General features: G+C 45.5%; 1 protein-coding gene across 7 annotated transcripts; it reads left to right on the top strand.

Moving 5' to 3' along the window:
* Positions 1 to 63,005: 63,005 nt before the first annotated feature.
* Positions 63,006 to 142,082, top strand: ZBTB46 (zinc finger and BTB domain containing 46). Of its 7 annotated transcripts, none has more exons than XM_044454915.1 (7): positions 63,006 to 63,174; positions 64,152 to 64,236; positions 80,721 to 81,696; positions 104,979 to 105,260; positions 113,357 to 113,526; positions 116,327 to 116,378; positions 116,461 to 119,386. In XM_044454915.1, exons 3-7 carry the CDS (start codon positions 80,760 to 80,762, stop codon positions 117,021 to 117,023), a joined length of 2,004 nt encoding a protein of 667 aa, XP_044310850.1. In that variant the 5' UTR covers positions 63,006 to 63,174; positions 64,152 to 64,236; positions 80,721 to 80,759; the 3' UTR covers positions 117,024 to 119,386. The 7 variants fall into 7 exon arrangements, 4 of the variants coding, with proteins under 4 accessions (XP_044310850.1, XP_044310851.1, XP_044310849.1 ...); XR_006417084.1 differs by lacking the exon at positions 63,006 to 63,174 and adding an exon at positions 115,474 to 115,766 and having other exon boundaries at positions 64,027 to 64,236; positions 116,461 to 116,544; XR_006417083.1 differs by lacking the exon at positions 63,006 to 63,174 and adding an exon at positions 115,474 to 115,802 and having other exon boundaries at positions 64,027 to 64,236; positions 116,461 to 116,537.
* Positions 142,083 to 144,179: the final 2,097 nt, after the last annotated feature.

Here is a 144,179-nt window from a genome sequence, read left to right as displayed (position 1 = left end):
AAATCACAAGCTTTTGAAAATTCTGTACCCTGAGATCCCCTGGGCTTTTCCCCTGGCAAAGAAGCAGCCCCTGGGGGCAGAGAGCAGGGGGAACCTGCCCTACTCTTCCCCTCTAGGAAGGGAATTCTTTTTCTTTGCACTGTCCACCACAAGGGTGTCTTCCCAACAGAGCACCGCAGGCAGAACAGAATTGCAATCGTGCAAGACCAGCCTCGTGCCAACCCGGTTCTTTGGACTGCAATGGCTTGTCGTCCTGACCGTTGGCCAAGCTGGTCTGAGGATGCTGGAAGCTGCGGTCTGATATCTGGAGGATGGGAAAGCTAACCCTAGTTCCCTGACTTTCCCAAGTGCAGCTTGCAGAAATCCTCACTCGGTCTCAGTTTTTCCACTTTGCAGTCTGCATGAAATGAACTATCAGTTGTCCTTCCTTTAGTCTGTGCTTCAACTTCTTACCCACATCGTGCAAAAGCAAAGCCTTTGGGCATTATGACGGAGGGCATGTGCCTCGATTTCTAGCATGCAGGGTTGTTTTATAGATATGCAAAGTGTATTAACTGGCGTGGCTGACAATTATGAAGGTCACCACAGGCACGGAAGGGGGATTTAACCTTTTCTTCCCCTGCTGCAATCCTGAGGAAAATCCCTCTGATAAATCTGGTGTTTACACGGAAAGAAAGTTCCCCATTGGCACCATCTGGGGAAGGTCCCTCACGATCCAGATACACACACAACTACCAGCTATGGAAAAGGGGTTTTCCTCAGGACTGCAGCAGAAAGAAAATACTTAAATTCCCTTTCTATAGCTGCTGTAATCCTGTGATTATCAGTTGCCCATCTTGATGAAATCTACATTTTTTAAAAACCCTGCATGGCAGATATTCTGTGCACCATGTGTAGTTTGGCCTTAGTTGAAAAGGAAGTGCTACCAGGCAGTGGCGGATGCCTTCTCCTTTCTTTGAACTCCCCACAGCCATTTCACTTTTCTAGCCACTGGAAGGATACATGATCGTGTTCCTCTTTCTAAAAACCCACAGTTTCCCCAAAGCTTCCCGTCAAGGTGCAGGCAGATGCGGGGTGGTGTTTCCCCTTCCCAAACGATGGAAAAGAGAGCAGGACTGACATCAGTGGAAGCAGCTGAGCATTTTGAAAGTGCTGAAGCTGGTATGATGAAGGAGTGACCTGGAACCCTCAAGAGGGGAGCAGAAATGTTAGCCTCCACACCTGAACGAGAATCCCAGGAGGCGGGGAAGAGCAAGCCATAGTCTTTGCCCATAACTTTGCCCCATGGGCAAGATCAGGTGAATGGCTCCCACCACTGTGACTCAAAGCACATTTTTAAAAATTGTATGTTTAATCCACCCAAAAACCAAAGTTATCTGGGTAGATCCCATAAATCAAAAAGGACAAAATACAGTAGTTTTGTGCATCTCATTCTTCCTCCTTGACAGATACTTTTTTGAGAGATCGGTAAGGGGAAAAAACAGAATGGTGGGGAAACACAAGATTACAAATGGAAGATCAAGTTATCTGATTTCCCCTGGAATTTCCATGAATGACGCAAGAGATTGCCAATAAAGGTCTGGAACCACCCCATTTTCATGTCTGGGAAATAAACCTGCAGCTCTCATTTGACCAGAGGTGGCAATGTGACAAAAGAAATTTCTTTTTCTTTTGTGCACCAGAGGAAGCAAAACCACTCTCACACCACTTCTTAAAATAACTATCACATGAGTCTTCAGCCTCCATTCATTTGCCTTTTAGTCATGTCTGGTCAAACATGTTTTGCAGGTTCCTGAAACTCTACAAAAGCCTGCAGAACCTGTTTGTCAGGGATGGCAGTTCAGCAGAGACAACAGTGGGAACGTTGTACTGACCCAATACACTGGCACTCGCTCCCTTGCTCTCCCACCTGTTAGCGGGCCCCAATCCCATTGGCATAACAAGGTTCACACAGTTTTACCTAGATCAGCATCACAAAGTAAGGATCCAGCTGGCCTAGGCAGCCATAATCTTCCGGCAGCTCTCAGAGCAGTGGAAGATAGTATTCAGAGCAGTGAGAGAACTAAATGATGTTGAAATCCAGGTGAAAGCTAAGAAAGTGAGCCAGGAGGCATCTCAGCTCCAAATGTGAGCTCAGCTCCCCATGGCAAGATCTACTAAATGGCCACCGGCAAACCTCTGTTTTCTCACCCCCAAGAGGACCCCGACCCCACCAAGGCACTGGTCTGCTCACTCCAGGCCGAACCCGGCCAAGCACTCGCTGCCCCCTGAACCTCCATCCTCAAGACTGGCTCCCCCAAAGCTTCCCTTGCCCCCCATTCACACCGGGACGTCAGACTACGGAAGCCTGCCGAGGAGGCAGTTAAGGTCTGCAGTCAGCTCCCAGCGGTGTGGAGCCCCTGAAGGACACAAACTGGCCGGCCTATCCAAGCGCTCGGGGGCTGGCAGGCCCAGGCTGGGACCACCACTCCCCGTGTGTGGAATTACTGTGGCCAACCCGCAGTTGTGGGTCACTGTCCAGGGTCCTGATCGCCTCCTGCCATCATCTCGACGGTGGTCTTGCTGGACCAAGGCAACTTGGCCCACCTGATGCGAACGCTGCGAGCGTCCAAGCGGCTGCTTGTCGGAGTCCCAGCTGGGTCAGGTCACGGCCAGTGGTATTGGGGGAAGGAAGTCCAACCCGGCAGACAGAACCCACGAACCCAGGGGTCAAACCCATTCGAGAACTCAGTTCGAGCTGAGCACAGGGCTCGTCTCACCATGCCAGCTTTGAGTCTGAGCACCACTGGGAGCCGTTTTAACACACCTTGCTCTAGGGCAGCCTTCCCCATGCCAGCACCCTCCAGAAGTGTGGGACTACAGCTCCCATCATCCCCAGCCAGCCTGGCCATGGGTAGGTGCCATGCTGCAGGAAGGTTTTTCAAAACCAACAGCCGATCTCAACATTTAGCAACAGGGATCTGCAATGCACTGACCTTCCTTTCAGCAATCTTACTGCAGTGTTCGCTTTAAGATCTGCCTCGCACCCTTGTTCTTAGAAGCATATCCAGGTGGGATACGAAATTTTAAAATAAATCAATAAATAAGTGGTAGCTTGGTCATCAGCACAACCCAATTTGGGGAGGTACAATGCTTGCCCTTCAGGTATGTGAACTGGGTCAAGAGGGACATGGAATAAGGACCGGGGAGAGTGGAAGGGAAGCTGGAACAAGAGGGTTGGGGCTGGGGGAAAGGAAGGAAAGTGAAGAGAAAGGCCTGGATAAAAGAGGAAGGGGCGGCAGCAACCGAGCAAGGGAGGGATCCATGCCTTGCTGCTCAGGGGAGGCAGCAAGGTGGCCAAGATGCGCGGCAGGTCAAGAGAGCAGCCTTCAGCCAGAGGGGAAGAGGGCCCCACACAAGAGCAGCCAGCAAGGACAGGCCGAAGGGATGGGCGGAGCAACTGGGATGCGCAGCTGCTGGACTGGCAAGAGGAACGCCGAGCTCCGCATTGAACTGTGGTTTGACATCAGAGCCGTTCACATTTGTTTCATATCGTGCACATCTGTTGTTCCATTAAGGGCACGATCCTGTGCCTAAGCAGCAGCTTCCCCTGGTCCCAGCTGAGTTGGGACACGGTCAGCAATATGGAGATAGCCAGGAGGGCCTGGAGCGGTGGGCCTTTTTCTGTCTGAACATATTTACTTATTAGATTTTTGTCCTGCCCCATGTATGATCTGGACATGATACATGTTCTATTGGCCACAGGACCCAACACAAAGCAGGCATGTCGGTTCCACGTCCCTCAGTGCAGGCCAAGGGGGGCCGAGCTGCAGGAGGGTTGCTGGCATTCATTCTGGAAGCCTTCATCCCGGAGTGGGCCCAGCGAGATCAGCGGGCTGGTGGGTAAAACTCACAGCCGGAGTTCTGTGCTGGCGTAGACACAGTGAGCGAAACACACACTCATGACGCCGGGTGGAGAAGTCGCAAGACAGAGTCCTTCTCATGGCCGACGCTGCCGTTCCCGTGGATCACGAGGCACGGGCATCAGGGGGTCTGCTTCATGCCGGCTGCAGTTTCGGAGGCGTCAGAGTGTCATACTGGAGCAGGATTCAGTAGCCCCGCACCCCAGTGCACAGGTGTGAGCCACACCACTCAGGCAGGTACACCCAGAGCCTCCACCTGGTCACCTCAGGGGGCAACCTGAGCCTGTGAGGACTGCTCCATCAGCATGACGGGGCCCAGTGGTTCCTCCTCTCCTTGCGTCCTGTTGCAGCCTTGGCTCCTGAATTTACTTCTTCTCCTTTCCCCACTTACACTTCATACCTTTTGATTGTGTGAATAAGGAATTGGTTCAGTCCTCACATAACAACAGGCCCATTGGGTTTTGAGCATGGGCCGGACTGAGTCACTGCGCTGTCCCTGTGGAGCTCCTCACTTCCGTCTTCAGTTAACAGTGTTTTCACGTTCTTTGCAGGCTGTTAGCATGTGGCTGAACCAAAGACCCTCTAAGTTGTTTGGGGTAGAACAACCCAGAGTTAGCCCATGGTTAGTTGTCGGATTAACTCTGGGTGGTCAACCCCTAAACAACCCAGAATGTCCATGCTTGTATGTCATGCTAACAATCATGGAATGCGCTCCCCAGAGAGGTCCGCCTGGCGCCGTCGTTATTTGTTTTTCAGTGCCAGGCAAAGACCTTTTTATTTAAGCAACATTTTAAATGTTAATACCACTGTATTTTATCTGGCCAGGGCGGCTTATTTTATAATGTGTGTTTTAAATTATTATGATTATTTTATATGTATATTTTAACTTATTGGTTTTATTTATGGTTGTAAGCTGCCCCGAGGCTTCGGCGAATGGGGCGGCATAAAAATGTTTTAATAAATAAATAAATAAATAAATAAAATGTGATTGTGACTGAAAGCTGTTACTGAATGCAGAAATGAGGGGCATAGAGGAGGCGATGAGTTAGCTCACCTCCACCCTGCCAGTTCAGTATTCCAACAATCTGCAAACAGGTATCATGTGCAGACCTGGCCGTTCTTTTAAACTGTGAACTGCACCAAATAAATTGGCAGGACATTGATATACGAATGTGGTAAATACAATAACAACAATAAAGGGTTAACCCGGTGGTGTCATTCTGCGTGTGCAAAGCTTCCACCAGCTGCAGAAACCCCATTTCCCATCTTCGCATTTTGATTGCTTTGTACTTCAGTCTACAAGGCACTTTGATTCTGTGCTGTTGATTCTGCTCGCACACAATCGCTTCCGCAGCACACTCGGCTCATCGTTCCTCTCAGACTAGTGCTCACAGTCAGTGCTGCCACTTACATTTTTTCCCCAGTGGAACTGGAGTGGGAAGCTTGTGGTTCTCCAGAGTTGTCACAGCTCTGCTCTGCTCTGCGCTGGCCAGTGCCGCAAGCATTAGGTGAGGAATGACTGGGACTCAGATGATCTGGGTTCTATTCCCTGCTCAGCCATGGAGCCAACTGGGTGACTTTGGGCCAGTCAGACTCTCAGCCCAACCTACCCCACAGGGTTGTTGTTGTGGGGATAAGATGGAGGAGAATTATGTAAGCTGCCTTGAGCCCTTTGAGGAAAAAGGCAGGATATAAATAAATAAATGAATGAATGAATGATGGGTGCTGAAGGCCAGAACGTCTGGAGATCCACGAATTGCCTGCCCATGTCCTAGCACGATGCTGGATGCAACTGAAATACAAAAAGGAGGAAGAGGCGGACAAATGCGGCTGTTCGCTTCACTAACAGAAAAAGTGCTGACTGCATGGAAACATTTCTTGCAACTGCTCCAAGGAATATGCTGGAAACTCGTGCAGAGATCAACTCTTTTGCAGACCACCTCTGTTGCTCAAAGCAGGGCCCAAACCAAACTGGCTAAAGTTTCGTTGTGTCATGAGAATGTCATGACCACACGGGGCCTTGTTGGGTTCAACATGCAGTGGCCACTGAGCCTGACTGTGCTGACTCCATCTTACCCACACCCAAAAGACAGAAACCTCCCCGTCACACCTCACAGCAGGCCTTTGCTTAGCAAAACGTCACTAGTTTGCATTAAATGCATTTGCTGATTTATAGGTAGAATGATTGTTAGAATTATTATATCTGAGACAGGGCACATCTCACCCCATCGTGAAAGCCTATGCACAGGGGAACAGGTGCCTTGCTCTTTCTGGTGCAGCTGGGGGCCAGCTTCACGTCCCCGGTGGTTCCTTCCCTTTTGGCAGCCTTGGAAAAGGCAGCTCTTCAAACAGAAGGATGCCTTCCAAGTGGAGGCCTCCCCCTTGGATACTCTTCAAATCGAGGACTGTCCTTTGTCAAAGAGAACACATGCCCACCCGAATTAAGCACGCTTTTTGAAGTAACGACTCTAGCTGGGCAAGGACTAGCCCAGTGATGGCGAACCTTTTCGAGGCCGAGTGCCCAAACCGTGACCCAACAGCCACTTATTTATCACAAAGGGCTAACACTGCTATAAAACCTGAATACTGAGGTTTGAGTTTAGAAAAAACAACTCACAGCCAGTCCAGGCAAACAAATCTCATTCTCTCTCTCTCTCTCTCTCTCTCTCTCTCTCTCTCTCTCTCTCTCTCTCCGTGGGAGCGCACTGACTGGCCACGCGAAAGCTCAGACAAGACACGGCTAATGAGTTGCAGCACGTGACGTCATCGCCTGGCGCCACTGCTTCTTTCCGAGCATGCGCATGGCCCCCATGTGCGCTGTTATCCGATGCTCGGCTGCTGGGGCAACTTGGCTCGTGTGCCGACAGAGAGGGCTCTGCGTGCCTGCTGTGGCTCGTGTGCCATAGGTTCGCCACCACCGGACTAGCCCATTTCCGCCAGCGTGTTGATGGGTCTGGATGCTCATCGACTCAGTCCTTGCCCCTTCAGCCACCCCTTCGTGATACTTTCCGATCGTCGGCTGCGGCACTGCAGCGCTTTTTTCCATAATGTGAGACCTTCACACCCCCGTCCTGTGATTTCCAACCCGGTCCTTTCAGCTTTCGAACTGAACCACCAAGTTCCCCAGAGATATGCACCGTCCCGACTTGGGCTGATTCACTCCAGTGATGAACAGGGGGAAGAAGGGGGGTGGGGGGGGCGGGGGGAATGCCGTGGGTGGGGGAGATCAGAGGGAAATGGGATCAAAGGGTTATACTGGCAACAGGAAGGTCGCATTAATCAAGAAGAGGAGAGGAAGGGGGAAATGGAAGGAAGAAAGCAGGGTTCAGGGTGACTCATTTAAGAAGGGAAGGGAGGTCAAAAGAAACAGACGTTTCCCTTGAAAAATGGCAGGAAAAGGGATGCTACGGCTGGACCTGAGTGGGACCGGGTGGGGTGCTGGCGAGAGCACGTGGGGGGACTTGCTCTTCCTTGGGGGCGGCAGTCTGGGGGCGTGAGAAGCCCCAGCCGCAAAGAGCTTGCCTGAGGCTGTTACTCTGCAACAGAAAGTGCACTTGAGGTTCCAGTGGGCCTTCCCGGAAGTAAGGGCATGTCATAGCGCCCCCCGGAGCCAGTGCACCAGCAACAGCCGAGGCTATTGGGCAGTATAAAAATGAAATAAACAAACAGTGTAACCAAATGCATATTTGCTAGGTAGTAACTTGCATGCCATTCACTGGAGCTGGGTGCATCCAGGTTGGTGTGCACAGAGCTACAGCTACCAGCGACAGCTAAATGCATCTTTGCATTTCACAGTGACATTTTTTTAAAAATACAAATAGCCGCAAAGGGTGCCAATAATCATCCGGGAGGGCATGTTGCTGTTTTCCTCCTCTGCCATGGTCCCGAGAAAAATTGCTCCCTCAACGCCGCCTTTTGGATTGGGAGGCAAGCTCCCAGGGGTGCATTCCCAGGAAGAGCTGTCATTCGCTCCCATCCAAAGAGCCGCTTCGTGTGCCCTCCTCACCCCAGCCTGCCTGCTCTGATTCTGCCACCATCAACCACCACTTTCCACCCCATGCATGGCTGCTCTTTGCCTTTTCTAAACACCTTGCCCGTTACAGGCAGAAGTGCAGGTAACCTCATGTCTCCACTGGCCCTTTGAGTGTCCCTTTGGGTCTGCACCCCAAGGAAGCCCATTTCTTTGGAGAGGGGAATAGGAGTGATTTGCAGTTTCGTGCAATATCTGTGTATTTGCAAACACGGCCCTCAACGCTTCCCACAAGGTGCGGGGTGCAGAAAGACTAGCCTGCTGTGCTAGTCCTGGAATACAGCATAGCTGGAAGCACAAGCAGAAATTGCTTAGCAATCTTAGAATCAGGGAACAGTAGAGTTGGAAGGAGCCAGAGGGCCACTGAGTCCGACCCCGATCAGTGCAGGACCCCAAATCAAACCTCCCCTCTCAGAGGGCTGTCCAGTTGCATCTCGAATAGTGTGGGAGAGCCCACCACCTCCTCAGGTCACGGGCTCCATTGTTGTACTGCTCTAACAGTCAGGATTTTCTTCCTGATATCTAGCCGGCATCTGGCTTCCTGTAACTTAAGCACACTTAAGAGATCCTGTCCGTCCTTGTCATGACAGCCTTTTGAATACTTGTAGAGTGCTTTCCTGTCTCCCTGCAGTCTTCTCTTCTCGAGGCTAAACACGCCCCGTTCTTTCCCTCTGTCCTCGCAGGGCTTTGTTTCCAGTCCCTGGATCATTTTTGTCAGCCTCCTCTGAACCCTTTCCAGCTTGTCCACATCTTTCTTAAACTGTGGAGCCCAGAAGTAGATGTGGGACTCTGGATGAGGCCCAACCAGTGCTGAGTAAAGTGGAACAAGTTTTTTCAAGTGATTTGGAAGTTATACTTCCATTCAGGCCACCTAAAATGGCATTTGCCCTTCTTGCAACCACATCACATTGTTGACTCGTATTCAGCTTGTGATCTACAACCATTCCAGTTTCAAATATTGTTGAGCCAAGGATTCCCCACCTTCTCAGGATGCATTTGGTTTCTTTTTCCTAGGTGCAGAACTTGACATTTGTCCCTGTTGAATTTCCTTCTGTTGTTTTCAGCCCAGCACTCCGGTGTACCAAAATCACCCTGAGTCTTCTCTCTGTCTTCCAGTTGTGTGCCATCGTATGTATTATCTATCCCACCCAGTTATGTGCCATCTGGAAATATGATAATCCTTCCCTGCACCTCCTCAGTCATTCATGAAAACGTTGAAGAGCACTGGGATAGCCCAAGACTGAACGTTGTGGCACCCACTTCTCTCCTCCCCCCAGTTTGAGAAGGCGCCATTGAGGAGCATTGAGTCCGACTCTGTAGCCACCCGTGGATCCACCTGGAAGTTGTGCCATCCAGCCCACTGTCAGCTAGTTTGCTTGTCACTTTGTCAAAAGTTTTGCTGAAGTCAGGATGGATCATGTCCACAGCATTCCCACAGTCCATGAGGGAGGTTGCCCAATCAAAAAATGAACTCAGATTACTCTGGCAGGATTTGTTCTTGATGAATCCATGTTGAGTTCTAGTAAACCCTGTGTTGCTTTCAAGGTGTTTGCAGAATGACTGCTTTATAATGTTAATAGATCTTTTTTATTATTACAATTATTTTTATCTGTATAATTTATTTCAGTAATTGATTTTATTTATTTCAGTCATGGTATATCTAATTTATTATTGTTGGGATATGTATTTGCAGATTTTATTGTAAGCTGTCCAGAGACAAAAGTGATGGACGGCCCAGAAATATCATAAATAAATAAATAATCAGTCAATCAATCTGCTCCAAAATTCCTGGGGATTGATGTCAGACTGACTGGTCTGTAGCTCCCAGATTCTTTGTCTTCATCTTCTTGTCCTTTGAGAGGCCAAACTGAAAAGATCCAGGGCTCAGGCCCAACAGAATGAACAAACAAACATAGAAACATAAAGAGTCAGAAGAGGCCTCCCGGGCCATCTAGTCTGACCTCCGGCACCAGCTGGCTCCACCTGCGACGTGCCCACCATGTGCACGTCCAGCCTATCCTTAAACACCCTCACTGATGGGGCCTCAACCACCTCTCATGGAAGCCCATTCCACGCCCTGGGGGTCCTGACTGTCAGGAAGTGCTTCCTGGCATCTAAATGGAACCTTGGCTCCCTGAGCTTTGCTCCATTGGAGCGCGTCCTGCCTTCCTCTGCAGGGGAGAACAGGTCTCGACCCACCTCCGTGTGGCACCCCCTCACATACCTGTATGTCGCCAACATATCCCCTCTGAGTCTCCTCTTCTCCAGGCTGAAGAGACCCACTGCCAGACAGACAGACAGACAAACACAAAGCCTATACTAACTTACACAGACTCTAGTGTTTCTTTCTGTGTGTGTGATTAAGTAACTCTCTCTTCTAAACACACTCCTATTTGGAAAAAAAAGTATGTAAGCACAGGGAAGAGAAGGCCATTTAATTTCAGAAAAAAGCCTCAGGAGGAGAGCTCTGAGGTGGGGAGGGAGGGCAGCAGGAAGTGGAGGATGTGTGGGTCAAAAGACATCCGATGCCACAGAGTTCCCCAGGCCCACGCACCCTTCTTCCAGCAAGGGCCCCTGGACAGCGGGGTGGTGGGGACAGGTGGCCGCCAGAGATCTGGGGCTCCAAAGGAAGGATCCAGGGCTCCCGCTGTGGCAAGGCACTCCCTAATAGCACCTCCACCTAAGGCCACTGCAGCTGGTGATTCTTTGCAACGGGTAGAAAAGGAAGTCTGGAAGGAGTAAAATTCCTGGTTCAAAACAGGAGCTTTCCTGCCTTTCCTCCCTCTTGTTTCACCTATTGTTGGCATTTTGACGGACTCATCTCCCCGCCCACTGCAAGGAGCCATGATGTTGGAGGACGAAGAGAAGAACATAATAATTAGGGTGCTGTGGGTCGGCACACCGAACTCTGAGCCCACTCGGCTCTTTCCAGCAGGGCTCTCCTTGCTGTCTTCTGACCCACCAGGGGTCATGGCCTATTATTCTTGGCCCCACTAGGGTCCCCCGTGCGATCTGCCAAGCACCGGCTCTTCAATTCCCAGCTTCACCCCTGAATTTTTGGGTCTCCTCCTCCAGATGAGAGCTGGCAGCCGCCTCCTGGGACCCATGCCCGGGGACGGATTTATGATGGCCCTTCAGCACAGAAAATATAATTTTAAAAAACTGTGCACTCATAAAGGCCCGCTAGGGTGGCAAGCACTGCACAAAGGACCGGGGACCTCGCCGGCCTCTGAAGGCCGACCGGCTGTCTTCCTCCCAGCGAAGGGGTGAATGCTACCGTTCTCCGCGCATCTGCGCACCAGCTTGTCAGCTGCTTGCTGACCATCAGCCCATTGCCCAGCATGCCTTGCTGCCTGACCCAGCCTCACCCCCTGCGAGCAGGCGCTCCTCCCCATCGCCACGGAGCATCCATCTGGCAGATGTCCCCCAGGGCTGAACCCCACAATGGCTACCGCCACGTGGCGCCCAGGCACCGCACGCGCTCTGCCCTGCCTCACGATTGCAGGTCGGCCTTGCGAGACTTCAAGGGGAATCTAATTTCCCCTGAAATGGAGTCGTCCTTTCCGCCAGCACCGCAGGCCGCCCAGCCGCCCCTCCCTCCCGCCACGCCCTGCCCTTTGTTTTGCATCAAGGTGGGCAGATTTGGCGGCACGTGGGTGGCATCTTCCCAGCAACCTGTCATTTCTTTAGCACTTCCCCCAGCAAGAATATAACCTAGATGAGCCACGCTTGGCTTGCAGTGAGCTGCGTTAATTGTGACCTTTGCCTGCGCTGTCTCCCTGGCCGCAACCTTTGCAGCTGAGCCTCTGATTCCAAACAGCCAGGGCTTATTAAAGTGACTTCTAATCCCCTAACGATCCCCTAATTGCTCAGACATATGGAAGCTCCTTTTCCCTCACCAGATGAACCCCCACCTCCATCCACGCTCACCCCAGGAAAATCTCTGGCTCTGACTTGGCTGGCTTTGAACTAATTCTTCTGCCCCCTCGGCTTCCCAGTTCAGTGGAAGTCCATCATAAATATCAGATTACCGGCACCCCCACCCTGCCCCCTCCTCGGCAGTGTCTCATCTGTTTCCAAGATGGGTTCACAGGCAACAGGGACGCGCAAAAGGGCAAGACAGCGTTGCGAGCACGCAATATCCTGCCCGTGGATACGCCAAACACACTCGAAGCCCCGCGTGGCCCACTTCTAGGTTGCAGAAATGCATCCTTGAGATAAATGAGCTGCCAAACAGATGGGGGCAAATGCAGAAGCAAAGAAATGGAGGGCAGCGGGGAGGAAAGCAGAAAGGGAAGCAGGGAAGAGACGATGGAATGGGATCGCCTGCTGATGGCGGAACTTGCACCCGAGTCCCATCCTGCTGTTTGGGACCTCTTTGGCTGCCTCCCTCCTGCTACTCCTGGGAAAGGGAAGCAGAGAGAACGCAACAATGTGGGTATTTGCACCGCAGTCTTGCCCTAGCAGAAGAAAAAGAGGGAGCAGACCAAAGATTCAGCATTAAAACACACACACCAAGCTTCTAGCCCTTATGCCTGTGCAACTATGGTACAGTGTATCAGCAATGCTTGATGAAGCCTGGAAAGGTGAGGAGACACATTCTGAGCATCCAGATTTTGGCCAGGATTTAGTTCCTTGCTGGGTTTTTAAAGAAACCACGGGGATGGGGGTCGTTTGGATTCTCTGTTTCAGGCACCAAAATGCCTCTGTTTGGGCTGTGGCAAAGCATGGAAGCGGATGGGGAACCTCCGGGCTCGGAAGCGAGGCAGCTGGGCACTGCTGAGTTCTGGGCATTCCCCCCCCCCGCCCCCCAAGACTGCACGAGACTCATTTTGCAGGGCAAAGTAAGAAAAATGGTGCCCGCTTGCGTGGTCAGTGCAGGCCACAGAAGACTGGCTCCCTTGGTGCAAAGGAACTGGATTCCTTCAGCTGAGAGAACGTGGGCTTCCGGCCGCCCAGAGACCGGCCAGTGGAACTGGCGTGGCGTGGGGGGTCTGGACCATGCACTGTGTCCATCTCTCTAAAGAAAGCTTTGCTGCATGTCTCCAGACTGCTTTCGTCCTCCGGGCACCACCCGTGAGCCTCTGGGTTCCAGTCCTGCCTGTGCCAAACAATCTTCGCCTCCCTCCCAGACAGGCCTGATCCTGCCATCCCTTTTGCTTGGATCGGATCCTACCCACAATGCATCCTGTTATGGGGACACAAGGCGGGGGAGAAGCATCCTGACTGCGAGAGGAAGCCCAGCAGATCTTCCTGGAGGTGGGAGTGGACGTCGTTGAGACAGCTGCTGCACATCTGGCAGCTGCACGTTTGTGCCTGGGAACACCAGAAGAACGTGACTGGCAACGCGTCGTGTTCCCAGCTGGCTCCCCATTTCCTGCACAGCCCCTTGCTTACCAGATGTGTCCTCTCTCCTGTGCCCCCTTTGCTCTCTGTCCCCTCAGTCTTGGCCCAACGAGGGGGAGGCAGCCAGAATGAGCATGGCGGGGGGGCAGTCGGTATGGCAGCACAGAAAGCGATGAGGAATCTGCTTCGAAAGGGGACGGTGGTTTTGGCCACAGGTGGACCTCTCGCGGGGCCAGAGGGGTCATCAACATGCCCTAGCCTGGACCGGGACTGCTGGGAATGATGGGTGTTGCAGCCCCACCCCTCTGGCTGGCCCCAGGCCAGGCCAGGCTCATGCATATCAAGAGAAACTGATAAACTCCGAATAGAGGGGCATTTCCCTCTCATCCCACTCCCAGCAGCACCAGCAGCACCCTGCTGCCAGCCCCATCTGCTCCGCTAAGAAGGGATGCACTTTGAATGTGCAGAAGAGTCCTTTTTCCCCTCTCAGTTTTATTTCTTGCTCAGAGTTTCCTTCTCCTGGGCCTTGGCACACACAAAATGCAGGTCTCCCATTTAAAACACATATTATCTTAATGCACACAGTTAGTTCCCTTCCTCACTCCAAGGAAGAGACACGGAATGCATCTTCAGCACTAGTTTCTGCACCCACCTGTGCTGTGTTTGAGCCCCACTTGCTGTGCCAAAGTTACGGGATTAAAGGTTAAAGGGCTCTTGTCCATACACTCAGACACTGGGACAAGATCCCTGTCCTTTGTGTGTCAGAACATTTGATGTCCAATCATATCCAACACTACTGATTGTGAAAGAGGCAACGAATTGTGTTCAGTTCTGGGCCCCTCATTACAGGAGGGATATAGCCAGGTTGGAGTCAGTGCAGCGTAGGGCCACAAGGTTGGGGGCCGGTTTGCAGGGGATGCCGTATGAGGCGAGACTGGGGGAACTGGGTCTCTTCAGCCTGGAGAAGAGGAGACTCAGAGGGGATCTGTTGGCGACATACAGGTATATGAGGGGGTGTCACACGGAGGTGGGGACAGACCTGTTCTCCCCTGCAGAGGAAAGCAGGACGCGCTCCAACAGAGCAAAGCTCAGGGAACCCAGGTTGAATTTGGATGCCAGGAAGCACTTCCTGACAGTCAGGACCCCGAGGGTGTGGAATGGGCTTCCCCGGGAGGTCGTTGAGGCCCCATCGGTATGGGTGTTCAAGGATAGGCTGGACATGCACATGGTGGGCATACCATGAGCACAACTGGCTGGAGCCAGGGGTCAGACTAGATGGCCTGGGAGGCCTCTTCTGACTTGCTCTGTTTCTGCGTTTCGATGAATTATATTCAAGAAGTGTCCAAATCAAAGTGGGGCTTCTCAAAAATTGAGTCCTTACCAGAATGCAACACATTCACCACCAAAGATAGCAATTCTGGTCCATGAGGAAAACAATCCAGAATCCACAGCTGGACAATAACTTTTTTTAGACCAACCAAAACAAAAAGAAATGTTTGGGCTTATGAGTTGCTCAGAACTCTTCCTCAGGCTAGGTAGCATACACAAGAGAGTAAGATATAGACAGATCTTAAAATCTGGCCAGATGTTATGGCTAAGAGGACTGAAGTTTAGGTAGCCCCATGTTCAAAACAGAAAATTGCGATCTGAGGGAATAAAGGAATGAATAAATGTAGATATGGCAGGTATCAGTTCAAATCTAGCAGTCCACTAGTTCTTTTCCCACCTGCTGCTTTTTGCACCACTTCAATGAAAGGTGCTGAGAAACTCAAAAGTTTGCACATTTTCATGAAAATTTTGGGGGCCCTAATAAAGGCGCTGCCCACAGATGGATGTCAGTTTTACCAAGGTTCTTGTTTGGAAAATGAAGGATGTCCAGGTCCTTCTAGCTCTGTCTCTGTGTGAACCTACTTCCACTGCGACCACAGTTTGATGCCGAATTAGCAGAAATTAAGAAGTCTTAAACTGCAATTCCATTCACCCATTCCTGGAAATAAGCCCCACTAAACACACTGAGATTTTCATCTACACAATGATGCCTAGGCTTAAACTGCTAAACGGTGTTTTATTCATTGTAATTCCTCAGAGTCCCACCCCGCCCCCTCTGACATTTTGGAGGTTTCTTGCCTAAGAAACAGTGAAGGAAAGGGAAAACAAATTCCTCCTGCAAAAAAAGTGAAAGAACCCCCTTCAGTAAAAAACAAAACAAAACAAAATACCTTTGGCACCTGACTTTCTGGGTATAGATGCAAATCTAATGAACAAATGAGTGGGAACTTAAGGGACTACATCCTTTTCAGTCACGGTCCCAAACAACTCCCTAACCAGTTGAAACCATTGGTGAGGGTGTTCAAGGATAGGCTGGACATGCACACGGTGGGCATGTCGTGAGTGGAGCTGGCTGGAGCCGGGGGTCAGACTAGATGGCCCAGGTGGCCCCTTCTGACTCGCTCTGTTTCCATGTTTCCCTTTCAGCTGCCCTATGAATGATGAAAGACAGACAGCCTAGGGAAGGAAGTACCTTGTAATTCAAAATTCAAATGGGGACAGCACTTACTTGATTTCCACCCACTTCACAATACCAGGTAGTGCTGGGTTTAAAGCAAGGGTCAGACCTAGAAGATGCGTGTACCATTTAAATACCCTGCAGCATAGGAGAAAGCAGCATCCTTGGCCTCTCTTCCATGTCCACCTGCAGGGCTGCACACCTGAGGCCTCTTCATGATATGGGAGGGATCAGAAGAGAAACAGGTTGCAGGTGCTACCGACCCTCTGCTTAAAATTGCACCTGACTGTGAACCAGCCACCACATTCCAGGTCCTGCCCTCCATCCAAGAATGGCAAGTAGGAAAGTGCTGCCTTTGGAGTAACTGATTTTTTTAAAAAAAAATAGCATCCTTGGTGAAAAATCCTTCAGCGGGGCTTGAAATGCCGCCTCCGGCTCTAGGAGTGGTGTGGCTGAATGAGCAGGGAGTGGGTCCTGGCTGCTTCCGGGAATCAAGGGGAGGCAGGTTTTGGTGCCTGAGGGGAGCCCACATGCCAGTGGGGGAGCTCTAGCGAGAGACCCCAGGGCTTGTGCCTCCTCTTCGCCATGGCCGCTCTTGGCCTGGCCTGCAGTAAAGGCAGGAGGTGTCACGGCCCGCTGGCTGCCTGGCTTTCCACCAGGAACTGGCAGGGTCTGGTAGCAACGGACTGGTGGCACCACCCCAAACCTGTGTCTGTGTCGGGTGCAGGAAATAACGCCATCACGCCGCTGTTCAAAACTGGCACAAATCAATTCGAGGCATTCAAAGAGTCCCAGTCCAGATTGTTGCCTGTTTGAGGGTTCAGCGCCAGAAGGCCTTGAAAACCCGCCTGTTCTCCCCTGTCCCCACCTTAGGACAAGCCTCCAGAGACCATTCTGTAGGATGCCAGGCCTGGGGAAAGGATGCCCCCTCCCCAAGCCTTACCAGGCACAGGGGACATGGCAGGGCGATGCATCTACCTGCTTTAACCCTTATGGGAACCTTACTACTCAGCGGATGGGATCCTGTTTGTGGAGTGGGCAGCCTCGCACCTTTCCTGTGATGCTTTTGTTCTGCAAAGAGAGAAGGACGTTGCTCGTGCATCGCTGTTCCCAAAGACCCAAGTTGTGAAACATTTTCCCTACCTAAAATGTCTGGAGGGGGGCGTGTGTGCCGCATTTCTTCCTTGTCATTTGTAAAGGCGTTGAGCAAACCATGGTCCAGTGGCGCTGATGGCCACCAGAGGCAGCACCTGCTGTGAGAGACCAGCGCTCAGGGCAGCTACCTTAATAAGATGAGGTGCTAATTCTTATCTGCACACTGTGGGCCTCTCTTGGTGTATAGAACAGGGCCCCAATCCTTCCCCCATTTCTAGCTGATACACAAGACACATTTCTTCTCTCTGTAACCTTTTTATAGGCAGGAACTGGGCTTGGGAAATGTGACACAGCCTATTTTTAGCAGGCAGCTGGGCCTCAGGGTGGACTGGCTCACTTGCTAAGCTGCTCTTGGTGGATGCAGAAAGAACGGCGGCATCACTCGGAGGAGTGGGGGAGGAGCTGGAGGAGAGGAATTCAGCATGAAGCAATTAAAAATATGAAAAAGGAGATCTGTCCCTAATCTCAAGGACTGGAGAGGCCAAAGCCGGAGGGCTGAGCACAGACACCTAACTCCTGCTCCCGGCCAGATCTGCCGGCAGGTGAATTGCAGCATGGAGAAAGCCGCTGCCTTTGGGCTCAACTCTTAATCCTGGCATAGCAGAGATGGCGGGAGAAACACAAACCTGGGGATTTTCATGGGGCTTCTGACCTTCCCTCGCATCCCTTAAGACATGCCTGCTTTAGCCGCGCTCCCCTCCCAGAATGCCTCGCGTGGCCTTAATCTTGCTACCTTTAACTCACCCCCAGACTGATTAGCCACAATTTACAGCTCACAGTTGAGCTCCCCTTGATCCCAGGAGAGGCAAGGCAAGGCAAAGTGGGGGGGGCACTTGTGCATATGGGGGTGGGGGATATGTTTCCCCAAAGCCTAGGGAAGAAGCAAACCTTGTCCCTTGTGGGCAGCTTCCAAGGGCTACACACAGGTGGAAGTCACCAGCTCTCCGCCTCGCAGCGCAGCGAACCCCGGGAAGAAGAAAGGGGCTTAGATCCGGCGGGGAGGGTCTTCAAGGAGCAGCCGAAAGAGCAGGCCGAAGTGGGTGGAAAGCTGAGAGAACGTGGTGAGGCATGCTCAGCTCTGCACAGAGGCTGGCCGCGCCTTCCTCCGACATATTATGGGTTGCAAGAGGTGCGCAGCGGGGCACTGCATCCCCGCGCTCCTTTGTCAACTCTCTCTCGACATCCAGTGGCTACCGAGCACACCCAGCCCCGGCTGGCTTGGGAGGGCCAGCTGCCTCCCGGCTACACAAAGTGCTCTGGTGCTTCACCAAAGTGTGTAGTTTCCATCGATACGCTGATCCCGCGGCTTGTCTCTTAGCAAGTCCTTTTTGGTACTATTAGGAGAGTAAGAGAGATTTATCTCTGCCCTAATGATATCGCTGATACATCTAGTCTGATCCTGGTAAAACAGACTCGCACAAAGTGGAGCGCAGATGCACGGGGGGAAAGTGTTTTGAAGCTGCACTGCTGGTTTTCCGCTGGCCTTTGCCTTCGGAGGCAATCCAAGCCCCCAGCCTGCCCGATCCTCAGCTTGTCACCCGGGGACCTGTTCTGCCCCCTTAGCAGGCTGCCATCAGCCAAGACAGCTGCCTGGGGAGCAGCGGGGGGACCATGTAGACACAAGAACGCCCAGCGGCTAACGCTCCTTTCCTAATCCCACTTGTCAAGCTGCAGCTCTGTTTGTGCTTCAGTTTCTGAGAAGAGCTTCCCTCTCCCGGAAGAAAAGTCCCTTCCCTGAGCTTTCCAACAGACGGGCCATGCTCAAGAACTGCCTGGACACAGGGGTGGAGAAGCCCGGGTCCCACGGGCACCTGTGGCTCCCCCACAGGAATGCGCTGCCCTCCCCACACATCCCTCAACAGTGAACAGGGTTCCCGGGGCAGTGCCGGTGCCCGACTTGGTTTTGGCCTCTTTGGGGAAAAGGCCGAGCAGTGCAGAAGACTTCAGGGACTTTTGCCATCTCGACAAATATCTTAAGTTGGGTGCAGAAGGGCAGGCCAAGGGGGGAGGCAAATCCAGCCCCAGAGACGCCAGACCCCTTCCCTGGCCACTCCCTCCTCCACAGCCGCGAACAGCTTAGTGCTTTCCTGGGTTTTGCCAGTCCCTTCCTCACTGCCAACGGTGAGTGTGTGCCCCCTCCACGCTGGCAAGATACGCTTCGAGCTAAAATATGCTGGCATTGTGCCCTCACCCCTTGGTCTGTTCCTCCAGCCCCACCCGTGCCTGGAATGGAGCTCCCCAGAGATGCTTCTCCGTGGAGTTCAGCTCATGCGTCAAATGGGATTGGCACCCCGTCCTACGTGTTGGCAAGCAGATGCCCCAACTGAAGGCAGAAGATCCCCCAGGAAGCAGCCCAGGAACCCCTCCCCGAAATGCAGCCTGTGGGCCCAAGTTTTAAGGAATTCCAACTAAAAGCTTCCCTGCTCTCTCTTTCTGCCCATTCCGACTTCAAAACTGCCATTTCGGCCATGCTGTCTGCCTCTCTAGGCACTGGCTTCGCTCTTCTCCTGCAGGAAAATGGAAGATGCAGAAGCCACAAAGCAACCGGCAGGCTCTGCTATCAGTTCCTGACACCCAGCCAGGCAGACCTGGCCAAGCCAAAGGCAGTGGTGCATTGCCCCACTGCAGGAAAAGCTCGCCCCACTGTCTTCTGGCCTGCCGCCGGGCAGTTGAAAACGTTGCTGGAAGAGGTGGTGAAGATCCCGGCCCCTCGCCCTGGGCAAGCCTTCATTTGCCAAGGAAACAGGAACTGGCAACTTAGTAAGGAGGGAAAATAAGCCCCACACTTGCACAGATGTACAGGAAAGGGTTTCACATCGCAAAAGCAGGCTGACTCTCATTGTCCGGCAGACTGGATGTAAGCAAGACATCCCATAATCACAAACATCCAGAGTGAGGGGAAGAATAGGACAGTCAAACGAGATGCCCGGCAAGCAGAGAAAACTTGGTTCAGGAAGCAATCCAAGGCATGTTTAGCCAGAAAAGGGTTACAAGTCCGTCCCAACATTCAAGCACAGGATGCACTCTTAGCGTGGGTCCTTGCTTGATAGACTGCTCTAATCCGGGATCGCTCACAGCTGCTGTAGGACAAACAGAAGAAGCTAGGAACCAAAAGAAGGAAAGAAAAAGAATTAAGACACGGATTTAAAGCAAAGCTCTCAATGGTTTGGGGCCAGGTTCTTGGAAGGACCATGGCCTCTATGAGTCTGCCCTGATCTCAAGAGAAGCGGGGGAGGTCCTGCTGATGAACTTGCTGGTGAGTTTATTAGACTGGCAGACCCAAGAGACAGGGCCTTTTCAGTAGTGGTCCCATCACTGCAGAACACCTCCCTCAGTAAATGCATTTCACTTGTGTGCTACCTTTCTCTAAATAGCTCTTAAAACTGCTGTTAACAGACTATATGTGTTAAGTTTACATTTTAAAGCTGTAATTTAACTGACAATGCTCTCATGGTGTTGGCATAAAGTGGAGCCTTTTTGAATAAAAATATTGTTACTGTTGTGATCTGTATGTTTGCTGTTACCGTTGGGAATGAGAGGGGCGGCTGTCCTTGGTACGCACTCCTGGGTCATGCTGATCTAGACTCAGTCGGAGAATGACGATGGAGGGCCCTTGGGAAAGTGGTGCTCCAAGCTGTGAGAGGAGAGAAGCAGAGGCGCTTCTGAGAATAACCAAGTTGTCGGGTTTGGGCCTAAGGAAGGAGCTCTCAGAGTCACAGGAAGCTGGTGTGACTCTTGACCCCATGATGCTGTGTTGGGAAAGAAGGGCTCGCCAGCGCGAGGGCTGCTGGCAAGAGAGGCGAGGCATGCTTGCTTCCAAACAGGGCCTCCCGAAGGGATTGGCTCAGTCAACACTCAAAAGGAGGGTTTGCAGAAGTTTAGATCGGGTTCAGCAAATTGCTCTGTGCATGCTCAGAGATACATTCTGTGGCGATTGCGTTTATTGGGTATCCTTTGGTGAATAAAGATCTTTTGCAAAGGAACTGTCTGTTGCCTTGAATGTGTGGAGGGAAGAAGACCCCAGTTCATGACAACTACAACTGTTGACAGTTTTAACATCATCTGCCATTGTGTTGTTACTCCAATGACTGGCATGATATGACCTTGTGCTTTCGCACAAGCCAGGACTCTGTGATGGACAATGAGCTCTGATGGCCTCTGTGCCATTCCTGGCTCCTGCAATTAGTTCCTTGGCCTTCCTGGGTTGGGACTAAGTATAAAACTAGTTTAACGAAGTGAGTTCAAAGAGGCTGTTTTTGCACCCTGATCGTGGACCTAGCTTGCAGCAATTCTTGCACCCAAGCTCACACAAAGTCAGCTGTCCTTTCCACTGCCAAACCCTCTAGAATAGCCTTCTCCAACATACAGACGCCTGGAGCCACAACCTCTAGAATTCCCCAGTCACCAAAACCATGGTGAAGGATCATGGGACCTGTGGGGCAAAACATCTGGAGGGCCACACATTTCCCCCCAAATGTAGAAGTACTTGCCATGTGATGTCGCACCATCATGTGGAACTCCTGATCTCCCGCAGCAGCCCATAATATGGGGAAGGGAGAGCCTCAGTGGTCCGGGTGGCATTTCCACAGCAAGTACAACGTGACTTCCTGGGAGCCTCCCAAGTTCCTCCTTTTCTTAGAAACCCTCACCCTCGAAGCACCCACACACAGACACGCACACAACCACCGGCTGAATCTCATCCTGAGTCAGTTTTTTTCTTCACATGGTCATGTTAAGGGGGTGAAAGGGGGGTCCTGCCTGAACCCCTACTGCTTGATGATTTTATGTGGCTTACTTCTGCATGTCGGCAATATTATCTAGCTGGGTTAGGACAAGACCACAAGCCATGGTGGATTTTTATCATGGTTGGTCTGTCATGTTGTCCAAGCCCAGTCATGGTATTTCACCATGGTAAGTTTGGTGTTTAGAAACCATGATAAGAAACAACAGTTTGTTCTGTGGTTTCTCTCTATCACCATGGCTTGTCACGTTGTCTGAACCCAGGATCACCATTTCCATGGTTCTGGTATGCAGCTACCAAAGAGTCCCCTGGAAAGAGCGGCAACTGCAGGAGGCACTCCAGGCATCCAGCCTCTGTGCACGGACAAGTCGGGAAGAATCAGGCTACATAGTCAGGGAGTGACACAACTTGGAATTGAATTTTAGGCTCAGTGGCTGATGGAACAAATGATAACAGAGGAAAGACGGAGCAGGGAGAATGCAAAGCACTGTAACACAGAAACAGTGTGATCATCTGTTGGGTAGACCAGGGCAGAGTCCCTTGTCATCTTCTGTGAACCCAACCTTTGTCTAAGTAAACCAGTTTATTTATTCCGCGCTTGCTCTTCCGCTGCCAAGGTGCTTTCCAGCCCGAGCAGAAAGGAGCCTGTGAAAAACGGCAGCAGAGTCCATCCTACAGTCGTTTTCTCTTGAGCTCCATCCACCCACAATTCCTCCTCCTCTTTCCCTATACAAGAAAACCCCTGGGGGCTCGAGCCCTTGCAAAGCCAGCTGGGCCTGGAGAGCACGACCCCCCCCTCCGCTCCCCGCCACTTTTGTTCAGAACGCTGTTAAGAAGACCATCTCGTTTCCATCCTCTAAGTCACTTACACAGATTAAAACCAGCAAGCCCATGTCCCGGCTCTGACCCCAGGAGACCCCACTGAAAGCTCCCTCCCTAAGCTCTCCTTGCAAGGATTCTCTGTTCTCAGCCCTAGATGGGTTCTGGCCGTGAGCATATTTGACTTAGGGAGCCCATGGTGCACAGAGGTTGTAGGGAGATAAGGGCTATTTTCAGCACAGCCTTATCATGCCTTCCCTAAGTGGGGAGAGGAGAGGTCAAGCGGGCCCCACCTTTCCTACCCCCCTGCCTCGTGGTTTCAGCGGTGGGGGCGAATGCATCAGTGGCCTGGGAGGGGGCGGTGGGTGGAGGCCCAGCATGGCAGGCTCTGGAGACGTGAAGCAAGCAGGGGAGAGTCCTTGAGACGCTATCCGGCTCTTTCGCATCAGGCGAGGCCTTGGCGAGGCCTAAAGTATCCTTCAGACGGATGTTTATCCAACCTTTAAGTTAAAAAAAAAGGAACACCTGCCTCATCCAAAGGCAGAGATTTTGCTCACACCCTTTGGTAAGGAAATACAGATGAGCTCCTAAGCGTCGGAAGGGCTTCACTAAAATGCAGGTGGTGTTGGCAAACACAGGTAAGACTGGAGAGAGAGGGCAAGCTTTGTTCACAAGGACTGCAGACCGTGCCAGGGAAAGTGGTCCTTACTCCTGGAGCTTATTTCTTTTCGGTGTCCTCACGGCTGAAGAAAGGTGTGCAACCAACTGGGCACGCTCCTTGTACTATGCACGCAAATGAATTATCTGGAAATAATGCAAGGTGCAAAAATAATCTTTTGCCTCGCTCTGCAAGACATTTCCGCAGTATCTTTCAGTGACGTCCCTCATTTCTGAGATGCTCGTGCGCTCCACATAATAAACACAGGGTTACTGTTTTGCATTTCACGCAAGCATGAAAACGGCTCGGTTATTTCGGGGTGCCAAAAAGCACCCCTTCTGGCTTCAGAGATTGCTGTTAGGGGCGGCTCCAGGTTTGAGTGGGCCGTCCGCAAAGTGCCCTCTGGTAACCTCCCTCCTACACCCCCCGGTTGTTTGGTGGGTCAACAGCAGCCAGCACAGCGGTGCCGTGAGCATTGCCGTGTGGCTTTACGCCACTGCTTAATTTCCCATAAAGCTGTGAAGCGGTGCTGCCTCAAGAGGCGTCATCAGAGATTCGGAAGGCTGCTCGCTGCTTGGTGGTGATCAAAGCACAGGGTGCTGGTGGGAGGAAAGCTTAAAGGGAGGGCCTTCGTGGCTGCAGGGGCTGGAAAATCGATGCCGCCACAGGCTAAACTCTGTGTATGAACGAGCGCTGAAGAAGGGTAAGAGTGTGAGCGGGGAAAATCTCACCTCTTCTAGGAGTGCATCAGGCAGCCTCAGATAAGCTACTCTGCAGTGCCGGGCGAATGGCATCCTACCTTAGAGGGAAGTTGTGCAGGCGACTGGCGGTGAGGGGAGGAAAGTGTTCACCCAGCCTCCGAACCTTGCTCGGGACATCAGGGAAGCGCGTTGTTGGGTGACCCCGAGCCGCTTGCATTCTCGCTATCTAACCGGCCGCACGAGGCTGTCATAAGCATAAAACAGAAACGCTGCTCCGAGGCAGCCCCACACTCTTTGACCAAGGGCTCGCTTCTGAAAGCGTGTCCGGTTGACACGGCCTGGAGTCTGGCACAGTGCTGAGAGGCAGGAGAGAAACGGTTAAGGCCTGAGCCGGCTCTTCTGGGAGCTGCAAATCTTTTTGGGATTGCTTTAGTGGGAACTGCTTCAAGGCCTCTCCTCTATCCCCCCAACCCCAACCTCTGGCCCTTTCCCATTTCCTTCCCCCCAGCCTGCCCTTCATGAGCTGCCCCCACTTCACCCTTGCCCCTCCCGCCCCTCCTCGCCCCCCCCCCCCGCCCCCACCGGAGCATGAGAAGACACCCGGCCTGCATCCCGGCCCCCTGCCCCCTTTCTGGTCCCTCTCCCCTGGGGATCCACCCGGCTTAAAAACTCCCTTTTGGCCGCCTGGCTGCCCAGCCCCCACATCCGTCTTGGTCTTGGCGCATTCCTCCTGCTTCCTTCCTCATCTCACCGGGGGAGACTGTCTGCAGCCATGGGGGCCTGGCTCATCGCAGGAGGAGGCCGCCGTCACTCCCCCTACCCCTGCTTAAAAATAGCATGAGATTTGTTTTCTGGCAGCATGGAAAGCCTGCCCCCCCCCTCCAGTGTAGGAGAGGAAGCAGACAGGCCTCTGAGAGCCTGGGGAAGGTGAAGGAGGGGGGCAGATGGATGAAAAGGGCAGGAAACTACTGCCTCCCCCCGCCCCCTCCCACACACACCGGCTCCAACAGCCCTGCAGAGGGGAATGGTGCTCAAATGCAAACCTCATGTGGCAAACGCGGAAACTCCCAGGGCACAGACAGAGTGGCCTTCTGTGCACGTGCATCCGCCTGTCTGGTGACGCAGCCCCTTCGGGCTGGACAGAAGTCGCTCCAAGGAGACCTCGGCCCAGTGGCCCAGCGCAGTGGGGATGGGGCAGAGACGGGCTGCTTCCAGCACTGCCCTGCCCTGGCCTGCCCTGCCCGCCCAAGCGGAGTCTAGCAGGATGCCCTCCCGTGCCTGCATGTCCGCTTTTCCAGTGGCCAGTCCTCCGTCTCGCAGGCGCCCGGCAGAAGGGAGCGCTGGGCCTTGCCGTTGCAGTGGGACAGCAGCCAGGCGGAGGTGGCCTCGTCCCCACTATGGCCAGAGGCACTGCCTTTCTATTTAAATTCCAAAAAAGCTATGTAGTTCTAACCATGCGTGCTTATAGATCAATTGGCAGGTGCAAACTTTATGCAACCAAGCTGGCCCTATTTCTGGTCATTCAGAAGTGGCCACCCTGCTCTGGATGCAGCCAGGCAGCCTCCCACATGCCCAGCACCCCCTCAGAACTGGGCCCCTGGGGGTCCTTTGCACAGCTGGGCTAGGCCAGCGTGGTGCCCCGGCCCCGCAAGCCAGGGATCCTGGCTGCAAACCAGGCGGCCCCATTCGAGCTACGGGACAGAGCAGCTCCGCTGGTGCCCTGCTTGCCGGCTTCCTTCACTAACAGAGCTCCTCTGCTTTAGCAGCGGCAGGCCAAGTGCCTGTGACTATTTTCGCACAATCCTGCCCCTTTTCAAAAGCCATAAAGCTCGTGAAATAACTTAGTACTGGAGCTAACAGAGGGCTAGGGGTGTTGTCGCTGTCCACCATTTTTTCGTTTCTCTGGGGCTACACGAGCGCTCCGAGACCGCAGGAATTTTTAAAACTACAAATGTGTTGGAAATGGCACTTGCTGTTTGGGACGGCGCAGGCACTGCCCAAGGGGTGCCTGTGAAATCTGCACACCTCTCTGTGGCAGTGGGCATGCAAGCCAAGGCGAAGGGATGGGGTAGGGTGGCCACTGACGCACCACTCCGAAAGAGGGAATGCATTTGCAAAGAGGGGGACAGAAAAGCATTTGGATACGCTGGTCTACATGCACAGATGCAAACTGGAACCATTTTCTGTGATTTAAATAGAAATGCCACAGGGTTCGCCATAACAGGGGTAAGTGTGACTGCCCCCCCGCCCCCCGCCGCCTCAGCCTGAGGTCGTTTTTCAGCATCACTGTGCGATTCTGGGTGCCTTGCTACTCTCTCTCCTTTGGGTTCTTTGACTTCCAACCAGACTTGGATTGCACAGCTTCAAACAGAGGACTGTCTTCTGCCAGTTGTCCCAAACAGAGGACTGTCATCTGTTGAGGTTGGACACCTGTTGGAAAAATGCAACATTGCTCTAACAGAAACACTACTTCAAGTAAGACTGTCTCCTCGAAAGGCTTTAACTGCACTCCAGTTGCAGGCATCCCACGTGGGTTGCATGCTTGCCAAGCAGAGCTCAGGGTGCCACTCCAGGAACAGACAGTAAAGATTCTGACTGCTTCCCTTCTGTGCAGGGACTGCTGTCAGCAGAAGAACAAGAACCTCACTCAGGTCAGGCTCCCATTTTAGTGCTTGGCACATTCTTCGAATGAGCCGCTTTCTCCCCCCACTGGCCTTGGCCACCAGATTCACTCCCAGCACCTGGGTGGCGCTTCCTTCCCCATCGTCACAAACAGGTAGATTAATATTCCCTCCACCACCCCTAGAAGATGCTTTCCGTTTCACAAGCCCTGACCCGACCTTGGACTGCAGAGGCCTGCGTCACCCCAGCCTTCCTTCTGCCCTCCTTTTTCATCCCGGCTTGACGTCAGCCGTATCTACTTCTCTTTCGCTCTTCAGCGGGAATCCTTGGAACAGCCCACGCGAGAACAAGGCCACACATGACCGGGGAGCGCCCTTCACCACGCTACATGCACACCACCACCGCTGCTGAAAGTCTAGCTGGAAAGGAAGCGGGGAGGGGAGCACAGGCCAGCATTCATCCCGTGACCCGGCCAGCATTCATCCGTTGCCTCCCCCAGGATGCCCTGTCGCTCAGGGTGCCCTCTCATTTCCCTCTCCGCTCTGCCTTTGCTCCTGGGCCAGTTGTGCTGCGACAACCGCACACATGCAACAGTTCCTGTTTTCCACCCTTCGTCTTCCTTTCCATTCCGAGGGCTTGTTCGTATTTCCTACCAAGGTGCTACTTCCCCCCACGCACATTCCCCAAATAGACGCACCCCTCTTCAGCCAGGAACATGTCCTCCCAGCATGGTCTCAGTTTCCCCAGCACGATGCCTCGTTGTTCAACTGTTGTCTCGTTAGCCACTTTACTGCCTGAAGGGCACACATTGCTTCAACCCCCCCCCCCCACCTGCGTGCCTGCCCTTCTTAGGAGTCGCGGTGCTTGCTGACCACCAGACTGTTGAGGGGAGGCCACGGCGCCACGAGCTGCCAGGACTCCAGCCAGACCTTTCCCAGTTGTGTCTCAGTGTGCTGGTGTTGCTAAATTCCCCTATTTCACAGGACTTTCCCCTCTGTATGGAGAGAGGCATGCCCTGCCCCCATTCCGCCTGGGAGAAGTTATAGTCCCATGATGAGAGGCATGATGCGTGTTGTCGGGGCGGAAACATTCTAGTGACAGGGCAGGTGTGTGTCGCTTCTTCACCTTCATGGCTTCCCTCAAAGGATAGAAACAGAGAAACAGAGCGAGTCAGAAGGGGCCTCCTGGGCCATCCAGTCTGACCTCCGACACCAGCCAGCTCTGCTCACGACATGCCCACCATGTGCATGTCCAGCCTATCCTTGAACACCCGCACCAATGGGGCCTCAACCTCCTCCCGTGGAAGCCCATTCCATGCTCTAGGGGTCCTAACCGTCAGGAAGTACTTCCTGGCATCCACCTTGAATCTTGATTCCCTGAGCTTTGCTCCGTTCTTGGATCTTGGTCATTCCACTCTGAGGAGGGTGAAGATATGAAAGTTCTGGTCATCCTAACAAAGAGCAGCTGCTCAAGCTCCCAGGAAGAGAGAATGAATTCAATCAGGGTCGAAATGAGTAAAATTGACCACTTCTCTGCTGGTTCACCTGCCTCAAAATTGGCCGCTCTGTTTCAGCCTTATTTCAGGGATAAGACCACATTCTTGGGATGGGGATGGGGAGTCGGGGGGAGAACCAGGTGGCAGCCACTTCCCATTCCCCAGAACGCCGTGTTCTGTGGCAAACTCGGAGTGGTGGCTGCCCTAAACACTGCTCCCTCCTTTGCTATGCGTGGGGACCGTCTTTGTCAAGGACAGCAGAACAACCCGGTTACCGAGAGTGGGCAGAAAACCCCGGCGGCAGTTTCTGTTATTCAAAAGACACGGTGCCACTAAAGAAAGGGGCATTACAGAAGTCAAACTGCCAAGCTTCACTGACTGGCTTCACGTGTTGTGCAAATCTGGGATGGTTTGGTCAGGGTGACTGATGTGCAGCTTATAAGACACCCTGACAAGCTGTGACCTGTAGGATTATTTTGCCCCGGGGTGGGGGGGGGGGGGCTTGCTGTGTCGCCTGAACCCAGGCAGCACAATCTACAAGGGGAAAAGCCAGGCTGCTACAGAGCCGCTTTGCAAGAGAGCAAAACGGGGCTGCTGCTCCGGCCCAGTTGCTCTTGGCGAGTGCTGACGCAAATTGCCGAGCGGCACCCGAGCAGGGCTGCCAGGGACTCCCTGCACGGCCGACAGACAAAAGGAACGAAGGCCTCAGTGGTGGCGGGTGGCCCGCTCTGGAGGGGGCTGAGCAGAGCGGAGCTTGGCTTCTTAACCGGCTGCGACCGTGGCCGGCAGCCCAAATGGCTGGCTGGCAACCAGGGCAGTCCAGCGCGAGCCGTGCTCTTCTGGGCCTCCTGGAAAGGCGGCCGAGCAAACCTTGGATCATTCCATCCCTGCCCAGTGCAGTAACACACTGCGTAGCTTTCTGTCTTGTGTGGTTTGCTGCGTGGCAACGCTCCCACCTTGCTTTTGAACTGAAACTATGAGGGGAAAACATTGCGTGTGTTTTCTCATCTCTCTCATATCTTGCAAAACACTGAAAAACAAACATGTCTTAGGCGAAAGCAGAGCCAGAGTTTTAAAGGGTGCCCATGCTGTGTTTTGGAGACAAGGGCACCCAGAGATAAACAACGCGCCCCTCCATCTGTCCAAACACAGGGGTGGGGTTCCGTGAGACGGACTCCAAAGTGAAAGATGCTGGATGCGGTGAGACCCAAAGAGACGCCTTTGAGAGAGAGGCCATTTCACAGCAGTGCCTCTCCTCAAATTCCTGCACCCATTCACTCAGTTGCACCACTGCTCCTCCCCATTCCAGAGCCTAATTTATGTCAGTGTGTGGAGTAGACAGATACGGGCCCAGATGCTTTTATTTGGGTAGATTTGTAGCCAAGCCTGTCCCAAGACCTTCACTGGCTGCCTCTCCCGGTCGATCAATCTTTCATTCATGAACTCTTGTCTCAGAGGGGGAAGAGCCCGTGCTCAGCGCTGCAGGGGGTGTGTGTGTGATGATTGTGGGGAGAGACGGTTTCCTGCGCTCCTGGGAGACCAGCCGTGCCAGGGGAGCTTTCCTCCACCTCCTGGAGGCCTCCCACGCTGGGGCAGGAATTCTGCAGCGGCTGGTGGGGGAAGGAGCTGCTCTGCTTTCCCTGTTGATGCCCAAGCAGCCAGATGGGTCCATCGCCAGGAGAAAGAGAGCGGGAGCGAGAAGCAGCTCACATGGCCTTCTCTGCAGATGTCTGCGAATGGGGAGGTTCGGAAAAGAGGGAGGCGGTTACTCTGTGCAAGGCAGATATTGTGCGCTCTGCAGGTCCGTTTCATGACACTGTTACCCTTAAGGGCGCCTCCTGTGCTTTCCAACCATATTTGAAGCTTTCTCTAGAGTGAGGAAAGGCCGCTATTCAATTTCAGTTTTGGAATAAATCTGGATGAGTCTTGCGGAGGGTCACAATTCCACGATATTACAGTGCCACCTCGTGGTTGGGCAATGGGGTCTATCAGAAGGCAGAAAATGACAGACCCCTGGGGACAGAAGTGTGAAGAACGTAGCTGTGTATCCTAGCAGATCAAATTACTCATGTGCAGAAGGAGCACCTGATCTTACGCATCTATCTTTCCATTAGCTGACCTGAAGGCTCACTTGCTCCCAGAAGTCTTCCCTGGCCATCTTTTGGAAGAATCCCCCACCACTTCCAAAGGCAAGGAACACTGGGAATTGCAGTTCATCTCCACCTAGAAGACCGCAGATGGAGCTCAGCACAGACCCGGAAGCTCCCTTGATCTAGGTAGTTTCAGCTGTTTTACCTCGTCGTACAACCCGATCACGCAGAAGAAAGCCCCACTGCCTTCCGTGGAATTTACCCACAGGGAGGGCCGAGAGCTCGGAGCTGCAGGCAAAAGGTCCTGGGCTGAGTCCTGGCATCTTCAGGAAAGGTGAGGAAAGTCACCGACCCGCCTGGAACGCTGAAGAGCTGCTTCCACCCCTTGACCGTTCTAGGCCAGAAGGACCGAGAGGCTGATGCGGGTCGGGAGCCCAGACGCCTGTGCACGCAAACAACTGCCGTTCAAGGCCACACGCACCATGGGAGCGAGCCCCGTTTAACTAAGGCAGACTTCCTCAAGAACACACAACGGGGCCCCGCTGGATCAGCTAGCCCAGCATTCGGGCTGAAAGGGGTTTGATAGTCATGATTTCAAAATGATAATATGCTCCTTTCCCTTATCCCTCCTTTCCCCAAGGTTGTTATTTATAAATTAAAAAATGAACATGGGTGCCTGCCCAATCTTCCCTTGTCATTTAGCCTGGTCCATAGATGACCCATTTATTTAGTGGCTCAGTTCAAAGGCAGCGGTCACCCAAGCTTTTCAGAAGCCTTAGGGTAGTATAGTTCACTACCGGATGCCCAGCTTAACATGTCGACAAGGTCTGAGGGTGTCAGAAAAACCGAGAGCAAGGGCACCGGGAGACCAGGCCGCCTCGCCCAGCTGGTCTCCTAGCAGAGTCACCCAAGGCAGGACAGTCAAAACGGAGACGCCAGGCTGACAGTGCCCACCCTCTGCAGGAGGAATGGTCACGTCAGCAGAAGAGAATGGAGATCCCAGCTGGCAGTCGGGGTGCAAAATTCCCAAAGGGCAGCTGCTACTGGGCAACAGGAGTGGTTGAAGGTGCCACAGGCAGAGGATCTTTCACAGACAACAGCAGTGACGCTTAACTCTGGCTAGCACTGTGCAGAAGAAGGCGATGGTAAAACACTTCTTAATATTCGTACCTCGTATAAGACCCTGAGTGGTCAGAAGGCACTCAGTCAGCTTACAGGGAAGAGCAAAGGACAAGTACAAATGGCATCATTGATAATGACGCAACTAGATCAAAGCCAAAAGAAACACTTTCCTAGTGGCTGACATGCAGAGAGGTGAATGCAAAGTCCAGTGCCTCACAATTACAGTTGGGACATGGAACACGAGAATTGTGTATCAAGGCAAACTGGAGACCACAAGCCACAAATGGAACATCTAAGCATCACAATACTTGATGTATGCAAACTAAAGTGCACTGGAATGGGACGTTTTAAGTCAGATAACAGCAAGTGGTTTACCCTGGAAATGTCAAACTCAGCAGAAATGGAACGGCTCTAATACTAAGGCGAGGTGTAGCACAACTAGTAAGGAGATATAATGCAAAACTTGTTGAAATAATAGCAATCAGAATTTGTGGAAAACCTATCGCCATAACTTCATTTGAGTCTATGTTCTGACAAGAGAAGGAGAAATCAAAAACTCTTATGCAAGCATCTAAAAGGAAATCAATAACACTCCAAAACAAAACATAGGGATCATCGTCGGTGACTGAAATGCAAAGTAGGAAACAAAGCAGAATCGAGTGTTGTGGGAAATGTAGCCTAAGGGTAAGAAATGAAGCAGGAGAACAGTCTGTTTTTTTAAATATGTACTTCAGGTGACCAATCAGAAGACTGTACATATGGACATCACCAGATGTCAAACGGACTTGTTATTGGAAGTAAGAGATGGAGAAGCTGCATTCTTGCTGCCCAAATAAGACCTGGCACAGACTGTGGTGGTGACCACAAACTATTAATAGCAAAACTCAGAGTCATGCTGAAAAAGATCACTAACAGAAGCATAGTGCCAAAATACCTTTAGTATCTCAAGTCACATTCCTGAAGAATTTAACATCCATATCAAGAACAAGTGTGTATTACTGAACTAACTATGAGCCAGAAGAACTGTGGGCAGAGACTATGTCAGTAGTTGAAGATACACAGATAATTCCATATTATTCGCAGACAGCTCAGTGAATTGAAATGACTCTTGATGAAAGTGAATGAAGAGAGTGCAGAAGGAGGACAGCAACTGAACATTAAGAAAACAAAATTTGTGAGTACAGAATTACCCCACTTTAAGGTCAACAATGAAGAAATTGTGAAAGATCTTACACACTTGACTCAGCCATCCATTCGAGGGCAGTCTATAGCCAAGAAATCTGATGAAGATGTAGACTTGGAAGAACAGCTATGAAGCAGCTAGAAAGGTCCTCAGATGTAAGCATCTTTCAGTGGAGACCAAGGCCAAGATCATCCATTTGATTGTATTCCCAATTACTCTGCATGGGCGTGAAAGCTGAGCAGTGAAGAAAGCTGACAGGAAGAAAATCGATGCATTTGAAACAGAGTGCTGGAGGAGAGCTTGGCAAATACTCTGGACCAAACCGGAGACAAACAAGTGGGTCTGGGATTAAATCAAGCCAGAAGTTTCTGTGGAAGTAAAACTGACAAGACTAAGACAGTCATATTCTGGGCACATCATGAGGACGGAACTCACCTGAGAAGACAATCATGCAAGGGAAATGTTGTAACCCCCCCATAATCGAACACACAGCCAGGGCATGGCTCGTCACGGGTAAAAAGCATGGTCAAGGTGTCCTGTTCGCGTGAGAACAAGGACAAGAACAAGGATGTGCACGCTACGCAAGGCTGACAACAAAGCAGGCTACGCTCCAGCATTACCACAGACGTTATGCCCTTGTACCCTCGCTTGCTTGCTTTAGCATGATAAATGTGCAAATGGGGCTTGGTGGCTTTCCCCTATTGTTCGCTGTTATTCAAGCATAGTTGTAAAAAGGTATAAAAACCGCTGCCCTCCTTCTGCTCAAGACCACACTCCAATGAGTGCTTGGTCCCTGCAGGAAATAAACTGCTTCTCTCGAAAATTCCAACTGGTCTCTGGCCTCATCCGTAAAACCACGGGACAAAACATGAAAGTTGCAGGATGAAGAAAAGGAAGGCCACATACAATATGGATCAGTTCCATAACAGAAGTCGCATCCTTGAGTGTGCAAGAGCTGGGCGAGCTGTCCAGGATGGGACATTCTGCAGAGCACTCAATCATAGGATCGCTGCAGGTAGGACGGTACGTAACAACAGGTTAGCTCGAACAAACGGGAATGGAGGCAAATGCAGCTCAGCCACTCCTGTCCCTTCCTGCCATTGGTACACACGCCCGAGAAATTTGTTTCAATTTGATCTTGACCAGGATTTCCCAATTTGCTCCTCCCTGAACACAAACTTACAACACAGCGTGTGGCCGAAGTCTGTATATTTCTTTGCCTGGAATCTGACTCGTCAGCACCTCAAAATGTGTCCGACATGATGCTTACTTTTGAAAAAAGTGCTTGAAAAAATGTACTTTTGAGAAATAGACATAAGCACACTATAATCGGTGAGCGAGGAATGGCTGCATCTACTGTACGCATTTGGAAATTCCACAAGAAAACACACACACATTTTCACATGACTGAGATTGCAGTCTTTTCTTCCTGGAGAGAGAAATTAACAGATTCTCCTGAATGCGGTCCTTGCATTGTCAGTGGCTCGTTGTGCAGGCACTGGACAGAATTAAATGCCTCGATGCTTGAGCCTTACTACTGCAATTAAAATGTGGGTTTGGCCTTCTCCCAAGGCTGACTGACAGTTTCTCCTCTTTCCCTCATCAGCTTGTAATAACCCCCTACACACATGCGTGTGGAACTCCAACTTAACGAGCTGATGTCCCTGTGAGAAAGGGCGAGGTCTAATCCCATGACCTCAGTTCATCTTCCTCATGATCTGCCACACCCCAAGAGCGCACTCAACTCTTCCCGCTTTGCCGATGGCCATCTTTGCGATGCTTATCACTCTAGACATCAAAAATCCTCCCTGTGAAATCCAGGGTTGCTTCTATGATACATTAGTTAAGGGAGACCAATAAGGCCCCCAGACATTCTTATTTATTTATTCTTATTTATGTATTTATATTGCGATTTATATCCTGCCTTTTTTCGACAAAGGCAGCTGACATCATTCTCCTCCTCCATCTTCTCCCCACAACAACAACCCTGTGAGGTAGGTTGGGCTGAGAGTCTGTGACTGGCCCAAAGTCTCCCAGTTGGCTCCATGGCTGAGCGGGGACTCGAACCCGGATCCTGTGAGTCCCAGTCCCAGGCTCTTCACCACTACGCCACACTGGCTCTCCTCCTTGGTGCCTACCAAAACGCCCAGTCCTCAGACATTTATGGCATCAACACATTTTCTCACTGGCAGCTGCGACTGCTATGAAATAGGTATCTGTTGGTGCTGGACGCCAGGGCTCCAAAGGTCGGGCTAAGACCTCACTTCTGTCTGATGCCCCGTCTTGGCTGGGGCCATGCCCGGTGGAGCAGCACACACGGTCTTGGTTCTGTTCAGGGTACCAGTGCTTCGCATGAAGGGGGTGGTCAGTGCGTGTGGTTGGACGGGGAGGACTGGGGAGGCGGGGCAGATGCACTGGGGCGAAGGGGATGCTGGGAGCACTTTGCTCAAGAGGTAACTCCGGAAGAAGTGGCTGGGACTTGCAAGGCAGAGAGCAGGAGTGGCAGGTCTCCATCCTCGTGAGCGAGCCCCAGCACTTAGCTACTGCCACAGAGGAGGAACACTTGGCAGGGGTGTGGATCAGGTCTGGAGGAATCCCGATCCAGAACCAAACTGGTCTGATTGCAACAGATTCAGGAGACGTCCAAATCAAACTGGGTCTCCTCTCAAGCAGAATGGATGTGACTCCGAACACTCCTGGAGCTGGGATGTTGCCAGAAAACTGGGCATAAACTTGGCAGTTCTGTGCACATTTCTGTCTAGAAATATTGGTGCCCACTCTTCCACCTTAACTGCGTAGCCAGCCCCTCTGATACCCCCACTGGCCTCAGTGACTCCTCCTTCCAAGTCGGATGCTTTTTGCCCTGCCTCCAAAGCATACTCTTTCCAGTCTCTCTGTGTGGCATGTGCTAATGCCCCAGGTGAGCGCTAAATTCTGGGCAGGTAGGCCTTCTAAATTCTGGGCAGGTAGGCCTTCGTTCTGTGATCCAGTAATGCCACCACAGATCTCCCACACCTGCTGGCATTCATCAAAGCACAAAAACTCCCCCATTCTTCCTCCCTTCTTGGAAAAAAGTAATTTCAGAGAGCTTCAAGCTCTTAATGAAAGGGGCAGGCCGGTCACATTCCATTAGTTCACTGCCCCAGGGGAGAATTTGGGGTTGAGCCCTGAACCTTGCCTCCCCCACAGGGCTCCTCCAGCAAGGCAACTTGCTTTCGCTCAGATGTAGAGATTTGTGTCTCTTTGTACTAAAATGCTGGATGGTGGGAGGAAGACAGGGAAGGAGGGGGAGGGCAAGAGAGGCCAGCGTCTCGTTTGCTGAGGGAGTGTACATTGCCTGGAATCTAAGGTCAGCCCTGCAGCTCCAAGAGCTCAGAAAGAGGCACAAAGAATGGTTCTTATAATTGCACAGCCAGCCAAGGGAGGGGGAAAGGTGCTTGGTTGCATGGCAGCATGGCTATCAAAGGATTTTTAAAAATATCAGCATTTCCCTGAAACTCGGAAAGTGTGGCAAGGCATAACAGTGTGTGCATTTCAAGTGCCGTGCAGCATCCCTCAAAGAGGAAATGTTTCAGACATTCAACGTTCTCCATGTACCAGCAGAGCAAAATTGCCTGTTACTGGTTATAGGGAAAGAGAGTATTGTGAGAGCTGGATGTGTGCGATGAACTAATAAGCTTTGGAATTAGATGGGTATGTACATGCTGGTGATATACTCTCAGTGGAGACTTTCAGAAGAGCTTTTTCTTGCACAATTACCCTGCCTCATTCCTGGAATCTCATGGGGAATCGAGGGGATGCCAGTAGCTGCCTGTAACTGCCCCATGCTTCTTCTGCGCTTTTTCTTATCACAGAGAATCCATTAAGGAGGAAAAGACAGGACCATGTCGCCTGGTTTTTTAATCTGCCTGTTTGGAAAGTATCCGTAGTAAGGAGGAGGGAATGCCCAACTGGAAGCTTTGGAAGTGTATTCCCTTAATCCCAATAGAGGTGTTTCAGTGATCCTAAACCCATACCAATAAACCTTTCAAACCACTAAGAAAGCATGCATGTCATTGATGGGAGAAGTAGGAATGCACAGATATTGTAAAATCCATCCTGTATACGAACTAGCAGGTGCTTTCCATTTTGTCTCCCACTCATTGACAGAACTGGATTTTGCACAAATTTGCACTTCCAAAAAAGTGCAAATATCCCCCCTTCCAAATTTAATTCCCTGGAAAAAATGCCTGTTTTCATCCTTTAGCCTATGGAGGAATTCACATTTCTGGATGGTGGTTTTAATTTGTAAAAGTCTGTAAACTCACTTGAATCCATCAGGGATTTCTGCAGCATCCTTGGAAAAAAGGAACCGATCCCAAGGTACAGTTGGGTCTAAGTGCCAAAGTTGTGTGTGCCAATCAGGCTGTGGCACTTGCAGATGCCCCCACGAGGTGCTCCAACCTGGTTGCCAGGAAGCCCCATGCTCAGTCAGTGGGTGATAAATGATGTGTCCATGGCAAGAAAACTTGTTTGTGTGAATTGAGACTCTACCAGGGAGGTGCACCGACACACGTGGTTGATGGCGGCCACTCATCCTCCGGGAGCCCATGTGAACATGCAATATTTTGGGTTCCAGCGTTCAGCGTGTAAGGCACCGGCCTGCTTTGCACAAGTCACCACAAACCTTGGTAGGCATTGGTGGGTTGTTGTGTCCTGCAGTTTCGATATGGTAACTTTCTTAGGCTTATGCTGACAACCCATAGCTTGGCTTACAATAGTTGACATCAGTCCAGATACAGCATGGCAGTTTTCGTGGAAATAGATGGAGAACCACCCAGCCAAAGTGGCAAATCACCCTGCTCGTTCTCACTCCAGGTGGATGCCAGGAAGCACTTCCTGAGGGTTAGGACCCCGAGGGTGTGGAATGGGCTTCCACGGGAGGAGGCTGAGGCCCCATCAATGAGCAGAGCCGGCTGGAGCAGGGGGTCAGACTAGATGGCCCAGGAGACTGCTTCCGACTTGCTCTGTTTCTGTGTTTCTATGCTGCTGCCGTCCCCTTTCAGCTGACATCTGCCTTTACATTTCTGGAATTTTCTCCTCCATATTCCTGCTTTTTCATGATATTTGTGTATGTTTCTCAATTTCTCCCATTAATCTGTAACCCTTAACAACATGTGACCACTAGCAACAGAGGTAAGCAACTAGCAGGAAGGGAAGGGAAGCCAAAAGTGGCTGGAGAGTAGGAGCTTTGCTAGCCAGTGTTCTTACTTTGGCAGTGGATAGATTTACTTTAGAGTAAGGAGAAGAAGTCTGCCTTGCTTGCTTGCTTGCTTGCTTGGATAGACGGAACGGGTTGGACACATGTGCTCACTAGAAATGTGAGCACTGAAGTGGAAGAAGGAGATACCAAGCTGTTTGGCTAAATATCGGAGAGGTGGACTTGCACAACTGCCAAAGTCCTTGGGGGTGGGCAAGCTGGCAAATGGGTAACTGCATTCAGAAGGGGTCCATTGGCCAAGCTGAGGGAGGAGCGGGGTGGATTTTCCTTGAGACTCTCCCAACCCCAGTGCACCAGTTGCAGAAAGGATGCTCATACTGGGGCCAAGCCAGGGGGGAGTTCTGTTGCAGATGTGCCCGGGATACACGCTGGAGTCAGATCACAGGTGGAGAAGAAGCCACGGTGAGCCTGATCATCTAAGTTGCAGATTGTCCAGCGAGTGAGCAACCCTTGGTGGCGGAATGCCTTTCCATGGGACAGAACCAGAGGTTTGACTGTGCAGTTTTCATTTTGGTTCTACAAAAGATCTAAAACATATGATGGGAGAAATCCTTCCCCCCTTTTCTCCTAGTTGGCTCTTTTGGCTTGATTCTCCCCCCCCCCCCCCCCGGCTATCAAGGTCAGGGGGACACCTAATGAAAGTGATTCAGTCCACTACTCTGGTGTGCTTAAAGGATGCAACAGAGTGCTGATTCCCATAAATAAAATTCAGTGGGAGCGTCCCCCTCTCCAGCCTATTAATTTCAGGCCCTGGAGGTTATTGGCGGATTCAGCTGACTGCCTTCGCGCAGTCCTGGCCCTGGCTGTGCTTAGCAAAGGGGAAAACCTAAAAGCTGCCACCACGTCTTAATCCTGCCCTGGACGCTTAACTCTTTGTGGGAATTTCACGCAAAAACAAATTGGAAGGGAAATCAATGGTGCCAGCTCTGTGTGTTGAAATTGGAGGTCGGGATATCATCTACCTGTCTACTGATCTAACTATCCATCCCTCTATTCATCCATCTATTTTGGTCTGTTATGTTAGTGCCCCTACCAAATAACGAATCAAGCAGTAGTAAAAGGATTTTCCCAGAGTTTCACTTAGGAGGAAAAGAAGCGATCCATCTCCAAGTGTATTTTATCTGAATTCATTGCTATCTCATGAGCATTTTGGAAATGCTGCCATTTCTCCTCCGGCAGAGATGAGACCCACTCCTATTCTATAGGGTGATGAAGGTGGGTGCATGATGTACTCAGGTCTCTGTGAAAGAGTGAAGCAAACATGCCACAATCTGCACAACCCTGTGATCAAAGTTGTTAGCAGAGTAATGATATTCAATTAACCGGACACCTCCTTTGAAGGCTAAGCCTGTCTTTGTGTCTCTCAGTTGGCTATATCAGCTGCCGATAGATGTTATAAGTTTTTGCAACATTTCCTTGCAACTGTGCTTCCTTGCCCCTCCTGGCTTCCTGTGGACAAATCTGGGGCTCATCCTGCTTATGGGAAATGATCTGTCCTTAACTCACGCCCCCTCTCTCTTTTCCTCCCTTTGTAATTGCACTGTGGCTTAGAAGGACACTTCTCCCTTGGTGGCAGCTCAGATGGAATGTCCCAAGGGGATTCATACTGAAAAACAGGTCTGGCTTGGAATTTAAAATACAGGGTTAAATGTGGAAAGTGGGAGTTTTCTAGGAGATCCAAGTGGGTAAAGCTGGGTGAGCTAAATTGGGGGTGGAGTGCCCATGAATGCACGCACTCAGCCAGAGTCCCGTCCCAGGGCTGGTGTCAGTAAGGGCTGGCTGAATAAACCAAAACTCATCCCCTACCAAGCACTACAGTGATGCCAGGCAGCAGCCCGGTAGAGCTGGAGCGAATCAAAGTGATTTCGTCTGCAACGCGTTTTGCAAACTCGTCCTGGCAGGCTTCAAATGGCTCTTCCACACCTCCTTGTAGAGCAGCATGCCGGCTGGGAATTATGGGAGCTGCAGTCCGGACAGTGACAACCTCAGGAGGGCTGTAATGGCCAGTCCATGGCTCCGTCTGGCCTCACATGGGCTTTGTGATGTGTGCTTCTTGGTCACATGCCTGGGGTTGGGTGTGATCAAGGAGCAGGAGAGTGTTCCCAAGGGAGCAGTGCTGTGAGAGTTGGGCAAGAAGGGTCAGGCAAGCCCGAGGCTTCAGCTGCATGGAGGACCCTATTCCACAGTTCTGCGTGGAAACAATGGGCCCTTTGCTTGCATGCCTGCTCGGAAAATGCCTGGCGATGCGTGCGTTGGTCCACCACATCCCCCTTGCCCGGGGAACGACAGACACAAAGAATGTCCGTCAGTTGCAGGTGGCCAAGCATCCCAATGGACTCACTTAGGGAGGGGGCCTTCAGTGCCTTCCAAAAAGGCGGAAAGGCCAATACAACGGGAAAGGAGAGAAAGAACTTGGAGAAGATGGAAACAGGGGGGAAAGAAGAAGAGGGTTTCTTTTTTTGGTGTATATATGAAAGACTGAAATATGAAATATTTCAAATATACATATTTCAAAAATACATGAAATATTTCAAATATGCATATGAAATATATGTATATTTGAACTGTGGTGCTGGAGAAGACTCCTGTGGGTCCCTTGGACTGCAAGGTGATCAAACCGGTCAGTCCTAGAGGAGATCAACCCTGACTGCTCTTTAGAAGGCCAGATCCTGAAGATGAAACTCAAATACTTTGGCCACCTAATGAGAAGGAAGGACTCCCTGGAGAAGAGCCTGATGCTGGGGACGATGGAGGGCAAAAGAAGGAGGGGACAGCAGAGGATGAGGTGGCTGGATGGAGTCACTGAAGCAGTCGTCGTGAGCTTGAGTGGACTCTGGGGGATCGTGGAGGACAGGAAGGCCTGGAGGAATGTTGTCCATGGGGCCGTGATGGGTCGGACACAACTTCGCGACTAACAACATATGAAAGACGGTAAAATGGCTAGGAGAGAACATTTATGAGGGGTCCAAAAAAAGGAGCACAAGAGAAAGATGCTCAGAATATCAAGGAAAAAAATTAGAGAAATAGAAAAAACACCCTGAGGAGAGAGGACAGTAGAGGACTTTCCAAGGCGCTAAGAACAGTTGAAAAAGAACTGGGGGGGGGGGGGAGCCCCTCCCTTTCATATGGGTGCCAGGTGAGGGAGGGGTTGGGTGCTGCCAAATGCTCCTAGCCACTGGATCTCCCGGCAACAGGCACCATGCAGGGGCAGAAGCCCACCATGTGTGATGCGCAGAGGCCACCGAGAAGAATGAAGACATCTTCACTGTTCTCACTATCATGAAACAGGCAAAAAGATGGATGTTGACCCTGAGGTCTAAGACTAAGAGAAACCAGTTGTCTTAAAACTGCCTGGGGCGTCCATGGCTGTGATGAGAATTGAGCTGGGAAATTTTTGGCTTGCATTCTTGGGATGCAATTCAGGATGCATTATTCCATGGAATATGAGCCACTGAGATCGGCTGGATTTTGGACTAAATGCACATGCAGAGGAAAGCCCATGTGGTGTCGTGGTTAAGAGCCTGGGACTGGGACTCAGGTGACCTGGGTTCTAGTCCCGCTCGGCCATGGAGCCAACTGGGTGACTTTGGGCCAGTCACAGACCCTCAGCCCAACCTACCTCACAGGGTGGTTGTTGTGGGGATAAGATGGAGGAGGAGAATCATGTAAGCTGCCTTGAACCCTTTGTAGGAAAAAGGCAGGATATAAATTGAAAAATAAATAAATAAAATAAATCTGGCTGTTAGCCACTGTACTTCACCAGCTCTGTGTGTCTGGGACACCTTCCCAGTACACAAAATGAGGTGCGTGTGTGTTTGAATGAGCTTTGTATTTCTAGCTCCTCTGACCTTATCATCTTTGGTGGAGAATTAAAGGAAAAGTACAGAGTACTGAATACTCTTTGGCCCCAAACACCAGAAGTTGACTTAACAGCATCAGTGTATGATCTGCCAGGCTTGTCATGTCGAGAGAAGAAAGCTTCTCCATTTTGGTGACTCACCCTTCCTTCCTCAGGAAAACCTGTGATCTGATAAAAAGTCACCAAAGTATCTGGGTAAGAGCAGCAAATAATATGCCTTCTGCAAAAAATGCAAACATCATCCCACACAGAAAGCAAGCAAGCACATCCCACCTCTGTCCCAGGGAAAACTTGAGGACATGTGGCTTGGCCAAAGCACATGTGTCCGACCTGTTCCACTTACAGCAATTCTACCAGAACATGCACAGGAATTAAGATGGGAAAGCTTCAGCTATGAGAGAGCTTGTGCAAATCCCCATTTCTGAGGTCCCCTTCGGACATTGCAGCAAAGAGCCAAAAAGCTCTTCCAAGACGAAGTAACTGGAGCAGTCATGGTGGCATTTTGGATTTGAGATGCAAAACTAAGAAAGACTCACGGAAAAATGTTCAAAGATCTATTTTTGGATATCCTGTATGCTAGTGGACTTGCCCTCTGACTATGGGTATTTATGTAGCAAAAGGGCCCCATCCCTGCACCAGAGGGAGGTACTAGCACCCTCAGGGAAACTTCAAAGTTTGCAGAAGCGCTCTCTCTCTCTCTCTCTCTCTCTCTCTCTCTCTCTCTCTCTCTCTCTCTCTCTCTCTCTCTCTCTCTCTCTCTCCCCGCCCTAGAAAAAAGCTTCCAATATGGATTGAGCATGCTCAGTGGCCAGGAAGTACTGACTGGCTGTTGGATGGGAGGAAAGTGGGGAGAATCGTAACACACTGGAGTTTTCTGAAAAAGGGCATGGGCGTCTGAGTGCAGCCCTGAATGGGAGCATTCCATGCTTCCACATGGGAAGGGAAGGGAAGGGAAGGGAAGGGAAGGGAAGGGAAGGGAAGGGAAGGGAAGGGAACTTGGTGCATTCTAAAAGTCTTCATGGTAGTTATTTCTTATCTCTCCTAACGGCTATAGCAAGGTCACCTGCATCAGAGAGGCACATCCACTCCTCTTCAAGCTCCTTATGTGCCCCTGCTATGCATGGCAGACACCTGAGCTACCTGAAACGCACATGACCGTTGCCACACAATGTGTAAGACTGTCGAGATGAGCCTTGGTGTAGGTGCAGCTGATGCATAAGCACGTGTGCCTGGAACACTGCCACCCCCCCTTCCTCACCCGTTCCCCTGCCGTGTGCGACCATGCACCTCCATTGGCTCATCAGCTGCAGAGTGCAGTACGCGGGAACATGTCCTTGGACTCTAGCAAATGAAGTAGATGGTTTCATAACCTCAGTGTGGTGCAGTGGTTAAGAGCACATGACCGGGTCTCAGGCAAACTGGGTTCTAGTCCACTCTCAGCCATGCAGCCAAGTGGGGGACTTCGGGCCAGTTACAGACTCTCATCCTAACCTACCTCAGAGGGTTGTTGTGGTGGGATATGATTGGGAACAGGAGGAGAATGACGTAAGCCACTCTGAGTTCTTTGAAAGGAAAAAAGTGGGGTATACTTCTAATGAACAACAACAACAACAACTGCAGTGGAGCACTGGAGGATGTCCCGCTTTTTCTTTGCCATTGGTGTTGCCTGGATGCCACACACCTGTCCCTCTAAGTCTGAGACGAGCATTAATTCACTGCATACAGGATGTTCTTTCTCAAACGCATTCCTGACTGGTTGCCTAAGGAGCATGCGGTCTAAGACTTGACATTCGAGAGGCAACAAAGAAAGGGGTGGCAGATGGAGGGGAAGGTAAACCGTGGGGAGAGGATACATTTACTCCAGGTACAGGCACTGAAACATGGAATTGTTGCTAGGTTCTTATTTGTTTGTAGGGCTCCTTGAGGTCCTGTTTTGGTGGAAAGGGAGGCATAGGTGTTGCCACCATGATTATAAAAGAAGATGCATTTATGTGTGTTGGTCTGGGCCCTGGCTCCAAGACCATGAAAGCCAGGCACCTGACATTTGGCGTGGGTACTGCAAGGACACTGGTGACGTGCAGCTCTGGATTAGTTCTTAAAAGTGCACTAGTTTTTCTGTGCCCGTGCGTTGGAAGCTTGCAGTACCACCTTCCGTGAAATTGGTGGCAGACTTCTCTAACCAGGACATGGAACCCCGTTTGAAAGGAGCAAGCAGCCTGAGGGGGCAGGGCTATTTCACCCCACACTCAAGGGAAGGGAATGGACCAAACCCACGGGACCAAACCCATAGGTCAGGGCCTGTGCCTAGAGGCCCAGCAAACAGAGACTGGGCCGGCAGAATGTGTCCTGCTCTAGAAGATGTGCAGGTTTCACTGCAGCAAATCCGAGTCTATTCTAGAGCACGAGAAGCTGAGCCCATTAGCTGGTTTTGAATAAGGACAGTAAAACCAACCTCCTTCTGTCGCATTGCTCGTCACCTGACTGTCACAAGGATGTGTCCCCTTTGGTGCCTTCTCAGTCAGCAGTCTGCAGGACCAGCTGATCTCCTCCCACTGGCTCTGAAAACGGAAGAGTCGTCTCGTCTGATCCTCAGCCCGAGACAGTTGAGTGGGATGACTGTGTGCCGAGCATGGGCTCTGATCCATGTGACCATTTTCCACTTCTGCCCACAGGAGGTGCCTTTGGTCGATGCTGTTTCTGCCACATCCTCCTTCGTCTGCGACGCAAGGCGCAGTTCCACACAGCCTCCTTATGAGACATCGAAGCCTTCCCAAAGCAAGAGCTTATGACAGCCAAATCTAATCTGACACGGAATGAACTCATGGGTCATGCTAATCCACTCTTGCATACTGCTTCATGATAATAAAAATGATACCCAGAAACCCTGATCATGGCTTTTCTTTCTGCCAAGTTTTAACAGAGAAAACATGCAAATCATGTGCTGCTATAGTCAAGGAGCAAACCTGTGTTTTGATGATTAGCTGAGAATGGAGCCTCCATGTTCAGTGGCGTTATTCTACAATTTGCCCACTGCTAGGAACAAACATACTTCCTCATGCCCTGATTATTGTCAAAGTTCCAGGCTTTAAAATTAACTTTTAAGCTGAAAGTCAACATTGCTGGGGTGCTTGCTATGGGCAAATAAAATTCCAAATCATGTGGCATACTCACACAGCTCTGGATGCAAGGAGTTGTTTGTACCCTAATCCACAGCCACGTCGCGGGCTGCCATTAGCACTTGTCCATGGTCCTGCTCCCTAAACTCCTTGAACTGCACAAAGAACCTGGTTCTCACACAAATGAACACATGCGCCAATATGGTTGATGCGAACTGTTCCCAGCAAGGGTCATGCGTGATGCGCTGCCACAGAAGAGGAGAACTCCCTCCTCATCACATAGCCAACCTGTGGCATTGAGAATGATGTCCTGTTGGGTTTTTCTGCTCCCCAAGGTTTCATTTAAAAGAGCGGGAAGCCAAAGCAGGTTTGCAAGAGCAGAACAAGGCCACACACCAGATGAAAATAGCCAAGCCCATTGGCTGGAGGTTCTCCTCACAAAAGTTGGCCCCTGAAGAGATTTATGCAACGGGGGTGACAATGACATGACAGCCCCAATGTCCTGGCAGCCAGCCAGGCCCTGGTGGTGACCCCTCTCCCTCCCTTCCTCTTTCCTGCTAACGTTCTGCATCCCCAAATGCACCTGCGAGGCAAAGCGCTTCTTTTTCTGGAGGGGAGAGGAAATGCGTCCTTTGGAGGAGTATAATGGGGTCAGGCCAGCATTTTCCTGCTGCCTGTTTGATGAATGTTTTATAGGGCAAACCTCCAGGCTGGGGCCAGGCCTGCTCTTCTCCATGCTCAGGTGCTAGGTGAGGCAGGCTGAAATTTCCTCACTTGGATCCCACGACTGCAACTCGCTCTGCATTTTGGAGGTCCACAAGGAAACGGCTGGCCCACAAGCCTGCCTCCACCCTGTTTCCATGGGAGCCTTGGCTGGCAGCTTCCCCAACCTCTGAAACACCCCCGTTTCTTCCTTCCCCCCGCACCCCTTTTTCCTCACCCCGCCCCTGCACACTGTCACCAACGTGGGAGGTGGCATTTCCTGTGGAGAAGAACTCGCCAGCCCTGAAGAGAAACAGGAGCTTGTGTGTGCTGACAGGGGGGTCAGATGCGGGGCCAGGTATGAATGGAGCAGTATCCGCAAGTCAGCTGCCAGAGGAAGAAGGATGAGGCAGCAGAGGGGATCTGGGGACTTCTTGATATAGCTCACATCCACAGTAAGGAAAAAGTGTTTGCTCATGGCACGGAGCCTGCTGAGGAAGCGGCTCTCCTTCCTCCACAGGAAGGCCTGTCTCCTAATCCAAGATGCCTCATGGTAGGGCGTGGGCTAGGACTACTGCGTACAGAAGGAAAGGCGCTGGGTCTGTCGCAGAACCATTTCTCTCATGGCTGCCTACGTGGCAACTGCTCTGAGGCTTCGTACAGCAGTGGCCAGAAGTTCGCTTCTTGCAGCACTGGCCTCCGGTACAGCTTAGTCGTGAGGACTGCAGAGACGATGCATAGAAACGAAGCCCACAGGGCAGAGGTTCAAGTCGCACTCTGCTGCAACTCATTGACCTGGTTTGCAAGAGACGGCACCGCTGGGTGTGGATTACATGACCCACGATGAGCGGCGGTGACTGCAGATACCACGTTGCATATCCAGGCTCCCACGCGGTGGTTGTCATGTCGTGCCAACCCAGTGAGAGTCTGCCGTGCAAGGATTAAACAACCCACGCATAGCCCATGGTGTGTTCTAGGGCAAAGTGAGGCTTATTTGGTATTAGCATTCAGCCCCAAACTGCTTGGGACCAGGTTACAGACTGCCTTCTGCCAAGCTACTAAGCCCTTCCTTGGGAGCCCCTGTCAAAGGCAGCAAGGATGGCGGCTACTGAAAAGAGGGCCTTTCCTTTTTGTGGCAACCCTGTGGCAGCACGGGCTTCTCATACCCGCAACCACAATGGGATCCTTTTGATACCTCCTTGTTTCTCAGGGGTTTTGGTTGTTCGGTTTTAAATTGGTTGCTGTATTTTACATCTATGCACGGCTCAGTTGTGAACATTGTGCTATAACATGGATTTAAATGTTTAGTGCTGTATTTTCTTGGGCTGTATTTTATGGCTGGGGAAAGCAATCCCATGCCCCAGACAGCATTTGGGCTACCATAGGTTGCTTAGATTTCCAGAGCTGGGGGTCTGTGCTCGTAACCCCCTCCCGATGTCACAGCCAGCGTGGCAGCTGCATCTTCGAGGCTGCAAAAGCAGCTGTGCAGAAGGGGCTGAGTGGGCTTCTGGGGGGAAGGAGTGGGGGGACTTGCCCTGGCAGTATCTCAGCCACTGTCACCGCTTCCCCTCCAAGTGCAGCAGGTAGAGCCACGTGGAGCTGCCACCACGGTACTCACGCTCCCCATGAACTGCATGATAAGCAGGGAAGAATGACTGAAGACAGTGCCAGGCATGTGACAGCAGCAGGTTTAGCTGCCAGCGGGCCTGATCGTCCCTTCAAAAGCGCCTCCGCAGAAGACTTTTTGTCTTCTCTTCCCGTGCAGCTTGTGACTCCTGTATTCATCCACCAGCCAAAGTTCATTCTACAGTTCCAGACCCATTCAAGCTGTCTCTGTCGATCCTTAGCCACTGTCAAGAATCGTTTAGCATCAGTGTGTTCGGGAGAGATTTCTGCAGCGACGGCTGCTAGGAGCCTCTCTTCTGCACAACGGTTGGAGCAGGCAAAGAAGCCCAGCTTCATGTGGCATCTGGCAACTTGATTCGGGAACAGATGCGGAAGGTGGAGCAGAGCAGGTTCTCACCCAAACTCCCAGCAGTCGAGCTGTTTTTCAAACAATGCACTCAATGCACGGGCCAGAGATTGCTCTGCAGAAGTTGTTTAACTAAGGAGTGTCCCCCCAGCAAGCATTTTTGCGGCATGAGATCAGTATATGGGAGCAGTGGGAAGCATTGGGCCTGACTGGAGAAAGCCAAGGATTATGTTTTTGTTCCCTGGTCGTCTGTGCATTTAGTATCTTGTCAAAGCTTCCTCCAAGCTGTGCAGGGTGGTCATTATGGAGTAATCCCATTAGATCTGCACAACAGGCCTGGTTGCATGAGGTCAGCCTAGTCCTGCGCCCGTTGATTCAGAGGAAGGGTTTCCACATCGCAGCGAACAAGGGGGGAGGTTGCCACAATGGCTCGAAACTTGCCACATTTCCCCCACAGAAGATCACAAGTCCCGGCTGGTTCCACTCTTCTCTGTGCCCAGCCTCCTCCTCTCACCGCATTTCCCAGCAGCTCCCACAAGCAAAATCGCCTGATTACTCCGTTGAGCCTCAGCTGTATATTCCTGATTGGTCCACTGATCTTTCGAGGTGGGTTCTCCCGCCACCTGATTGTACTGTTATTTCTTTAATGCTTCCAGACTCACCCCGCCCACAAAGGGCAATTTTTTCCCTGTGAGTCCCCATTCTCCCTGCATGCATTTACCTGCTTTCTCTGTGTTTCAGGAGGCAGACAGGGTGACAGACACAGTGCTCAGCCAATGGGAACAAAGCAAGGGATGATGTTTGTGTTGCTAGGAAGCATGGGCATTAGAAAGGGATATTAGGTATTGGAGTGGTCCCGTCTGTTGCCACTCTTTCCACAGGACTCTGTGATGCTTTTTCCACCATGAATGGAAAAATGGAGCTTCTGGGGCCAGACTTCAAAACAGATCGTTGCCTCTTGCTGTGGTTTCTGGGTCCAAAACAAGCTGTGATGATGTCCCTTGATTGGGTCAGCACAACACTACAAGCTCATAAGGGTTAAAAACCTCCAACAGAATAGGCTGTTGTGGCATGTGAGCCCAGTCAGAAGGAAACCCCTCTGAATTCCTTTTCCTGTGTTCCTAGTGCACATAGGAAACAGCCTTATGTTGAGGGAGACTTGTGGTCCCTCTGGCGTGATACTGTTGGCACTGGCTGGCAACAGCGTCTCTCCAGGGTTTCAGGAAAGATATTTTTTCTGGGATTGAGCCTGAAAGCTCTTGCATACGAAGCGAGTGCTCTGCCACGGAGCTGCCGCCACTTGCAGCCATGGTGTTGTATCCAGCTGTGCTCTTCGGATATGCAGCACAAATGAGACAGTGCTTAGCCAAAACTAGGCTCCAAGCAATGCACAGGAAGAGAACCCCACTAAAATTACATATGTGCAAGCACAGTTGTGCAATGGCCTTTGCATCATGTTCGTGCAACTGATTGTACAAACAATTGCATGTTGCACTTGTGCAGCTGGAAAGATTTGGTGGACCTCCCCTAGCACTGTTTGAATTTAAGGGAATGACATCCTTGGATACCATTCCCAGTGCAGAAAAACACCAAGCTCTGGTTACATCTTTGAACAACTATAGGGAAGCACATCCCAAACACTGGTTTCATGCTGATTCTAAACATGCTTATTCAGAAGTAAATCTTTTGGGTGGCTTACTTCCAAGCATGTTGCAGCCAGCCAATACATGCACCTCTGTCCAAAGGGTTTTTAAAGTCTTCACAGCAAAGGAAGGAAGGAAGGAAGGAAGGAAGGAAGGAAGGAAGGAAGGAAGGAAGGAGAGCTTGGGTATTATTCTGAGCATGTCAACATATCACTGTGAGGCTTAGAGAGGGGAAAAATGCCCAAGGCAATTTGTCCTCTCCAGATGTACGCTGAGTGCACATGAAATCAAAACCTCTGAGACTAAAAGGTTTGATGAGAGGGGACGTGGTTTGCCCGCAAACTCAGAACACAGAGATCGTACCGATGCTGTTCTTGTTGGATGGCTGATCAAATAGAAACCATTTTAGCATTTTAACTTGCCAAAGTGCACAGAGATGTATGTGATGCAAGTCTATAAAGCAAAAACTTTCAAGACTTTCTTGTCATGGACCAGATGAAAATTGCTGGGGGTCTTGATAGACCACTCAATGAGCATTGTATTTATCTATACATCAAATTTGTAACTCATATTTAGCTCATTTTTCTTTGCCGTTTGCATCATCGTAAAAAACAGTGCCATGTCATGGCCAGATCACTTAGAAGAGCCTCTTCAGCTGGTTATCTTTAAAGCCACACTGGTATATTGCACCAGCAACATACTGTGAAAATTAAGCTTTGCCTTGAACAAAACAGCTTAAATTTCTATTGTCAGGAAAAAAATGAATCAAGTGCAAGCCTGAATATAGATATTATTGATTTTCTATTCTTTTGGAGGAGAACTGGTCTGGGATGGAGCATATAGACTGCAGTGGTTCCTGAACCACAGTTTCAGAAGGTAATCTCAACCATATTGTGATTATCTGTTAATGATAATTAACTGATATTGTCAGGATCTGCAGCTGAGTTGTGGACAGCCAGAGACAAGACAAGAGCAACAGAGGTACCAGGACCAGAACAGAACTTCAGGAAAGACAGAGTGCAAAGATAAAGTTTTATGGAAAGTCCAAATCATAGCCATGGTGCAGGTCGAGGTCAGGAACCAGAAGAATGCATGAGGGCAGAACAAGGACCTGGTTGGGAACGAGCCAAAGGTCAAGAAGCAGGAGGACAAGCTGAAGTGCAGGGACCCTGGACAGGGTAACGGGGCGGGAGACATGGCAAGGCAGGGCTCATGCAAGAACAGGAACAAGATGCAGCGAGGTTCAGGCAGGACGCAGGAGCTGAGTCACAGCTCGCAGGAAGCCCTGCGTTACTGAGGCAAGATGGTGAGGCAGGACACACAGGCAAAGCAGATACAGGCCAGGCAGGAGGTAGGCACAACAGCGAGGCAACACGCAAGTCTGGAACGAGGAGCAGGAACTGTCACGCAAGAGGCAGGCACAGTAACAAACAGGCAAACCCATGTTGCTGAAGCATCATAGCAAGGCAGAAGACACAACGAGGTACAGGAGCAGGAAAGGTCAGGTGGGATGCAAGCACAACAGCAAGCAAGAGGCCCTGTGCTGCAGAGGCAAACCCTTCCCACAGGACTCCCAGCTGGAAATCAGTGGAATGATGAGTAAATCCAGAAGGGCCTGGGACTGATCCTGTAGATACAGCGGCAGTTGTGCTGGTTCTGGACATGACAGCCCAGATCTTGTCAGATTTTAACCCCACTTTCCCCTCATCTTGTCCCTGGGGGACAATACGTTAGAGCAGCTATCATGCAGGTATACTCTGGATTGCTTGCGAGGGGTGGGGGTGGGGGGGGCACCCAATGTTCTCATCTGTAATCCTCCAGACTAGGGGGATTATGAGCATCCAGCCAAGGGGAGACGGAGTGCAGAGGTGTGGATCGCCTCAGCCTTCCTCCGTGTCTCCAAAACACTTAGCCAATCTGAGCCATCGAAAGGTGCAATTCTATGCCAGTTCAGATGGGAAAAGGTCTACAGCTCCCAGCATGTTCTAGCCGGCTCCGGACTGCATAGAACTGTGTCCTGTTTTATAGAATGATGCCCTCCCCTCCCAGCTGCAGTTCCAAGGTCACTCTTGCAACCTCCCGAGCCTCTGCCAGCATGGAAAGCCCCACACCACTTGAGGGGGCCAAGGGGATGTGCTCTGCAGTTGGAGCCATGGCCTCAACCTCAGAGCATTTTTCCCCGGTCCAAGCTGGGATTCAGACTTTTCTCATGGCCATCTTTTATTTATTTATTTAAAGTTTTTGTATGCCGTCCCCTTGCTATATAGCCTCGGGATGACTCACACAAATAAATAAATGTAATACAAATACAGATAAAACCCAGAAACACCCTGGCTGCACAATTAAAACCTATAAATATTATATGTTGTTAAAATATTGTTTGAATAAAAAGGTCTTAGCCTGGTGCCGAAAAACAAATAACGACAGTGCCAGGCAGACCTCTCTGGGGAGCGCATTCCACATATGGGGTACCACCGCAGAGAAGGCCCTCCTCCAGGTACTTTGCTTCCTGATGTCTTTCACGGAAGGCTCCCATGGCATCCATGGCACCATCCTTAAAAAGGGTTTTCTTCTGTCTAAATCTGCAGAGGATTGTACTTTACATGTACATGCCTTTGTATATAAGTAAAGATAATCACTCTGAACATGAAATAATCAGTGTTCATGTTTAGAAGATGCAGAAACCTGTGTTACAGCATACCTCCTGTTTGTGAGTAAAGTAATACCTCGTTTTAAGATGGCTTTCCTCTTTTTCATTCTTCTTTTGAGATGGCGTTTGCCAATTGCAGTTCTTGCAACTTGTATTAACAATTTATATCTGACTGATTAATCAAGAGACATATTTTTAACTAATGGACATTTAAAAGAAAGCAATTGTTCAATTAAATGGTTTGGCTCTGATGGAAAACCACATGAATTACCTGTAGAATGTCCCAGCTTTGCACCCCAGTATTTCCAGTGGATGAAGATCTCAAGAGAGTAACAGATCTGGGAAAGACCATTTTTACACACTACATTAAATATTGCGCACGCACACTGCATGCAGGTGACCCTTTTCATTTTCACATTTAAGAAAGCCTGCGTGAGGCACAACCTGACTTAGGACCTCCCCTAACTTTGCACACACACCTGCATATGAGGTCCAAAAAGAGATAGGGGGAAACGCTCCACGGGCACTCCACTAGAAAACATTCTTTTTGTCCCTGCGCAGGAGAAGAAAGCAGCTGAATGGGCCAGTTTCAACCGCCTGTGGGAGCTCGCTAGGATCACTACACACTGTGTATTTCATGTGGTATGTAGTTTTGCCCCCAGTTTGAGACACTGCAAAGCTGCTGCAAGTTAGAAGAGGCAAAGTGGTGAACAAGAGAGAAACGAGTTTTCTCTGTGTCTTCTTTCTAACTTGCTTCATTCTGTCTGGACCATTTCTTTAGTAGGTACACCTTTCAGCTATCTCTAATTTTGCTCCAGTAAAAAGTTGTATAACTTAGCTGATGTTGTTTTTAAATACATTATTAACATCTTTAGTTGCCAACTTATTACTAAGGGCTGCCTGGATGCTCCCAAATAAACACAAGCCATGGGGAAAACTGTTTAAAGGGCTCATACCACCCTGTTTAAAAATTTAAAGATTTGGGTTTCTCTTAGTAAGTTGGGCAGGAGGCCCTTTTCAAGGATGTGTATAATCAAGCAAGCTTGTAAAATGTGTGCAAAACTCAGCAACCATCTTTTTAAAACATTTTTTTTACTGTGAAGAGGCAAGCACAATGTTATGAACCACAGCAAAATTACTGGGTGTAACTGTCTTGCAGTGGTCTAAACAGAATGACCAAGCAGGATTCAAGCTGGTACCTGCCTGGGTCCTTAGGTCATGTTCAGAGGCTCCTCCAAGATACCTGTGTGGAATGAAGCTAGGTGGGTGGCTACAAGAGGTAGGGCCTCTACAGTGGTGGCACCCCATTTCTGGAATAAATTTCTGGAATTTCCAGAAAGGCTCACCTGGCGCCTATTCTGTATTCTTTTTGGTGCTGGAAAAAGACTTTTATTTTCTCATGGGCCTTTAGAGACCACATTCACATTTTTTACAATGGTTGTATTCATTCCTGTGCCATCTGTTTGGTTTTGTATTTTATTCTTTTAAATGTTTTTAAAATATATTAACAGTTTGCATTTTAGGCTTTCAGTTGTTGCAATCGTCCCAGATAATTTTTTTTTTTTGTATCACAGATTCAAAACAGAATGAAATAGATAAATAAACTTACATGCTTACAAAGACATGTTAGGTCCAGCCATTTCAAAGGCTCAAAGTTGGCACTGACTGCATGGTTTCTACCACACCACCAACTTGTGCACACCCCAATTTAAAGTGCAAAATGGTATTACAAAGGGTCACATGTAACAATAGTCCAGAGTAGGGGATTAATTAATTAATTATTGCCCTCACCCAAACTTGGCACACAGGAAGTATGGGTTGTCGTGACTTGTGGGTTATCACTGAATTATGGGCTATTACTGCATACAAGCAGCACACTATGGTTCACCTATGAGTTGCTAAACCTTGAACAACCCAGGAAGAAAACCCATGGTTTGATGTTGGGTTGTGGATTGTGGGTTGTTTAAGGTCAGTGCTTTTTTTGTCATAGAACGCACTGGAATGGAGTTCTGGCACCTTTTTTCAACAGATTTTCCAAGTTTTAAAAGTAACTTTTGAAAATTTGATGTTTGGTCCACGTGGATTTGAATCGCCCTGTCGAGCATAGCAGGTCGGCGGCAAAAATCATTAAAACGGTGCATGCGGGCTGCTTGTGTGTTGAATCCAGTGCATGCGTACTTCGTCCGTGCTGGTTGTGATGGTGCTGCTCAGCTTGTGACACTGCTCAGCTTGTGATTGGTCGTGTGGTTGTGCACTGAGTGTTTACTGTGGGTGGCAACCGTTATGTTTCGTTACACAACTGACGTGTGTGGGTGTGTGTACAGTGACTGACTACATGCGAAAGGTAAATAATTTCATGAGTTCTGGCACCCTTTTTCTTACAAAAAAAGCACTGTTTAAGGTTAACAACCTATAGTGAAATTGTGTTGCAACATTTATATGTAACGATCCACAATTTGATGACAATTCATATTCAACCCATATTATGTTGTGCAGACCATCTTCTTCCCACCACAACCTCAGGTTACATTTACAAGTCAGGCACTTTTCTTCCTGTTGGTCTTTCTGTTTTTTTAAAGATCTTGAATGTGTTGGTTTCATTATATACTGGAGGATGGTGTCTGATAAGAATGGACAAGTGCAGGAACTCAAAACACCTACAATTCAGCTTTCAAAGGAACTGAAACCACGGGGCAAGCTTTGGGTAGACCATTAAAAGTTATATTCTGTGACAAAAGAACTGTCCAAGGGGAAGCTCACCGAGGCAGCGATCCATCGTAGGGGTACTTGCCAAGATGCAAGACCTATTGAATGCAATGGAGCATACCTTCAAGCCAGTGTGTTTAGGATTCGACTGTAAGGCAATGAAAGCAATATATATGAAGGATCGGCAAAGCCATTTGTTTTCTTCTCCTGGAGATCCCTCCCCACCCCCAGCTAGCCTTCTGTAGCCTTTTGACTTGTCATTGCTAATTTAGAGAGAATTCCCCTGAGTAGTTCCTCCCACAACTCAACAAATGCCTTGTTTCACATCATGGAAAAAATTACAATCAACTTGTCAACTCCCACCATTGAAGGCATTCTAATTCAGCAACCGCAAACTGGGAGTGTGTCTATGATAGGGAAATGAGATACAAGTAGTTATTTCAATAGCTTGTTTTAAAAATACTTTACCCTTAACATGACCTTCTAGTAGTTCCCCATAAAGGCCCAATTCCTCTTTTTTTTTTTTCTCCCCTGCCTCCAGGACCTCCTAATAAAGAAATCAAAAGACCTTTGATCCAGTATAATATGAATTAGGAATGTGGGTTCTTTAACTCTTGCTGCAGGACTCACTTTCTTGAACAGAGTGGGACCAAAGAAAGCATCCGTTTCCCTTGAAATTCTATAGAGACATGTCACAAGAATTCAAACAATAATTATTTCCCATGTTTAGCCCTTTCCTCCCAGTCTGGACAGTCGTTATCGGAGACAGGAGACTAAGAGTAAAGCAGAGAATTTCAGGTTGGCTATATATGCTGACCTTCTAATGGATGCATTCATGACGTTGGTTCTTTTGAGCTATGGCCATTTTCAGCTCAGATTTTGAAAAAGGCTTTGCTGAGTTTCCCCTTGGAAATGTGGGCAATATTGCTTGAGCAGAGAATGATCTGAGCTATTCCATGAAGAATTACTCAAAGAGACACCCTAGAGGATATTGAAAGCTGTAGGCATAGATTGAAAGTCCCAGAAAAACACCTTCTGGTATAGGAAAGACTTGGACAAACAGTACAGAATCTCAACAGAATTCTAAGGAAAGCATTGACTTCTCACATTTTTCTCACATCTTCCCTTTCAGGTCCTCATGTGTGATATCTCTGCACACATGTCATATTTCGGAAAAAAAGAAGATGAGTTAAGCATAGAGAGAACACAGTGAAAACAACATGTGAACGAGCATGGAGAAAAGGCCACTAGAGACAACTTGGAAACAAGTGGAATGGTCCCTACAGATTTATTAACTCGTCAAAGAATCTTGAGAATTGTACTTTAGCAAGAGAGTTAAGAATCTTTTGTTATAGATCCCCAGTTCCCTGCACAAGACAACTGTTCCCAAATTCCTCTGGGAAGAGTGAACAATTGTTTTTAAAAGAAACCCGTTCAAATCTATAGTGCAAATATTTTCTTCTTCACGCAGCAGCTCTTGCATGATGATGAACCAGTAGCCAATGTTGTTATTTGCACGTGCAAATATTATGCTGCAATACTTGTTGACGGCATAGAAGTCACTTACATGTGGCAGACATACTTGGCTATGGTGAATCCTGCATACATGTGGAGAGAAAATCCAACCAGACCTCGAGGGACCCTGTAAGCATGTAAAAAGAGATGTGCTGGATCAGATGAAGGATCTGTCTGGTACAGCATCATTTTAATTAACAGAGACCACCCAGCTGCTTCTAGAAAACCCCAAATTAGGCATGCAGGCACTGGCTGGGTTCACACAATGTGACAAGCAACTATGCATGGTTTATTATGTGTTTTATTTATTTATTAAATGTGTTTAAACCTTGCATGGTTACCATGATTCAAAGATTTTTACCATTATCTACTCAACAGATTATCAGGTAGTTTCTGTTATGGTTTTTATCATCCCTGCTCAGTCCTCCTGCAGTTGTCATGTATCCCATCTGGCATTTAGCCTGAAATTCAATCCCAAGGTGTCTTGTTTGTTTGTTTATTTTTCGATTTATATCCTGCCTTTTTCCTACAAAGGACTCAAGGCAGCTTACATCATTCGCCTCCTCCATCTTATCCCCACAACAACCATCCTGTGAGGTAGGTTGGGCTGAGAGGCTGTGACTGGCCCAAAGTCACCCAGTTGGCTCCATAGCTGAGCGGGGACTCGAACACAGGTCGTCTGAGTTCCAGTCCCATGCTCTTAACCACAACTCCACACTGACTCTTGTTCCCTGCCTCTGCTCCCTGCTTCTTCCTCATTGGTCTGCACATAGAGGCAGGGTGGCTGGAGTGGCTCCTGCAGCTGCTGTTCTTTCCAGGGAAACTCTTTGGTAGTTGCATAATAAGCCTGAGGAAACCATGAACCCGGGTTCAGACAACATGACAAGCCATGGTGGTAGAGAGAAACCATAAAACAAACTGCTATTTCTTATCATGTTTTCTAAAGACCAAGCTTACCATGGTGAAATACCACAACTGTGTTCAGGAAACACAACAGACCAACAGTAATATAAAAAAACTTTAAATAAATATAAAAACTTTAAATAAATAATAAATATTTAAAAAACCACAATGGCTTGTTATGATTTTTGTGTTAAAATTGTAGTCAGGATGTGATTTCCCACCTCCCCCTTATATTTGTAAGCTGCAATCTGTGTTAGTGCAAAAGGGAGAGATTTGCAGTGATCTTAAGTACCTGGCAGGCTTTCGATAAATTTTTAAAAGCACGGGGAACAAAACAGAGCCCTAAGGAACCCTGTAGACCAATGGCCACCAGGGTCATGCAATAGTGTCCCAGCACCATCTTCCATAAAGATAGGATAGGATAGGACCAAACCACCCTAAAAGGGTGTCCCCAAGTGTCCTACTACCCGAGCATCCCAGAAGGACACCATGAGTGAGCATCAAAAGCCAAGGAAAGGTCATGTCATGTCAGAAGATAGTCGTGCATGTGGGATATCACATTGCTGCCAGATGCATAGGACAAGAATGCCCATGCTGCCATTCCAGGGACAAACGCTGGCTGAACTGGCAGATGAATCCGGTTAATCCAGTGAATTAGTTACGGGACAATGCTCCCTGCAAACCTGAAGGCTGAAGGCTAACTTGGGAGACACAGAATAGGCTGCAAGGCACACCGCTCTCTCCTGGAGCACCTTCCTGCCACTTCCCAGCATCTCACATCGTCTATTGGCAGAGCCAGGCTTGAGCGTGTGGCAGGATATTGCTCTGCTGTTGCTTGCAAGGAAATCTTTTGAAGCCAGTAATACCTAAATTAGAGCGTGCTCAGATGGAAAGAACAATGAGCTACACCTTTACAGACTGGTGGAATTCAGTGCTACCACGTGTAAGTGCAGATGAGGGTAATTTGACCCTTCCAGTTTTCCCAAACTCTTTAGAGGAGAATCTGCCTAGATCTACCCTTGCTATTACTGAGCTCATCCCACAAGGCAGAAGCCAGGTTGCAGCTGCTGCAACTCACAGGGGAGTGAGTCCAGCTTGACATTCAGCTAAATAAATAAATACCTCCTTCCAGCAGAGAGGGAGGAGGAAGAAATTCTGGGGGTTGCAGGGTGGGAACTAGGGCATGCATGCCTGAAATCAAAGACATGCAAGGGCGATAGAGGAATTCATTCCCAGGAGTGGAGGAGTCTACAGAGAATATATAGAGACATAAGCAGCTGGAGTGAGCAGACCTTCAGATTGCAATTCATAAAAGAATTACGTGTAAGTATTCTCATGAAGCTATGCTAGACTGTAAAAATGATACAATTCATCACAATTTTAGTATTCCTGCACAAGAAATATCCAAGTTCTCATACATGAATCCTAAGAGGACAATACTAAGAACAATCCAATTGCAGAGGAAAAGCTGTGTACCTCTGTTGCGATTGAAACAGCGGGCCAGAGTTCTGTGGCACACTTGAGACAAATCGAGGAACTGTGATGCTCACTTGCACAAGATTACAGTCCACTTTGTCAAAACAACAAAGGCATTCCTAAGCGGAACAGGTGGACATACGTACACATGGTACAGAGACAAACTGATACAGTGAAGTGGGGGCAAAGGGGACAAGCAGGTTACGGTGGCAGACAGCAGTGGCTCCCAAGAACTTGGGACAAGTGATTATAATATTTTTAAGAATTATGAGTACATTCACAAGGGCTGTGTATGACGGACTTCACATGACACACTAAGCCACCGTGGCTCTGAAGCCACAGTAGCATAGCATGCCGAAACCAGAATAGTTTTGCCACTATAGCGTAAGTCTGGCTTATAAGCCACCCTGGCAAGTTTCTGTCTAAACTTGCATAGGACTGTGTCGTAAAGGATTGCAATTGATAATTATTTCATTCACATGTTTACTGTTAGGGATTAAGAAAGGCATCACTGTTTTTGGGGTTTTTTCCCCATCTCGGGCATCAAAATGCTGTTAGTTGACCAGTCACTAGGCTGCAGACGGAGTGGCAGGAATGCAGACTGATAATAATCGTGCTTCCACTCCTCCCACAGATGGGCTGGCTTTGAAAATCTATATGCAACACCCCCAGCGGCCTTCTTAGGGGCACCCCGCTTCAGCTGATCACTTTCTCAATGACAGCCTACTCCCCCACAATAACAGCCACTGAATGTCACGAGGTTGGGGGAAATACTTGTAGAGAGAAAGGTTTTGGGGTCTGGGTGTGGATTTGTGGGATGCATTCTGGGAGGAAAATCGATCAGAAATAGTTCCTGATGTACAGGATTGGTTGTTGCACAAGAGCGCAAGATCCTGCTGGGTCAGACCAAAGATCCTGTTAGTCTGGCATCTAGATGCCCTGGCAAGTTCTCAGGCCAGGCCTGTTCACCTGTTTGTTCCCAGCAACTGGTATTCAGTGGCAATCTGGCTGTACAGATGGGGGCTCAATTTTGTTATTACGAAACAAAGAGGGGCCTTAGGTGGATAGTGCTCTTGCATGTCCTCGTTCACAGATCGTTGCAAACTTCTACATGTATACACGTAATGATGAAGGCAGGGGGTACGGTGCTCAGGATAACCTGGGTGAAAATACAAAGTACAACGACATGTGGGTGGAGAGCTAGCATGCGTGAACTCCTCAGTCAGAAGCTGGAGCAGCTTTGGATGTGTAGAGCTGAAGGAAGTGGGAACCACTTGTCTGGAGCGTTTGCACATGCATGCATGCACACAGGTACAGGTGAGCCTGCACACACACAGAGCCATAATCTATGTCAAAGTAAAGGAGGCTGCCATTTTACAATAAAGCAGAAAGGATGATGCAGACCGTAACACAGCTCCTGACACTGAATAACCTCACAGAGTGTTTGCCTGGGCCACCATGACGTGATAAATTCCCCCCACCCCTCTCTGTCCTAGATTGAGCTTTTAGATTTGCAGACGTGCATGACTTTTACAAGCCACTATTTATCTGAATGGCAACAGAACTGTTTCTACTGAGTGTTGCCTTCAGCTACCTGACAGAAAAGGCAGCTGAAGAGAAGGATGTCAGCCTTGAAAGACAGAGCTTTGTTACATGAATCAATTTGTATTGATCTCCCTTCCCCAAATAAAGATGCTTGGAGTAGAAAGCACCGTGTTGGGAGATCAGACTTGCTTTTATAACACGCAGTGGAAAGAGAGGAATATTTTTGATTGGGATTTCTGCTGGTCAAAAAATATTTGTTTGCGTGGAACTGAAGAACAGCTAACAAAATCCACTCAAGCTGTAAAGATTCCGTGAAAAAGTGCTTCCTTCCTCTTAGACTACTATTGAGCCAATATCTGCTTCCATGCAAGACCACATGCTCTCCTAAAGTTACTGTCCTTGGATCGTTTCCTCCAAATGCCCTGAATAAGGTCTGGCTCTGCGGATCCAGTGCAAACACATTAAAGGACTGATAAATATGTACAAGGAAATACTTGTTTATTATCTGATTGTCACTGCTAGAGTAGTAAATGTAAAGCACTGGAAATCTAATCAAATTCCAAGAATTAGGGAGTGGTAAATGAAGCTTTGGAATTTGGCAAATCTAAAAGGAATTAACTTGTCAGGGAAGGAGCTCTTGTACTAAGCTTGAGAGGGTCAAGAGGAGGCAGTGCTGCCAGGAGGAAGGTGGGGAGAAAGGAGGTGTGTGGAAAGTGATGGCAGTGAAGGCAACAGTGGGAACTGGAGAGGAGAAGGAAGGTGAGGAGGAGGAGGATGCAGAAGACACAGCAGCGTGTGGGGGGTCAAAATACCACCTTTCTTAGAGCACCAAAACAGGCTGAGATGGTTTGGGAGACATGGCAATGATGCCTCCTCTGAAGGCAACCTGACAAAATGTGGAATAAATAAATAACACAGTTCTTCCTATATTCCCGTTATTCTTTTGAGACAGGTCAAGCCCAGTGAGACTGATACCAAGTCACCCGGTGAGCTTTGCAGATGAGCATAGATTGGACTCAGGTTTCTCTTCTCCAAGTCTAACACCGAAACCACTACAGGACAGATTAGGGTCGCAGCCAGGGAAGTGAGGAATGGAGGTAAAATTCCAGTGCACAAGCCCTGCAAATTAGAGCATATGCTTACCCTATCTAACATAGCATATATTTGCTCAGTATTCTGGTGGGCTGTATTGCCATTTATTGAGACTGCAATCCTACACCCACTTCCCTGGGTGCACCCTTGAGCTCAACAGGACTTGTGTATAGGATTATACTGTAAGGGCACCATCCTATGCATGTTCAAACATAAAAAGTCCTACAGCTCCCAGCATACTGGAAGCTGCAGGCCTTTTTCTTTCTAAACATATGTAAGATTCTGCCTTAAAAGCGCTTTTTCATCCACAACTTGACATTTTTCTATAATTAGGGCCTTCAGTTATCTCAGAATATGGAGCAATCTTGAGAATATAGATTTGGCTTATATGCTTCTTTTCTATAGTATTTTGGTGCAATTTGCCCATATGAACTAAAATTTGAATTGATAGCAAAATGAAATTAGGATTTGTGGTGGGGCTATTTGTAGCTATTTAATTTGGCAAGCAATAGATTATTTCCATATTCTTAAAGAGCTAGTGTGGTGTGGTGGTTAGAGTTGGGATGGGGACCTGGGAGATCCAGATTAGAGTTCCCACTCAACTGTGATGCTCACTGGGTGACTTTGGACAATTCATAAACTCTCAGCCCAACCTACCTCACAGGGTTGTTGTTGTGAGGATAAAATGGAGCTTTGTCAGCTACCTTGGTTTCCTCACAAGAGGGGGAAAAGGCGACATATAAATGCAGTGTAATACTGCTTTGAAGCTGTGTTTTTTAAACCTGCCTCAAAACAGAAGTTCTCACCTGCAAGTTCCCTACCTTGCAGAGAAAGGTATCTTTTTGAAGCTAGCTTTTGGGTTGCTAGTCCTCTGGGTAAGGAGAGGGAAACTGACAGACCTACACTTGACTCTTGTGAATATCTTCATTTTGAATTTCCCAGTGGCTAATATGAACCATTAATTATCCTGTGGGCAAATGGTTTGCCATCATGTGTCCAAAATACTTAACCAGTCAGACCTTTGGTGTGATCCAGCATAGTTTTTCTTACCTTCATGGGTTCTTATTTATTGATCACATTTATCTGTAAAACACTATAGCCTGCAGGGTTTCTTGGGAACCTTAACTAAAATTACCTTCTTTAACGACAAGTATGTGGAATGTTATGTGTCCAAGTTACTTGAAAGCTTTGAACGATGCCGAAGTTTCATGATTTCTGGTGTTTTTCTTTCCCGTCTTTAAAACCAGAGCCAGAAGATTTGATTCGGAGTTAAAACTAGACACATCAGAAACACAGGGTGTGAGGATGCTCTTTTTACTGTGGCTACTGGGCCAGTCCTCTCTCTCCCCCCCCCTCCCTCAAGCACCTTTTCGGGGTCACTAATCATCGTGCAACTCTGCTGGCTTGCAGCATTTTGCGTGAACAGCCGCATACTGGGTCCAGATTCCGGCCCCCGTGCATGTGCTCCTCTTCACGGCGCCCGCGGACTCTGCCTTTGTGGCTTCCTCTCCCCCGCCCCGCGCGCATTTCCTTCTGCGGCCGGCTCCGGGCGTCTGAACCGTCCTTTAATTTGAGTTTAACCTCTGGAGCGGCTTTCCGCCTTTTCCGAGGCGAGGCGAGGCGAGGCGCGTGCACGGAACTCGCGCCCCGCTCCCCGGTCCGCGACCGCCCCCGAGATGATTCCTGGGCGTCACGTCGGAGGGCACGGAGGGACGCGCGGGCGCCAAGGGGAGGCCCTGACCGTTGCCAGGGCGACCGCAGCCACAGCTTGCCCTTGGCAACAATCCTGTCAGGGTTGCTTTCTCCCATGATGCTCAGCGCCCCCTCCGCCCCCCCTCCCGCGGCTGTGTCCAGCAGTTTGACAGTTGGTCGCGCTTCCACTTCGCGCGCTCTCCCATTCCCCGCTGGCGCGAGGGGAGGAGGCCGGTCCGCGAGAGCCAGGAGGAGGAGGAGGAGGAGGGGAAAAAGCCCTGCGGGGCGTGGTTTAGGGAGGCCGGTGTCCGGCGCTACCCAACCCGCGAGCAGATGGCCCTCGTCCCCGCCCCTTCTTCGCACGCGCCTCGCCTGGCTCCGCCCTCCCCCCCTCCCCCCTCCGCCTCGCCGGCTCGTGCGGCCGAGCCCGAGCATGGCCCCTCCCCCGTCTCTTTGGCCAAGTTGTGCGAGGGAGCCGGGGAGCGCGCGCGCGCCCGCCCCCTCCTTCCCTGGGGGGAGAGGGGAGGCGGGAACGCGCTCCGGCTCCCCCCTCTCTTGCCCCTCTCTCTTTTTCCGCCCCCCAACTCGTGAAGAGAGAGAGAGAGACGGAGGGACCGAGAGGAGCGCGCGCGCCGGCCGCCCCAGACCCGCGCGGCTCCCTCATGACGCGCAGGTAAGAGGCGGGGGGCGGCGGGGCTGCCCCCAGGCGCCCACCGGCCTGCCCCATGCGCGGGCTGGCTGCCCCTGAGGGGCCGCGACGTTTGCGCCCCCTCGGCGCTGGCAGAACTGGTCCCCCCACCAAGCCCAGGTGACCCTCCCCCTGCTGCCCCTGGGCAGTGGGGGGGCTTTAGAATGGACCTGCTAACTCAGCCCCCCCCGTGAGTGGGGCCGGGCGCTCGCCCCCTGCAGCCCGCTCAGCCCCTTCGCCCTCTTCCTTTTGGGGCGTGCGGATCGCGGCAGTACTGCGGAGGCGGGGGGAGGCAATCCCGCCCGGCCGGGGCAGGAGCGCCCCTCGCGCCCGCGAGCGCTTCGCTGGAGATGCACGTGCTCGCCTCGGCGCGCCCCCCCCCCCCCGCTCCCGCGCCCGCGCCCGCCGGGGAGGAAGGGTGCTTGCGCCCTCCCCGCGGCTCCGCGAATGGGTTGCAGCTCGCGCCCGGCGTCCGCCTCCCCTGCCCAATGAGCTGCGCGGGGCTAGGAGCCCGGGCCGTGCGCGCACATCGACGCGCGCACGGGCAAGCACGCCGTGCCTGCTGCCCTCCGCGATCCTGCAAGGCAGCTGGGCGAAATCCAGCGGGAGGGTGGGGGCGAGATTGCCCCCCTCTGCGTGGAAAGGGCATGTGGCTTCTCTGATCTTGCTTCACCCCAGGACAGGATGCCTTATTTGGGACTAGGTGGGTGGATAGATGGGGACAGCACAGCGACTGACTGGCAGGGTTTAACCCCCTCCTGCTGCTCCCCTCTCTCCTCCCCTTCTCACCCCCACCCCTCCCTCTAACCTCCGAAAGGGGAATTTTCCAGCTGGTAATTTCTGCTGCGTCAACACGCAGCTCAAGGGAGTGGAGAGGAGACAAGGGGGCATTTGAACAGCAGCTCCACTTCACCAAATAACAAGCCTTTCCATTCTGATCTGAGATTTTTTTTTTTTTTAAGCCTTTAAAAATAAGCATCTGTGGAAGTTGGATCAAGAGTTTGTCAAAAGAGAGTGGCTCAAAACTGCTTGAAAGAAAGGGATGAGGTAATACTGGTGGAACATGTATATTTCTCCTCTTGCTTTCTCTTTCTGTCTCTTTAAAGCCAGGCCTGTTTTGGGTTATTGTCTCCCCCTAAAGCCAGGCACAGATCGCCTGGCCTTGCCTCCATTTTAATTGCAAACTGAAATATTGGAAGTGACCCCGTATATTTAAACCTAGTCTTCAAAATAATGCTGCTTCCTAAAACTTTAGAAGCAACTTAATGTACTTGTAAAAGTAAAGGGGTTGGCTTGAGAATGTTGTATACGGGTAAAGAAAATTTGACACCCCAAAGGAATAATTTATAAGGTGAGTATAAAGGTGTTTCTTATGCATTGAAGGGTTTTCTTGGAAAAAAATCGTAAGGGGAGGCAAGGTTTGTAAGTTGTAGGTTGCCTTTTTGTGTCTGTAAATAGATATGTCAGCTCTACAGGAGTAATGCAAGTAGCATCTGATAACCCGATCTCAAATGACAAATAAGGAATGAAGCAGATTTCCAGGTCTATAACAGTGGGAGGATTTCTTCAGTTTATTGCACTGCTAAAGAACCAGGAATAAAATGTATAACTGAACCATTTGGAAGAGCAATATGCTTGTAGTATACGATAAGAAATATAAGCAAAAGGCAGGTTCATTCTTGAAAGGAGTTTCCTCTGTGCAGTTCTAGAGTCCAAAGGATTTATTTGGCATGGATTACCGAGACAAGATTATTATCACCATTGTTTCAAGATATGCTAATAAGGAAGCATGTCTCCCAAGCAATGTTCTTGCAGGCACCTGTACTGAAGTTCTTGTATACATTTTAATGGAAATACTTCAGTCCTTTCAAATGTTTATTGTCTCTTAATATGTATCATATACTAGGATTTTACATTTATAACTTGTAACCTGGTTCTCTTCTTCTATTTTAAGATTGTTCTCCCAAAACAAGAGAACACTGTTTTGGTAAAAGGGAAAGTGAGACACTGTTTTCTTACCATGAGACAGACAAAGCTGCAGTTTTACACAAACTTTCAACACTCAGTGTAGTTTCTTTTTCCATGTGTAGTAAACTTCTGTTTATTCTTTGTCACTTTAAATTTGGTAACATTCCAAGAATAAAGGGTAATGCTATTGGCTATTTGAGAGCCAATTCTGTTTTATCAGTTGGAAAGGTTGAACTGAATTAATAGCAGTTGAGTATAGCTGCTACTTCTCAAGTTCTCAATCTTTAAATCTCTATATCATATGGGGGGGTAGTCTAGTGCTTGCATTTTTCACATGTAATGAAAGATTGTCACTCAGTTATACTACAAGACACTTTCAGGGGACAGGCAGGGGTCTCAAAGTATTGAAACTTGCACTCCTTTCTGAACAGTGTAATCCTATATGTGTTACTTGGAACTTAGCTGTGTTCAGTCAGGCTTACTCCCTAGTAAGTGCTTTTAAGATTGTAAGCTGGAAGACTAATGTTGACCGTCATTTAAGAGGATAGTGAAATAGTATTTTTGCTGTTGGCAGATCACTTATATAGACCTTGGGATAGAATGGCTTTACTTCAGAACATGATGCATCGTTTAGTCAGATCCAAATCTGAAAGATTGATCCAGTTATCTACAATAGAGGATCATATCGTTTATTTAAAAGGATGTCATTTGCTCATTAAACAGACATAATAGCTATTTCAATAAATGATGTGCAATACACAGGTCAGATAGATGAATTTCAAAGAATAGAGGAAATGGGGCATTTTGTCCCTATGGCTTGTATTTTCTAGGGCATCTAATAGTGCTTAGGATAATCTTTTCCAGGCATTTTTTTTTTAAGGAATACTTTATTGAAACAACCTTGGCATACTTTCTAGTGAGGAAGCTACAACAAATAAATTTGCAAATTAATGTTGATATGGGACAGTTGATAACCTTAAATGACATTTCCTCTTATCTATTCTTCTTTGTGAAAGCCTTTCATTGCAATATTTCACTTTTTCTTAATTCTTTTAGTTGTGATGGGGTTTTTTTTAGTTGTGTTTAGTTTTTCATTTGTAATTTTGGTTAGCCTAGCTTTCCCCCCTCCCACAATCATTTTCAAGTAAAGCCCACATCTCCCAACGTTCTCTTTTTCAACTGTGTTTTATTTGCTGCTTTTAGCAACCTCCTTTAGACCATAGCTTGACTTTCTTGCATTATTTGTAGTGTGAATTAACCCTTGTTGCTGTATTCTTAATTTAATTGGTAAATAAAAGAATAAAAAGAGCTTAGGTTAAATCTTTGAAAAGCTCCCTGAAATTCAAATTGCTATCCTTTATACTTACAATTCCTCAAACCCTGAACACTTTGCACAATAGGATTAGTACTATATTTGTTGTATGCTCAAATGGTTGTTGCCCAAGTTTATGGTAAGACACAGTGAGCCCCCCAAAATCAGTCAATTGAATGGTTTAATCCTCCTTCAAATGCAAATCATGCATAATGAAACTTTGAAGTAAAATTTCAGAGTAGCAATACAGTAATTAACAAGTCCAGCATGGAATTTTCAAGACTAAATTCTGCCAGGCTAACTTTACTAGTTTACTAGCGTAGTGGTTTATGGGGATGCTATTGATGTATTTTTACTTGATTTCAGCAATGAATGATACTTCATTTAGTAATGTGGTTAAAAGTTGGCTACATTATAATATTGTTGGATGGAAAATTGTACTCAAAGTGTTTATCGGTGATTCTCATCAAATTAAATAAAAATTAGAGTCTAGAGCTATTCAACATTCTTATCAGTAACTTAGATAAAGGACATGGAATGCATGTCAGATATACTTAAGATATGAAATTGAGAGGGGGAGCTAACACCTAGAAAGATTGAAATAAAATTAAAAGAAACTTTGAGAAAATGAAAATTGTTTGAAACTAATAACAAGAAAACCAGCAGAGATAAACACAAAGTTCTGCATTTAGACAAAAATAAAGGAATGACTATTATAGGATGAGGAAAATCTGGGTTGATAGCAGTATATTTGGAAAGAGCCTTGGGATTGTAATTGATCACAAATTGAAGCTGATCATCATTTGGCAATATAATGCAACTTCAAAAAAGACTAACATGATGTTAGGCTGCACCAGTAGAAATTTTCCCTGTCACAGGAAGTAATAGTTATACGTTATTCTGTGCTGGTTGGAATTCTTTTTGTTTGAAGAAGGTTGTAGAAATTTGGTGTGGATTCAGAGGAGGGCAATTATGATAGTCAGTAGTATCAGAAATAGGTTGTATAAGGAAAGATTGGAGGAACTGTGTGTGTTCAGTCTGGAAGAGGAGACTAAGATGGGGGACATGAATGCACTTTTGAAATAACTGAAGGCTATCACACAGAAAAGGACTTTTTAAAGGGTAGATTTTACTTCACCATTAGGCTTGATGATAAAAGCAGTTTAGCAATATGCTTACCTTGAAGGGTCAATGGGCTTTCCTTTGGCGGAGGACTTGAAGCAAATGCTGACAAACCATCTGTTCAGGATGCTGTAGCTCTTGATTGATCGAGGGATTGAACTACGCAGATGACACAAGGATGATTCTGAGAAATGTTACTATATCCTATCCCATCCAGCCATCAGATCTCTAACACTGAACTTGTTCTTCAAGAATTATCCTTATGGAGGTAACATGACACCATCCATTTACAAGGGAGGTAACAGTGGGCTTTAGAGAACTCATGTTTGATAGGTACAGAAAATCTTGAGAGAATTAAAAAAAAAAAAAACCTTTACCATTGAAAAGGTAAAGGTGAACGTTTCCCCTTGACGTTATGTCCAGCCATGCCTGACTCTAGGGGGCGGTGCTCATCTCCATTTCCTAGCTGAGGGAGCCAGCGTTTGTCTGCAGACAGTCTCCGTGCTCATGTGGCCTTTACCACTGGGTGGGTGATAATGTTCAGTAGACAGAGAATACTTAACTGAATGTTGGGGAGGGAAAACTGGAGAACTGGGGAAGGGTATGTTGGAATGGACTATCCTGAAAGAGTCTGACTGGTTGGTGTCCTGCATGGGGCAGCCCATGCTAGAGCATTTTCTTGCAGGTCCCCCTTTTATCTAATCAGAGTTCAATTTACTTGCACAGGGTACAACCACTCATTTCCCGGCCTGAAACATTCTTTTTCTTTTCTTTTGCAAGCAAACTAACCAAGCACATGGTTTGCATACTTCTTAGGGAAAACAATGATCATAGCAGCTTAGCTCACAGTAAAGTTTATGACCCTTTTCTTTACATGGAGTTAGGTAGTTTGTATGTTGACATACTCCTTTTGTATAGGGTGGGGAGGTCTTGAAAAGAGTCCTGCATCTCTTTTTAACAATTGACAATGCTTTCCTAGCAAGCTGTGACTCTTTGTCTAAGAAACCAGATTTTTAAATGTACAGTGCATGGACTGTATTTTAACATTTGAGTGACCTAAATTTGACTCATAATCTTGTAAATTTTCTTGTGGAATTCTCTGAAGGGAAGCGTTGCTGGGATTGTAATAGAAACTCAGACTTCACCCATGCTTAATGAGACCTAAATTACTCAAATGAGAGCCTGATTTCAAGGGGATGCTTCTGTTTCATAGTATCAGATAAGTATACTTAAGGTTAATTGCCTTATGTCTGTATTCATGCATATGTTCATAAACGACTGTCCAGCAGGAATGTTTGGCTAGTGTGTGGCTAATAAATCAGACTGCTTTTACCTGAAGCTACAGATTAATTCTGTCATCTGAAGTAAATATAATGCCTGCTTGTTTCTCATCTGACCCTAGCTTGGTGGTATGTATATAGTCCCTGGCCATAATGAAGAACTGAATTTAGGAATATTAGTTGAAGCTCAGTCTAGCCAAGGCTAAGCATATTTAGTAAGTTGCCTTCACTTTGAGGGAGTGGACTAGGTAATCACTGCTGAATTTTCTTTTCCTGTGGTCATGTAGTTTTTTGGAATGATTTCTACATCATACTCTTATCAGTCGTCTATATGTCAGATCTGAGCTTTCTTGCACTGTCTCTATCCTTTCATGCCTTTTGTTCCACATGTTTGGGATACCATTTTCCCCCGAGAGCTGACAATTTATATAAAAGTTAAATGTCCACCTACATTGGTCCTTCAAATTAAAAAAAATCTGTTATATTACCCTATCTTTTGGTATCACACTTAATTTCCCTAACTTTTGTCATCTTAGATTGTGAGATAGGACCTGTTTCTCATCTTACTTAAAGTGCTTAGACCTTGAAGTGCTGCATAAAAGAACATGTCTGTTTATTAAGATAATTATCTGAGGTTCCAGCTTTCTTTGCCACCAGGTGTAAGATGGTTATTGCCTGGCAACAGGCTCTTCTCGGTTCAGGTGACTCAGCTATGGAACATAATTGCAAGAAAAGTGCATGGACCTTTACTTATTGTTGACCTGGTTAGTGTTAGCAGCAACCTGCTATGGGTGAAACTGAGCACAGATTTTCCATGTTGTGTTGTGAAAATTCAGATGGTGGGCAGAGTGCACTGCAGCTTATCATTAGTATGGTATCCCTTCTGCATCCCCTGCCCTGGAGTTAATAGTACTCTTCGGAATGAATGGAGGTGTGTGTGTGTGTGTCTGTCCAAACCTGTGAATAGACTTCTGTGCCACATGTGGCCACAAAGAGGTTGGAACAGACGACAAACAATTATTTGGAGATGGAGGCCGGGTTCCAAATAGTAATCAGCCTGGAATCTTTATGCAAGGCAAGCCTATATTGCAATAATCTTGCAGATCGATTACTGTGATGTCACCTTTACTGCAGAGTGGGAACTGTGCAATGGATATTCACAATTAAAGTGAGCATGAAGAAACGCATGCTGGATCAGACCGTGGGGCCATCAGTGCCAGCACTCGAGTCACACAGTGGCTAGCTGCCCATACAGGCCAACCTGCAGGCCAGACTTGCATGTTCCAGTGACTGGCGCATGCTTCCACCTGGCGCACGCAGACATGCCGCCCTTGTTTCTGGAGGTGGTATGTAACCACTCAGATGAGGAGTCATTCAAAGCTTTTTCCTCCATCAATGTGTCCATTCCCCTTTCAAAGCCACCCACATTTGTGGCCATTACTATATTTTGTGGAAGTGAACCCCTTTGTTTAAATATGTGGTCATTCAAGAAGTCATTCCTTTTATCTGTCCCAGATCTCCCACCAATCAGCTTCATGGGATCATCCCAGTTTCTGTTATTCTGAAAGAGGGAGAAAAAATATTCCTCCACACCATGCATAATTATGCATGTATCTTTTCTATCTTTACTTGCCTTTTTTCTAAGCTAAACGATCCCAGCTGTTGTAACCTTTCCTCACAGGGGAATTGCTTCAGCTTCTTGCTCTCTCAGCTCAGATTCTAGCTGGTTATATTTGCAACTGGGATTGTTTTGCCCCAATATACTTTACACTTGCCTGTGTTGAACCATTTTGATGCCCTTTCTTTCAACCTGAAAAGATTCTTTTGAAGCTGTTCACAATCCTGTTTTAACAACCATAAACAATTTGATATCATCTGCAATCATGGCCACTTACACTACTCACTCCTACTTCCAGAATGAATAAATTGAAAGGGATTGTTCCTGTGAAACACCACTATTTACATGCCTCCATTGGGAAAACTGCCATATATTTCTCTTTAAAAGTAGAGGCTTTTTGTTCTTTAACCAGTTACTGACCCACAATTGGACCCCTTCTCTTATTCCATGACTGCAAGGATTGCTCAGGAATTTTTGCTGAGCAACTTTATCAAAAGTCTTTTGAAAACCCAATCAAACAGAATCTACTGGTCAGCTGAAAAGGACATCTCTGAAACAGGCTATGGGTTCTGTACCGCTTTCAACCACCCCTACAACCCACTTTCACCAAGTTCACTTGAAATGAGTTTACATGACATGACTTTCTTCTTCTTTTTTTTAAGCGTCTCTGTATTAACCACAGTTGGCAAAGTGAGGACCGGCTAGGGCTACATGAGCACCAGCTAAAAAATCCTGAGGATTTTCCTGCAAATGGTATTTTTCACCCCAACACATTAAGGAAAGAAAGTTAGTGGGCAACAAAGTTGCAATTTGGCAGGAACACTTACATGCATGAGCACCGCTGTACTTGCCAAATGGCAACCTTATTGCCTGCTGCTGACATTTTCAACTTGTATTAAGATAGCTGTATGTGAAAAGCATACTTTATAGCAGACATCTCCATCTTTTGTGGGGTTGCAATGGGCTGCACTCACTTTCCCATGTGTGGATAAACACAAAGGTACAAGGGTTCCCTAAAAACAACCCCAAGAAACTATAGGAAGAGTGTTCTGGGGGACATCCTTTCAATTCTTCCCTCTTCCAAGCAGGACCTCTAGGATTTTGGAGGGGGGCTGATAAGAAGCCCCGACCATCTTCCTTGGGTTTGCATTTTACTCAAGTGCACAACTTCCTGAGGAGTGGAAAAACCTAAGGGACACCCAGTGTAGAGGTGGCAGGCTTATGATTTGAAAGGAGAGACTTGCCACCATGCTTGGAGGTTTCTCCAAGATTCGAAGTGCTCCCCACTGCTGCCAGGGAGGGAGAAGGCCTTTCTCAGCAGTCCCCAAGTGCTGTTTTGGGGTGCCTAGAAAACTCAGTTTCCAACTAGCCCCTTAGTTAGAGTGGCAGATCTTTCTGCTGTTTTTGCCAAGTGGCTGCCTGCTTCGTTTTTGTTTTAACTTGATTGTGTTTATACAGCACATGATGCACATTGGATGAACTGTACTGCAGGCCTTGGTGTGTTAGCCAACCTAAGGTGACTTATAAACCACTCTGCTGGAAGAGTGGAAGTACAGCAGGTATCTACCTTAGACATATCCCCACAGAGATAACAGGTTTATTTTGCCCTTTGGTTAAATCTGAAATGGAATCCACCAGGTAAAGAGCCTTTGGTGTGGCAGCCCCATTCCTATGAGATTCCCTGCCTTGGGTGCTCAGTCAGGCACTACCGCTGGGCTTTTTTCAGTAGCTACTAAAAATGGTCTTATTTCAGGAAGGCTTTTCATTGTTTTGTTTTTAAATGTGTTGTGTGCTTTAATATATTGCTTTTATTCTTTTATTTGTTTTAACTGCACGGTGTTCATCACTCTGGAATGTGGAGCAGAAATAAGTATAGAAATGAAATAAACAAATAAACTTGACAGCTTGTCTTTTGACAGATGTCAGAAGTAGCTTAAGGCACAGGTAATCTGTGCATGGAAAAATGAGGCAGTGCAGCATTCATTCTCTTGGTAGTAAGAGAACCAGGAATTGAGGAGATGACACACATGTCCCAAGAGTGCCTTCACTTTTGCACTTGTTCCTGAGGTTCTGCCGCCTTAAGAACATGCAGAAGTGCACAAGCCATCCCTTAAGTAGAGTAGCTGCTTTTATAATAAAGTTCTCAAAGGTAAAGCTCCATTCTTCAAGTAGAACTTTTGAGTCGGGGGACAGAAAGTATGCATGGGCAGATGCACTTTGGAGGACTAGCGCTGATAGCTAAAAGTCTATCTGGAGGACTTTCAAAGCATTGCTCAATAACTGTCAACTGGCTTTTGGAATTCCAGAAAATAAAGTGAGGGGTTCCAGAAGCTGTGAAACACTCAAAAAGGCTTGCAGTTGCAGTGGAGAGAAGGAATTCTTGGCCCTTCTGGGGTGGTTGGCAATAACGATTACCTACAAACTGCTTGGAAAGAGTGGCAAGGGTTTTTTCCACTCTTGACAAGCAGCTCAGTGGCCATAATGGGGTTAATTGCTTGGTTTTGGATGATACAGCAACATATACAACAGCCCATATGTTGTTGGGGTGGTTTGTTTCCCACAAACAAGCCATCCTGCAGAAATCAGTCTGTGCTTACATGACATAATAACCTATTGATGCTAGTAAACTTTGATGGATTCTCAGTCAATGATGTCTGGAAGCAACACTACTTGTCTACAGCTTAAGGCTTTTATAATGCAATTGTCCTGTCTCATTAATGGACTTTTACAGAAGGTGTAATTGCCATTTTTTTCTGTGAACTGCTGTTTTCCCATCATTTCCTTCTTCCCTTATAGAAGGAAAATTTGTTGAGGGAAACAAAGAATAGCTGCATAATATCTTTTGATTGGTAGTGCTGAGAGCTTTCATTCTGGAAGCACCACTGGTGGATTTGCAAACCAGCTATTAACATGTTGATTCAGTTCACACATAACAACCATCCAGAGTTTCTGTGAAGGAGCCAATAAGATGGTTTGTTCATGATAACTCAGGGTTAAAAAATGCCTTGATTGTCATTTTGAGTGAACCAGGCTATTGGAGCCTTCACACATTAAAGATTGCTATCATCTTCCACACAACAGCCAAACAAGCTTTCAGCTATGCTCACTTTGATCCATGAGTTCAGAACAAAAGTGTGCTCTGAAATGTCTGTTCTCAGAGTTTTATCAAGTCCAAATATGTTCTAACAGCAATATAAAATTGTAGTTAGAGTGAGTATTCAATGTTCTAACAGCGATGTAAAATTGTAGTTCGAGTGAGAATTCAATGCTTATATTATTATTGGTTTTGCCGTTTCCTAACTGTTGTGTCTTTTAATATCAAAATAAAATTACTTTCCATGAACTCAGAGTACAGGAAGGTTAAAGATCTAAACTGGTTCTAGATGGGCTCATAAACTCCCTGAAAAACCATGTTCACAGTCTGGGGTTGCTACCTGACCTGGCCCTTCAAATCTCAGCACAGATAGAAGCTGTGATCAAGAGGGTCTGCAGTCCGCTTTGGCCAATTCACCAGCTGCATCCCTTCCTGGAGGAGGATGACCTGAAAGCAGTAGTGCACACGGGTAGCTTCTAGGCTCGATTTCTGTAATGTGCTCTACATGGGGCTACCCTTGTGCCTACCGCAAAGTATGGCAGCAGGGCTGGTCTTTGAGGCATCATGGAGAGACCACATATCACCAGTTTTAAAGCCTTTGCATTGGCTGCCAATACATTTCCAGATACAGTACAAGGTGTTGGTAATTACCTTTAAAGCCATTCATGGCTTGTGTCCAAAATACCTCCAGGAGCTCCTTTGCCCATACATTCCGCCTCCCTAGCTAAGGTCCTCTGGGGATAATCTTCTGAAGTCTGCTTCTGCAAGATTAATGTCAACTACCCAGAGAACTTTTTCAGCGGTTGCCTCTAAGCTGTAGAATGATCTGCTGGGAGAGATGCATCTGATTTCCCAAATTTCTGCCTTTAAGAGGGAGTTAACATATCTCTTCCGACAGGCTTTCCCAGATTAGTTCTCATGTCAGTTTTATTTAATGTGTTGTCTCAGTCAATATTACTCACTGTTGGTTTTATGTTCTAGTAAACTGCCCAGAGCCTATGTTGTGAGCCGCCCTGAGGCTTCGGCGAATGGGGCGGCATAGAAATGTTAATAAATAAATAAATAAATAAATAAATAAAGGGGGCAGTATATGAATATTATGATTGATTGATTGATAGAATGTTCAGTCTTACTGAGGTGCAGTACAGTCTGCAGTCCTAATCATACTTTAGGTGATTCTTTGTTAGGATTCCTTGCCTAATTTCCATTAAATGCTTAGGAGTAGTTTAGCAAAGCTAATTTACCACAAATTTCAATGTGAAGGTAAAGAAATATTGTACCCTGTTTGCAATATGTAGTGTGACTAGGAAAAAGTGGCCTTCTTACTGCATATCTGATCTGGACATCTTTCTCTCCATCTGCCTATGGGCAGGTCACTTTATCTTTCAGTGAAAGAATGCTTTGGCATTCAGTATTCCAATTTTATTTGCACTTTTTAAAGCAGCATTAGTATTCCTCATCTCTATTATCAACAACACTGTCAGTATGTTTGCTTTTTACATATCCAGAAGCTGTAGGAAGCACACCATATAGGAAACCACAGCTTTCAAAATTTTCTGACTACAGGCACCTATCACCATCTATAGTACAGTTTTATCATATTCTGTTCTTGCTCTGCCTTTGGGCCCCATTCAGTATCCTTCTGAAATTATCAATATATTCCTATCCTCTTCAAATATTCTTGATCGTTGAACAAAATCAAGGTTAGGGGGCTTCATTCAACTAGAATAGTTGAACTGGGAAGCAAGTGTTGGTAAGCTAATTCTTGCTTGCTGATCCAAGGGATTTTGAAACACTGGGCTGTCATGAACAAGCTACAGCAGCCAGCAAGAGCAGATAAAGAACTGAAGATGAAGCTATGTGGCATGATGTTCTGAACCTGAAATGGGCTTCTCCCTCTCTTCTTCATATTTAAGATTAAGAATAAAAACTTAAACGTGTGCCGCATGCCTGGAAAAGCTTGATGGCACCTCTTGTATAGAATCATCTTCCTCCTATGATTAGACATGCACCAACAATTCTTACATTTTATTATTATTATTATTATTATTATTATTATAGCATTTCTATGCCGCCCCTTGCCGAAACCTCGGGGCGGCTTACAACATGATAAAGTACATTGAAATACAATTGAAGATACATCTGCTTAAGGAAGTTTACCCATGTATTTTATCCTTATTGATATGAACTGGGACAAGGATTAATGCCTCCTTGGCAAAAGAAAGTGGTTCCGTGCCACCTGAATAGGGCAGTGGTGAGACTGTGTCTGAAAAAGCCCTCCTTCAACCCAGAAGACCTTAATAACTTTAGGCTAGTGGCAAATGTTCCTTTCCTGGGCCAAGTTATTGAGCTAACCAGCCACAGGCACTCTTGCATGAGATCCATTCCCTGGATCCATTTCAGTTGGGGGTCATGCCAGCTGGGTTTCACAGAAGCAGCCTGATCATCTATGGCAGGGGAGAGACCAGAGAAGTGTGACCCTGTAGATATTCCTGGATCACTCAGCAGCTTTTCATACCATTGACCACGGTATCCTCTCTCTGAGCTGGGAGTGGCTGTCTACTTAGTGGCTGTCTCCAGAAAGTGGTGCTTGGGGAATATTGTTCACTCCTAAGGAACCTCCAGCACGGAGTTCTTTGGGGATCTGTATTGTCTCCCATGTAATTTAACATCCACATGAAAGTGTTGTGTCATCTGAACTTTGGAGGGTGTTGTCATCAGTATGATGAGGACTTGCGGCTCTGATTCTCCCTTTCATCAGGTGATGCTGTTAGTGGGTGGATGCTCTAACCAGATGGAGGGTGCTCTACCTGTTCTGGATGGGCTTGCACACACCTCCTCAAAGGAACAGCTTTGTAGCATGGAGGTGTTCATCAACCCATCTTCACCGCCTAAGGTTCAGGTAGCCTCAATGGCATGGAGTGCCTTCTATGAGTTCTGCCTGCTGGCCCAGCTATTTTCTGGACAGGGTAGTCTAGTTTCAGTAGATTGCTGCATTTGCAATCTGCAAGACTGCCCTTGAAGACCATTCAAAAGCAACATCTTGTGCAAAAAATGGCTGCCAGGCTTAAAACTGGGACCAGAAGGTCTGAGCATATAAGACCAATTCAGTCCTTGCATTGGCAGCCTGCATGCTTCTGAGCCCAATTCAAGGTGCTTAACCTATGATGCATAACGCAGTGTGGGACCACAATACTTATTTCTAGCACCTCTCCCAGTCACTGTCTACCCAGACATTGTCACCAAAATCTGAGGACTTCCTCTGAGTGTCAAGGGAGGTTCCATCAGTGGCAACAAGACAAAGGGCTTCTCAGTGGTGGCCTCCAATTATTGAATTATCTCCCCAATGGGGCTTGCCTGGTACCAATTCTGTTATTCTTTTGCTGCCAGGTTAGGATTGCTGTCTTCTTCGAGTCATCAAATGGCATTTTAATGGCACAAGGGGTGCTGTTAGGTCAGTCTAGTTGCATTCAAATTTTGGTTTAGCTGTTAAGATTGTTCTAAATTCTGTTTTAGATTTTGTATATTGGAATTTGATGCTTTGTTTATTGTATTGTTGTCCAAAGAGCTTTTACTGTTGGGTGCTATAGAAATTAAATGAAATAATGAATAACAATATAATTCTTCTTGCTTCAGAAATTAGCTACTTGATTTCAGGAACTGGTTTTGAAAAGGGAAATTTAATGTTAGGCATAATTAGGAGCAACACTGAATATAAAATGGCTAATATCATACCGTTATATACACAACTATGGTACAGGGTGAATTTTTTCCCCCTGTTTCCTACCAGAACCCAAAGTGGCCATTCCATGAAGCTGATTGGTGGAGACAGATAAAAGAAAGGACTTATTCACAAAAACTATAGTTGAATTGCATAATTCACTTCCATCAGATACAGTGATGGCAACCAACTTGGACAGCTTTAGAAGATCACTTCACAAATGTATTGAGAAAAAGACAAAAAAAGGGTGTTTAGTCCTGATAGCTACCGCCTGTAGCAGAGACAGTACTGCCTATGTACAGCAGTTGGGAAGCTTGGAGAGGAGGGTGCTGTTGTACTCTTGTCCTGCTAGTGGGATCCAGTGGGCCACTGTGTGAGCAGAATACTGGAGGGGATGGGACCTTGGTCCTTTTTTGTTCCTATGTTTTTAGTTGGTGTGCAATCAAAGACTTTAAATTAAAAGACATTTAATTGTACTTAAATCCCAAAGTTGCAAACCTGGTCACAACTCTTCTGATTGTTGTGCTGTAAGTTAGCTAAAGAGCAAGGCAATGATTATTATGGGAAGGTTCCAAGCAAATCCAAATGTAGAATGCCTCCCTGAAGAAGCAAACACACCACTCTGATATAGTTTGCTTCAATGTTTGCTCAGCTTAAAAATGTGTCATTAAGCCACTTTGTTGCTGTGGTCCAAATGTTCTGATAAATACTGAAGCAAGGTGGAATGATTGCATTGTATGATTAGCGTACTTCATTTCCAGAAAAGTTATCTCAGGAGAGAGGAGGAGAGGGACACTAATATAATGAGCCTAATGTCAACAAAGAATTATCTGAAGACACTGGAAGGACACTGCACCTCTGATGGAAGCTGAATTAATAACAAGCTTAATTCATGGTCGCATAACAGAAAAATAAATTGGATCATAAAGTCATATTGTGTGATTAGATGTTGGAACCTTGGCAATAATTTGTTGTATATGGATTTGCTCTCATTCTGAATAGGTATACATTATAGGATAGCTACTGTTCAGTAAGATTTCCTTATACATACATTAGTTTGACTTTGGAGACGGCTTGTAGCAAGAGATATCTGCATTTGAACTTAGGAAATAATTGTTATTGATGCCTGCAAGTAGGTATTTCATGTTTTGAAAAACACAGATTCATTCTGAAAGCTTTCAGTCTGAAGGGCCAATATAAGGGAAAAAAGATGGGAAAAATGGACTGGAACAAAGGCATTTTAGGGACTCTTCAAAACAGAAAATCTTTGGAGATATGAACAGCACTTGTCTTCCATTGATTATAGAAACTACATTATATGAAGTTATTTATCATGGTTTTAGAAGTGCCTTGATTTGGAATTTAAAAGAAAAATGGAAAGAAACAAGTCCAATAAAACTAGCGGGATTTTATAGGATTGGTATTTACAGAATTTATTTATTTATTAAGCTGAAGTATTTTTATGCTGCCGCTCAAATCAAATAGCTTCCAGAGCAGCTTACATTATAATCAATTAAAGAAGACAGATTGACCCACTAAAAAGCAAGACACACAAGGAAAACAAATGGAGAGGAAAGATGTTGGTTGGTTGGTTGGTTGGTTGGTTGGTTGGTTGGTTGGTTGGTTGGTTGTTAATTCTTTCCACAGGGCTAAGTGCCTTGCTCTCCCACTCATCTCAGATCGCCCTGCTAGAATGGCTGATGATAGTGAGAGTTCCTCTCTGAAATGTTGTGTGTTCTTCTTAATTTTATAGCAGAAAATGGAAAATGTTTCAAGGGTAGGCAACAGTTTGCCCCTGTGCACTTTGTAGAACTCATTGAGCTGCCATATTCTACTTATTAAAAAAACAGCAGCAACATATTTGCCTTACTGGCAGCTGGAACTGCTTCAAAACAAAGCAAGGGTCTGCAACCGCTGCCATCTTCTTTCCCCATTAATCTGTGTCAGCCACACATGCAGCTCAAAGACAATCTTGGGAAATGTGGTTGGCATCACAATGTCCCCAACCATCAAACAAAAAGAGCCGGGAAAGGAAATGGGACTCGTGTCTTTTCTGGCAGGGAGAAAGTGAAAGAAAGTAGCAGTGAAGAAATACAAGGAAGAAAAGTAGGGGCTACAAAGAGTGGTAAATCAGAGGGAAGGTGAAGCAGCAGGAAGCCCATGAGGATACCAAGATAAATATATATATACTTTTGTGTCAGTAGATGGTGGCCGAGGTCATATGATGTGCAGAAAGAGAAACAGACAGAGAGAACATAGCAGTGGGTGGTGGTCACAACAAGAGAGAAATGGGCAGAGAGGTATGAACTGGGTGGCAGGGGGTGGGGGAGAGCAAAGGCATTTGTAATCTTTGAAATAGTTTGGCTTGGTGCTGAAATGTATGGTTATAAAGGAGTTGTTTAAGGCATTCATGTTCAGCCCTAGCACAGCCTTGTATGCAGTCCTTTGGGCAGGTTGTTTGCCCCATGCCTCCTATTGCACTTACTTTGTGGTGGTGCCCAGAGCAGTTTTTTTTTTAATTGCCAAATGTGTCCACCGGGACACAAAAAAGTGCCTTCTGAAACACAGCTTCATTCTCGAGGGGTAGCTGTGTTATTTTCTGATGAATTGCTTCCTTGGTTTGAATGTACAATCCAGATTTGGCGATGGTGGTGGTTATACTGAAAAACAAGTGGCAGTGTGTTCTGAGGCATGGGTGTAACTCTGAATATTCCTTGAGATGTTTCCCTGAGCCTACTAATATCTCCCTCTTATGTGTGGACAGTGCTTCTTTGGTTGCAAGAGTGATTATCTTCATTCCTAAATGCTGAAAATAGAGGGGATGATAAAGGATGAGTATATAGTATAAAGAGGTAATTTGAAAGTGGCTGTTTTTCACCAGGGTTTGTTGAGCTGTACTGGTAGCCTTTGATGCTCTTCTTGAATGTGTGTACTAATTGAAGTTGAAATGAATTCACAGGTAGCTTTCTCAAAATATAAATCTTTGATTTAATCTAAAGATGATTTCTAAGGGAACTGCTATTATAGAATGTTTTGCTGTTCATAGCCTATAAACACATTTTCTGTCCTACCTTGATCTGATCTTAAACTCTGAAATCTCTTTAAACTTGCAATTTTTCCCACCCCAGAAGGTAGTTGTCATAGTGCATCATAATTGATCTTAATTAGATTGAAAGTTTTTAATATTCTAATATGCCAGTTTTTATCAAGACAAAGTTTTCTGAAATATGGACATTATTCTATTACAATTAATACAATTAATTATCAGTAAATAGAACTGTTAAGAATGCTTACCAAATATTTATCTGTCTGGTACACAGAAAGATAATCTTCAGGGATAATAATTCTTAATGCACTGTAACAGTTAACAGTGTATCTGTTGAATCAAACTTGCTCTGTATGGCTTATTTTTCCAGGGCAAACTAGATCTAATGCTGGAAGCTCAAATATTATAAATGAATAATCAAAAGGAAGACATGGAGATTGCCTCCCACTATCGTCATCTGCTTCAAGAACTCAATGAACAAAGACAGCATGGCATCCTCTGTGATGTTTGCATTATAGTGGAGGGGAAGATTTTCAAGGCTCACAAAAACATTTTACTTGGGAGCAGCCGCTACTTCAAGACACTATACTGCCAGGTGCAGAAGACCTCTGACCAGGCAACAATCACGCACCTAGATATTGTAACAGCACAGGGATTTAAAGCAATCATTGACTTCATGTATTCGGCACACCTTGCGTTGACCAGCAGGAACGTTATTGAGGTGATGTCAGCTGCTAGCTATCTCCAGATGACTGATATCGTGCAAGCTTGTCACAATTTCATAAAGGCTGCTCTTGACATCAGCATAAAATCTGATGCATCAGATGAGCTTATTGATTATGAACTTGGGGCTCCTTCCAGCAGTAGTACAGATGCTCTGATTTCAGCAGTAGTAGCTGGTAGGAGCATATCTCCCTGGCTGGCTCGCCGGACAAGTCCAGCAAATTCCTCTGGTGATTCAGCCATTGCTAGCTGTCATGATGGTGGAAGCACATACGGGAAGGAGGATCAAGAACCAAAAGCAGATGGTCATGATGACATTTCATCCCAGTCTCTCTGGTCTAGTGATTTAGGGTATGCATCCTTGCGTATCAAAGAAGAGCAGATCTCACCATCTCAGTATGGAGGAAATGAATTGCAGGCTGCCAAAGATGGGGCAGTGCAAAATACTTTCTCAGAACAAGGTGCTACAGATGGATGGCAGCCTACAGGGCGCAGAAAGAATAGGAAAAATAAAGATACTGTGCGCCATATTACGCAGCAGCTGGGAGATGACAGCAGGACAAGCTCTCCAGTGCCACCTTTTCTCTCTGCTCCTGGATGGCCATACAGTAGTCGAGAAGCAAGTAAGAATTTTGTTCCTTACATCTGTGTCAATGTGACTATATAGAACCCTCCATGGGGTAGCTGTTAAATGCATATCCATGATGGTAGACTGGCTATAAAAGTACTGTTGGTGAAGAAGGACTCTTGCTGTTTCCTTCAATGTGCCATTTCTGTCCTTCCTTATCCAAACTCTAATTCTCATTTTTCTCCTACTGCCTGCAAAGACTTCACATGACCTGAGGGTCAAGCCACATACAAAGCCTCATTGTTGTTGTTTTTACTTTCCTTACCTACTCTTAATTGCAGATACCCCCAAAAGCCGTTTTTTAATAACATAAATGCTAAACCCTGCTGCAGGGTTATTAATAACTTGAGGGGGGGGGGGAGAATTTAAATTTGCACTTAAGCACTCCCTCCCCAAGTACCTTTAATCAATTTCAGAGTCTCTTGCACCTACCTCCTTCAAACCAAACCAAACCAAACCAAAAAGGATTGGAGGTTTCTTACTGGATTCCCTGCATAATGAATGATTTGGCCATGAAAGTAATGGACAAATACAATGCAAGATACAGTATATAAAGGTACTTCAGGGAATTTGTCTCATCTTCATTGTTAGCTCTGCAAGAACAGCAGTCAAGTGCAGGGGCAAGGGAGAGATGGCATACATTACTAAAGCAACACAGGATGTGCAGACAGACATTGCCTAGAATGGCTTTTGTTTCTCAGTAATATTAAAGCATGACAGACAAACCATTAACGAACTCTTGTAAATAATGGCTTTTCAATTAATAAGAGTCTCCCAGCCCGAGCCCCCTGCCGTTAGCTCACCAATCTGGTCCCATGTACCTATGGGTCACTATAACTTGCACTGTCTTGAATGTTGCACACACAGAAATAATTTTACTTAAGTTATACTTGTGTTTATTATTCCAGTAATAATAATTAAAATTTCAGAATATGTGATCATTTTAAATGCTTATTTGCTGTTTACTAATATTTACTTTTGGGAGCAATGGCTAAAGGTAATCTGGAATTCTTTGTCTTTTCTGAGAGAAATAAATGGTTTGTTATTTGAAGCACAACTGGCATGTGGGAAAGCTGTAATCATAGTCTACAACAGTTCTTCTTTCTTTCTTTTTTCAAATACTTATGGCTGGTTGTGGGGTTGAATTGGGTTGAGATGGCAAAATGGGAGTAGGGGAGCAACCATGTTCCATTTCTCCATTAACTCCCACCCCCCAGGTATCTTATGTCTCATGGGGAAAATCTATACAAGTTTTCAATTCAGTAAGTTTATTGTTGTAACCATAGGTCATAACATATCACAAAAGTGCCATAAAATGCCATAAAATAGTAATAATAAAACAACGAGATAGTAAGATTATAAAATAGAATGATAGAAGTTGTAAATAAAAGGTTACAACAAAGTAGGGCCAATGCTACAACTAGGAACTTAAAATTTTCTTTCTGAGTTTAAATGAGAGCAAGGAAAAGATGGCAATTTGATTGCTGACAATTGGGAACGCATCTGCAAGAAGTGGATTAGTTTTTCAAGATCTGAGCCCTCACCTTTAATAATTTGGTCCTAATCACATTGTGGATGGGGCAGTGGAGGATGCAATGAATAATCTCCTCCACGTTGACCAACACCACAGGGGCAGAGACATTGCTCAACAGGGAGCTTATGATGTCTTCCTTCAAGATACGCAGAGGCCATTGTCTGTAGGCGCAAAGATGTTAAGGCCTTTCTCAATGGGGCACTGGTTATGTTAGCCAGGTACTGGGAAAAACCTCTGTGTTTTTTATACTGATGGTGCCAAAGTGAAAATTTGGATGACTGGGCTACGGTGGCATCTTTGTTGACATCCGTTGCAAACAGCCAATCTCTAATGTTTTCTCTGCCCCAGGATCTGAGTTCATCCAAAGATGGCAGGGAATACTTTTGTGGGATGGGATACAGGAGTTTAGTTCATGTGTAACGGAGAAAACAGAGTTTGGCAAGATGGGATTCTTGAACACTTTCTAATTTCTTATAATGCCCCAGCAATGCAAGGTGTATTCTAGCAGTGACGGCAGGTAGCTCTACTTCCATCCTTAAATAGGCAGCAGGAGTGCCCTGGGGGAGGCCCAAAAATTTTCCTTATGAAATTATTTTGAACTACTTCCAATTGAGCAATAACCTTTTCAACGCACCTCGAAATCTCAGCCCCATACAACATCTGGGCTATTACCTTGCCTTGAAATATTTTAAGTGCAGGGGCAGCTAATTGCCCTCCTTTAGAATAAAAGAATGACAAAATAGCACCTACTGTACACTGGGCAGTTATTGAAACAGTAGATAGGTATGCTTTCCATGAAAGGGACCTTTGGAAAGTAATACCCAAGTATTTAAAAGAGGGGCATAGCTCTATTTATTGAGCATTCATTGTCCATCTGTGTTTGGTGTTACTTTTGCCAAAGACAACTATCTTTGTTTTACTATAATTAATCTTTAGTTTTTCCTTTTCACAGTAAGCAGCTAATCTGGCCAGTAATCTTCTAAATCCAATCTCAGTATAAGAAATAAGAGCCATATTATCAGCATACATTAACACAGAGATTTTCCATCCATTGAGTGAGGGGGAGAAGAAGCTTTGTGACTTCATGGCTGCTACAATATCATTAATATAAAAATTGAATAAAAATGGAGCAAGTAAACAGACCTGCTTAACGCCTTTTTCCAATGAGATAGGATCTGAAAGAGACCCTTGTGGGCCCGTGTGTGTACACATGTGCACACACGCACACACACACACCCAAGTTGCCTCCCCCCCCACCCCGAAAACCATTTACCAAAATCTCCACCTTCAGGCAGTGGGCAGTCACCTCAGGCAACAGTTGCTGAGGTGGGTGGATGCAAAGCAGTGGCTTAGAGTACATTCAGGGAAAGTAGGTTCCATACAGCCCCCTCTGCCCATTAAGCTAGCCTGCTGCCCTTGGCAATAATGCTGCTGCATCTCCACTCACTCTGTTACACTGGTCGGACTTGCTGATAATGCAGCACAAAGCTAGTGCTTTCTAGAGAAATTGGCAGTGATATGGAGCAAGTCAGTGGGACTCCCTTCTGCTAACCTGACTTGTTCTGGAAGTGCATATAGCTAGCTTCCTGTTACCTTAGTAATTAGTCCTACTGGTTTGCAAGTAGCCTTTTGCTATGTTTTAATTTCAAATAGCTGGCAGATGTGGGAAATAAGGTTGTTGGATTGTTGGAATGGGACTGGATTACACAGTGTCACCAAAAGCAAGACAGTCCAACAGCTGAAACCAAGGTGGATGAGAGGGAAAGCAGGACCATTCCATCAGTCCTGTGGAAGGTTATTTCATTTTTTCTTCTTCCCTACCCATTCTTTTTATATGTGTATCAAATATTTAGATTGGTTTGTTTTACTGATAGTATGTGAGCTAGTCTGGGAGCTTCTTTGGGTGAGAAGTGGAATGAATATATTTTTACATGATTTATTTCTTAAGTTATTCAAACTATTTTATCCAATTCCTTAACCAAAAATGATATCTGAAAGGGCTTATAATCAAGCAGCAAAACAGGTAGTCCTTGCCAACAGGCTTACAATCTAAAATGACATGACAACAAAGGAAACAAAGTTGGGGAAGAAAGAGAGAAAATTAAGGAGGCTATCGGAACGACTGCTAGAGTGGCTCAGTCCATTCCCTTTGCCTGCTTCTGTCGCCTTCCATCACCCCTGCTTTCCCATAGTAATCCTGGGGACAGAGGGAGGATCCAGCTGTAGCAGACTCTGCTGTTTCCTTTGCCTGCCCCATCTCCTATAACAAACACGCCTTTCCTCTGCGCCCTCCCTAACTTTTTCTCCATTCCGTAAAGAGGAGCTTATTGGATATACCAACTCTTGGGACAGAAGGCATGTTTTGCAGGGCAGGACTGAAGTGGCATGCAAGGCAGGGAAGAATAGGGAACAACAGCAAAGCTTTCTTCCAGCCAATGGAAAGAACCCACTTAAAGAGCTTAAATTAACCATGGTCCAGACAAGTTGTTGTTGAGTGCAAAACACAAATAGTTTGTAGAATAGATATAATATGTTTGAGAACTGCTTTAGGTCATCCTATAAATAAACCCTCTGATTTAGACTCTGAAGTGCTAAATCTTTAAAACTTACATATATGCTAATAATTGAAATGATTAATAAAATGTATGAAACATAGCCAGTCAATCTGGAATACCAAGAGAAAGTGTTTAACTTTCTTAAGATGATAACACCATGGATCTTTGAGTATGGAGATCCATTTATGCAAAATGAAGAGCATCTTGCCAGGTATGTAATAGCCAACTTCTCAGACTCTTTGAGATTATCTTCAAATTCTGTGTGGTATAATTTTGTCTACTTCTGTAGTTTTGTTGTATTTATGAATTGTGCAAGTTATAATACGTGGTATTCATATGCAGCACCAGACATAGCCATATAATTTATATAGTAAGTGTTTCACTGTGGTGCTTCAGTGGCTTTTTAAAAATTCTTTTTTATTTAAAAAAATAATCAAATTACCAGAATTCTTTCTTCCAGGCTAAACTTTGAATAAGTGGATGCAACCCTTTTGGTAGCTACCTAGTGTTGCACATTGTCAGTAATGGAAATGTGAAATTTTTAAGGATGAATGCACTAGACACATCAGACATAAGGAAAACAGAATCCAGGTTGGGAGTTGTAATTTTACAAGTTATTAACCTGATTATTCTGTACCTAATAGTAAGAGCTGTATGTTTAGAATTACACTGTAAGTTTTGGCACATCTTGCACTGAATCTGTTCCCATAATTATTATGGGATTTTTTTAAGCTTATACATCCTTTCATTACCAAAAAATGCTATATGTTGTTTCTCCAATTTGATTAGTGTAATATGTACAAACACTACTATGGGAGGCATATCCACAAGGGTTATTTCTGCTGTATCAGTTGAAAGGGGTTATACTTCAGTGCTACCATAATGAAGAAAAGTTTTATGGGATTGCTCTTCTGAAGAAGTGTACTCTGTGTTAAAGAGAGAATTGCTATTCCAGTCCAGTTAATGTAGACTTGGATAGTATTTTATTGCTGCTTCAGCATTGACCAGGGATTTCGTGTATCATAAAAGCTGATATGCCAGCTGCTTCCTCTCCTGGCCAAAGTCTGGCCACAATTACTCATGCCATGATGGCTTTTAGATTAAACTAGTGTAATGTGCTCAATATAGGTCTGCCTTTGGAAAAGTTTGACAACTGCAACTAATACAAAACATGCTAATGAGAGTATGGCAGCCTCCCCCGTCTTATGTTTTGGATACCAACTACCGTCAGTGCAGCCTGCATATTTAATAGTCAGGAATGATGGGAGTTGTAGTCTTAAACATTCAGAGGGTATTAGGCTGGGGGAGACTGCTCTATGGACTATATAGCTCTGTTTTTGTGCCAGAACATAGTTATTGTTTTTGGCTTCCAGTTGGTATACTTCCAGACTGACAGCTCTTGGTGATACCAATCAAAAGACATTGTACACATACATCTTTTTTAGATTGTAAGCCTGTGGGAAGGGGCTGTCTTTTACTGATTGTTTTGTGAGTCTCTTTTTGGCTTCCCTCCTTAATGGATTTTCTTTATTTAAAAAAAAAAAAAGTAGGAAAATTCAGTAGGGGTACAAATGGAAGATGATGTCATCAGGCCTCCTCTGCAAAATTTGAGAAATAAGGCTGGGCAATTGCGCAATTAAAAGCCTTCTCCAGAAGCATTCTTCATTTATAGGCTTTTGTATTATGTGACCATTTATAGCAATATTGGATTGGGTACAGGATTTTGTACATGCTACCTTTTCTTGATTGCACACACGCTCTAAGCTGGATCACCTTTGTGTTGGTTAAGAGAGAGAGTCAGGAGAACTGAATTTTAGTCCCTTCTCAGCCATGAAGCCCCCTGGGTGACTGGACCAGTCACTGCCTCTCAGCCTAACCTATTTATTTATTTATTTATTTAAAACATTTCTATGCCGCCCCTTGCCAAGGCCTCAGGGCGGCTTACAACATCGAATACAAAATACATTAAAACAATGACAATTAAAATATATACAGTAAAATAAAATAAGCCGCCCTGGTGGTTGTTGTGAGGACAGAATGTCAAGGAGAACTTTGTAAGCCGTCTTAATTTCCTTGCTAGATGAAGAAAGGCAGGATATAAGTACAATGCAATGTGGTGGTGGTGGTGGTGGTGGTGGTGGTGGTGGTGGTGATGATGATGATGATAAAAAATAATAAATAATGGTTGATGGAACTCCTTTCTGAGGGAGCCTCATCTGGCTTCCCATCTTCTCAAAATAGGGGTAGATGGAAAACCAGATCCCTTCTCTTTGGGAAGGCATTTGACCCACAAGAGCTGACCCCCTTATTCACTTCTGTTTCATGCTGCTAGTGCTGTGATTTATGTTTTATTTTGCCACTATATCTTTGTTAAACCACATACTCTTTGAACAAACAAGTATTTTTTTTTAATAAAGAGGCTTTCCTGACTCTTCTGGACTTAAAAGGAATAAAATCAGCCACAGATATTTATTCACTCTTCCACACCTTTTGGACTATGTGCTGTTCTAAAATACTGTTTGCACACCTTCACAAAGTCACCTAATCGAGTTAGAAGGGGCCAAGAAGGCCATTGGGTCCAACCCTCTGCAGTTGCTGGACACCAGTTTACACCATCCTACTCAGTATTCTCTTACTGCCACACATTCTCTGGTACTTACTGTAGTTATTCCCTCAATACAATGTGGAACTATAATAAAATCACTGAAAGATGTAATTAACAGCTGGGGGTGGTGGGATATCTGTGAGAAAGATTAGCTTTTTTGAATTAAATGTTACAAGCTGGGGCTTACATTACAGTGCAAAGAACATCAAAGCAAGACCTCTTTGTCACCAGAATTACTGCTTGTCTTGTCAATTAACCTTGGAAATCAGCTAAGTTCAAATTCTAGGTCTTGGCCAAACTCTTTCAGTGCTGGCAATTCATGAAAAACAACCAGCTGATTTCAGCAGCATGTTTTAAAAACTGTTGCACAGCTCAGTATGGATTGGCTTTTAATGTATTACTGTAAGTCAATCCTCTGTGGTAGCATGTGAAAAACTAATCCATACAGAAGTTTTCACATTTCAGCAGTAATCATTTGACAACTGTTGTACATGGTGTTAGAGCTAAATGCTGTGGGTTTGCTGCAGATGGTGATATTATTGATGCTAGAAGGATTAAAGCAGGGGTCCTCAAACTTTTTAAACAGGGGGCCAGTTCACTGTCCTTCAGTCTGTTGTGGGGCCAGACTATAGTTTGGAAAAAATATGAATGAATTCCTATGCACACTGCACATTAAAATTAATTAAAATTAAAATTAATTAAATAATTGATTAAAATTAATTAAAAATTTAAAAAATAATTTAAAAATTAAAAAATGCTTGCTCCACTCACTTGGTGGCTCAAGATGAGGTGGGGAAGAGCATGTCCATATTCAAGGGACATAGCTACAGTGTCCATGATCATGCTGGGGGTGGGGAAGATGGGCGCGATTGCGGGCGCGCTCAGGAGGAGAGACCAGTGAGATAGCAGGCGCACTCGGGCGGGGGGGGGAGAGGGGCGCGGGCACAGGCACACTTGTGCAGGGAAGGTGGGTGTGATTGTGGGAGCGCTCGTGCAGGGAGGGCTGGTGTAATCGTGGCCATCTCCCCCACCCCCCGAGCACGATCGTGGCCATCTCTCCCCCCCAAACATGACCGCAATCGCACCCATCTTCCCTGCATGATTGCAGCCATCTCCCCACTGAGTTGAAGGCTATGCTTCTCCATAGTGGTTTGAATCAATTCAAACAATTTAGAAACTTTGGCCGATTCCAGTTCATCTGTATTTCCAACTCACTGTATCAGTTCCACTTCTGGTGCTATAGTTTTTTAAAGATTTAGTAAAAAGTTCTTCCACTTTGCATATTTTGTGCCTGTTTAGACAGCAGTTATTCAAATTATAAAATTTAGACAATAACATTTATTTACTTGTTTATTTTATCTGCTCAATAGCAAGTTTCCTGTGGGTAGACTATAAACAGTTAAAAGATTAAAATATAATGCAAACTTAAAAATATAAATGCATGCAACACTTAAAATAAGAAAATATAAGACAAACCTTAATGGGCTGATAATAACAGCCATACAGATCTGGCACTAGGCCTCCGAAATGTCTTGCCTCACACCCAAAAGATAACAGTGCAGGTACCCTATTTGGGGAGATCATACCCTGTGCAGAGTGCCTCACCTGAGAGGCTCCTTGCTCTTGTAGCCACCTCTCTAGCTATGTTTGGTAAGGTTAAAAGGTAAAGGTAAAGGTTTCCCCTTGACATTAAGTCCAGTCATGCCTGACTCTAGGGGGCGGTGCTCATCTCCGTTTCCTGGCCGAGGGAGCCAGCGCTTGTCCGCAGACAGTCTCCGTGGTCATGTGGCCGGCATGGCTAAACACTGAGGTGCACGGAACGCTGTTACCTGCCCACCGCAGTGGCACCTTTTCATCTACATGCATTTGCATGCTTTCGAACTGCAAGGTTGGCAGGAGCTGGGACGGAGCAGTGGGAACTCACCCCGTTGTGCAGATTCGAACCGGCGACCTTTCAATCTACCAGCCCAGCAACACAATGGTTTAAACCACTGCGCCACCTGCAGTCCCCTATGTTTGGTAGGGACATCCAAAAGAGGACTCCTGAAGCCAACCAAGAGGCCAACCAATACATATGAGAGGAGATGTTCTCTGACTCTAAGCCATTTAAGGCCCTAAAGGTCAACATCAACATTTTAAATTGGTCTCAGAAATGGGCTAGAAGCCAGTGCAGCTGGCAAAGCAGTGACATCACACAATCAGGCTGGGCTGTTTGAGTTTAAAGCAGTGGTATTAGTTTGCTAGCTAAAGTTTCTGCAACGTCCTAAGGGTAGCACCATGCGAAATGTGGACAACTATTGACAGTCTGTCTCTGTTCAGATAGGCTCATAGCTGGTATGTCAGCCTGGGCTGACATAAAGGGACTGCTGGCCCCTGAAGCTGTCTGAACCTCAAATGAGAATAACACAGTCAGGAGCTATGCAGCTGGTATTTCACAACCTCCAGAACCACAACCTCCAGAACAGGCTGAACACCACTCAGCTGGGCAAACTATCTTCGAACAGTACCTCCATCTTGCCTGGATTGCTTAGAACAGGGGTCGGCAACCCGTGGCTCCGGAGCCGCATGTGGCTTTTGAACCCCTCTACGGCAGCTCCGTCGCTCAAAACATGCGCCGGCACAGCCGCTGATCTGCTCGAAGCTCCACTCAGGAAGGCAGGGCTAGCTAGTTAAGTAAATCAGCTAGTTAAGTAAATTGCTACATTCCTCTGCTAAACAAACTTCCTGCAGGATCTCATGAATGTTAAAAGCTGCGCTTGGGACCTGTCACAATTCACAGCACTTGACTGTTTATCTGCTAATCAATCACTAAACACACCTATATCTCTGGCACATCCTCCAATCTGCCGACCAATTTACTGAGCCCCCCCCCCCCCGCCCCATAGACCAACCATGGATAAATCAAAGAAAAGAAAAGTTTCTGAAGAAAACCAAACGTTTAATGATACGTGGGTAGATTCATTTGCTTTTACTGCTGACGAACTTGTGGGGTTTGCTGTTTAATGCATGCAGCCCTTTAGCACTGACTTTGACTCTTCAGGAAGCTGTTCTCCTATAGCATTAAGGTAAAAAACGATATATGCAATGTTACCTTCATTTTAGATGTCAAAAGGGTTTTGCGACTCCTGGTGTTTTCTTTTGTGTGGGAAACGGGTCCAAATGGCTCTTTGAGTGTTAAAGGTTGCCGACCCCTGGCTTAGAACATCAATTCCCTCATCTGGGCTAGAAGAAAGAAGAGATAGAGCTGGGTGTCTCTGGCATATTGATGTCCCTTCTGTTCACATCCCTGGGTAACTTCTCCCAGTACTTAGGATATTATATGAAGGATAAAAATCGAGCCCTCTTGGAACCCCATGACATAATTCGTGCTGAACAGAGCACCACCTTTTGGTAACAGCTATACCAATAGGCATGGAATTATTACAAAATAGTGCTCTGGATCAGACAACTAATGCATTAGCATAGCATGATGGAGAGTAGGATTGAAACAATCTTACATGGAATCCGTCTGTCTTCTGTTTATTAGGCTTCTACTTGTACTTGGCCCTGGTTCAGGAAGTGAACTGGGCTAAGAGGAAGTCTGCAAGCACTCATGAAATTCCAGTTGCACAAGTGGGAACCTCCCATGTACATGCAGCAGAAACAAAGGCAACAAGTCTTATGGGTGGAAGAGGAATGCCGCTTTGGCCGCATTCACATAGAGCTCAGTTCCTGGTGAATGCCATGCAAATGTTCAGCACACTAACGAGGACTCACAGCCACAAGAAAATAAGCTGGAGTTGAGGGAGCCAAGCCCAAGGAATCCAGTTGATTCCCACCCCCAAAATGGATTCCTGACACATCTCTAATAGAGGATATCGTCAAATTTTGAAAATAAAATACCCTAATAAATAGGCCCTTCACTGGGCAAACCAAAGTATCAAACCTTAGTAGTTTACAATGGAAGTGAACAAGCTTTCAAGTTCTCTAGAACTTTTTTTCCAATTTAGATGTTAAGCAAAACAAGCAGTGAGAGATGGGTGAGCAACCTGGGTATGATATTGAAATGTACAGTTTGCAGTTAGAGTGCAGGTAGTATCAGCCAGGCTCAGTGGGATCCATGCATGCTGTTGCTCTCAAAGACACCTATAAATAGGCTCACTGTTTCCCTCACTGTCAAGTTATGAATGTGAATGACTGCCTTGGGCAGGTTGCCCCAGCAGCATATGCGGATCCCAAGCCATGAGCTCTCTGGAAACTGCAAAAAACCCAGAAGTGGGCTTATCACATGCTGAGCTATGAAGCAAGCAGCCATGCCTATCAGTCAGAACTGAGTCCTGTGACATGTGCAAAAAAATTTGGGGAAAAGTGGAAGGGTTTTTAAATATTTTAATAAAACTTTTTTTTTTCTGAACAGTAGCCGGATCAGCTTCTCTGATAAGAACTGATTACTGAACAGAAAAGGAGCTCATTATTTGATTGGATCCTAGAAGAAAATGAATTAGGTTTGCCAGTGAAACAAATTGCCCCTGCTGATCACTAAATAAAGCAAACAGCTAGGATAATCTCAAATGTCAGGAGACCAAGCTTTGAATAGAAAAAAATGCGCATTTTGAAGAACGTGTGAGAAATGATTACAAGGCCTCTCAAAAATACTCATAGTAGAGAAAGACTTTTGGCATGTGTTGCACAATATAGATGATCAGTATGGTCAAAAATGGAAATGTATAACTCAGAATAAAGCTGTGCAAGATGAAAATGTGGTTCAGAAACATTCACACTCCCAAGTGGCCATAGAATCTCTACCTACAATGGCATGACATAAAAGCTGCAAACATAATATCAAAGACAAATGTAGATGATTCTGTCATGGGAAAAGCTGAGGGTTAGGGTCAGGGTCCTACCTTTCAAACTTTTGTAAATAAGCATGACATTGTATTGTCATGGACTGGACCGAGCCAAGTGTTGAATGGTTTCTCTGTATATGTTTTAGGCCAGGGGTCCTCAAACTTTTTCAGCAGGGGGCCAGTTGAAAGGTGCCAGTGCTAGCCACAGGCTGGAAAGGTGGTGCTGGCGGTGCACGGGGCCGGTGAGGGGGCGGGGGCAGTGCATGTGGGCACGTGTGCGGAGGTGGGGGCGGGGCGCACGGGGAGGGGAGGGGAGGCGAGGCAGGCGCACGAGGCAGTGGCTTGCTTGCTTGGAGATCGTTTTCTCCAAGCAAGCAAACCGCTGCCTCCCTGAGCGCGGGATGAGGTGGGCAGCGGTGGGCATGTGCATGGATGTGGGCACGGCAGGTCCAAATGGGCATGGCCAGCCAGATAAATGGGCATGGTGGGCCAGATCCAGCCCCTGGGCCTTAGTTTGAGGAGCCATGTTTTAGGCCAAAACCTAATCTGAAGGTGTGGGGAGGAGTGACACCTAAAAGGAGGTTTAGCTGCATTGATCTTGACTAGTATTAGGCAACTATTGCTAGACCTACCTTGTTGTTACATTTAGCAACTTTCCTCATTATTTATTTTAGGTCATTTATTTATTTATTAATTATTAATGCATGTTTCCACATGTCTAAAGCAGCAGATCAGGGAACACTTGGTCAAAAATACAAGAATATATTTTTGAATTAACCGTTTTGTATCTTCTATCTCAGATAACTATGGCAAAAGATTTTAATGCTAAAAGAGGGTAAATGGATTCCAAGTTGTACACTCGTTTTCATCAACAACCACCCAAACAAGAGAAGGCTCATGCTGTACCAGTTAGATAGTCAAAAGATAAGGGTTCCAGCCATACTGGTCTTTATTTAATATGACTTGTATATAAATTAGATTTAGTAGTTTTAAATGGGAGCATTGAAGGTAACAGGAATGCTGAGTTTACATTCTTTTCAGGAGTGGGAGCTTTTACTTCCACTGATTTTATCAATTCATAACTTTCCGGTTGGACTATTGTAATGCGCTCTACGTGGGGCTGCCGTTGAAGACAGTCCGGATACTTCAGTTGGTTCAGAATAGAGCTGTCAGGATGTTAACAGGGACCAGCAGGTATTCACATATAATGCTGATCTTCCACCATCTACACTGGCTTCCAGTTGAAGCCTGGGCCCAATTTAAGGTGCTGGTGATGAACTATAAAGCACTAAATGGCTTAGAACCTGGATATCTGAAGGAGCGTCTCCTTCCCTTTGTACCTACCCACCCTTTAAGATCTGAGGCAGAGGCGCTTCTTCAGGAGCCCTCCTTCAAGGAGATTAGGAGGGTAGCTACCCAGAGAAGAGCCTTCTCTGTGGTGGCGCCCTGGTTATGGAATGCGTTCCCCAGAGGTTCACCTGGCACCAACACTCTATTCCTTTTGGTGCTGGGCTAAAACCTTTTTATTTTCTCATTATTTTAATGTTTGATTAGGTTTTAATGTGGAATTTATTTTATTGGAATTATTTGGATGCTGCGCTTCATTTTATTTTATGCTGCTTTTACTGTAAGACCATCCTGAGGTATTAGTAATTGGATGGTATATAAAAGCTTTAAATAAATAAAGCAGAAAAGGAGGAAAAAGAAGTGTTTGGATCTTAATCTTGTGATTTAACTGAAAGTAGATATAGTGGATTAACTGCCAGTTAACAGCTTGTGCAGAACAGCTCCCACCACTTAACAATGGGTATCAGGCACAACATAATAAAGACAGAGAAGAGAAATACTTGAAATGTGGAATACTTGACAGCCATCTGAGACTTAAAAGGTCTGAACAATTTTCAAGAACTATTTCAAATGTAAAGAGAGTGACCTAGACCTGGAAAATCTAATCAGGGAAATAGAGTATCCAATGCTTTTCACAATTAAGACCTTTTAAAAAAATACTAGGAAATTCCTGATCTTGTACTTGGACAAATTAAATCATGCCTGAAAGATACTCTTTCAGAGCTGGAATATACTTGCATATTCTTAACGCACTTAAGCCTCCTTGATTGCATGTTTTGAATTGGTTGGCACATACAGGACCTGATGAAATTGAAGGTTTTTAGTCAGGATCATTTAAGCTATCAGATTTCCTAGTTTAACCTAGCTTTACTTCACTGGGTTTCTTAACTATGACCTTACTCATAGTTGCCAAACATCATGGGCATTTGGAGTGTTTAGTCCAACACTGAGCAGTTTGCTAAAAGTTGGGGTGAGTCTGTAATCTCAGGCCCCCATTTTCCACTTTCATAATGCACTGAATATCTGAAAAGTTCTGTTAACTTTCCTTTGTGCTGGGAATACATTACATTCTAACTTACCTTTAGTCAGTAATATGAGCTAGATGGGCTTTAGTAATTTTCATTACATATTTTATTACATATTTTTGTAAGAAGAGAAGCAATTTCATATATGAGCTCTTTAAGAACTCTGAGATGGATATCATCTGGGCCTGATGGTTTTTAACTCTCAGTTTATCAGTAATGTTGAGAATTTCATCTCCTATCTACCTTAATTCCTCTGACTCCTTTCCTGAATACATGTTCAATATCCTCAGATATGAGGACAGATGAAAAAAGATCATTCAGCTTCTCTGCAATCTCCTCATCCTCCTTTAGTGTTTCTTAATTCTTTAACCAGTGGTCCAGTGGTTCATCTAGCTGGTTTCTTAGGATATATTTAAAGATTTGTTTATTGCTGGCCCTGATGCTGTTAATCATATGTTCCTCAAAATGTTTTTGTTTGTCTATTTGTTTATCTTATTGGCCGCTTACATCTCCCTTGCACAAGCTTGTGCTCCCTTTTGTTTTTCTGATTTGGGCAAGATTTCCATTTCTTGAAGGAAGCCTTTCCCTAATAGTTTTTATTCTACCTGTTAACCAAGGCTGGTGCTGCCTTTCCTTGCTTGCGGTGTGCATAGTGTGTGTTCCTCTATTATATTAACAAATATTCTGTAATATTTTGTAGCTGTAAACATGTTGTTAGTTGTGAAGTTGTGTCCGACCCATCGCAACCCCATGGACAACATTCCTCCAGGCCTTCCTGTCCTCCACCATCCCCCGAGTCCAGTCAAGCTCACACCAACTGCTTCAGTGACTCCATCCAGCCACCTCATTCTCTGCCACCCCCTTCTTCTTTTCCCATCTATTGTTCCCAGCATTAGACTCTTCTTCAGGGAGTCCTGCCTTCTCATGAGGTGGCCAAAGTGTTTGAGATTCATCTCCAGTATCTGGCCTTCTAAAGAGCAGTCAGGGTTGCTCTCCTCTAGCACTGACCGGTTTGATTGCCTTGCAGTCCAAGGGACTGGCAGGAATCTTCTCCAGCACCACAATTCAAAGGCCTCAATTCTTCGGTGCTCAGCTTTCCTTATGGTCCAGCTCTCACAGCCATACATTGCAACTGGGAAAACCATCGCCTTGACTATACACACTTTTGTTGGCAGGGTGATGTCTCTGCTTTTTACTATGCTGTCTAGATTTGTCATAGCTTTCCTCCCCAGGAGCAAGCGCCTTTTAATGTCTTGGCTGCAGTCACCGTCTGTGGTGATCTTGGAGCCCAGGAAAATAAAATCTGTCACTATCTCCATTTCTTCGCCATCTATTTGCCAGGAAATGTGAGGACCGGATGCCATGATCTTAGTTTTCTTAAACGTTGAGTTTCAAGCCAACTTTTGTGCTCTCCTCCTTCACCCTCATCAAGAGGCTCTTTAGTTCCTCTTCACTTTCTGCCATGAGAGTGGTATCATCTGCATATCTGAGGTTGTTGATGTTTCTCCCAGCAATCTTAATTCCATCTGGTGATTCATCTAGCCCCGCCTTTCTCATGCATATAAGTTAAACAGGCAGGGTGACAGCATACAACTCCTTTCTCAATTTTGAACCAATCAGTGGTTCCGCGTCCAGTTCTCACTGTTGCTTCTTGACCCGCATATAGGTTTCTCAAGAGACAAATAAGATGGTCTGGCACTCCCATCTCTTTAAGGACTTGCCACAATTTGTTGTGATCCACACAATCAAAGGCTTTAGCATAGTTAATGAAGCAGAAGTAGATGTTTTTCTGGAACCCCCTAGCTTTCTCCATGATCCAGCGGATGTTGGCAATTTGGTCTCTAGTTCCTCTCCCTCTTCGAAATCCTGCCTGTACTTCTGGTACTTCTCGGTCCACATACTGCTAGAGCCTAGGATTTTGAGCATAACTTTGCTAGAATGTGAAATTAGTGCAGTGGTGTGATAGTTTGAACATTCTTTGGCATTGCCCTTCTTTGGGATCGGAATGTAAACTGACCTTTTCCAATCCTGTTGCCACTGTTGATTTTCCAAATTTGCTGGCATATTGAGTGTAGCACTTTTACTGCATCATCTTTTAAGATTTTGAATAGCTCAGCTGGAATACTGTCGCCTCCACTAGCTTTGTTGTTGCTCAGACTTTCTAAGGCCCATTTGACTTCACATTCCAGGATGTCTGGCTCAAGGTCAGTGACCACCCCATCGTGGTTATCAGGGACATTAAGCTCTTTCTTGTATAGCTGTAAGCATGCTGACCCATTGAAAATATTGAGCTCTAATAAAGACAAACCAAAAGTCTGTACATAGGAAATAATGCAAAACCCATATCTGTAGCAGCCTGTACATTCTGATTAATAATCTTTGATTTGTTAATTCCAGATAGCCATTTTGATGGGACTGAAATTCCTTTTCATGATTCCTTTTTCAAGAATATAAATAAACTTGAAATATTTCACATACATATGTATAATAGTCTGTAGCTGTAAAACATTAGGTTGATCTTGTAATCTTTTAAATTGTGTTCCAGACAGAAGGTGCATCAACAACTAAATATGTCCTTGTTCTGTCACATTTTTGAGTTTTCCCACATTAATATATTGTATTTCTGTGCAGGGCTTCAAACTATAATAAAATGCACATGAAAAGTATTTTCTAGTTTGTAAAATAGTAACATTAATAACAGTGCTAATATTAATCCAAGCTCTGCTTCAATGAAAGCGGCTTTCTAATTGCTCTCTGATAGTTCAGGGGTGCTGCATAATATCAAATGGTTCTTTCATGCCTTATTGAACTTTTCTGCAAGAGCTGTTGATTCTTGGCAGTCTTTAACTTGCAAATTACTTTTCAAAATAAATCTTCACTCTTGGCTTGGGGCCTTCCATTTCATAATGTAAGCTATCTTCTTTCTTTCCATTATAGGCACACTTTTACCATTTTAGCACTAGTAGATTGATATTCTGTATCCCAATAATGATGTGAGAATAGCTTAGCTCTATGGGCAGATCACTGTGTTCCAGTTAATTGTTTAACTTAAAAAAAAAAAGGCCCATCTCTCTACTTCACAATTTGTGCAGGTTTTCAAAAGGGCTATCCCATGATTTTACAAGGAAAAAACACCTAAGAAATTAGTCTTCCGGAACAGTTTTGTCCTCTGTGTTAATAAAAACCTTACTAAACAGAAATGTTGTGTGCTGCCAGACTAGAGCCCTTTTATGCCCTTGAATCACAGCTCTAATGCAAACAGATGGAAGTGCAATTCTGATTAGGGTTCCACATGCCTCCACAAATACCCTTATCACCACTGCAGTCTTGAGAAAGCTCCACCTCCACAGTAGAGGCAAAAGTGGGTGGGCATTATTGAGCTGGGATTGGCCATATTAGGGCCAGATCTTCGGTATGTTTACTCAGAAATAAGTACCTTTGTGTTCAGCAGGAATGATCTTTAGAAGTTGCTTGTAACTGCAACTTTTACTTAGTGAAGGTCTCCCTTTGATGTGGTGCAGAGGGACTTCTCTTTTGCAGCGTTATGTGACCTCCAGAGATCTCCACCTGACATCGCTCATATGTGCAAATTTAAGAACGTGTTTCTTCAATCTAGCCATCCCCTCCTTTTTAAATATTATTTTGAGTTGTGCTTTTGTGCTTAAACAAATAGTTTGCCTAAAAATCAAATGCTGTGGTTCCAAATGCTACACCTGATCCCATCTGCCCAGACTAGCCACTTTTCTTCTCCACCTCCTCCTCACCGCACCCTTTCCTTTCCAATCTGGAGTCCAGGTGTGTTGAGCAACTACATGACTTCTGGCTTCTGTGGGGAAGGGCATATTGTGGTCCATTTGCTTGAGCAATGATTTATAATCCCTCCCTTTTTAAGAGCCATACAGAATTGGAAACTGTCCAAAATAATCCAAGGATCTAACGAGAAAAAGTCTCCAAATGTTGAAAAGATATATGCAATATAATCCTTTGAAGTAGCCCAACTGGGGTGAAACACCCCAAGTTACTTCAAAGAATAACACTGCATATATTTTTTCAACATCCTAAGGCTTTCTCTCTTCATTCTCTTCCGTTATTTTTTAATCAATTACTGAAGTTGTGTTCTAACACTTGACTGTTTAAGTAATATTAAGCACTTGCAACAGACTCCCATTTGTGTGTCCATATATTAATTCCCCTTCGAGGAAGATAGGTGATGAGGAAAAGTGTTGGTTCCAACACCCTTTCCTGCTTCAGCAGAGCTGTGCTGTTCATGAAAGAGAGTCAGAGAGGTTGTGGGAACAAATTAAGTACTTTTATGCAGCAGCTCTTCATTCTGCCTGCTTCTAGCTGCTGCTGCTCTTCTACTCAAGGCAGCTAAAATGAGATATACAGCACAGATAATAAACTATTGACTGGTGTGAGGCATCTAGCAAAGCAAATCAGGAAGCATTCTGTATGTCTGCTCAAGCCCATTTGGATGGACAGGCAAGAGCAGCTTCTCCATTTGCTTCTTGTCTGATATTCTTTTTTTTTTACACAAAAATGTGGTGACAGAGAAGTTGGAGGAGTCAGAAATCTGACTGGGATATGTCAGTGTTCTTGCTTTCAAAGCAGCTCCTCATTTCTTCTTTCCACATCAGTCCACAGGAGCTGGATTGACAAATAAAAGATTGCAAATTTTACAAGATATTCAACCTTTTCCTGCTTCTCTCTCCAAAGTAACAACTCTGATTGTTAGATATATAAGTTGTAGCCTCACTTTTCCTGACACTACCACTATTGTCTGCATTTTTATTTTAAAAGTTTTAAAATTATTAAAATGGCACTGAAGTAAGGATGGTAGTGATGAAAATGAAAGTGCATCGGGGGAAATGAGGAGACGGTGGTGATGTGGCTTCATCTAATTGTCACCACTCACATAAATACCATGCCTCTTTCCAGAAGAGTGGTGCTAACAACCCATCACACCTGTAAACATTGTCCATCTCTTGCACCTTTAAACATTCCTTGGATTTTCTGTGTGTCACAGAACAGCAATACCCTGTCCGCAAGTAAAAGGGAAAACAGCAAAATAAAGTTCCATGCTTCTTTTTCCCCTCCCTCCCTGTGCTATTTTCTGCTATCATTAGCAGGAAATCTCTTGTTGTCTTCTTGCCTCCACCAAATTACCTTTACCTTTATATCTTGAATATCTAGTTAGTTTGTGGATTGACTCTTAGAGGTGATAAAAAAAGAGACAACACAGTTTCAAACAGCAAAATTTAAATTTTACTGAAGAAGGATGTTGGTAGAAAAAAGATTCAAAATCTGAATTGGCTCCCTGTTTCATTCAATGGCTCCCTGAGAGCCAGTGTGGTGTCGTGGTTAAGAGCATGGGACTGGGACTCAGGCGATCGGGGTTCGAGTCCCCGCTCAGCCATGGTGCCAACTGGGTGACTTTGGGCCAGTCACAGACTCTCAGCCCAACCTACCTCACAGGGTGGTTGTTGTGGGGATAAGATGGAGGAGGAGAATGATGTCAGCTGCCTTCAGCTCTTTGTCGGAAAAAGGCAGGACATCAATCAATCAATCAATCAATCAAATAAATTCAGGTCCCTTCAAGACAAACCCTTGGCACTTTTCTTCTTTTCATCATCATAAGGTGGTGTGGATAAGCTATATCGGTGCCTAGCTGTAGTAATGGACTGGAAGCATTTTAATAAGCTGACTTAGGGTTCTAGCCTAGGGATTCCCCTGGAGTCATCTTTGCCAGTGGAGATTCAGGTGGCTTCAGAAGCGTAGAGCCTTCTATCAGCCTCTTTTGGTGGCTCAGCTCTATCACTATCTAGGCAAGAATAACCTTCCAAGTTAGATTACTGGAGTACATTCTGTGCAAGGCTGCCCTTGAGGATCGTTGAGCTGCAGCTATGCAACATGTGGCAACCAGATCAATTATGAGGACCAGAAGTTCTGAATATCTATAAACCAGTTTTGCCCTGGTTGGCACTAAATGCCTTTGGATATGTTTGCACATCCAATTTAGAGTGTTGGCTTTGAACTGTAATGACTCAGGACCTACATACATGATAAAGTGCCTCTCCGAATATGAACCTACCTATACACTACAACCATCAGCTGAGGCTCTTCTCCAGGTGCCACCACTGAGGGAGTTTTGGAGGGTGCCAACAAGGGAGGGGGATTCTCCATGTTACCTTCCCTCTAATTGTAGAACATTTTCTTCACTGAGGTCTGCCCAGCGCTAATATAGCCATTCTTCTAACACCAAGTTGAAACTTCCTTCACTCCCAGTTATTTGATACCATATGATAAAGGTTAAATTGGACCTGGTTTGTGTATTGTTAAATGTTTTACATTGCTCTTATTGTGTTTTATATTGTGGTTTTAATGTTTTAGTCTTTTGTAAACTGCTGGAGGGCTTTGGCTATTGGGTGTTGTTGTTGTCGGTGTTAGTTGTGAAGCTGCATCCGTCCCATCATGACCCCATGGACAACATTCCTCCAGGCCTTCCTGTCCTCCACCATCCCCCGGAGTCCACTTAAGCTCACGCCGACTGCTTCAGTGACTCCTTCTAGCTGCATCATTCTCTGCCACCCCCTTCTTCTTTTGCCATCTGTTGTTCCCAGCATTAGGCTCTTCTCCAGTGAGTCCTTCCTTTTCATTAGGTGGCCAAAGTATTTGAATTTCATCTTCAGTATCTGGCCTTTGAAAGAGCAGTCAGGGTTGATCTCTTCTAGGACTGACCGGTTTGATCGCCTTGCGGTCCAAGGGACTTGCAGGAGTCTCCTCCAGCACCACAATTCAAAGGCCTCAGTTCTTCAGCGCTCAGCCTTCCTTATGGTCCAGCTTTCACAGCCATACATTGTAACTGGGAAAACCATAGCCTTGACTATATGCCCTTTTTATATTGGGTGGTATAGCAACATAATAAATAAACATAAACTGGCTTCTAAAGGTAGCAAAATGCAGTGGAAGTAACTTGGGCAGGGAGCATACTTTATTTCAGATATTAAGGTTTATTGAAGTGAAAAACTCATTTGCTTATTAGGTTTCAATCAAGCCTTGTACCAAGGACTCTGAGCAAATAATGAAATAAGGAGGACTAATTTCCAACACCACAGAATGTGCTTCTAAATGACCTTGTCAACAATGCATATGTGTTACAGTCAAGAAGACATTCTGGAGGCTATCTGGTGGTCCATTCAAGAGTTTCCACATATAGTACATGTTTCCCAACATACATTGGGGCAAATGTGCAACATACCATCACACTTCCCCCTCCTATTTTTAGTACCAGAGAAAAATCTTTTGTAAATTAGGTTTCTTTTTAATATCTAATAGTGTTTATTGATTTTCATTTTTCATTTGAGGTTAATAAGCAAAAATATAATTTGAATAACCTTTTAAAAATGGCAGCGCTATTTTAGGTATTAAATCTGAGTTTCTGGTAATAACTGCCTGGATCTGTACTCTAGCAGCAGATGGAGAAGGGTTTTCAATTTGTATTCCTGCCATGTCTCAGATACAGCTCCCACAATTTAATTAAGTTTTTCATTTATCTGTGTCAACTTCTATCAGCATTGTATCATAGTTCATGGACTTGCCCTTCTTCATATTGCAGCAGTAAATTTAATCTTGGACAGTACAATTCTTGGTTCATCAGCTCTATGATGTGGGTGTGGAAGAAGAATGCTGAGGCAGGATAACAGAAACCTGAAAATAATTCTGTTGTGCAGCCGCTATGATTGGTTGCTGTTTTCTAGGCACTTGAAAACAGTTTGTCTTTCACCTCCAGAGAAGACAAAGGGAAAGGCAGTTCAGGGATTTCTGAACAAGACTTGCTATTTAGATCTACTCAGTCTGGTTTGTAATCTGTTCATAGGACTGAGATAACCTTGATCACGCACTGCATGGCCCATTGGACCTGGACAGGCAAGTTCTGCTGGACCTCAGGGATTTTTGATATTGACCATAGCATTCTTGGCAAGAGTTTTATTGGATCAGAACTATCTAGTCTAGCATTTGGTATATACAGTGGCCACCCAGATGGAAGTCCCACAGGCAGGAGACAAAAGCAATGTTACCCTCACACTGGTGTTCTCCAGCAACTGGAAAAGATACACAGTCCACATTTGTAATGCCATGCAATGTAATAATAATAGTAACAAATTCCATTGTTTAATTGTGTGAAGAAGTACTTCCTTTTATTTGTCCTGAATCCTGAACCATTCAACTTCATTGGCTGAGCCCAGATGAGAAAAGGAGCAAACATTTCTTCCTGTTTACTTTCTCAACACTGTGCATAATTTTATTCATCTCTGTTGAATGAGCCACAGTCTCTCCTATTAACAAGCTCACCCTATCTGCATGTGTACTGACATTTTAAAAGAACTCTAAAAAGTTGGTTGCTTAACAGATCTTGGAAGCACTGTTGCAATGGTTGTGATAATTTCTAGAAGATGAGTTTCAGAGGATATTGCTGTTGGGCTGCTGTTTGTTTCCATGGCCTTGGACTTGCTAGGTTCCATCTTGCTCCCATGGTGTTTAAGCATCTCTAGTAGAGTTAGAGGTTAGTGTAGAATCATTAAATATGGTTGCTGAAAACACTCATCTCTCTTCTTTCCATCAAGCTGAGTTCTTGAGATGAGTGAAGGGTGGATGAGGGCTAACCTTTTGAAGCTTAATCCAAGCAAATGGAAATTCTGCTGGATTTATTATCTTTTTTAAAAAATGGCTTTCAAGGAATATTTAACAACCTTTTTGAGGTTCTGTTTAACCTGCATGTTTGACAGTTCAGTATCCACGTGTTACATGGAATAACTTGCTCTGGAGACTGTCAGCCTCTTCCTCACACTTTGCTACTTGATATTTGGAAGAGGTTGCAAGGCCCAGGGCATGCTGTCATTTTATGCAACTGTACTCCAGATAGGAAAGGGAGGAAGCAAGAGTACTGCTTTATAATGTAGTTTTTAAGTAGGGAAGTGTTATGCTGAAAAAATGTAGAATTTTCAAAGATGACTAAGAAACAGCAATGTGTGGTTTTTAATAAATGATAGATGAACAACTAAAAAGGTGAAAGATGGGTAAGGTTCTGCTTGTCCACTGGGACACTGTCTGTGGAAGCAAGAGGGACTGTCTAGTCTGTTCCATCAATCACTACATAATTTTAGAATAGTGTGTACTGAATGAATACAGTGTCAGTGGAAAACGCCATAAAGTGGGGCATGGAATTTGACTACAAAAGGAAGTTATCTCAGTTCCTTCCTCCTTTTAAGACAGGTTACTGGTGCTGATACTGAGAGATGAGGAGAACATGAAGAATGCACATGTAGCTGAGAAGTCTCAATTCTGGACTACTTACTAACTTTGCTTTTAACATTTTTATTTTTAGGTGTGGATCTGACAGGGGCAGAGCCCAGCAACTCTAACAACAGAATAGAGAGAGTGGACCTCTATGCAAATGGCGATGAAGCACTTCTAGGAGGAGAAGCGAGTTATCTCTCTCAGGCACTTACACCAGAAAAGGAGGATGCACTTCAAGCTGTGGCAGTTGCTAACTTGCGGGCAGCTCTTATGAGCAAAAACAGCTTGTTGTCCTTGAAAGCTGACATGCTGGGAGAGGAGAGTTCCCTGCTCTTTGAATACTTACCCAAAGGCACACACTCGTTGTCTTGTAAGTTCGTTTCTCTGTACACTACTTAAAGGTTAATGACAGTCATAATGTAGTTTTTAAAAATAAAATTCAGGTCACTCTGAATTTGTGTCACTGTATAGTACACCCCAAACTGATGCAAGCATGGTTGACTACTGTACATGTAGACACTTAGAAGATGTGTTGGAAATGTGTGGGCTGAGTTCTCACAAACAGTAGATGGATAGTAAACTCATGTCTTTATTGTACCAGTGCATATTGCAAGAGAGGGATCTGCATGATCAAATACTCTTCTGTGTAGGAAAATGTTCAGACCGTAGAAGGCTCTATCTAGCCTAGACTTTCTGAAGAGATGCTAGCTTTCTCTGTTTTAGGAACCTTTTTCTCATAGGGATGCCTGTGAGTCCCTGATTTGTAGTTGTCAAAACACAGAAAAACTGTACCGTCTTCAGGTTTGTAATAGCCATGTTTCAGTCTGTTAATTTTTGAACAGATAGCAGCATGTGTTTGAACCCTGGCTAATCAGCAACATGTCACTAGGTGGGAATTGTGTAGTGTATATCATAATGTAGTTTAAATATTTTCTGCTAAGCTAAAGTTATAAAGAAGGGAACTATATGCATGCTAAAATTGGCTTTTTTTTTTGGTATCAGACAGCTTGATCAAAATAAAGGGTAGCGACCTTGGACAAGTGTTCATTGAGAATGCATGCTTCATGCTTACCAAAAACGTTCTAGGTGTCCAACTTTATAAATTTAAGAAAGGCAATGATTACCAGTTAACCTCTTCTTTTATGAATTCACCATTTAATAATGCAGTTCCATAATCCAGAACATAAGTCTTAGAAATAGCATGGTCAGTAATTTTCTATTTGTGCACCACTTCTCATCTTGTGGGCCAACAAAATGCATGCTTGCCTTCTAAGTGCATGAGATCGTAAAAGTATTCCTTATTAAAGCTTTGATCCTTTAATAGTCTTGAATATGGGATAATAAACTAGTAGAAAGGTGTAAAGGTACAACAGAGGGCGGTCTGTGGGCAGTCCTTCCAAAATGTCAGTGGCCCTTGCAGGCTTACCTAGTTGTTCACAGGTGTATAAAGGGACTGATGCAAAATCACAATTCTACTTCCTGAATTTTGGTTCCACTGCATGGCCTGTGGTGGGGAAGAGAGAGAAGAGGTAACTTCACAGACTTATTTATAACTCTCTAAAGTCACCCATCCATGACTGAATCTCTGCCCAGCTGAAATGGGGTCAGTTTTCATATTATAGCTTGGAGAATACATTGCGGCAAGCAAGAATGATCCTGGTGACTTCTTAAGTGTTTTCTGCGTCATCTAGACTCCTTGAGTATCGAAGACAATTTTGTCACATTAAAATTTGCATTTCAGTCCTTGCACTTGAGAGGCAACTTGGTATTAAATACAGGGGACAGGGCAGGGGCTGAACTGTCAAGCAAAGCCCATTTGTTCTCACATCTCAAGAGAAGAGCAGTGCTGGCCCATACTTTCCTCTCTTCTTTCCTGGTCTGTGGTGGTGCTGGCAGTGGTTGGGTGGGGCCTGGCTGGCTGGTGCTTTTGAGCATACCTACAAACTGTCTTGTGTCTTTCCTTTCTTCACTCCCATGTTCTCTCAGGTAGGATGGTGGACAGAGTCTCTAGCAGGATTGCACCAATGGATTTTCATATTTGGTCCTGTTTGGCATCAGCAGAGCAAATCAGAACCCAGATATTTGTATTTGTAGTGGTTGACCCTTTCAGGTGCCTACAATGCATCAATGTAGAGTGTAGGTTTTTTAACCTTTCCTGTGCCTGCTGATTGATTGAGAAAGGAACTGGAGGGCAAGAAGCAGAGTTACCTGTAACCAGTGTGTGTGCCCACATGCATGCACTTTGGAAGCTTTTTTGAGCGGGGAGTGAGCTTGGAGTCTTAGCTGTTATTTATTTTTTAAAAAATTAACTGGAGGCCCGAGGTCATGTGAGTGTGTGTGCTTTTCTGTTCTTAAAAAAATGGCATCTTGGAGTGTGAAAGAGCAATTTTGGGTTGTATATGAGATGCCATAAGATCCCCCATGCCTTATTATATTTCCTAATATTCCTTTTTCTTTGCCCCCTTTCTCAATATTTTTTCTTTTTTCCTGGAAGTTACTTGCCCCACTTAGCCTTTGCACAATGGGTTACTGGTGCAGCAGAAAAAAGTGGAAAAAAGTGCCTGAGCTCCCTGCCACTCAACTTCTGCTTGGCACTCATGATCTTGAAATTACTTGCCTTAGTTTGCTTTCACCTGTGTAGACTGGTGGTAAAAGAGAGAGCTGTTGGCTCAGAGGGGTGCTTCTGTGTTGCTGTATGGTTCAGAGACATACACACACCATACATCTTTTGTTCTGAGCTAATGATCTTGCATGCCTCAGTTTGCCTATTCTGTATAATTGGTTCCTGCTGTGGAACAGACTTTTAGATTTTGCCTACAATGTTTCTGCCTTTGGTTAGTTGCCCTTTCTTCTGCCCCATCAGTCCCAGTGAGCATCATCCGCAGTTGATGAAACCATAGAATGCAAAACATAGAAGTTCATTCTTCCAGATAGGAGAGGGAAATAAATCAAGAAGATAATTGGCAGTTATTTTTCTATAAATGTAGAACATAAAGCATTCTCTGTGGCTGTACAGAGGAGTGAACAGAGGGAACAGTATCTAATATATGGACATAGGAAAGCTTTTTAAAAAATTGTGTGTGTGTGTGTGTGTGTGTAAATGAAAAAGTCACTTATAAATCAATGTACCTACAGCACATTATATAAATTTAAAACTTCTTGAGAGAAAATATATAAAATCTATTGAGAACCCAGTGAATAGCATAAGACTCTATTGGGAGATCTAAACTTGAGTTACAGCTCATCTTATCCTTCTGGAATGGCCTCATTCAGCTACCAAGTCTAAGTGGAATGAATAATTTATTTTGCAAACTGGGTTTTGAGGAAGAATGAGATATGGGTGTGGCACTCCCCATCTTGTTCCTCAGGCTATTTCTTGAATATTTCCACTGCTGCATAAGATAGCTTCTTGATACACGTAATGCTGATTTCCATCTCAACTCAAACTACGTATAGTGGTCCCTGTTACAAGTATATTGGACCATAGTTTTATAAATGAAGCATGTATTCGTGCAAAATATTCAACGAAGCTCAACAATTCATCCCTCAAAAAGTTGAAGGATTTTTAAGCTGACATTTTGTACAAGTACTTATCTTAGAAGATGTTTCCTGTGATACATGGATTTTACTTAGCCCCACACCAAGATTGAGAAGAGTTTTTATCCTGTTGCTATGGTACTGATATTTCAATCTAGCATTATGCTTCTTTCTTGATTCTGCAATTCAAGATAAGAATGCTTGACAACTGTCATTTTATAAGCAGAATGGACATATTAGAGCTTTGCGCCCCTCTCCCCAAGCTTTCTTATAGCTTTATAATTCAGCAGCAAAGTCTGAAAACAAATTTTAAGAAGAAGTAGCAAACACTAACTTCATTTAACCATAATGCAGGCAAAATTCACAGAACTGGCATGTGCACACCTGATTTCAGACTCTGCTAAGCCTGCCTTGCAATGACTTACAGAGAGGCTCACCCCTGAGGCTCAGTGGTGGTGCGACCTTCATGGTGCAGGCCTACCGCAGCTGCTTTGCCTTCTAGCCAGATTCAGCAGCTGCCACCACAATTACTTCTCTTGGATTTAGGGAGGCCCTAGATAAAAATACAGTAATGGATTTTCTGTCATTTGTGGTGATCTGGTTCCCGTCTCAGGAAGCTGAGCACAGCTCCAGGTGTCTTGCTTTACCTGCTTTTGGATACAAAAGCCTAACACAAAAAGGTTGGGAAGAAAATTGGGTTGCTTGTTTCCTTTTTCTACCACCCAGTAGCCAAGGCTTTCTGAGCGGTTAACAAAGTTAAGAAAAATGTAAAACAAACACCTACAAGATAAAAGTGAAAGCAACAAAACTGCAATAGCTATTGCAATTGAATCAGCACAGAAGCATAGCAGCAGTACAGAATAAAATGCAGTATTAAAATGAAGTTAAAATGTTAAATTTTTGAAATTCTGTGAGAATAAACAAGGTCTTTACCTGACACTGAAAAGAATACCAAGTTCCCAGAAGGGAGTAGCAAGCCACTTGGCAAGAGTGATAAAGCCTGCTGCCCTCCCCATGAGGGACCCCATGGCAATTTTTTTGACAGGGTTCCCCATGTTATTTTCACTGGGACATAAGCATTCATGGCTGCATGTGCCCCTGTGTAAAAACTATGGGGAGCCCTTTCAAAACAGAACAGAACGAATCCAAGTTTTAACAGCTAGCTCTCAAAAACACCATTTCTTTTTAAAAGCGTGTGGCTTGCATTTTTCCATGTTACTGAACACTAGATTCTCAGAAACAGTGAGGACAGTTGAGCCCCTTCCCTGAAATAGATGGCATGAAGGGCTTGTAAATCCTGCCACAAGCACAAATGTATCACATTGTTGGTTTCTCTTGAAAGCTCCTATTTTGACAGCTGTCAAACAAAACTAAAGGGTGGAGGCTATTTGGAGCCTCTCTTTGTGGATGTCCATTACAGCAATTTTGTGAGACTGCGCACAGCACACCCTCAAAATTCCAGATATGCTCATTTATACCAAGTGCTCTATAATATAAAACTATAAACTATGTAAATGCAAACTGTATACTCTGGATAGTGATGCAGTTTAATACTTATTAACACCAACTACATATTTTTCAGTTAAATGTTAGAGCAGGGGTCCTCAAACTTTTTGAATAGGGGGCCAGTTGAAAGGCTGTGGTGACCATCGCGGGCCAGTGAGGTGGGGGCGCCTGGGGGCGCGGGGTGGCGAGGCACCGTCGGGCACATGCGAGGCAGCATCGGGCGCACATGGTGGTGGCTCACTCACTCGCTCAGAGATCTCCCAGCGAGTCCAAAACCATCTCTGAGCAAGCAAGTTACCACCTCCCCGCCTGCGAGGCAGCGGCGAGCGGGTGTGTACGGGAGGCAGGTGGCGGCTTGCTCACTCAAAGACCATCTCCAAGCGAGTGAGCCACCACCTTCCTGCCCACACCTTGAGGGAGCAGCAAGCGCGTGCACAGGAGGCGGGAGGCAGGCGGCGGCGGCGTGGGCGGCAAACAGCAGGACGTGCTGAATGGATGGCCATGGTGGGCCTGATCCGTCCCACAGGCCGTAGTTTGAGGACCCATGTGTTGGAGTCTATAATTATTGTTCTGCAGGTGTTATTTATATGATATGGTACCAAACAATCAGAAAGAACTTAAATTTGACTGATATTATGTTAGAAAAACTGCTAATACGCTCACCAATGGTTTATAATGTGTACATAATTTTAAATTTTGCCTGCTTGGCAGCTTTTCTTGGCTTTCCATTCTACTCATTAACTACAGAGCAGAAATCTTGATCAGAGAGCAATGAAAACATATCAAGTGGCAGTTTTGCCACTTCAAGTCAAAATTCTAAAGGATGCAAGCATTTCCTTATTATTTTGTCAAGTGCAAATATGAGTTCCAAAATGGGTGTCCTTCCTACTCGTGGGTACACACACATGCACACCACCTAACCACATGTGGTTAACTTTATACGTTAGCACAAACTTTATTTGCAACAAAAATTAACCAGTTTCCACTTAAACATAGTTAAACAATCAGCAGCTTTATGTTTCACAAGCCCTGCCTGCTCCATTTCCTCATTCTGTACATGCAAATATATATCGCTTGTCAAATCCGTACAGTTTTTCAAAACTGGGTAGTCCTGGCTATTTCTTTTTCTGACCTTTTATTTAAGTTATTGGATCTGCTACTATTTTTAAAAAGATAGGCTGTGGAGGGAATGTATGCTTTAGCCTTATTATTGTATCTGTTTCATGGTCTTTTAGCCAGAATCTCAGATTGGCTAATTAATTAGCTTGGAACTCTGTAAATTGCACCTTGTTTTCTGGTCCAGCTTGTCCCCCATTCCCTCAAAAAATGCTTAAATGTGGGTCTGTATGTGCTAAGTAGTCAAGTATAGTTTGTGTAAGATAAGCTTTTACTGGTAGTAGGACTGACCTTGAAACTGCAGTTCTAGGAGCAGAAGCAAATGTTTACAGGATTTTTTTGTAATTTTGTTGTGATATACCCTTATTTTTCAAACTCATTGATGTTAAGTTTTATTTATTTACTTGCCTCCAAGTAGTTCAAACAGACTCTGTAGGTGGCATTTTTGGTGAAACCTGAAACCTCTAAACAATTATACTGCTACAGATAGCTGCTTGCATCTGCTTGTAGCATATTACAACAGTTTGTGGGCTGCGCAAGAACAGAACTAGTCCAAGGGGAGGTTCTCCTCTGACGGGTTCAAGGCCACATATGACTCTTCCTGAGGAACATCCATCCATCAGTCCATGCTTTCATTATATACACTTAGTGACTTTTAAGAAAATAAATGGGTCAATGTGCATGCACATCAAAAGCAAGAATCTCACATGCTGCTCTTTCAGGTCTTATTTGCACATTGCCTGTCCTCCTCAGAATTCTGAAAAGATGTCCTGAGCATCTGGTACTCTGCTACTGTTCACTCCTCGGCTGGTATTGCTAGTCATGGAATCCAGCCCTGAAAGGTTCTCTTCAGTTATTTCTGGCGTTTCATAATATTCTGTTTTTTGTCATGTATGTCTAAACTTAAAACAGAGTTCTGCAAATGTTTACAAATAAGGTGCTATATTTATTCAGTTCCTTAAATAATGATTTCTTGTGTGCCACACATTTTACCCTCGAGACAAAGCATACAGAATTTGCTCTTTGTGAGTTTGATGGGTACTTCATGCAAGGTTATGCATTTATGGGTTTCCGGAACTCTGCAAGTTAACTCAGGGAAAAAAAAACCTGGTTTCCTATCATGCTATGTTATACTGTGCTCAGTGCTGTATCGAGAATGTTTCCTATGAATGATGCCACTTTTACCATTGTATGAAGTCTTAGTTACCAGAAAAATTACTACTGTCAGTGATTATGTTTTCTGTGTAGCCAGTTTGCACACATTGGAAAATGTAGGCTGTGTTCAAGTTTATCTGATATATGTTGTTTTTCTACTACTTTCCTGACTGCAGCAGTATTATTTTACACCTTGGTCCTAAGCAGGTTGCATGGATCTTCTGCAGGTGGATGTGTGTCCATAGGACTCTTTTCCACTTACGAAGCTGCAAATGAAATTGCTGTTAGGACAACGGGAGCAAAAGAGTGTCTTTGTTCATGGTGTGTCACACACTTTTGCTCCCTGTCTCATGGGTGAATGGGGGTCTGTTTATAATATTGTAGCATTATTGTGGCAATAACTGTTTTGGGTAAATGGAAGCATTTAAACAGGTGTTTCAAAGCTATCTTCATTCCTCTATTGCACCTCAAAATTCATTTATACCAGCTCCTAGAACAGCTCCTAGTGCTAACCATCAAAGACACTGTGCACCTATTTCGCCGTTGCCTTCCTCAGTGGATTTTTGTAGTAAGAAAAAAGATGGAAGAACCAATGGAAAACCATATGAGGCTTATACATGGAAGACAATGACATCTGGACTCCTTGTAAAATTCTGTACATGAGGCAAGATACTTGCGCAATGAAACCTCCATCTGCTAGCACCCCAAAAATGATTGTGAGATAGTTCAAAATCATTATTTCTGTGTTTAAAATCTGATTTCAAGACTCTTTGAGAACGCTTCTGAGAAACAGATGTGGATGGAAACTTTTTGAATGCTCCTGAATCCTCAAGTGAAATGACAATGGATTGATCAGATACAGATCTCAAAGTATTGTACGTTTTGAAACTTGATCTCATTTTGGCACTGCTTTGCATTCTTTTCCCTGTTTTGACTTTCTTTAGTGACAGTTGTGTTGCTGTGTGATATAATTCCCACCATGCTTTTGGGTGGGAGGCTATTTAGAACACTCAATGGGCCTGGAATCTCTGTGCTTCTTCATTCCCTCCCACTCACGGAAGATTAAGCTGCAACTGTTCATTCCCTGCCTTTTGTAAAACCACCGGCTGGTGCTAGTTCATGTGGGTGAGACTCGTTTCCTGTGTTCCTCAGGGTCTGGCACCAACTTGAATCGTTTAAGGGGTGAATGTGATGGCAAAGTGGAAGCACCATCCCCTCTGCTGGCTTCACCACACCTTGCCACTCAGAGCCCCCCTGCTATCATCACCTTTTCTGGTGATATGTCCCTAGAAGCTGTGAAAAGAGCGATGCCACCAACTCAGGTAAGATCTTAGTTGACCAGGGCAATACCTTATATGCTAGTGGTTGAAGGATTTTGAGGGTTCTAAAACTTAAGACCTGAACCTGTATTCTGACAGTAATCATTGCAAACTAAACTGCTATCTGCTAAGATTTCATAATTATTCAAATATGCATCAGGTCTAGGTTTGTATTGGCCATAAAGCTGTAACCCCATTTTAGTCTTCCCCTCTGCCTAGTTCTGTCAAAATATGAAAAATGCATATAGTAATCTGTGCCTTCTGTAGATAGAGACTGTATCTGCAGAAGTTTGTAATATGGATATCACTGTAGCATCATTAGATTGTAATTCTATACCCATGCATCTGGACATAAGTCCCACTGAATCCAATGGGATTTACATCTGAGTAGACATGTATGGGATTTCACAGTTCTTAACTTGGATGATCTTCAGATCTTTTCCAGCCCTATAATGCTATAAACACTTTCTTGTCTTGAACTGTTTTAATGAAGCCTAAAGACACATGTTGTTCACTGCTAGAAAAAAAAATCAGCTTACTAGCAGCCAGAACCAGGCATGCTTAGGAGACAGCCCTGCACAGAAATGAGAGATTCTTAAGCAGTAGTATCCAGAATGTTTAGCAGATGTCTGAAGTTATTCTCACCCTGACTTTATTATTATTATAAATGTAGAAGACCAATGCAGGAATATTTTCCTTTCTGTAAACACAGCTTAAAATACTAAGTTTAAATTTATTATTGACAAAAAAGCAGGTAGTTCCCCTGATAAAAATAAAAGAGAAAATAGCAATCTCATTGAAGATACTCCGGTGAAAGTGATAATTAATCCTCCATCCTATTCCAAATTCTGAAAGACCTAGCCTGACTTTTTAAAAAATCTCTTGTGCCTCATAAGGAGGAAATAACTGACATACAAAACTACAGTGAAATTGTTGTTATTGTTGTCATTGTCATTTCACTTGTATACTGCCTAATGGCTGAAGCTTTCTGGATGGTTAACAGCCATGTATAAAAAAAATCAATAAAATACAATAAAAAACAGTATTGATTTTTTAAAAAAATATTTAAAAGGAGAATTTGAAAATGTATGAAGTTCAACACTTTCAATAAACTAGACAAGTGCAGGTATAAGCCCCCTAAATCGACTAAAGCCATTAAATACCTCAGTGAAGAGGGCAGGCTTAAGCCGGTGCTGGACAGATAACAAAGTTGCTACCAGACAGGCTTCAGAAGTTTTTCCATAGGCAGGGACCACTCCTGTGAAGACCCTCTTCCTTGTAGCCACCAACTGAATGAACCTTCCTTGGAGGTGGCTTTTAGAGGAAGGCCTCAGATGCTGAGCATAGTGTCTGGCAGATTTTGGTCAGGAGAGGCACTCCAGCTGGGATTATAGTCCCTAGCTCATCTCAGGCCTTACAGGTTAAAGCCACCCCCTTGAATGGGGTTTGAAAGCATACAAGCAGCAAGTGCAAGCAAGCCAGGTGTTCTGTGTTCAGACTTTCTCCTCCCAGTTATTAATCAGCCTGAAAATATGTAGTAATCTGTTATTTATAAATTAGAATATATGAATACCTATTTACTGGTGGCATAAGGAACTGAACAAAGCAGTTTTGCATGACTTTATTTGGAAATTCCAGATTTAATTTTTGAGGATTAGTGATTACACTTTCACCATCCTATCTGTATAAATCGGAGGTGGGCAACTTCTTGCATTTACCTATTTTGGCCCACTGTTTCCTTCTGCCCTAGTCGGCATAGTCAATGGTTCAAGATCCTGAGAGCTATAGGCCAAAACTGTTGAAGGACCACAAGTCGCCCATCTCTGCCATACGAACTGTGCACAGTGATCTCTTTGTGTTATATTGAGCAAAGCAAATTTGCATTTCATTCATACATTCCATAGAATCAGCAAGACAGAAGTGAGAATAACATTTCCTTGCTTCTCCTAGACCTGTGAGTCTTGCTTAACAGAAGGAGCTCAAGAGTCAGTGTGGTGCGCTGCTTAAAGTACTGGACTGGTGCTGAGGAGGCACAGGTTCTAATCCCCAGTCAAGCCATGAAGCAAACTGGGTAGCGTTGGGCCAGTCACATTACTTTGTTGTCAGCTGCCCAGAGAGCTTCAGCTATGGACAATATAGAAAAGAAATGAATCATCATCACAGGATTGTTATGAGACTACAGTGGTGGGGAAGATAAACCTTGACAGCACCTCAAGCTCCCGGAGGAAACGCCGGATATAAATGTAAATCAGTAGGTCCATGGTGACTGTTCCCTGTAGGTATGCTTCCATATTTCTGTTCACATTGATGCCCCTGTGGCTGCTTCATGTGTTATGATTTTCCTATATTGAAAGCATTTAGGGAATGGTGCTTGTGCAATCATCTGATCATAAATGATGGCCTGCCTGCTGTTTCCACATCCTGTCTGATATGGATGTGCTTCCAATGTAGGAAAAGTATAACCTGTAAGGCTCTCGTTTCTGTACAGACCCTTCTGAACAGAGTCTTTTTGAGAACACAAAAGTTGAACAAAGCTACAGGTGTTCGGCCATTATGAAAACAGAACCAGTTTCCATTAGGAAATTGGATATATTCTGGCTCTGTGTAAATTTATTTAAAAAATTGACCAAATTAAACATGGTGAATGGGATTAAGTAAACATTGGTTGCTCCAAAATGGTGTTACAGCCAGGTTTAGTGCCTCACTGGTTTTCTTGAGCATGTATTTAATGTATGACAGTCGAACATAATATATAAAAGTGTTCCCTGAGAGTTCATGAGTTTAACTGCACTGTTCCTTGCAGGTCACCTATGATGGATTTCTAACATTGTGGCAGTTAGACAACTCTGATACAGGTAAATGGAAAGAAAAGCCTTGAACATTGATACTTCCAAATATAACAATGCCAATTGAATTTTGTGTGCATTGTTGTTTTAGATACGAATACTTCAAAGTCTGAAGAAGTGGACATAGGTCCCAAAGGCAGGTTCCTGGATTCTCCTGTACCCAAGCAGCTGAGCTGTGCTTTCTGCCCAAAAATATTTGAACGTGTGGAAAAGCTGAAGGAACACATCCACGAACACAGTTTCCCTATGATTGTCCCCTTTGATGTAATTGATTGTTCAAGACCGCTGTTGGGTGGCATTTCTGGGTGCACATCTCCTGGTCAGCTTGCACGTTTCCAGTGTCCAAAATGTCCTGCAAGCTTCACACTAAAATCAAACATGGATCGGCATGAAAAAACAATCCACTTCAACAGGAAGAAAATGCAGTGTCCTCACTGTCTAAAACTGTTCAGAGACAAGACGGACTTAAATCGGCATCTTATGTCTGTGCACTCCAATGACCGTTTGTTCCTGTGTCTTTTCTGTGGCAAGGGCTTTGGGACCCAGAAAAACCTCACCACTCATATGAAAATTTGCTATTTAGGTTCCACACAGCCAATAGCAGAAGAGCTTCTGAATAGTATTGGTCAAAATCAGGAATCCGATGATGAATGAAGACAACAGTTGGGGGCTGAGGAGAGTTGAATTAAATTCTTAGACATTTATTTATTTATTTATTTATTTATTTATTAGCAACAGTGCGTTCTGCCTTGTCCTCGTGTCAGTTCTCAGGACAGCATACATGCTGACCAGTGGCTAGGTAGGGAAAGGAGTCAAATCCTTCACCTTCAGGCCCTGTGGCTAGAATTAAATCACAAAATCAAGAGGGGCTTCATGTTTCAAGAACAGGTAGGAATTCATTATTTAGGGATACATTTCTTAAGAAAAAGATTTGGAAATATTTTTATTTTGTTGTTAACAATATCGCTTACAGACTGTATCCCACAACCCTGGCGCAGGCCTGCCTGAATTGCAATGTGTACTGTTTAGATACTCACGTTAGCAGTAGCTTCAAAGAGCCAAAATGTTTGCCATTTTATCGGAATCCAAAGGTAGCTTTTCTGTTGTGAAGCGATCTTGCACTTTGCTTGTGGGGCAAGTAACACGAGCCCACAGGTGGCAAAACGCACCTGTAAGGGATGGGCCTGGGTGCATCCTCTCTCTCGACAGCTTCCCAGATATAAGCTCCACAGCACTCAGCTATCTTGATATCTAATTCTGGTGGCCGCACACCTGATTCTTCTAGCCCTTTAAGACAGGCTAGGAGGGAGAGAACCTAAAACACCGATACAAGAGTGCTTCCCAATGGAGGGCTTGTAGTGCCACCAATCTGAAGACATGGCTGCTATTCTGCCACTTTTCTCAATGGTTTCTGTGTTCAGAAAAAAAAGAGAAGATTCAGTGGAAGAACTTGGTACAGTTACAGAGGACGAGGTCTGCAGTGCCTCTAAAGTCTGTGACTGGGGCAGGCGATTGCACAACAAAGGCCTCCTTTGAAAGTATCTCAGGGCAGGCCTGTGTCCAGCACAGTGCAGTACTCAGGTATTTCCCTCTCCTTGACTGGCAGAGGGAGCAGCTGCATAAGACTAGAAGAGAGAAGCGAGCACTGCATGGTGTCATGGCGGCAGTCATGGCCAAGAGGTATGCAGGGGTGGGCAGCATAAATACGTGCAACAGTGAAACGATTGTTCATGAGGCTATGATAAAGGGGCACATTCCCTCCCATTTTATTTATTTATTTATTAAAACATTTCTATGCCGCCCCTTGCCGAAGCGATGCTGTGCTCAGAGGTGTTGGACATGAGCCATAAACTTGTTTTGCATGTTTGAGAGTTGCATTTGTTACAACAAACTCTGGGGAAATGCCAGGCCTAGGACCAAGTGCCCCGGCAACAGATCCCTGATGAGAGCAGATGAAGCTGATCTTTGTGTTCCAAGCAGTGAGAAAATCCTGTGAAGGCCAGAACTTAGTATTGACCACTTAGTCCAGCCTTTACAGACTTTGGCATTTTGTAATAACAACAGTATTCTGCATAAGTATAGTAATAAATGTTTGAATGATAAACATTTGTCAGAGTACGTATGGCATAAGCTCGTGACAAATTCTCAACCCAACAGCAATGCATGTGAAGCTCCAAAAAGCAGCTGTCCAAATGTGAGACTTGCTCATGCCCTATTTCAGTGTAAGCCCAGCACTCTCGCACTGAGATGCTAGGGCAGAGCTAAACCTACAGCTGTAGAAAGATACATTTCTACATTTCAAATTGCAGAAAATACATTTCAGTTTGTTAGTCATCTTGGTGTGGCACGCTGTTTCCTTAGGAGATCTGGTGAGAAAACTGCAGACTCTCATGCTGCCTGAGAGGCTGGTGAGCTGCTTCATCATTTACTTGTGAGGCTGAGTTTGAGATAACGGTTTTTGTGTGTGAGTAGTAGTCTGAAAACAAATTCAAAACTCAAGCAGTCTAAAAAGAAGCACTTTCTCCTGGTATACTAATCTCACCTCTAAATGATTTTGCACCTGGTTAGAAATGGTGGACACAAACTGGCTGGTTGCGTATCACAAAGAACAGTCTGCGTACAGTGCTGCACTTTAACCATTCCGATCACATGGCCTGCTGCCATCCCTAAATATTGCTTCACCCTGCAATCTGGTGAACCAGCCTTCGAGTCCTCTCCTGAACCTTCTTCTGAGTGAGGCCCTGGACTTTTGCACAGTGTGCTGTCTTAATGGGAATGCTAGTTATGTGTTGCATCCTATTTTCAAGTGTATTTCCAAGTGGAAATCATTCACAAAAAATACCCTCTGCCTGTGAAAAGGAAGGTGTGGATGCACAAATTGACTTAAACTGCTTTCAGTTTTTGAGCATCTTTGTTTTCTTGCTATTTTACAGCCCAGATGGATTTATGAAATAATTTATGTTGTATTGCTTAACATGATAGTAAAAGTTGGCCAGTTAACTGATCAAAATGGTAAACTCCTCTTAGTTTTCATTATTTTGAATGACTTATCTTGAAAAATTACAGTTGCTGTGTTAAACTGGAATTCCCTTAAGTAAGGCATAGAGCCAAGAGATCACAAGCTTGAAAAAATGCCTCTGGAGGAAGAAGATAGGAGCAGAATTATGTATATGTCGAGATGACTGGTGAAATCTACTCCAACCCCACCACACCAGAGGCAGAATGTGGGTAAAGAGACTGAAGGAAGGAAGGAAGGGAGGGAGGGAGGGAGGGAGGAAGGGAGGAAGGGAGGGGTGAAGAGATGGCCAGTTTAAGCATTGAGGAGGGTGGTGCTCTGTAGCATTAAGGTGAAACGCATTGGGTAGATGTTTGATCGCATCCTAGTAAAAAGTTAGCATAGAATACAACTCTAATCTGACATCCAGTTCTTGAATTATTGGCTCTTGTAAACTAAACAGCAGAGTGGTACATGGGTTCCTCTTTGAATGCAGGTACCAGTCCTTTGTGAAAATTGTCATTCTAACTGGCGACATGTTAGCCTCATTGTTGTTTAGGAACAAAATTATCATAATTCTAGAAAATACACCAAGAGTCAGGGAAGAAACAAGTCTTCATCTCTGAATTTGTCTGACAGACCAGAAGCCTCCCTTCAGTCAATTTAGATAAAGCATATCCAAGAAATTCCCAGCATCACCACTTATTGCTTAAGCAAAGCAGACCAAGGAGATTTCAAATAGTTCAGAAATCAAGATGCCAAAAGTTGACCCCTTGGCTGTAACATTGTTTCCTCAGGTTCATGACTCAGGGCAACTGTCCAGATACAGAAGGAATGGATATACTAATTTTACTTTGCCTCTGAGCTACATGGAGTTTCACATGGATTCTTCATAAATAGTTATTAGGAATCCCTTTAGATCTCCAATCCATATCCAATTCTTCCCTGCATGTGGGCAAAATCCAAAGCTACTTGAAAAAAAAAACTACATTTGAACTTTGGTGTTTGACTAGCAACAAACCTTAACTCTGTTGCCTTCTTTATATTGGCTACTAAGGTTTGCCCTAGGTAGTGTGGAAGCTCATACTTCTTCCCTTTTCCAATTAGCACCACTAGCCTGCAACTTTACATTCTGGCAAGTACTAAATAATTTAGTTTGCTCTTTCACATCAGCAGGTTAGGAAAGAAGAAAGCACAGCAAGACAAGCAAAGATCAACAAATCGGATTTTATAGTAAAGGGAAAATTCTGCCTCAGAAGGACCTGTGTGTTGTTGTTTTAACAGATCAGGTGTCGGGGCCAAAACATAATGGCTATCTATGTGCCTGTCTCAATATAATGCATTCAGCATATCTTAGGCTTTATGGTTCGTAGGCTTCTGTTCTTAATAGACTTGAGGTGAAACTCTGCATGTTAACTCACAAATAAGCCCCATTTTGTTTCATGGGCCTGTCCCTAGAAAGTGTGCACAGAGTTGTGGCCTTCTGATGAAGGCCACAAGGACATTCAGCACCGAGGATTCTTTGTTTTAGCTTTAACTTGAAGAACTGTCTCTGAGCTGGCTGCTATTTAGGCTTTTTTGGGATGGTGATTAAGTCACCCCTCTGTTCAGTGCTGAAATTACTGAGTATAACTGGAAACTAGTTCTCAAAAGCATTCAGAGAAAAGAAATGCTGGGAAATTACCCCATTACCAGATGCTACCTTTGTGGAGCCTGTGGCCGTTTTTTCCTTCTAGTTCTAAAATTCCAGCTAATGTTCTCCTTAAAAAAAATCTGTGTGGGTACATGTGCACATCAGTGCATGCAAATCTATGAGAACCCTTTGGATATGTCTCTTCCAACTAGATTTTCCTTCCCTTTTCTTGTTAGAATTTGTAATATTTGCATACTGAACCACTTGAGGTAGACAATAACAGTATTTGACTGATAAACATCACTTCTAAGGTAGCATGTAGAAATGTGTTCAACATATGAATTTAACCCCTGTAATGGGGACATTGGGAACAGTGAATCATGTTGACACGGAACATTTCATTTGTAGAGAATGTCCAGATTCTTCCTCCACCACCATCCCAAAATACTCACCTACAAACATTTTATCTTTGCAACATTTCTTTACAAGGCATGTGTGACCCTGGTCGGCTTACGACCTTAGATTTGTCTGAATGAATGTGACTAGTGATAATCTATGTATACATAGTGCATCTGTATTTCCTTTAGAACAAGTAGTAAGTCACTCTTTAATCCAAAGCTTATTTCCATTATTCACATTCACTTCTGTTAAACCAGTTAAAATTATTGGCGTGAACTCCAGTCACTTCTGTGCAATTGATTTTTCATTTTGCTAATTCTTACTCTCAGCAGTGTTCTATATTTAAGCTTTTGAGCATTTTAATTCTGACGCGTGTGAGCACACACATACACACACGTATATATTGGCTTCTTTTAAAATTTTAAAAATTGCTTCTTTGAAGCAATGCATAATAGTAGGAGTGGGGGATTCTGCATTTGTTAAGCCAAAAGATAACTCAGAAGGAGTATTTAAAGTGTAATTAATGGGAAGGTTTAAATGAAATAGGGTTATGTTTGTAATGTGCCTTCAAATATTAATAGATCATAAGTGGCAAACACTGAGAGGGTTTCTGTGCAAGGCTGTTAATCTACTTTGATCACAGTATTAAGATATGAGCACTACCCAAAGAGCAAAGCTTCCTTCTTTTCTGTGACACAACTTCTAGATGGCACTGTGATATAGCAGTATAATGCAAGTATGCAAGTGAAAATAACATTTTATTTCACTTTCTTTAAATAATACTGTGTTTTCCATGCTTAGGGGGAAAACCTCTCACTGAAACTGTTGTTTAAAAATAGAAGCAAAGCTGGAGGGTCATGTCATCTAAATAACCCATAAACTGTGAGCAAAGAACAAGGAGTGCATAATCGTTATTATGAGTGGTGGTCCATTAGGAAAATTCTAAGGGGGGTGGTATCTATGTGGCTTTATTAGAACAACTGCAGAAATTTGTTTTCTTAGGCTCAACAGGCCAACAAAAATGGCTGGTGAAGAATGCTGCTATCCAAAGATCCAGGATTCTCTTTGCCTTCTTCAGTACAAACTGTTGCAGGTTTTGCCAAAACTTATTGCTGTTTCTTTGCCCTCCTCTCTTTTTAAAGACATTGAATCCAAGGAAGAGAACTGTGAAACTCAGAAACTAACATACTGCTTTTAATAAGCCTTGATAATAGTGTTAACCAAGTCCAAACCTTGGTTTCTGCCAGGTGGCTTATATTTCATGCATAAACCACCCTATGAACCTATGGCTTGTTCTAGGGGTCGTTCAACCCATGATGGGTAGTCATATCATCTGAACCTGGCAGGGCAATTTTATTGTGGGTTGTGGGAACTTGAAGAGATCTTCAAGAAGAACAGTGAACCCACCTTTCAGAATCACATCAGCAACTACCCTTCCAGCAAAACCAAATAAATACTTTGGAAGGACCATCACTTGTTTCTCAGCTTTAAAAAAACAGAGCCTGAAATAAATACAATTAGGGCCATGCAGGTGGGGTAGGGAGGTAAGCTAAAAATGCACATTTTAAAAAATGGCCAGGCCACACTTATGGCTGTCCAATACAAGGTGAAACTCTGTATTAGCTAATTTGTGTTCAACTGCAAGGGACCACGTGCCTTGCTGTTAATGGAGATGTACAAGCAAAGAGCAAAAAAGCAGAGTACAGTTTCATGTGAGGGGGTGGGAATTATATAACCTCCTCAGCAGTGTGATCCCCTTGATGTTCAGTGTTGAATCTACAGCTCTCAGGGTTATTTTTGTGGGTTTCAAAAAAAAAAAAAAAAAAACTGACAGTGCAGGACTGGGTTAAGAGTATAGGACTGGGACTCAGAAGATCTGGGTTCTAGTCCCCACTCAGCCTTGGAGCTAACTTTCTTTGGGCCAGTCATAGTCTTTCAGCACAACCTACCTCACAGGATTGTCCAGATAAGATTGAGAGAAGGAAAAGAATTGTGCAAGCTGCCTCGAGTTCTTGGAAGGAAAAAAGGCAGGATATAACTGTAGTAACTTTTAGATTGTTACATGCTGTCTCTGATGTATGGCAACCGTATGAATGAAAGCCCTCCAAAAAGTCCTGTCAATGCCTGCTCCATTCAGCTCTTCCAAGTTCAAGGCTTCCTTTATGGAGCCCACCCATCTCTTACTTGGTCTTCCCTTTCGTCTTTCACCTTCAACTTTCCGTAGCATGATTGTCCTCTCCAGTGAGTCTTGCTTTCTCACGATGTCCCCAGAGTATGACAGCCTCAGTTTTGCCATTTTGGCTTCTAGGGAAAGCTTGATTTGAACTAGGAACCCCTTGTCTGTCTGTCTGTATTTGCAAAGCTCTCCTCCAGCACCATGTTTTGAGCCCATCAGTTTTCTTCCTCCCAGCTTTCTTCACTGTCCAGCTGGCATAAATAAAGAAAGAAATGGGAGCCATGTAAAGTGTTTCTCCCTCCTTTGGCTGCCCCCGCCTTCCATAGTTTTGTCCGGTTTACCAGTGCTTTTCATTTGGCAGCTAGAGGCATGACAGCTGGCGACTGCACAAATGAGCCTATTTGCAGTATCACCTTGTCCTCCGTTTCACAGCTGAAATAGGCAGAGGAATTGACCAGACATGACCACACATCTCGGATGGCCATAAGTGCTAACCTGGGTACGTGTGGAGGACTAACTGTATATATCTATAAAAATGCTCAGCTTGCAAGGACTGAAGTGATAACGAAAAAAAGACCTCAGTTGTGCTTTATGGAGATCCTGAGGGCGGGGGGACCAAGAGGGGGAAGCATCACTACGCCGTGATTTGTGTGGAGAGGCAGAGATGAGACTATTTTGGTTTGGGGGAGTTTTTGCCCCCTTGAAGTACACTGAGATGCTTGCTGGGAAAAGGGGGAGCACAACCCACAGAGACCCTAACTGTCAGGCATATTGCAGGTCCTCAACAGCAGCCAGCCTGCTGGGGCTTATCTGGAGGGTAACTTAGTGTGACAGGTTAACTTGCTCCTTAGGTGTGATTCTGAGCCTTTTGGAATAACTCTTCGTTGTTCTGTGGTCCTTTATACATGTCTGGAATAATATCCTGCCTATTCATGTTGAGCAAGCAGAATCACTAGTGATCCTAGTTCCCTTCCGAAACTGCCTCGTTAGAAACTGAAGCAATTGTTCCATTTGATGCCCTTCTAACAAAGCATATCATAATGTATGGCAGGTAATTGACACAGATTTGCTGATACATACTTGATCTTGGATGCCTGCACTTCGATCTGGTATTGCACGGTTTTGTTTTTTATTTGCTTGTCTGTTTATTGTAATGGAGCACGTAACAGCAGGGACAATTCTGAATCCGTTCATCAGGTTTCCTTTGTGTCCCTAAAGTTTTGGAGACATAAGTACTTAGCTTATTTCACAATAGCAAATCTAATCGGGTAAAACATCATTATTGCTGGTTGTAAAATCCTTTACAGGAGACAGCTGTAGACTTGAAAACAGGTGCTACAATTTTCATACCAAAGATTTTTTTTGTAGTCACACTTTCAAAAGTTACCTCAAAAATAATACTTGAATAAGTTAGAACAGCTTGCTTTTATAAACAGAACACTTAAAACATGAAAGCAAATGTTTTGTATGACTGTATTGAAAAATAAATGATTTGCAAAACTTTTTGAAGAGCAGCAGCACTCTTTGCAAAGAGATGTTCATTACTGTGGTGCTATTTTTAATGAAGTGCTGGCCTGTCACCTGTAACAACACTTGTAATCCAACTGGATTAAATCGCAGACATATGCGCTTCTGCCCAATCCTCTTTTTCTTTGTGAACTCCATTCATTTCAGCATGGCCTCTGGAAGTAGCTGTGGGAGAAAGCTGGCCAAATGGGATGCTGGTCTCCATGATGGGTTTTTCTTGATGTGTCAGTTGGAATGGAGAGGTGTCCATGCCTACATATCAAATGCTGGTCTGGCTGTGAATATTGCCTTCATAGCCCTGCCCGCATCCCCCTCGGTGCAGGCCGGCCACCCACTTACTGACTTATTTTCAGCACTGTGTGTATACTTCCTTGACTGTGCCTTGTCTTTCTAAAGCATTCTAAAGAGGTGTGTTTTTAAAAATGTAGGGAACAAACCTAGTGTGGGGACCAGAAAAAAATACTGGAGCACCAGCCAATTCTGTCCACAAATAGTTTCTCCTGCGTATTTGCAGAACTAGTTTTTTGAAAGCCTGACCCTGTGGAGCAAAAGGTATGTTTTGGATTAAACATAGTGAGGGGTGGTTCTGTGCTTGGCCAACGGCTCAGAAAATGTTACATCAGTCTCTACCCACCTGGAAAGTGATTACTTGCAGATTCTAGATGATGGTACCTTTCCCCCACAGTGTGTGTTTAATATTAACTATTACCACTTGGTGTATTTTAATTGTGTCTGTTAGGCAGAAGGTGTGATATAAATGCCTGTTCTATGGGCATCTTCATTAAACTGTCCAGTGTTTTCTAGCATATATGTTTTCAATTCTATGAAACTCACCAAATGTGAACATAATTTCTCTATTTTACAGAGCTAAAATGTGCATATTGGTGGGATGGGGTATTTTTAATTAAAATGACTGAAAAAGGCATTGCCTCTTGTTCCTTCTTGACAAACAAATTGCCACAAGTTGCCTTAATCATGGGGAAACAATTTTTTACCTTACAGGGAAATCCATCACAAATAATATTGATCTGGTAAGTACAAAACGGTAACATACCAATACAAAATAAAGAAGCGTGTTGTCTAGTTTGCTCAGGTGTGCTCTCACAGGTAGCAACGGTCATAGACTGGACATTGTACACTTGATATTGGACCTGTTGCTGGCAGTAGCAGACTGCCGGGACTCTGTGGCCTGTTGCCTAGATTTCATGCCCTTCACTGATGACAAGTGAAAGTGTGCTAAGGTGTTTTGTCACAAGGCAGCATGCTTCTGAAAGCACTGGACCAACGCATTTCTCCGTCCGGCAGCCTCTCGTGTGGGATCCATGGCTGCTTTTGTAATGCTGAGCCACCACACAGGGCTCTGACAGCATCTCAGTCCCCTGCGCTTCAAGGTTGCCATCAGCAAGTGCCACACTCTGAGAAGAATGCGTTCTCTGTGGCCAAGCCTGGATAATTTAATTTGACACAAGGACTTCGGTGTCATCGAATGGCACCCTTGACTGCTGCGCCTTCACCAGGAACCGGACTGTCTCCATGTCAGCTGGTGGAAGGGGGCTGCTAGCATTCAAGAGGCAGTGTCTGCCAAAATAACTCTTGTAGTACAAAACACCATTGGATGGCATATTTCATTTGTGATACAGTTTTTCTACTTCCAACTTGGCTTTACAGCACTAACCTAACCATGTGAGAAGTGATTTCTTGGACAAAGCACGCTCTTGCCTATGGAGGCCAAGTACAGCTGCGAAGGCAAATACTTTCTTCATCTATACAGCTAGAAAGCTGGTGCTCCAGTGATTATCACTGAGACATCTTAACCTCTAAGCACCTTTTTGACTGGCTGAGATTTAACGCAAACTGTTTTAGGAAGCTGTATGGTCAGGGCAGCCATTGCCCCTGGGGCTCACGTTCACTGTCTCAGTCTCTGCTCAAACAGGCTTTGCGGGCATTCTGAAGCACCACAAAACCCAAAGAACACACGAATGGCGACCGTAGCGGACGAGGTGCACACCACTGGCCACAGTGACTCCAGTGGAGCAGATTCAGCTCTCCATCATCACGATAAAGCTTTATGAACAATGAAAGGGGTTTTTATTCTGTGTGTGTCTCTGAAGTTGCTTTTTCCATTGCAGTGGTTGAAAAATGGACTTGGAGCATAGCTCTCTTACCTTTTATAGATAATATGAAATACAAATCATTTTGTGTAGATCACCGCTAGTGATCTGGCATCCAGAAGAGCCTTTCTGGCCTCATTCATACTGGAGAGGAGCCATTCCAAAGAACTGCCATAGCTTGATCTGATTTGCTGATCACTGCTTTTTAAGAATGAGTCATTTTTGGTTGTGTTTAGCTATTAACAAAAGAAGTTTATATTCCTAGAAGAGGCGGCAGTCAAAACAGTCTTCATACCTCTTTCTCTCATGATGATAAAGCAACAATGAATCCCAAATACATTTAGTATGAGGAGGTATAATATCATAATGCAGAGACGAGAATGATAGATACGTTTAGGCTGGGTGACAGCAGGTGTTCAGGTGTGACAGAACAGTAGGTGCAGGCTTTTGAAATGTGCTCACTTGCAGTAGTGTTTGACTGAAGAATACAGTTGATTCTCCCAAGTGTCATCTGTTGTGTTGTGGACAAGCAAGAAACAATTCTGAAAGCTACTTTAGACAACTTTGGGCTGCAGTTTAATGACTTGTAATGCAAATAACGCATTGAAAGCCATTTGGCCACACTCCAGTTAGGAAGAGAACCTTGCTGCTGCAGAGCCCACCTTTGTAATGAAGCACTTCTACTCAGAGGAGCCCTATTGGCCTGCCTCTTGAGATTATGAAGCTCTTGGGGACTTCGTGGTTACTTTGCCTGCACCTCAGACGCGTGACTCCCTTTCTGCAGCAGGGACAAACTAGCAGTGATCTCCCTGAAGGCCCAGATTTCCCCAGATCTCCTGGCATGATCCCACTCCAGCTCCAGGAGGATTCCTCCAGCAGAAGTTTAACATTTTCCTATGTAGCCTTCCCATTTGAACATCAGTGGAGCAGGATGCGACCACTAAGAACATAAGGTAACAAAATGGGAATGCGTGTGTTTGGAGTAGCTAGGCTTCCCTCCCTCAGAAGTAAACATGCGTGTTTCCACATCCAGCTGCTCCAAACTGAAAGTTTCTGTAGATGCATCATGAACACTCGTATGCGTGAAGCAGGCTGGGGGTCTCCCATGGCTATTCTCTGTTGTCAGTCCCGCCCCAACCTGAGTCTCCATGTCCCTTTGTCTATTATTCACCTGTATCTCTGCTCTTGCCAAGCATGTCCCAGCATTTGCAAGCTGAAATATGTGAAACTGCATATAGCTTTATGTTTAGTAATTGGCTTGATAGCCACTGGTGACAGGAATGTGATGCAGGCAACTAGACAGTTTTGAAGTCTGGAAAGGCTATTGTATGTGTAACTTTAACTGGGGGATTCTTTACAAAAGTTGGGGCCCCTTTGCTTTGGTAGGGAGTACTTTTGCTCATTTCGGAGTACCTCTTTTCCTACAATGGTAGCATAGATACCTTTCAAAGGGGCTCGAGATCACTGCCTAATCCTTGCTGCTTTGAATGCTGCAAAGTTGGTTCCATAAATACTACAGTTAAAAGTGTGTTATTTTAACAAAGTAATCACAGAGGAAGATGGATAGTCATTGATTTGGATAAAAACGACACAGACTCTTGTGGCATCTTAAACACTGACACATTTATTATGGCATAAGCTTATAATACATTAGTTAATCCATTCATTTATTTATTAAATTTATATTCCACAAGTGAATAGTCCAACAGGTCTCAATGAGCAGATAGTCTTTCAAGTGCCACAAGGTTTTTTGTTGTTTTCTGCAACAGGGCATAGCTGACTAGTAGTTGTTAATTTAGAATAGATGGTTGTGTTTCAATAAGGAAGACCCAAGCTGCTGTTTCCCCTGTTTAATTAGAGCATTTTCCTCTTCCCATCTTCTTTGGAGGGGAAAGCAGTTACCCAGCTGCTCAGTGCATTCTGCTGGTAAATTAGACCCTAGGGCTCTTGGTACTGCAGCAGATTCTCTAGGGCCTATCAGAATGCTTTTCCCCTCTAAAAGCAAGACAACAGAGAATGCTACTGCAGCAAAAAAAAAAAAAAAAAGATTCAAACTTCATCCAAAATATTCAAATAAACTGTGCTACTATCTTAGATCAATAAAATAATTTAACTGGGCTTGGGAATCCTCTGCAGAAGGTTGACTGAATTCAGGATTTTGTATCTTATTACTTGGATACACTCTCTACTTTTGGCCTCAGTAATGGTTCAAAAAGGTGACTGTTATCAAATAAATGCTGAATTCCTTATTTGGCCAAGATGTGTTTCAGTTTTGAATAGCAATATTGAGCAATATTAAAATACAAGCATCATTTCAGTCTTGGACTAGTCCGGGGTTGTGAATTGCAGCTTTTTATTCAGTTGTTGGTGTGCTGAAGTTAGGGTTCACTAACTCAGAATGAGTTGTTTCTGGCCTGATTCTGTGCATCAGGGCATTGTTGTTAAGGCAAGTACTACCTAAGGATCAGGTTCCTGTATATAGGACAAATAATTGAGGACATACCTTAGAAGATGATTACTTATTTTTTATTGGTGCCTCATTAGACCTTGGGAATACTGTCATTTTTCAGGTGGAGAAAAATATTTAATAGCCCAGCTAGAATAAACCCCTTTCTATCTGTATCAACACAGTGATTCTTTAATGAATGCAAGCATAAAGAAGTTTAGATAATATATGTGTTTGGACAGAGTTTCAGACCTCAGACTGTTCTAACCTAACAGGAAATCTTTGCCTTTGAGAAAATGGTGCTAATTTCTAATTTGTGGAAAATCTTGTCAGAACACTTGCATTATTGTGTGTGTGTGTGTGGGGGGGGGGAATAATTAAAATATTTTAAAAATTCTCCTTGCTGTGAATAAGAGCATTACCAATGGTTCAAGAATTTTGCGTCAAAATCTTGCTGTAGGCAAGTTCATTCCATTTTGAAGTTGGTTAACTTGACTGAAAATGAAGTGAAATCAGAGATTCTTGACCCATTTTCAAACTGTTTCCCATTCTGCGTTGCCTGGTATGTCAGGACCCCCTTCAGGCCTGCTGGAGAGCCCTGTGGCATGGCAAAAGACTCCTGGGGACTTTGCCAGACCTGCTGGGCTACAGCCATTGTCCAGCATGAACTGGAGAACACCGCCTAGGCTACAACCCACCCAATATTTTTTTGGTTCTGAGAAGAACAGTAATGTAAATGAGGCCAATCTATCTCTTGGAGAAATCCACCTGCAACCACTGACATTTATTCATATGAAAATGTTTGCATCCCACCTCTCTGAAGTGCTGTAAGCCATTTCAAGCACATTTTACCATTGGGAGTGCTTGGAAACTTATCTGGATGTTAAATTCCTGTTTGAGAGACCTGTGAAAAGGTTGGGCACCACATTTGTAAGAGCAGCGTTTTAGTCAATCTTTTTTCGTTTGTTGTCATTTTATCTATTTTATTTGCTACATCTATATCCCTCCTTTTCCTCCAAGGACCTCAAATTGGCATGCATGATCCTCCTGACCATTTAATCCTTACAACAACCCTGTGAGGTTAGTTAGACTGAGCATCAGCAGCTCGTTCAGTCACCTACTGAACCCTGTAGCTGAATGGAAACCCGAACCCAGGACCCTCCAGTCCCACTTCAACACCGTAAGCACTGTGCCACAGCAATTTAATAGGACACCTCACCCAGTAGAATGCAGACTGGTAGCCTGTATTCCATTTTTTCTTTATAAAAAGCATCATTCCTTTTTTCCATAAAATAACAGCACTTCTATAAAATATAGTCAAACTACACCAACATGGAGTACACCAAAAAAAAAAAAAAAAACCCCACCAAAAAAACCCATCCCCTTTGTCAGGGAATCCTAATCAAAATAACAGAAATGGGACCATGAATTAGGGGATGAAGGCAAAACAGGTGGGGGTTGATTCTGCATCCTTCAGAGGTCATAGCAAAAGTAATGGGCACTTGCAAACAGCTGCTACGAAAAGGTTTCCTGAAGTTTTGCCCTGAAATACCTGGTTCCAGTGGTAAAATAAAGGACAGAGTGTCATTTCTCAAAGACATCCAGCTGTGTTTGCTGTCTTGTGTTGGTTAAATAATAGGAATATACAGAAACCTGGATTGTGTTGTGGTTCTTTTCCAGTAAATGAATTCACCGTGATCAGGAAGAAATTCAAGTGCCCCTACTGCAGTTTCTCGGCCATGCATCAGTGCATCCTAAAGAGGCATATGAGATCACACACGGGGGAAAGACCCTACCCTTGTGAAATCTGTGGGAAGAAATTCACCCGCCGGGAGCACATGAAGCGGCATACCCTGGTAAGTTGGAGCCTTTTTGAGTCATTCCCAGGTGTGCTTGAGCAGCTGGAAAACGGAGGGCAGCTTTGTGATTTAGATGAAAAGGAAAATGAGACTGGGCAGGTGGGCGCACTCATGTGCCCGGCCTGTCATGCAAGGCTTTTTGCTCTCCTTGTGGGGTGAATTTTGCAAACATTGCATGGCAAGAAGAGATAATTAGAAGATGGATAAATGATGGGCTTGAATTCTGAGGCAAGCTTTGGGAATATCAAGCACTTTTGGACGCGGAATGTAGCCACAAAGGGTTGGTTAACCTTGAAACCAGATGCATGCTGGCTTTTCTCATACCTACAAATCCCATGCAGATTCTTCTATAAGGTGACTTTAAGAGCCGTTGTTGTTCTAAATCCGTCCCCTGGGAATAAGCAGGTGTGCATTATATTGTTCTTCCATATTGACTTCCTGGCTCTTGTTCAAAGTCTGAAAGAATATTAGGAGACTCCTTGCCATGTCATACCTGTTGATGGAGCCCACAGGGTTAAACCACACTGGGTGATCCAAAGATGTCTGAATGTTTCCTACTGTGCCGCTCCAGCAAGAGCAGCCTTTTACAATATGTGCTTTTTACTTCCTTTTTGTTTGTTTGTTTAGGAGGGTGGTATGTCTGTTTGAAGCCTTTTCTTTGTCTCAGTTAAGCTCCAGGCTGTGTACTCCCAAAGAGCTGAACTAAACCAAACATCTCTTAAGTTACCTGGCAATTGTCCTGCGTGAAGACACTCTATCATCATGTCAGGACAAGTTATTGCACTTTTAGCTTCAATTGCACTAATGCTATTTTTAACTACAAAATTCAGTGAGTTTTCCCTTCTTCTGGAACGACAGCAGTTAATATGGACTCTACTTAAGTTCATATTTTCAAAGGCAGACTCCCTTCCCAATACTGCCAAATATCCAAAGGAAAATCGGGACCCAAAAAGATGAGGCATGTACTTGATTGACTAAGCACTCACCTGCTCCCTTGCTCTCTAGCCATGGTGTTACCAGGAGCCTTCAGGCAGTGTGCTCGGCTTCCGCCCCAGCTGCCTCCTGGAACAGCTCTCTTCCCTTTGTGGAGGGGGAGAGTTTTTTCTGTTGTCAGCTGATATGCCAGTGTCTGCCTTGGGCAGGTGTGAGCCCCACGTCTGAGCCTGCCAAATGGCAGCCTGTACAGATGAGATGGGCAGCTAGTCTGCACTGTTCCAACACGAGCGTTGAAGGGGCTTCTGTTATCTGTTGCCATAGTATCCTAACCCCTCCTGCCTGCCTGCCTGCCTGCCTTCCGTGAGCACTTGTCTATTCGGATGAGTGCCCAGCCATCTGGTCATAGGACGGATTGCTCCTGAGATGTCCCTTGATTTTCATCCTCCTTTGAGGTGTGCTTGTCTTGGGCTGCTGGTAGCCCTAACTCTACACACACACACACATACTCTTCACAGTGTGTTCTTCTTTGTCAAATGTAGACACTTGGTTCTACTAACTGAATTTGAGGTTCATTTCTAATCTCTAAAATTTCAGGAGGGCAAATTACAGTTTGTCAAACCTTGCAAATGAAAATGAAGACCATCGTGCTTGAGCTAGACTTATGAAATAATCTGTGAATCTAGGTGCCTTTCCAAAACCTGTAAAAGGTCACTTGATTTCATTCCTCTGAGACTCAGGGCAAATAATAACCAGTACTTATGGAAGCAAAGCAAAAGCACAGAACAGATAAAATGAAACCTCTTCAGACCCCAAAAGCCAGCTAAAAACAAATGTTGACCTGGTTCTTTGGGAAGTGGTATGGACCCACCCATCTGTCCCTCACCCACTTCTGGACAAGAAGCTCTGCTCGCCCTACAGAGTCTGTGAGTAGGTGTTGACGGCATGACTTCATCAGTGTTCATTCTGTCATTTTTTCCCCCAAAAGAGAGATTCTCACCTTTTAAGGTAACGAACCTTCTGGTGTCAAGAAAAAAAGCACCATTTATCCTGGTCTACCCGAGCATAACCAAGAACGAAATAGAGCTAGTGAGCTGCCCCCTATTTTGGACCAGTGCATTGTAGTGAATTGCTCCACGGCTTCGTCCATTCTTGATGGCTGGCCAAAGAAAATACGCTTGAAGAGAAAAGACTACGTTTAAAAACACTCTCCTATTGCGTACTATGTTTTAGCTGCTTCTACACCCTAAAACGCTGATCTGCTAGTCTACCTGCCTTAACATTGTCTTCTCCTCCCACCCCTCCCAAGGTCCACAGCAAAGACAAGAAATATGTCTGCAAAGTCTGCAACAGAGTGTTCATGTCTGCAGCCAGCGTTGGGATTAAGCATGGCTCCCGCCGCCATGGCATATGCACAGATTGCTCTGGGCAAGGCATTGCCAGCCACTTCCCTGCAGGTGGAGGAGACGGGTCGCCAGATGACTTGTATGGTACAGAAGGCCCCTATGTGGAAGATCCGGATGACCTCAAAGTAGAAGGAGATGAAGACCTGGGGGAGGATGATGACATAAAGTGGAAAGACGACATGGAAATGTCACAAGATGATGCCATGCTGGAAGATGACAAAGATGGGATTGACTCTCCACAGGGTCATGAAAACTCCGAGGAGACCGATAAGGAATTTTCTTGGATTGCTTAGGGATTTTTGTTTTTCCTGGTTGGCTTGGGATGGGGTAGGGAAGGGAAAACTGTTTGGGGAAAACTCAAGTCGCCTGGTCATTGTCCTGGTCTTGTGTGTGGAGGACTGTTTTTAAAGCAAGCAAGTCCTTCTTCTGTTCCATCCAAATACCCTCACAGGAAACACTTCTTGCTCTTTACCTTTCCCATCGGTTGACAAATGTGTCCCTATCTTTAAGTGAGAACAAGCCAGATCGTATGCAGGCAGCACGGAGTTTCCTCCCTCAAATCTATTTCCATTGTCAGCATAAATGGCAGAGGACTCATGCTTCTCAAACGGCTATTGGGACATCTCTACAATAGCTCTACTCCCAGTAGCTTGGGATTTGGTAACACGGTCACCAGTGGTAAACAAAACAATATGAGCATTACAGGGCTTCCCCTCAATGATGCAAGTTTGTCAGCTAGCCAGAGAGAAAATGGTAATTCAGGTCTGCAACTGGGATGCTTACCTGGAGGTCAGTTGGTCAAAGAATTCATTTGGCCCCTGGAGTTTGTAACATAAAGATGCTCAGAGCCACAGAGTGGTTCTTGCTTGGAGAAGAGGTAGGAATGCCTGCTGCAAAAGTGCCCCTTGTGGTCAAGTCAGGTAATGCACATCTTTCTCTGTGTTTGCTTTTCCCTTGTCCGACAATACATGCCATGCTTTGATTGGGCATCCTGGCAATTCAAGGTCTTGCCTTCTTTGCCGAGCTCTGCCAAAATCTGTTAATGCATATATCTGCTGGGTTTTTGCCGAGGCTTGGATGCACTAATTTCCCACAGCAACTGTGCCAATCCCAGCTACTGTACATAGCAAGCTGGGAGAACTGTGGATGCTTCACCTATGGCATCAGAGGAACCAGAGGTTGCCCTGTCCTGAAACAAGGTGAGGTGGCTGCTCCCAGTGGCAGAAATGTGGGTGCCATTAAGGGAAACCCGGTGGCCAAGACGCAGCTGTGGCCAGCAATCAGCGTGCATCTTGTGCCAGCCTCTGCTGTCCTGTGCTCTAATTTGTAGGAGGGACGATCCCATCTGATTTTTCACCGAAGGTACCCACATGCCTTCCTCAGCCCCAGGTGTCACAAAAACCTGCAAATCCTTAGCCCCCCCCCCCCCCCGCCTTGGGTATTTCTTTCTGTTTTGTTTAGTGCCTATTTGTTTTCATGCCCATAAATTCAAGGTATTGTTCTCTGTATTTAAGAACCTTGTAGATCGTCCACCTATCATCTCTAGCTACAGACTTGTACCTCGTAACATCCATAGAGAAATGTTCAGAGTCATGACACTGAGAACTGATGGGTGACATGGTTTGTGATTGATTGTTGCTGCTTTTCTGGGGCATCCTTAAAACAGGAATCGGTGTGTACCCCTGTATATTTACCTCTGTTTCTTGTGCTGGGCAGGTGGACACAAAAACCTCTCTTCTTTGCTGTTGGTTGATTTTTATACAGAATACTGTGCATGCTAAAGAAACCTAGAAACCTGTCACAAGAAGCAACTTTCAAATCCAGGGAGTCAAATGATAAAAGGTGCTATCATGTTTGTGTATGAGAGAGCGAGCGAGCAAGAGAGAGAGAGCACGTAAACAAATGCATGCAGTAAGGACTTCTGAGGCTGTGTACAGTATGACCTTTTCTTTCTTATTTTGGCACTCACTATAATTCAACATTTTTGGTAACCCTCGTTATAAATGAAGGAAGTTGGGAGCATCACAGCGAGGGGGCACAGCTATTCATTCCTCTCCTAACTTCTAATTGTAGCTATTTCACCCTTACAAGTCAGTGGAAGAGTGTGAAAGCCTGGTGAGAAACATTTGCTGTTGGCAATTAACTCCACAGAAAAACATCTTGAGTACCAGGCCAGGTAGCTTTCCACATCTTCTTTCTTCTTTTCTAAAGGGCTGCATGTTCAGATCCAGGATGAGCACTTGTTTAATGTACTAGGAATAAAATGGTTTCAAAGCTGCTCCAAGGATTGGGAATGTATGCGCCTGCCATAGGCACAGTCCATTTTGTGATTGCGATGGCCATACCAAAATATGTGCATGCCACCTTGTGGCCGTATTAGCCATACTTCTCAGAGCTTGTTTTGGCCCTCAAATGCACACTGCTATAGAAGGATGCAAACAGCATTTCTGGACAACTCCATAACAAGACCTAGTCTGACCAGAGATAGTGGAGGGTCTGAGAGAATGAATGTTTATATTATAGGCAATGACTGTTACACAATACATCTTCAGACTCTCTGAAAGGCAAGCCTCAGTATCCAAGCTGCAGACAGGAGAGCAAAATAAATTCCACCTGCATGTAGAATGCTTGGTCGTGACAGACTGCATGTCTCTTCTCTAGCAGATCATCAAAGCTAACTTGTCCAAATCCAAGGAAGTGAGTCCTCCGTGGTGGCAACCTTTCAATGCAAAATGCCTTTTTCTGAAGAGTATTTACTCTCCTGCACTGTGTTTAATTTAGGGATTCCAGCCCACTTTGCACTAATGAACAGATTCCTTAAAGGGCTTACCAGGAATAAACCTCACCATTTCATTAGGTCTGCCTCAATGCTTTATTAATAGATCATAGGGCTGTTTTCACCTTTCCTCTTCCTTTACTGAAATAAGTCTCATACAACATCTGTTAAGAGCAATGAGAGGGGAAGTCATCAATTTTACTTTACTGCAAAGCTTTCCTTCCTGGCCACCTCTTCTTCCTCATCAGGTTTTTCATTTCTCTGCACTGAAGGATGTATGGCAGGCACACCATTTTCCTGAAGTCTCTCCATGCCTTTTGGTGCTTCATCAACACAAAGGGAAGCTTGATTACCTGCTCTGTTGCTAGAATCAGACAGCGAACACTTTCAAACTGTAAACCTTTGTTTTTGTTTAACTAGTGAAACGTGGATAACGAAATATTTTAATACCCTCAAGAGAAAGTTAAGGGAAAACATTTTTTACAGAACTTTAGGACTTCTTACATTTGAGCTTCTCATACAGCCTTATTTAATTGAAAATACTTTATGATTGGATCATTATCTAATTCTCCAAGTGCTGGAGAAATTGATGATCATGCCGAATGCAAAATAGAAAACTTTCTTTCAGCTGCCTTTGCCCGTCCAAACTGCAGATTTCTACTTTATCCCTGGCAGTTCTGGAAAGAAAATACAGGAGTTAATGCTCCACAGACATACATAGTGTCTTGTATGGGACCAAGAACATCAGGAATTGAGGAGTTCTACATCTTGGCCTTAAGAAGGCACACTTCTACACATGATTATACAGGGGGGGAAATCCTACAAATTCCAGCATTCCACAGCCAGCACCTTATTGAGCACCATGGGAGCTTCTCATGGGGTCATTTTGGCTTGTTGCCACCAGTGGAACTTCCTGCTTCAAACACAGAATTTTACAGAGGTTCTAGCTGATTATTGTAACCCCTCCTGTGTTTTCCCACTATTTCTTCCATGGTGTAAACAACTAAGCATTTGATACTTAAAAGTTGCAAAGTCTGTTCTTGTTACTTTCCTTCACCACCTTTAGCCAGAATAGCAGAGAACTGGCACTAGCAAAAAGATACAAACGTCAAGTGGCGCTTAGTTTAAAAAGGGAGAAGGAAATCACAACGTTTCCAACATAAAGCTAAGCACCCTACTACAAAGCCCATATTTAAGAAGCAGGGAAACAGGTGAAATCCATGGAGGCTGAATAGTACCTTCGTTTCTGTCTAGTACAGCTGATGTGTGTGCAGTCCCCCACTCTCCAGAAAGAGGCACGGTTTAGATGCATCCTGCATGATCAACACATACCAGATGAGCAAGTACCAAAAAACCACTTCAAAGTCTTTGGAGATGGCTTAAAAACAGTATAATAGAGTCACTGATAATACGCACAAGGGAAAATGTAAGCAGGCAGGCAGAGAAGCAAGGAAACCGTTTGAAGAGCATATCGCTAACATCCAGGCTAACCATAAAGATTTTTTAACATATCAAAAAAGGAAGCAGCAGGAATTGGGCAGTGATGAAATTAAGAACACTAAGAGGGATGAGGAGGATTTTTTTCATCAGTCCTACGCAGCCGAGGATGCAGGGCGGATCCCTGTCCCCGAGTTCATGCATTCTGGAAGGGAGTCTGAGGAATTAAGGCAGTGGGGACAAGAGATTAAATTCTCACCCTTATTAACAAACTGAAAGTCAGCAAATCACCCAGTCCAAATGGTATCCAACCTAGAGTTCTCGAAGAACTCAAACATTAAATTGCTGGCCTTCTTACCAAAATATTTAATATGCCCATAAATTCTGCCCTAGTGCTGGAGGATTGGAGAATGGCCAACGTAAAACCAATTTTTAAAAACAGATCCCAGAAATTACAGGCCAGTTAGCTTCACACCTGTTCTGAGTAAACTGCTTGAAAACATTATTAAAGATAGTATCAGTAAGCACATGATGAAAAAAATTAAGCATAACTTCTGTAAAAGGAAGTCTTGATGAGGCAACCCAATAGGCATTGTTTACTTGGCTTTCCAAAAGGCTTTTGACAAAGTCCTTCACCAAAGGCTCCTGAGCAAACTAAGCTGTCATGGAATAAAAATGGTGTGTTTGGGGGTGGGGGGTGTCCTCTTACGGGTCATTAAGTGGTTAAAGAACAAAATACAGAAGGTGGAAATAAATGGCAACTTCTCCCAATGGAGAGATGTGACCAGTGGAGTCCCACAGGGGTCGGTAATAGGACTGGTGCTTTTCAACCTTTTCGTAAATGATCTGGAATGAGAAGCATGTGGCTGAGGTTGCTGATGACACTAACCCATTTAGGACGGCTAAAACCAAAAGGAATTGTGAGGAGCTCCAGCAGGATCTCACCAAGCCGGGGGAATGGACATCAAAAGGACAAAAGCAGTTCAGTGTAAGCAAGTGTCATGTAATGCCATGTTGGGGCAAAAAACTCCAACTTCGAGTATACACTGATGGGCTCCGAGCTAGCAGTGACTGAGAAAGGAAGGGATCTTGGGTGGTAGTCAGCAGCTGGATGAAAACGTTAGTCCCATGCGTAGCTGCTCTGAAAAAGGCAAACTCCATGCTGGGCATCATTAGGAACGGAATAGAAGATGGAGCCACCAAAATCGCATTCCCCTTCTACAGATCTTTGGTACAGCTGCACTTAGAATATTGTGTTCAGTTCTAGTTGCCTTACTTGAACAAGAGCACTATTCAGTTGGAAAAAGTACAGAGAAGGGAAACGAAGAAGACCAGGCTGCTGCCCTATGAAGAATGGCTGGAAGAACTGGGACTGTTTAGCACAGAAAGAAGACGAGTCACAGGAGACATGACAGAGGTGTTTGAAACAAGGGGAAGGTGGAGAGGGAGACATTTTGCTCCCTCTCCCATGACACTCAAGCCCAGGGTCATTTGATGAAGCTGTTGAATGGGCGTTTTAGCACAGACAAAAGGACAGACCTCTTCATACAGCATGTAGTTAAACCATAGAATTTGCTGCCACAGCAAGTGGTGATGGCCACCAGTTTGGATGGCTTTAAAGGGGGGTGGACAGATGCATGAGGGAGGAGGCTGTTGGTGGCTACTAGCCTGGCTGGCCATGTGCTCCCTCCTTCCCCAGAGGTGACAGGCCTGCGTGCACCAGTTGCTTGGGAGCTTGGGCAAGTGGAGGTCTTGCCCCCATCCTGCTGGAGGGACCCTGTGGGCAGCTGGTTTGCCACCACGTGTATGGAGTGCTGGACTAGATGGACCTTGGGTCTGATCCAGCAGCTTATGTTATTGTGTTCTAAGAATACTGGTAACTGGGCCCGAGAACTTTTACTGGGTGCTTGCAATTCCTCACTGATCCTACCTTGGGTCGCGGGTGCTTTAACATGATTTCATCATCCTCCAAGTCCTCTCCCAAGCGTTCCAAGCATTTCCACAGCATTTTTAGAGAAAGTGGTGTATGCTTGAAAATGGCAGAATGAACCCAAATGAAGAGCCCATTTATTTTTGCAATTCTGCTAACCCACAGTGCCACCTTCTGGTTCCCTGATGAAACATATAGAAAGTCAGGAAAAAAATGAGCTCCCTCTGCCATGTGTAAAGGAGCTGAGCTTCATCCTGCTGAGCCAGAAGGCCTCTGCAGCAGCAGTTTAATTGCCTCATGTGGAGGAGTGCAGTCATGTTCCACCTCCAGGGGCTCCGGCCATCTTTCCAATGATCTTCTTAGCTGAAGATGCTGAGTCATGAATCCAGCACTTTTGCAGGCTGTGTGTGTACTACTTAGCTCTGTCCCCACCCCTTTTAAAGAATTATGATCATGATCATTATTATTACTAATTAATTTCTATAATTAGTCAAATTGCCAGTAGTCGACGCTGTCTGGGGGGATCATAACACCTAAGTCATCCATCTGGTTTTCAGCCAGGCCTGACCCTGTTCCGCTCCCAAGATCAGACAGGATGAGGCCCTTCCTCCATGCCTTTAGTCAGAGATTTACCGTCCTTGTAGAAGTTTTGCATTATTTTTTAAACGTCAAGGGGCAGCTTAAGGAAATACTCTATTAGTGACAAAAAGCACTTTCATATCTTTCAAGAATGCCTTTGGGCATAGCCCGCAAGAAGGGTTGCTGTTACAGGAGAAGTGCCCCTATGCATGTGAATGGGTTTGGGGCAAGAGACCATCCTGGTGGATTGGGCCCTTCTGCCCACCTTCCAGTTGGTTTTCTCTCCATTTCTACTCCTGGCCAGTCTGCAGCAGGCTTGTAAACAACCAGTTATCATTGACAACAAACGCATTCCTCCGGGTGATGGCACATTTAGAAACATGGAGACATAGAAACAGAGCAAGTCAAAAGCGGTCTCCCAGGCCGTCTAGTCTGACCCCCAGCTCCAGCCTGCTCCACTCATGACATGCCCACCATGTGCATGCCCAGCCTATCCTTGAACACCCTCACTGATTTGAACCAGTTGATGCTTTCCCACCTTCTCTTTTCATCACACTGATCATGCCATAAATGGATTGTGAGCCTTTTTGAAGGCTGATAAAGCAGCAGCAGCAGCAAAAATTGTGGCCATACAGCAGGAATGTGAGTGCACCAGACAGAAAAGGCACTTCTACAAGGGTCCAACTTCCTCCCATTTCAATGAGACAAGCAGGCGGAAGATGGCCCCCATTTATGTCCAACACCTGAATGCCTGGGTTCTTGGCTAAAATACTGATAAAAGGTGGGCTTACCCACATAGTTTTCATGCTTCCAATTTTACACCTAATCCTTTTTTCATTAGACAGAGAGAAGCTCTTGTAAAAATGCAAAAACTGCAGGGGAGGGACCTTTTGCAATTTTATCAATGGTGTCTTATTTTAGTTCATTCTTTGACAATGTGCATCTCTTAAGAAAGCCATACAGAATGGAGTTTTTTTCATGTTGTTTTTAGGTTCTCTGTATGGTTTGGATTTCTGCCTTTTTTGAATTCCTTCATAGTAAGGGGTGCTGTGTGAGTATATGTGTGTGGGTGTGTTTTCATAAATAAATATATATATATTTATTTTTCAGCGTGTTTAAAACCTGTCTACTAAAAGAACTGAAGCAAACAAAAAGGATGGAGTTTAAACATTGCTTATTTTTTTTGCTGGGGATATTCTATACTATACCGACTTTATATAATAAACCTGTGTTTGTATTGGCAATGTTTAATATTTTGGGGGTTGGGTATGGGGAGATTTTAGTACCCAGAACTGAGCTGGGCAATGACAGTGTTTGTACTAAATTTCTGTCAGTGTAATTCAGGTAACTATGATCCTATTTTCTAGATGATCTCACACTTTCTTGTCTGTCTAGGCATGCCAGCGGTTTGCCTGCTTGATTATATTTACTTTGTCATGGGATTAGCTTAGACATAACTTGCTAAAATCAAAGCTCTTTCAATAAATTGGGATATTGCTGCTAAAAGTGTATTTGTGTTTAACGACATCAGAACATGCATTCTTGATGATCAGCCTTCCCCAGTCTGGGGCCTACAGATGTGTCGAACATCTGGCTAGTGACACTGGGATTTGCAGTCCGACACATCTGAATGGAACCAGGTTAAGGAATGCTACCCCACCCCACCCCCCATTGCAGAGGGTCTTCTGCGCCCCTCCTTCAAGTCTCCAGTATAGACATCCCAGTGGGATGGCCAGGGCAAGATGAAGGAATGCTGGAGTGGCGTTGCTTCTCCCCGGGTCTTAACGCAAGGGGGAGGGCTTGGCCTGGAAGAAGCGTGCCCACCTGGGCCATTTCTCCCATCCCATCCCATCCCATCCCAAAAGACCCTTTTGTCTCTGGGCGACCTCCAGCATCCACTCTTGGCAATAGGAGCTTTCCGGCAGCATCACCCTGCAAACGACTTGTTTGCCCACCTGCTGGCTTAAGGCATTAAAAGCCCTGATAGCTAAACAACTTGCTGCTTCAGAGGCAGTGTCTACTGCCAAGCCATGGGCAAGTCTAGAGGAACGGCTGCTGCTCTCAGGCCCAAGCCGTTGTCGGAAGCCGCATGGTGGACTTAGCCCCGGGAAATTGACCCTGACTCCAGGCTTCCTCAGAAGACCCCTCCAGAGCCTTTCCTAACTCAGGGTCAGTGTTGCCCCATTCTGGAAGGCTGCAACATCCTCCTCCCGTAAAGCGTAGCTGCTGACCGAAAAGGCTCCAAGCTAAAACTGGCCGGCATTTTGACCCCAACCCCCTGCCTTTGCCCCCCCCGCCCCCCCCCCCAGTCCAACACTGAAATTGGTCCTCTGCCTGGAGGAAGTTTGACATCCCTTCATCCCACCTGCACTCAGCAAGTACATGCAATGTCCCCAAGGGCCTAGAGAGAACGCAAGGGCCAATCAAGCTGGGTTTTCCCTGCACTTTCATATGGCGCTCACTTACCTTTCTCCCATCTGAAAATCTTGTAAGAGTTAGACCCAGCAACACTGAGCAGTCCAAGGTCAGGGAGGGTGACCAGTGCTGCCAGTTGCCAGCAGGTGGCTGGAGATAACACTAACACTACTGTCATAAATTGTTATTTTATGTTGTAAGTATCCGGGACACTTTACTGTCCTGATGGTTTTCTTATTTATGTAAGAAATAAATGTGCTGTTCCTATTCGTAAGGTGATACCTTTTTTTAAATGAACGAGAACTGTAGTCTGAGGTACAAGAAAGATTTTTGTGTACATAGCCTGACATATTTACACAGTGCTGTAGTCAAAAAGCTTTTGAATTTTTTTTCAAAGCAAAAAGCAACTTCCTTTTGCACTCCACTGTTTACTGCACTGTGCTGAAACCAAATAGATGAAGCAATACAACGAAGGGTGCACAGGAATATGTTCTTCCCACGGAGGTATGTTGCTGCATGTTCTTCACACTATCAGGGCCCTCAATCTTCCAGGATGGCCTGCGTCTTCTGTTCTTGCAATGTGCCATCAAGTCGCCTCCAACTTATGTCGACCGCATGAATGAGCGCCCCCCAAAATGTCGCACCCTTGCCAGCCCTGTCTCATCAACTCAAGCTCGCGGCTTGCTGTATGCAACCCATCCATCTCACATTTGAATGCAATGATGCAAAATGTGTCTTCTAGCTCCCTGAACTGTGTGTGTGGAGAATTAATTCCCACGGTTCCCAGGGTGCGGTTTGCTCGGTAAGGCTCTCCTGTGAGCAGACCTGGCCACGGGCTTTCCCGCTGTGGCTGCCCCTCTCCCAACAGTAAGGGCAAGGGTTGCAGCAGGTCAGACAGAGCATAACTAGACCCATGGCTCTTCTTTGCCTGAACACTCCCCCCCCCCCCGCAGATGTGGGAGGGGGCGAGGCTTTGCTGGCATCGGACCCAGTGCATTTATTTCCCCTGCTCTTGGAGATATTTTTTTAAGTCACCAAGCTAACATTAAAAGCCTTTTTCCCCAGCCTGGCTGTAGGGCATAGGAAGCCCACCAGCCCCCTCTGTAGGACCGCCTGGCCCAGCTCACAAGGACATTCTAGGCTGCTGTTAACACCTGGATCTGCACCTGCAGTGCTTATTATTAAAAT

The sequence above is a fragment of the Varanus komodoensis genome, unplaced genomic scaffold (assembly GCF_004798865.1).
Source record: "Varanus komodoensis strain SLA01 unplaced genomic scaffold, ASM479886v1 scaffold8, whole genome shotgun sequence".
In the NCBI taxonomy this organism is placed as follows: domain Eukaryota; kingdom Metazoa; phylum Chordata; class Lepidosauria; order Squamata; family Varanidae; genus Varanus; species Varanus komodoensis.
Note: the sequence above shows the minus strand (reverse complement) of the source record. Positions and strands in the feature narration are given on the sequence as shown.

Bases quoted from the DNA above. Each gene is read 5' to 3' on its own strand.
- ZBTB46 (XM_044454915.1), top strand. From the start codon at position 80,760: ATGAATAATCAAAAGGAAGACATGGAGATTGCCTCCCACTATCGTCAT. The intron at 105,261-113,356 runs GTAAGTTCGTTT...TGTGTTCCTCAG, and splicing joins AGGCACACACTCGTTGTCTT to GGTCTGGCACCAACTTGAAT. The intron at 113,527-116,326 runs GTAAGATCTTAG...TGTTCCTTGCAG, and splicing joins GAGCGATGCCACCAACTCAG to GTCACCTATGATGGATTTCT.